Here is a 144,179-nt window from a genome sequence, read left to right as displayed (position 1 = left end):
ATATATATATATATAAACATGTGTGCACATGCCCTTGTAGATGTGTACAGACACATGTTTTATGTCCTTTTGTAAACACAGGTGCACATGGATGGTGCTTTTAAGAACCACATCTTACTGATTACACATCTTCCTTGTGTTCATTAACTACATAAATGAGAGAGAGAGAGAGAGATTATCTGCAACTCAATCAAAGGGTAACAACTGGTATAGATATTCCATATTTAACAGTTTTTAGATCCATAAATGTCTCCATTTCTATATTTCATGTTTTCTTCTAAGATTTCATTTATCTTATGAAGTAACTCTTGCCACTTGATTTTTTTTGTTTTTGTTTTTCTTTGTTGTGCTGAATTTTAGTTTCTAAACAGACTTGGAAGAAGTGTCCTATAATAGGCTCAGATCATTTTTTCTTCTACAAATGCACAACGGTTATTGATGGTAATCCCTGTGTTATAAATACAGAACCATACAGTGGACAAGAGTCAAAGTGTTTTCCTCCCTTAATTAGGACAGATCTTGCTGTTCACTTTCAAAGGGCAGAGAACCACTATTCTGAGAATGAACCATCAAGTGAGAGTGAAGGAATTCTCCTTAAAACAATACTCATTTGTCCAGTACATAAAAAATTCTGATACTTTGTTTCAAATGATTATAAATTTTGTCTTTCTCTCTCTAGCTCTCTTTTTTTTTTTTTTTGTGGTCTCAGAGCCGCTAGTTGTGGAGAACATATTAAGCTCGATTGGTCTGGAGAGATCTGAAACACACCTTCCGTGTTCTTAGTTGTGGAAGCCACCCTTTCTTTCCTTCCATCTTCACTTTTCCCTTAATTATGTGTTCTTTCCTTTCCTTCCACTTTGTCTTCATGAAGGGCGTGTTCTTTTAACTTGCTACACATGTAGTGCATGCCATTTCAAAATGGTTTGATATTTTGCTTATTGAACCTCTTCACAGTATCCTTTTTATTTTCAGGATAATAATTGATATAACATTCTGCAGAATTATTCTTGTGATAATTGAAACCTCTCATTGTACAGAACAAGTGCTGTCCCCATGCTGGCTTACTGAGGTTGAATGTCAACATATTTATCCAGGATTGGTGCTTCTTAACACATCATTTATAAATCCTCACTCACCCCTTCTTTTGCCCTGAGCCATGGTTGCTGGCTCCTAGATAACAAGCGTGTGTTGTGCCGATGCACAGCCAGAGAAAGGCAGCAATCAGACACTGTGCACCAATTTCCACCCCACTGGTCCACACCGTTCAGGGTTCCTGACTCAGATCCAAAATGTGTGGCTGCACTAGAACCACTGTCTCCCAGAATCCCTTTCCTTTATAGCATGCACAGAAGAATCACTGGAGGCCCGTGTTTGAAGGGTTGTCAGGGCGCCAGGGCTTGTGCTGCCCGCTCAGGGACTGACCTGCGCTTCACCTCCTTGGTGCACCCTGAAGCTCCTCCCACCCACCTCAGCTCCAGTCCCTGGAGGCCTCTGTGGCCGGCTGCCTGCTCTTTCTCCAGGTCCCAGAGCCTCGGTGCTCCTTTATGTCTCCTTTCCATGTGGAGCTTGTTTTCCTGAACTTTCCAAAGGTTCAGATGGACTTCTGTGAGCTCAGAGAGCGCTTCTCTCGCTGTTTTCACTCAGTGTGTGGATATGGGTGGACTTCTTCACCGGCTCGCCCACACTTCGCCTGCCCTTCTTCCCTCCTCCTGCTTGGCCTTCTGCTGCTCCAAGGCAGCGGTGCCCAGCGCTCTCCTGTCACTGCGGGGACTGTGCACGTGCAGTCGCTGGCACAGGTTGATCCTGTGCTCACCAAGCATCACAGCCTCCTGCTCTGTCCCCTGGCCTGTCACCTCCTCATACTGTGCTTCGTGGGGATTGTCAAGTTTGACAATTAGTTTTATCTAAAGACAAAAACCAGATTTTTAGTTCTCTGTTGTTCAAGTATGTCAGGGTTTGGGGTTTTTTTTGTTTGTTTTTTCTTTTTTAATGCTGTGGCCAAGAAAACCTGTCAAGAATAACAGAGAGGAGCAAAAGTCTATTTGGGGGCTCCGGGTTTCAGAGGTCTCAGCTGGCTCCATTCCTCCAGGCTCCAGGTGAGGCTGAACATCATGGCAGAAGAGTGTGGTGGAGGGAAGCAGCCCAGGACATGGCCACCAGACAGCAGAGAGAGAGAGCCTTCACTCACCACATACAAAATATATACGCTAAAGACAGGCACCCAGTGACTCACCTGCTCCAGCCACAGGCTACCTGTCCACAGTTATCATCCAGTATTCCCTATCAAGGGAGTAGCACACTGATTAGATGATTAAGGCTCCAAACAACCTAATAATTTCACTTTTAAATTTTCCTGCATTGTTTTACTCATGAGCTTTTGGGGGACATCTCACATTTAAACCAAAACACTATTTAATTTTGCTACTTTTATGTATAAAAATAAAATAAGATGTAACTTTTCCTTGCTGACTTCTTATGGTCCATCCCAGCTTTCCCAATTTACTAATTTATTTATTTTTTCATGATTGTTATCATTATCGGATATTCCTAAGTATGCTTTGCTCCGAATTTTATTCATACAGAGCTGATGCACACCTATCATCCCAGCAGTTTGGGAGGCTAAGACAGAAGGATTGCAAGTTCAAAGCCAGCCTCAGCAATGGTGAGGTGCAAAGCAACTCAGTGAGACCCTGCCTCTAAATAAAATACAAAATAGGGCTGGGGGTGTGGCTCAGTGGTTGAGTGCCCCTGAGTTCCATTCTCCTGTACCAAAAAAAAAAAAAAATACAGATAAGTTACAAAATTCTTGAAGCTCCTTAACTACATCACTGTCCAATCAATAGGCATTTTCTTACCAGAAGCGTATTCTAAAAAACAATGTTTAATAACTTAATTTAAGATTTCACATTTAAAATATTTAATTATTACTTAAAAAGTTAACATCAGTTCTGGCTTCAGTTGTCTTTTTTTCAAACATGAAAATAGGTTTAGCTTTGAAATAATTTGAAGAAACATTGAGTCTGGCATTTTAATAACTTTATATTTGTTAACCAGCATTGTTATCCTCCCAAACTGGCACACGCCATAAAATTTTCCCCCCAATTATTTAATCATTTGTAACTATTTTCCCCTCACAATACTCTGAATAAATAATATTTCAGGAAACATTTTGGAGATATTGATTTTCCCAATCTGCAATACATGAATATAATAACTCTTTTAGGCAAAAAGCATAACCTACAGTTTATACTCACTAAACCAAGATTAATGTTTGCTGATTCTTTATTTACATTTTCAATGTTTTGAAGTCAGTTTTTTCAAGACTGTTTTAGAGAAATTCAGATGGGAATGCTGGATGGAGCTATGTTCAGCTTCAGGTTCAACACTCAATGTCCTGGAAGGTGCTCTCTGGGAGCAGTCTTCCATTTCTGGCCATGTGGTCCCTAGATTCTCAGTGCCCCTTGGTTTGTTTCTTTATTGATGGTTGGTGTAAATCACAAGAACCCCTTCCTTGTATACTTGGTTCACCTTGTGAAAGGTGATGGGCAAGTTCTGAAGGTGCCAGTTATCAAATTCACTGTCCCCTTAGGAAACTCCCATCTCTTTACCAACAATCCTTTCCTCTTTCTGCACCAGAACCATTTCAGTGGCTGCATGTGCTCATGTGGGTATGGATATATAAACAGATGAATGCATCTTATTTAATCAGAAAATCCCCTTAAACAAACACATCCCATGAAATCATCTTTTGGACAGGAAATATTACAAGTTATTCAAAAATAATTTACCCCCTGCATTCTCCTAGCACAGAAATTAATGATGGTGGTGTCTCATACCATCTGCTTTATAGATGTCATGGTGATGTGATGCGGCTCTAAATAAAAATAAATGCTTGCACCACTGTGAAATCATAATTTTTATTAAATATTTTTTGTTTCCATAAGAAGTTTAAAAATCACAAGGTAAACAAATAAGAAGTCAATATTAACCAGTTCATTTAAAAATTGAAGAACAAATAAAAGTTAAGAAATAAATATCAATCCATCATATGAATGTATTTCAGCACGTACACACGTTAACCCACAGAGGTTCAAGCAATGCGTTGCATAGTCAGTTCAGTAAAGATGGGGTGACTGGTTTCTTTGTTCAGAGGAATTTCAGTTATTTTAGTTGGTTTAGATACAAACTTTCCTGGTGAGACAATGTTATATGTACCTGACAAATAATAGATTGAAATCTTTTCACTGCTCTTTTGACTTTAATCCTGGAAAATGGACAGTCATTCATGATAACAATGGTTCTATTCCTAATTATCTGATGCAAGCCTTAGTCATCTGAAAATAATGGCATATGTAGGTGTACCAGGGAGCTTCTTGGGTGCCAATCAAACTTGTCCTTACAGAATCAGCTTCTGAGCAGCACTGTTCTGGGGTCAGTGTCCCGTTCCTCATCTTGGAGCTCTTTCCATCTTGTCCTCATTGTGAGAAGGACAAGATGAGAAGCCAGTGGCTCCACTCTTTCCTCTCCACTCCTGTTCACCTTTAGTATGCAGTGAACCAGTTTTGGGGGTGCTTTCCCTGTATTCATCTTTCCCATAAAACTAGGATCCTTTTGAAGCTCTTATGGCTTCTCCGTCAGTTGGGATTCTCTCTCCACTGAATTCCTATAGCTCTTGGCTCATTCCCACTGATGATTTTCATTATATCATGGATTGTACTTTAGTTGCTTCCGTATACACAAAAGAAAAGGGCTGTGCTCAAGCTGTCTGTGTTCCTGTAATGACATGCTCACCGACTTCCCAGAACCCTGTCCTTTGTTCCTAAGTGCTCTCCACCGGCAGCTCTCCATGGCCGGGGTTTAAATCGCATCCTTGGCACTGATGGAAGTGTCTGTTAAGTGGATTTAATAAAGCGCCACAAGTGTCGGTGACAAGCTTCCTTCTGTTGTGGTGGTTAGAAATGTACTGTCAACTGTAATAAATATCTGGAGCATCTTGTCTGTATTTTCTGCATTCTATCAAATGGCTCTCCAGAAGATTTCTGGGCTTAAGCAGGTTTCAGGATGTATTATAAAAACCCCTGTTCTAAAAGCCATCAGCCTTACCAATCAGCACTTCTGAATTCTTACAACGATGATCGGAGGGACAATATATGATACGTTATCAAGGGAGTCTACAGTTTTGCTCCTCATGTAGACTGTCCCCTCTTCTGTGTTATGCTTCCATAATGTCAAACAAGGTTCAGATTCCCAAACCCATGATGGTCTTCCTGCCTCACCACCTGTCAGCCTGTTATTCCCAGCTTTGGCTTTGCCTCTCCCTCTTATCCACCTGGATAATGTGTGTGTGTGTGTGTGTGTGTGTGTGTGTGTGAGAGAGAGAGAGAGAGAGAGAGAGAGAGAGAGAGATCTCAAAGGTATCCCTGTGCAAAGCATGGCCCAACCCATCTCTCATGCTAGAACACGGGCCCACTTTTCCTTTTCTTGGCAACTCTGTGGGAAAACCAGTCTACGGTTTCACAATGATCCTCTTGCATCGTAGATTTGTTTCCCCTTTCTCTTCCCATCCTCAAATACCAAAAACAGTCAGCTGCAAAGGTGCACAATAATTATGGCTGAGATAAATTAATAAATAGATCATTCCAAGACATAGAATCCTGGACTAAATAGAACTTTGACTTTTTAAAGAAATGACTTAAATGTTTATGTGGTTGTAGGTTAGAATACATTATTTGTATTTCCAAAAAATGTGTTTCTTCATTGAGGATGTAGAGGAAAAAATAAGTCACTTGACTCCAAGAATAGTCATTACCAGGAGTCATTCCTGGACACTACGCTTTCATCTCTCAGTCCAAAGGGATGCCTTAGGAGGTGATGCCTGTGGAAACCATTGTTCATGATTTCCAAACCCCCGTCCACCTCGAACAGCAGAGGAGATGGAGAAACACAGGCTCCAGCCTTAAAGGGACTCCATGACGAAAACAAAGGGACACACTGGGTGCTGGGGAAATTAACACAATTTACCACAAGGAGTGAATATTAGATCTTGGTGAATGCTTTTGGAGTGGCTGCACACTTGGTCTCTGATGGTGTAAGTCTGATTTTGAATAGGTAATGGCTGGAGTTTATTTGATTACCTATTAACTTATCATTTTTAAAGTTAAAACCACAAGGGATATTCAACACCTACTAAAACTCTGAAGAACAAATTTAATTACTAGATCAACAACAACACTGGTTTTCAACACCAAGTTGTCTTCCTTGGTTTCCTTCCTGTAGGAATTTCTACATGCCTAACCACTGTGGTTCTTCCACGCGCTGTGACTTGGTGTGGGTTTCCTGGAGGTGTATACTGCCTCAAAGAAAAGAGCCTAATGTGTTGTTATTGACATGAGCTGTGCAGTGAGACAAGCTTGTCAGGTCAGTCAGAAATGGAAGAAAAGCCGAACAAATGTAAAATAGCTCCCTCTGCTTTTTCCTCATTGGTGGGTTGAGTGGCTCTAGATTCCTGCCTGTCCTTTCCTGGCATGTGGTTGTAGTGAGGACCTCTTAGCCTTTCACAGAACAAGGGATTTCACATATATGACATCAGCTTGCCTGCATTGAAATCCTGACATTATTAGGAGCTGTGAGACAATTCACAATCAGACCTGTACTCCCAGTACCCTGGCATGGGGGCTGAGGCAGGGGGGGTCACAAGTTCTAAGTCAGTCTGGGAAACATAACAAGATCCTATCTAATAATAAAAAATGTAAGAGCCAGGAGATATAGTTCAGCAGTAAAGCATTCCTGGGTTCAATCCCCAGTACCCACCTCCCCACACAAGATCACTCTGAGGTTTTTAGCCTGCTTCTTGACAGCAGTGACGTTTTGTTGGAACTGGGGATGAAGTGATTTGCTGGGGGCCATAGAATCTTTGAGCATCCTCCAGCAATGTGAAGAACATTCATGAATGTATGTCCTCAAAGAAGCTTTGACAAGCTTCCCCTTCGCATGACAGGAATATGATGTGAAGAAGAGAATTCACCAAAAAGATTACTGGAAAATTGCACAAAAGATAGGAAAAAACCAATAATTTATAATTGGAATATTTTACTTAATCCAACAAAGTCGAGAGAGTCCTTAAATGCTTTAGAGAATTTTGTGATACAATTTGATGTTACTAGATTGTTAATCTTCTTATAAAAAATAGAGAAAATATTAATTTTGAAATCATCCAGATGAAATAGGTTGAGATTCTGGATCACTATAGTTACACAAGAGCATGGAGAGAAAAGGGCACATTTTTTAAACAATTATTAAAAAGTACAGAAGGGATACAGTGTGCCAGCTGACTGAATTTTAGAAATGAGATGTGTATTTCTGGTTATTTACCTTGTTAAGTTGAATTAATAATTAACTTTAGCAGATTTGTACTAAATGTCAGGTGATGGGTGAAATTTTGAGGTTATTGAATGAGGTAAAATTACATCTCATTCATTTGGATATTGGAACAAGAACTAATTTTCAAAAAAATTTGTACAGATAGGCTGGGCCTAGTGATACACACCTGTGATCCCAGCGACTCAGGAGGCTAAGGCAGGAGGACCCAGAGTTCAAAGTCAGTCTCAGCAACTTAGGGAGGCCCTAAGCAACTTAGTGAGACCCTGTCTCTAAAATATAAAAAAAAAAGGGCTGGGGATGTGGCTTAGTAGTTAAGCACCCCTGGGTACAATCCCTGGTACCTCCCCCCAGAAACAAAAAGAGTTGGATAGACCCCAGCTGTGCTCTCCCCAGGTGCTCTGCAGGCCAACCCACTAGTGCTGAGCAGCCCAGCCCAGCTGAGGCCCAGTGCACTCTCACCCTTGAATGGCCTCTTGCTCTAGGATCACCAAATAGAGGCATTCTTTAGGGAGATGGGTTTCTCTAAACAAGGAGATATCTTCACCTAAGAGTAGCAATGTGGTGACATAGAGGGCCCCTTAGAACTACAGTTCTTCTCTAAGGATGTCAAAGATTGGAATTAAATTCTCCAGTGAAGGTGGTGACAGAGCCAGAGGTCTTTCTGCGTGGAAAGCTTTTCCTAAGCGAGGTCTCAACTCTAGAATAACAGCAAGAAAGGCACAGGGGACCCAGCATCCCAAGGACACCCTGTCTCCTCCACTGTACGTGTCTGAGAGCATACCATAGCTGCTCCCAGGAAAGTGTCAAATGGGGCCAAAGCATGCACATTTCCTTTGGAATCAGTTCACTGATTAATTAAAATATTATCAGATTAAATGTCTTTAAAGTTATATTTCCCTTTATAGGAATAATAAAAATTGCTTACCAAGGTAGCTAATATTATGTGAAGTGAATTTAGAGGATCTTATTTTTCATTCGTCTGTCTGTCTTTCTATGTATTTACCTTGCTCTTATCACCATGGTAACTCTGTATCTCCAGAGTGCATATCATCAAATGAAGCTCCCATTCAGCTCTCTTTCTTATAATTTCTGCAGACTTACAAAGAGTTGGATATTTTAAATATACGCTTCTTACATCTTCCATCTGGGAGCATAGGGGGAAATTTTTTAAAAACCTAAACTTCAATGTTAAAGCAATCTTAGAAGTCAATAATGCTCTTCAAATACAAGTGTGTATGAGCAGGTATTGCCTTATTTTTAAGATAGTGTTAAGGTTTGGAAATTACATGTTTAGTAACATGTCATTTCCTAAACATGCACCATTTCTTAAAATGGGAGGTCATATTGACATTTTATCCAAAATCTTCTCAAAGTATAGACAGAGAAACTTGTTCTACTCCTCAGAAAAAGAATCAATAGTTTTCTTTTAAACATCAAGGCTCCTGTTATAGAGGAATTTAATATCAGCACTTACAGATCTAGAGAAGTATTTTCTATATCCTTAGAAAAGAGGGTGATGGGACTGCCCTTAGGGATATAAAGTATAAATTTAGACAAAATGCAATATCAAAGTGATACTCAACTTGACCTCTCAGAAAAAATACCAACAGTGATGACTGTAAACAAACCAACTCACTTTCCTGTGCCAGGCAAACATGACAGTCACTTCACATTTATAATTAACAAATCTGAAACATGTGCATGTGTATCACAGAAGGTGCTCAGTGATCTCGGGGATGTGTAGATGGGAGTTCAGGGAGCAAGGTGCCAACAGTGCCCATCCCTGAAAGCTCAGGGCAAAGGTCACATCCACCAGCTGTTGTGCCTGATCTTCTTTTATGTGAGATGAGGAAGCTCATATCTGTTTTTTTCTTTTTTTCTCAACAAGTAATTGCTATTGTCCTTAGTGTGAGATAATGCTGTGTACACAGAGTTTTTGTATCAGGACTGAATCCAACAGCACACTTGATTTTATTTCTAACTGCATTAGTACACTGATTTTTCTGGTTTTATGAAACAGTCTCCTGATAAGCTTAATTTAGATTTCTATTGGGGATAAGGTTCACATTCGGGTGCAGAATTTTAACTTAGTAAGGTTAAGCTCAGATATGGGTAAATTCAGCCAGGAAAACAAAACACAGAGGAACAAATGGTCCTCTCCAATTTTTTGTCCTTTTGAAAACATTATTGTATTCTAAAAGTTCTTCAGGCTTATGCAAACTTAGAGCTGAGGAAAGGGATAAGGACATGTGATAAGGATAAGTGCATGTGATGCCGTAGTCAAATGCAAGCGCTCAGGCATCTAGGAAGCTTCCCACACAAAGTTGCTGCTTGGCTGTCCAGGTCCGGCTTCTGCAGACCAGCTCTTTTCTGATTTCTTACTCAGAGCAGTACAGTGAATATATTTTGGACATTATTAATATCCTGTTCCCTCTCCCTCTTGGCTACTTCTTATGTCAGAATTATCTAACCAGAAAGGAAACAGAAATTTTCCCTGGAGGCAACACCTCTCTTCTGTGGTTAATGGAATTTCTACTAGGATTTTCTGTACATGACATGGGAGACACATGGGGCTGGGACATTCCCCAGCTTTTATTTCACACATATAGCCATTTTATAAATGAAGGTGGACACTATGCCCAGATGCACAGGATCTCAGCAAGTTGCTTTGCCCTGCTTCCTGACAAGAGAGAGATCTAAAAGTTGGAGCAAGGTTGCCGCAGTCCGGCTGCGGCAAAATAACCGGGGGGTGACGAACAACTTGTGTAGATTGATACAGCAGGAGTGGGAGCCCTTTATTGCAGGACAGGAGCAGTATTTATACATTCCACACAGCTTATCTAATTAGCATAAACTAGATACATCAGTCAACCAATAAAGAATTTCCACACTTAATGGCTTGTTTTTGTTACTTCTCAAACCACTCCCTCTGGCATTTTGCCAGGCACCATCCAGACTTGTTTACGAACTCTAACATTCCCCTGGCAAAATGCCAGGTGTTATTTTGACTTGTTTACAGACTCTAACACAAGGTGAGCCAGAGGAAGATCCTGGGACAAAGGGCCCCTTCCTTTTTAATGATTACATCTCACAGGGATGGCTTTGGTCCTCAAGAAAAAAAAAGTCCTGGTTTGATAAACAACTGAGATGTGAGAAGACCACTGCTGGCTATGACGTTCTTTTCCACATGATGATGATGCTCTAAAATGGATTGTTGGGACAGTTTTACAACTCAGTGGCCATATTAAGATCTAGTGCACTGTAGGTTTTAAAAGGGGGAATTGTATGTGTGTGTGTATATATACACACACACACACACACACACACACACAGAGGGAACAGGATATTAATGATTTATAAAAAAAGAAGGCATTCATGCCTTCTTGACCAGATGAACGGCCATCTCATCTCTGAGAGTGGCATCAGATTAATGTTGTCATAGCTAAAACATTTTTTCAGCACCGACTGTGTGCTGGCCACCTGGATTATGGCTTCGGTATACTGATTAAGAAGATAAAATCCTTAACTGCTTCAATTTACAATCTAGTGGAAAGCACATGAGAATGGGAAATTACAATGGAAAACGCTGAGTCTGTAATGCTGTAAATTATTGGTTTATTCTTGGTAGGTACAATTTGGGAGCACATAGGGGTTGACATAACTCAAATTTAGAATCCAAAGCAATTTATTAGAGGTATTACATGTGAGAGGCAAGTAGATATTAATGACAGCAGGAATGTGGAAAGTATGCCAAGAAGAGAGAACAGCAAGGCCCACTCCCTCCACGAGATAATTATTATCAAAGAGTGAAACTCAAATAAGAAATGCAAATAGTATGAGAAAGACCTTTAAAATCATGCCAAGAAATCTGTATTGAATGCAACAGCAGCCCATTGATGAGTTTTAAGAAAGGAAATTGTTCAAATGATCTGATTTACACTACAGAATCATTGCTCTGGGAGCCAAATGGGAAAGGAAATCTTAGGGGGCCAGTTCTAGAGACAGCTATCACCCTTTAAAGATTTTTTGCAGCAAATTAAGAAAGAAGTGCAAGGTGCTTTGTGGTGGAAAGTCTTGGGTTTCTAGTCAATTAATAGCCATCATGGGGTTGCAATGCCAGGATCCAGGGGCGGGCAGAAGTTTAAGCCCCTTGCTCTTCCATGAGTTAAGTGTCCAGAGAAAGTCCGTTTTGCCTTCCCCTCGCCACCTTCCCTCCCTTCCAAACCATTTAGTCATACAAGCCTGTGGAGTCCAGAAGGAGGTCAAGTGGCTTGCCCAGCTGTCCGTCCAGTGGAGCACTCCCTAAGGTCATTAGGTGCTATTGATTGGTGGAGGTCTGCAAGACTGTGATGTCCTCAGCTGATTTTCTGTCCTGTACTTCTACTCCACATGGGGAGAATGGAATGGAGACCATCAACAGCAATTGAGGTGTGTTTATTTCTCCCCACACTGACCTGGGTGTGTGCTCTCTGCACATTACAGTTCTGTATTGAGTGCATAAACGCTGGGGACCTCATGTGAAGTGGCAGCTTTATCGGCAGGGAACAGCCTCCTTCATCCTTGCTCATGCGCTTGTTCTGAAATACATGTGGAACATTACCATAGCCACTAGAGGCTTCTTTGATTTAGGGTTCTTATGACATATCTTTTTTCCCATCCTTAATTTGTACCATATTTGTGTCTTCATATATAAAGTGAATTTCTTTTAAGCAGTAAGAAGTTGGTCTTGCTTTTCTTTCTTTTTTTGTTTTCTTTCAAGCCAACCATTGTTGTCCTTAGTTGGGATCCTTTTAATCAAATTCACATTTAATGTGACATTTTTTATATTCTTGGATTTAAAATAATGATGTCCTATTTGTTTTCTATTTATCCCTCTTGTTCTTTGCATTTTGCTCAGTTTTCCTGGCTTTGTTGACTATTTCTATGATTCTGTGGTTCTCCATTGTTGAATTGTTGTGACTACTTTTTGTTCAGTTTCCCATTCGTTCGTCAATCCATCCACTCCTCTAGGACCTGGATGTACATTTACATCGACGATGGCTTCCCGTGTAGTTTTCCCTGTGAATCTTATGATTGGGAACGCTGAACAAATGTGGAAATGTCTCGGGGCAATAGATCATCAAGGGGTTTTCTGCTTCACCCTCCCCTCCTTGATGCCCAATTCTCCTCTCCTCCTGTCTTCCAGGGGCTTCGATTCAGTGTGCTAAGAGTCCACTCAAGCCTGGCACTGTCTGTTCTTTTATTAGCTCTCTCTGATGGGGTTATTCTGTCTCTTGTCACGTTAGGCAGAATCGTACCTTTTTTCCCTTCACACATCTTTTTCTTTGCACAATCTACTCAGCTCTCAATTCTACCTAGTACCTTTTTGATCAAAGGCTTTGTGTGGTGTCTTCATAAGCCTTTCCTCCTCCTACCTCCCCTCCCTGGGGAGGAAACACCAGCGCTGTTACAAGGCCCCTCGGGGATCCTACCGTTTACATCATCTCCTGGTGGCTTTCTGGGCACTGCTGACCAACCGGACTTTCTGCTCTGAAGACCATCATGAGTCACTGCGGTGCGGTGACAACCCCAGTGGTTCTCCTCTGTTTCTTTGGGTGCTTCCCCGGCTGTCTTCTGGTTTCATCACAAATGTGTCTGATGCCTGCTCAGGTGATCCTGGAAGACTGCAGCTCTCTGTCTCTGTCCTGCCTCCTTTATAAATGTTCTTTATCTGGGACTCCACCCTGCAAGTCTATGGCTGTTTCCAGCTTCCCCTCTTCATTCAGGGACAGGCTTCCCAATTGTTCTCTCTGGAATCTCCCTCTAGTTTTCTGAACAACTGTGGTGCTCACACCATTGGCTTATCTTCTTTCCAGGATCGCTGTCTGGCACTGAGTGATGCCCAGTGTTTGAAACACAATTTTACATATGCTCTGCACTTGGTTCTTTAGGGTAGGAGGGTAATTCTGGCTCAAATTATAAGGTTTGGATCAGAAGCAGAATTCTTCAATACCTAAAGCTTTGATTTGGTAACTTGGAGTAGCTAGTGATGATTTAGTTTCTCTTTACACCCAGATGTTTTTCTTCTCTGACTTTAATCAACTATTATTATATTTTAATTTTTCGCCTTCAGTATTATACTTTACTTCAAATCAGGCTCTATTTATTTAAGTATTTACTAAGAAATATTGTACAAGTTATACTCAAGAAGAATTTTTATGAAGTGGAATTCATATAAATGAATGACCTTTCCTTTTCCATATCTGGTTTAAAACAGAATAAATGTACTCATGTAGACTGAAATTTTCTTTTACAAAGGCAAGGGAATCACAATTACTTTTATCATGTTTCCCAGTAGGCATTTCTTTTCTATCCAAATTTGGAATATCGATGTTCTACTGACCCCTCACTATCTAATGTGAAATAATTGTTAAAATCTTATCATTTGGCAGATATTGGTTTAGATGTTTTTTTATGAATTGGCTCACTTATTCCTTACATACAAGATGGGTAATTGTATTAAGATTCTTCAGAGAGGAGTAAATAACAGTAGGACGTGCCCTCTCTCCCCCCTGACCACAGCCACAACCACCTTATACCTATAGGCTCTTGCAGCTAAGATGGGCAGATGGGGAGAGCCAATGGTGGAGTTCTGGTCAAGTTTGAAGGTGTCAGAACCAGGTGATATAACTCTTTTCCAAAGGCTGGCATGCTTGAGACCCAGAAAGAGACAAAGTTTCAGGAAAAAAAAAATGACTTCACAGTTGTAGGCATTTAGGCAATAAGGATTCTTTTACACTGGAAGGAAAATGATCTTTCTACTCTGTTCAGATCTGTCCACATTAGAGAAGACAGTTTGTTTCATTCTTTCTGTCAATTTAAATGTTAATCTCTTCTAAAAATAACCTCACAGAAATACCCCAAATAGTGTTGGGCCAAATATCTGTGCACAGTGGCTCAGGTGAGTTGAAACATAAAATTAATTCTGGGGAAATTGAGTCCTAGGAAGGTGGATTAGCTTACTCACGAAGGTCACACAGAACATCCTCTACTGAGTGAGGATTTGAACTCAGTTCACCCATCATTATGCTCCTTCTGTATAATTTCCTGAAGATTAATTTTGAATAAAAGCATTTTAAGATCTGTCTCTTCAGAAGACAGGGAATAGGAATTTGATTATTGATAATCACAAAAAGAGTTCTGAGTTTTTTTCATGTAGATGAGCATCTAGCAAAATTAAGTTCTTATTTCTAACCCCACTTGATAATTTCTAGTTCCTTTATCTGCACTAACCTTCTCTGGTGGCAGCAATCATTCAAATTATTACAGTGAGCATTCTAGAAAAGACTGAATGTTCTGTAGAATATCATGTTCCTACTACAGATGAATGTTCATAATTTAATGGACCTTTTATTCTGAACTGTGTTAATATGGAGGAAAATTAAATTCTAATTTACATGGCTTATGAAACATCCTAGTTAAAATTAGAGTAAATGCGTTGACTGGTAGAGAAATAATTTTTAGCAATAGAGGAGAAAAGGAGAAATAGTCTACAAAATGCCACTCTTCCCAGGTGAGATACACCTGGGAACAGAATTACATATTCAAATATAACGTAGACATACGGTTTCTATCTTTTGGCTTATACAACTGTTGATCTCTTACATGCCTGAATATATAAAGCCAATATATTATGCATATGAAATTCAGCTTTTTCTCAACAACTATCAGGACTATCATAATTTTCCTGTTTATATATAAATTTAGGAAAATCTGAGCTTAAATGAATAAGGATATTGTAATGTACCTCTCATTTGTCCCAATATGATTTATAGTTACTTTTTGGTCTTTTTATTGAAAATATTATAAATTGCTTACTTATGATTAAATATTCATAATTTTGCCTTCAACTTTTAGTGACTACACCCTTTTGCATATGTGTTTGTATGTCATCAAACAAAACATTAAACAAAATATTGCTAGGCACGTGACACACACGTATAATACCAGAAGCTCAGCTGGCTGAAGCAAGAAGACCCTGAGTTCAAAGCATGCCTCAATAACTTAGTGAGTCCCAAAGCAATTTATTGAGACCTTGTCTTAAAATAAAAATAAAGAGGGCTCAGTGGTTAAGTGCCCCATATATGGAAATAAGATGTCCTTCAGAGTATTGCTGTATATATGGTTTCAGTGTTTAGAAAATATCTTATTTCATTACCTTTCCACATATTTAAATCAATCAATTTGGCATGACCTCAGATGTAATAGTATAATCTACTGCAAATGTTGAAAAATATGAATTTAATAAAGTTAATGATTTCATTAATTACCACAGAAAACATGATCAGGGCTATTCAAACATACTTATAGTTAAGGATGGGAAGAACCATTTTCTAATTTGATTACTTTGAAGCAGTTGGCTTAAATTGCAAAATACATTCATATTAATCAATTCAATACCTCGTATTTTGTTTGTAATAACTGAGTTAGAATTTCCATTAATTAAATGATCTCCTTTAGGTCTGAAGTTCCATGTGTTTTGACAAATATATATACTCTTATAGTTATGACCATGATCAACATATAGAACATTTTCATTACCACAAAAATTTTTTTGTGCCTTTTGCAATTAATTTTCCCAACTCTATTACCCTCGCCCCCTGGCAATCATTGCTCTACTTTCTATAATCAAAAGAAAGTTTCATCGAGCTCCAGGATTTCATAGAATTGGAACCCTGCAGAAGGAATATTTCATACCTGGTTTTTATTTTGTTTAGTTTAATAGAAGTAAAAGTGTGTCTGGGACTTATTCATGGTAGTGCTCATACAGAGGGTCTGCAAACCACGGTGATCTGGCAGGATCCCTCCACATCCTGATTGCACAAAAGCCTACCCATGCATACCACTTCCACTCGTCATCTTTCACTGCTGGGACTAAAGTACCCGACAAGGCTAACTTAGAGGAGGAATGTCTGTTTTGGTTTCATGGTTTCAGAGGTTCAGTCCAGGGCTGGCCAGCACCATTGCTCTGGGACCAACATCATGGGGCAGAACAACATGATGTAAGGGCATGGCCGGGGAAAGCTGTACACTTCATGGTGACCAGGAAGAAGAGAGAGAGGGAGGAGAAGAGGCCAGAGGGAAAATGACCCTTTCCAGGGCATGCCCCCGTGACTCACCTCCTCCAGCCTCACCCCTAAAATTATATATTTCATAATCGAATCATTTCACCTCTTGCACGAATCTTTTAGGGACACCTTGTATCTAAACCATAAAACAACAATTTCATTTTCACTTTCAGTAGAGTATTCAATAAATGTGAGTCATTCCATAATTTATTATAAAATGGGAATGTGTCAGATGATGTTCCCAGCTAGAGGATAATGTAAGTGTTCTGAGTACATTTCAGATAGGTTAAGCCTAAGCTATAATGCTCAGTAAGATAGATATAGTAATGCATTTTTTCCTTGCTATATTTTCAATGTTTCTACTACCAGTCATCTGTTGATGGACATATGGATTATTGTCACTCTTTGTCATGAATAGTACTATTGTTTTATATATCTATATATCTTCTTCCTATATATATAGTTTGGTGTGGACATGTTTCTCTTGAGTCCATTCCTAGGGTGTGTTGAACTTTATGAGATACTCTAATTGTTTCTGTCAGATAGTCTAACAGAAATGATTGTTGCATTTTATATTCCCACTAGCATCATAAGAGAGTTCCAGTTGTAAATCTTTACCAACATGACAGTGTGAACCTTTTAATTTCAGTAATTGTAGTAGATTTCTGGTGGTTTCTCACCATGGCTTAGTTTGTGTTTCCCTGAAGAGCAATGGTATTGACTATCATGTGGGGACTGTTACTCATTTGTTCATGTTATTTTTGTGCAGTTTCTGCTGAAGTTATTTACCAACTTTTGCCATATTGTCAAATTAAGAGAAGTCTTTTTATTTTCAGTATTTATGAACGTTGTTAGAAACAGGGCTTGCAAACTTTTTTTTTCAAAAGATAAGTCATATTTTGATGTTGTTAATTAAAACTTCTTAGGACAATGTTTTTAATGGTGAAGATTTATTTATTATATTTTATGTGTCTTATATTCAGAAACTTCTGAATATAACCAAATTGAAAATATTTTGTCCTATAATTTCACAGGAGAATTTTTTTAGCTCTTATACTTAGATAAGTCATCAATTTTAATTAATTTTTTTGAATAATGCGAAGTCATGTTTGAGATTTTCTCTGTTACTCTCTAATTGTTCCAGCACCATATGTTGAAGAACCTTCTTTTCTTCTTAATTACCATTGGCATTTTGTCAAAAATCAATTTACCATATATGCATCTACTTCTAAATTATTTATTGTTCCTTATTTCTATATCTATATGAATTTGCTAATATACTATACTTCCTTTGTTATTATATTTTATATTAATAATTCCTATTATGTACTATAAATCTACTTTTCTCCTTTTATAATTTTTTGTCTTTTCTAGGTACTTTCAATTTCCATGTTTTGTGTGTGTGTGTGTTCATGCACACACACACACACATATTTACAAAGATGTTAGAAATAGCTCGTCAGTTTCTGCTGGTTAATCTGCTGAGATTTTGTTCTAAATTACATTGCATCTATAAAGAAATTAGTTTATAATTGATGTCTTAATAACTTCAAGTTTATTTTTAAAATTGATAATAACTGTGGGGTATAATATGATATTATGATACATGTGGTTAATTAACATACCCATCACCTCCCTTATTTATCCTTTCTTAGTGATGAGAATATTTAAAATCTACCCTTAACAACTTTGAAGTATGCAATGCATTATTGTTAACCATAGCCACCTTGTTATGTTGTGCACCACTAAAATTAATTTCTCATGCCTGGCTGATTTTGTACTCTGAGACTAACATCTCCCCTTTATCTACCCCTCCTCCACCCAGCCTCTGGCCACCACTCTTCTGTGTCCATGACTTTGACGTTTTTAGACTCCTCCTGTGAGTGAGATCATAGAGTACTTGTATTTCTGTGCCTGGTGTATTTCATTCAGCATGATGGTTTCTGGACTCATCCATATGTTGCAAACAACTCACTTCCCTTCTTCTTTTCAAAGGCAAAATAGTACTTCATTGTGTGTTTATGACACACTTTCTTTATCCATAAATTATTCCCTTGCCACTTAGTTCCTTAAATATCATAAATAATGCTACAATGACCATACAAGTTTGAATATTTCTTGAATATTCTGATTTCACCTCCTTAGATATATACTCAGCAATGGGATGGTATATTATATGATGATTTTATTTTCCATTTTTAAACCATCTCCAAAATGGCTGCTCTAATTTACATTCCCACCAACAGTATATGGAACTGTTCCCTTTTATCCACATCCTTTTGGGCATTTGTTATCTTCCATCTTTCAAAGTTTTTAAAAGACTTATTTTTAAGAACATATGATCATTGTTCAAGTGCCTTGGGTACAATATGATTTTTGATACATGCATACATGATGCAAAAACTAAATCAGGATATTTGGCATATTCATTCCCTTAAACATTTATTATTTTTTTGTGAGAACTCAGCAAAAATCCCCTCCTGTGGATATTTTAAAAATCCCTCCTGTGGATATTTTGAAGCATACAACATATTATTATCAATTATTGCCATGAGGTTGTACATTACTATTCCCAAACTCCTCCTATCTTACTTTAACTTTGTGCCCAATGACCAACCTCTTACCTTATCTCTCTTGGGGCCACCCTGTCTGCAGCTCATGGTAACCATTATTCTGTCTGCCTGAGGAGATTGACTTCTTTAGGGTGAGATTATGCTTTATCTGTCTTTCTGCACCTGGCTTATTTCACGCTACAAAGTTCTCCAGGTGCATCCATGCTGTTGCAAATGATAGGATTTGTCCATGTTTAGCAGTTGCATTAGTGTTTCATTTTATGTACATACCGTGCTTTCTTTATCCATTCTTTTCTGATGGACATGTAGGCTGATTCCCTACCTTGGCTATTGTGAATAATGCAATGATAAACTTGGGAGTGCAGATATTTCCTCAATATATTGATTTTATTTCCTTGGGGGTATATATGCCCAGAAGTGGAGTTGCTGGATCATGATTTCTAAGTTTTGAGGATTTCCCATAGTCTTATAATGACAGTCCTAACCTATACTTCTACCAACAGTGTGTCAGGGCTCCCCTTTCTCCAAATCCCCAGTTCTTGTAATCTTTTGCCTTTTTGAGGACAGTCAACTATCTGGAGCCAGGGGTTAACTCATGTAGTTTTTCTTTCCATTTTTCTATCGGTTTGTGATGTTGAGAACTTTTTCCATATACCTGTGGTCCATTTGTATGTCTTCTTTTGAGACATGGGCTCAGGTCTTTTGCCCAGGTGTTGTTTGGGTTTGATGATTCTGAGTTACTTGGATTCCTTACCTATTTTGCACCTTAGCCCCTTATTGGAAATGGTGTTTGCAGGCATCTTCTCCTGTCTGTAGGTCATCTCTTCACTCTATTTTTTCTAGTTTGGCTCAATCCCATTTATCTGTTTTCCTTTTGTTACCTGTTCTTTTGGTCATATTCAAGAAACCATTGCTCACATTAATCTCATGGAGGCCCCCAGCCATTTCTCGTAACACTTTTTACAATTCCAGGCCTTAGGTTCAAGCTTAGATCCATTTTGAGTTGATTCCTACTTATGGGGGTAAGGTTCGGGTTCACACTCATTCTTCTGCGTATGGAGACTCAGTTTCCCCACCATTGTTATTGAAGATCTGGTCCTTTCCTCTAGTTTGTTGTAGGCACTTTTGTTGAAAATCAGTTCAGAAAAAAGGCAGATTTATTTGTGGGCTCTCTAGCCCATTCCACTGATTGCTGTGGGTCTTTTTATGTCAGTCCCACGTTGTTTCAACTACTGTAACTATGTGACATATTTTAAAATCAAGTCATGTTATGCCTCCACCTTTGTTCATTTTGCTCAATATTATTTTTTTCAGTTCAGGTTTATTTGTGGTTCCTTTATAATATCTTAATAGTAATATGCCTTTCAATGAGTTAATATTATGTCTCTTCACATATTTAGTTCCCCCACCCCCAGGTACTTTGGAGCCAAAGTAGTGGTGTCTCCATTATTATCTTAAGCTAATCCCTGTATTAAACATTTTTGATATCATTTAAGTGGTGTAATATAGTTTATATTCCAATTGTTCTTTCCAATGTGTACATGGTTGACTGCGTATGTACTTTACTTTTTATCCGGAGTCCTTGCTAAACTCATTTATTTTATTTGAGAGATCCATTGAGGTATTCACTTCTTATTTTTATTATTATTGATATACACATTGGGATATTCACTTAAATTTTTATTATTGTTATTTGATATACTGATTGGGATGTTCTAGATACATAATCCCATAACCTACACAAAGAACTTTCCACTTGTTTCTGGCGCCTTGCTTTTATGACTATGTCTACCCTTTGCACTGGTTAGAGACTCTGTTCAATGCTGAGTGGATGTGATGTGAATGACAGAAGTGGAAGTTCCTGTCTCACTGCTGTGCAGAGGATATGTGCACAAAGTTTGGCCACTCAGTGGATGTTGGGTGCAGATTCCCTGGGACATCCTATTAACCCAAGAACAATCGCTGCTATTTTTTTACTATTTTTTTCTTACTTGAAAATTGGGATAGAAGTTGATACTTGTCATTCATTGCCTTTTCTGATTATCATATATCTTTTCCTCCTTTATTATGTTAATACAGCGATTTGCGTTTTGTAATTTTCAAATTTTCTTGTGCTCAAGACCTGAGCACATGTCCCCTTACCACAATGGAAAATTAAAAATCAATAAAAATTAAGTTAAATAATAAAAATCAAGAAAAATTAAAAAATAGAAATCAATAAAAAATTTTATTATAAATATTACTCAAATATATGGAAATGAAGCAGTATAAGGTTATGAATTTGACACATCAAGTAAGAAATAAAAGAAAATATTTGGACCTAAATAAAATAAATGTTAGAATAACTGAAATGAATCTAAAGCTGTTCTCAGAGTGGGATTTATAGTTTTAAACACTTATACTAACAAAAATTCACAAGAGCTATACAATGAGTTAACTGGATTTAAATTACAATGACATACATTTAGTAGCAAGGAAAAATAATGATGAATGCAGAAAGTAATGAAGTAGAACACCAATTATAAACAAAGTCAATACGACCAAAACTCTAGGTATCTATAATGTAATTTTTTATATTTAAATTTTACTTTCCATTTCAAACAATAAATTCTGAAAGGAATTTCAGATGTCATGTAGATTATCAAGTAGGTACTTTGTTCAGAATTCATATATATCAAAAGCAGGAGCGATGTTGCTGACTTTCTGATCTTGAGCAAGTCTATGTTGGTATAAAATCTCTAGAGTTCAAGCTGTTGTAGCTTGCATCTGTCAGAGTCCAGATAAGAAGACAAAATCATGTTAGCTGTTGCAGGTGGACTTGATGCAAGAACTTGGTTACAGGAGGAGCCAATGATTGATAGAATCAGAACAGCAAAGGGGGAAATTCTGTGGTTCTCAGGGATGTGACTCAAATGTTGCCCCTTAACTAAAGAAGTAAACATCTTTCTAGAACTCGGGAAATCTCCCTATGTGCTGATACCTCTGCTGCAAATGTTTCATGTGTCTCCATGAACTGCTGCTCCTGCTGCTGAGCAGAACTGCAGAGGCCCTGCGCTGGTGCTGTTGGCACTGCAGGACCCCACCCAGGCAGCGCACAGGTTCTGGGGGTGCCCTCCTTCACAGCAGGTGCATGTCTTTACTGAGGACTTTACCAGGCCTCAGCTGCCAAGGAAATCTGGGAATGGAATTCAGGAGTTTTCAGAACTGAGAAGATTATTTATGGAAGCACAGACCTGGGGATGAATACCAGGGGCAGCGAGCTCCCTGCTGATTACACAAAGTGGTCATGGCACCTGAATCACACAGCTCATGCCTCTTTATTTTGTTGACAGTTTTAGCAAATCTCTAGGTTAGAAAGCAGTATTCAAATCAGTTCTAACTGTACTTCCAAATCTGGATGCCAGTAGTATTCATGCTTCATAATGCATTTTTGATTTGTCTTTGATATAGTATTTGGAAATGCCATTGAAAATATGTAGCTCTGATTTAAACCATAGTATATGTAAAACATATATGACTCTAAGCTCATCAACAATATAATTTTTCCCAGTAAAAATGACAGCATATCATTTCCCTCTTTCAAATAGTCTACTGATGCCTGTTGCTGTTAAAATAAGATCCAAAGTCCTCTCCATGGCCTACAAAAAGACACCGTGCCTGGGTCTGTGGAGAGCATGAATGGCATATGGCACCCTGGCCACCTCATTCACCAAGCTTTCTGTAGTTCCCACAGGATAAGATGCTTTTTAGGGGACTTTTCATCAAATTTACTCAATATATATACATTCTGCTCTCCTGATTTTTGGCCTAGCCCACTCCTCAATTAAGTATCAGCTAAACATGCTTATGCCACGAGGCCTTCACACCAAGCCCTTCCTGAGACACTCCAAGCCCACCTCCAGAGCCCATCTCTGAAGTGTTCTTGCATAACACTAAGCAGCATCTTCTTGCTTATGTGTGCATGTGTCTCTCCCTCCTTGGATTCTGTCAACTGGATTCTCACGATTCATTTTTTTTTCCTTTATTTCATAAATTAGTGGTTTTCGATGGAATATTCCTAGAAAATAATTTCCCAGAAACCTTTGAAGTTAGAGGTCTTAATTTAAGTCCCTCAGCCACTAGCGAGAGGGAGATGTCTTTGTGATATCATTTCTAATTGGCTGTCATGACATCTGCCTGTCCTTTCCTTGAGGTTTGCCAGCCATTCCTCTTGGTAACTTTCATCAATATTCTACTTTCTGATTTTTTGGGGGGGAGGGGCAGGTGCTGCAGATTGTACTCAGGGGCACTCAACCACTGAGCCACATCCCCAGCTCTTTTTGTGTTTTATTTAGAGACAAGGTCTCACTGAGTTACTTAGTGTCTCACTGTGGTTGCTGAGTCTGGTTTTGAAGTCAGGATCCTCCTGCCTTAGCTTCCCAAGCTGGTAGGAATCACAGACATGCGCCCCTGGGCCCAGCTTCCTTTCTGATTAATGAACACGAAGGAGTTTGGATGATGAAATATGAATAATAATAATATGACTGGGTCCCCCATCTTCTCAAAGTCTGTGCCAAACCTAAAGTCTTATGTCATCTTCTTCCAGTTTTATTGCTGAACTCAGAAACATAGTCATCAAGATCAACATTCACTGCTTGGAAACTCACCTGTTATTGGCAAACTGTAGTTAAATAACAATAATTTGACTGAAGATTAGAGTGGTTTGTTTTACAGCATACAGAAAATAAATCATTCAAAATGCTTCCCCCTCAATTTTAGTTATCACAAATGTTACAAAGCTAAAATAATCAACTTCCTGATTTGTGCAAAATTATTCTAAGTTTGCATAGATATTAGAAACCAGTGTCATGGAGGACATATGGTATAATTCTGAAGCTGGAGGGCCACTTCAAAAACGATGTTTAAGTGGATCCTGTGCGCCACGTTTGCTAGACAGTCTTGTACTCCCCTTGAACTTGGGTTGGCCTTGTGTCTGCCAATATGGTGCATGGGGAATGTTGATCTGGTAGTTTTGGTTTTATCCTTTAAAGCTTTGGTTACTTCCTTCTTAAGAGGGGTCACTTACAATTTAAGAAATCCATTCACCTTGGAGACCTTTATGCTTTGAGTAGTCTCAAGTTCGCCATCTAACAACAGACCCAGAGGATGAAGGGAAAACAGTGGAGCTAGGAAGGTGAGCCAGAACATGGGTGGCATGGGGAAGGTGACTGTTTCTCTGGGACTGGTGTCATCTCTGTGGGTGGAGTGGCAAGAGATGAGGCTGACAAGGATGGCCATGGTGACTTTGAAGTGGGATAAAAATATGCAATGCATTTGACAGATCCTTTGGATTTGAGGAGACTCAGAAGAGAGTATCTCAGAAGAAGGTGTGATCTGACAGCCCAGTGTTTACTTCCTTGCCAATATGAATTAAGGCAACTCTAACTGCTAGATAAACACACACCCTATGCTCTATGATATGACAATGAGTATATATGTTTCTTGCTGACATTTACATTCTGGGCAAACAGTGGCTAGTTTAGGTTATAAATATTCATTTTTTAATGTGATATGTGTGAATGAGTAATACTGTTTTTCTACACAGATTTGGTTGAGGATCTTATTTATTTTTTAAACTAAGGGAACAAAGATCAATCCCAACTCTAATGAAAAGACTTATGTGTGCCAGTGTGCTCACCATCTCAGAAAGGCTTGTGATTGTTCACTGCAGTTGTATTTTTTGATGCCTTTCATTATTTTATCTTTTATTGTAGTAGAAAAAGATGGAAAGGCAGACACTTTCAAGGACACACGTATACACAGGCACATGCGTCCCCGATGATAACTAATGGTGTGATTTTCACTAAAGCACTTATCACCTGATATAGTGAAAGTTATGTGTCAGGCACTAAAACAATGTACTGAATAGTGTTCTGTATTTGCATATGGTTCAATACCTATGACGGATGACCCACGGTGAACAGCAGCCCGGGCTAAAAGCACCATTTGTCAAATCCATCCTGCTCTGCATCATGCCTCCCCTCTGCTTGCCAGCTTTATGAAAGAAGCAGGAGCATTTGTGTGAGTCCCCACGTTAACCTCATATGAACGTTTTCCTTAGGTAAAGACTCAAAAGACTCTCAGCAGCCCTGGAATCAAAGAATGATCTGGTAGCTTGGCCAATATGACTTCCATTCTTGGCTAAAGCTCTCATCTTTTTCCACTTTATACTCATGTCAGCAAAAGAGGAGCAGAACCAGACAACTTAGAAATCCAGGTTCATAATACTGCACAGCTTTTGATTAAGGATTATTATGCATAGAGATAAAATTTTTCCCCTGGTGATACCACAAAGCTGTCTTGGTTCATATAAACCCCCAAAGAGAAATACAGTCCAACTTAGTTTTCTTTATTGTGATCTTTCATGTGATTTTCTCTCTCGATTTTCCTATTGTTTGCTGTATCCAAACTTCAAAATCCATTGTGGTACAATTTTCCTTTAACACCTCAGAATTTTCTCCTTCAACAAAAGTATGCTGGTTGAAGTTTCACTTGGTTGTCTTCACTTATAAGTGGTAAGGTCTATTTAAATAATATGCATTTTAAAATTTATGCAAATAATGAATTTCCATTTTTATTTAAGCATTCAAGCATTTTTCTTCTCATTTGCCATATTAACAAGCCCATATTTCTCACAGAGAAATTATAGTCTTTATACATTTATAGAGCACAATTTTTATGAGACGATATTGTTGCTGCTCCTTCAATAATTTTATAAAATATTTTAAATGATATTTACTATGTTGTAACACTGAATTATAGAAAAATAACCTTAACACTAAAATTTTAAATAGAACACATTTATAAAGCCATGTAAACAGATTTTTTACAGGGTTGCATTGCATAATAACTTCAATCATAATTTTTTTCCTACCAGACTGATAATTCATGAAGTTATAAATCTCTATTAGAACTCTGATTATGGAAAATTAGGAATATCTACAACAGGTTTAGATATTATTAATGCCAAAACACCGCACATGAAACAGCAATAATGAATCAAATTCACAATATGCCTTGAACTCTACTTGATAAGAATCTATCCACATATTTTCCTCCTAGACCTCTCAAGGGGCACACTAAACACCTAGCAAAGCAAATCTAATAACAAGACTTAGGACTTATTAAAATTCTCATTGAAATTCACTGATTTCCCACAAAAGAATATATGCTAAAAGATAGTATGATGTAGTTAGGCATTATTTGTTAAATAATGGAAAGATAAAACAGGCTCCCATTTTAGCACTGATGGCCAAGGAGCTCTGGATATTTTAATTTCAATAAAGAGAAAATGTATTATTATTGAAAATATTTGAAACCCTAGTTATGTAAGCTTATTGCTTTACCTTATATAACAATAATACTGTGGCTGACACTGAAAAATATTATAATAATTAAAGGTTATTATAATATCACATTAATAAATGATAGCAATGTGTTGGACACTGTACACAACAAGAGTTATAGACATGCATTCTGGCAAAGGGATTTTTATTCTAAGAAAAAATAAAATAACTAGATTTTAGTTTGCAAGATGCTCTTCTAATGTTTTATGTGTTTCACCTCGTTTTTGTTGTTGTTGTTGTTATAACAACTTATTTTACATATGGAGAATCCAAGGCTCAGTTGCATGGTTTGCTTGAGTTACACATGCAGTAACTCATAGGAGATGCAAACTCAGGCCACAGTGGGACCATCAAAATTAGACAAGCCAATGGTGCTTCAGACATTCCAAACAAAGGAGGAAAGACAACACAGTGCAAGACTAATTTCAGTTTTATTATTTGATAACTTTCCTTTCTTATTACAGAAGTTGGTGGATTCTAATTGTCCCAGTGGAAAATACTGGTTGTGGAGCAATAAATTAAGAACTCACCAGAAAAACTATATATTATGGTATATGTGTATGGGTGTGTGTATTGTACATGAGACAGAGGAACTTTCATGGGGACACAAACTAAAATAAAATGCATTCATATTCTAATCTGAGAGTTTATGAAATTTCAAGAAAAAAGTTTTTCATCTTTTTATGCAGGGAAGGGGTTACCAGGGATTGAGTTCAGCAGCACTCGACCACTGAGCCACATCCCCAGCTCTCTTTTGTATTTTATTTAAGGACAGGATCTCACTGAATTGCTTAGCACCTCACTTATGCTGAGGTTGGTTTTGAACTTGTGATCCTCCTGCCTCATCCTTCCAAGCCACTGGGATTACAGGTGTGCACCACTGCTCCCTTCAAGATTTTCATTTTTAATGGTTTTGTTGAACATTTAGAGAGGTCCCAGAGAACAGGAAAAAAAAAAAGGAATTCTACTTAAAATACATGCGGAAGAATCTTTAAATTGTTCCTGCTGAAATTTCTTAGGTTCAATCACCTCTGCATGTGACCATCCGCTCTGGAGCCCAACGGAACTTGGCCCCTGCGTTTGACAGGATGGAAGTCAGGAGGAGCCTGCTCCAGGATTCTTTCCACTGAGGAAGAGCAAACTTTCCTAGGCAGATTCACTCCTCATCTCTTACAGGATGGTGGTGTTTATACCCCGGGAATAAAGGTCCACCAGGGGCTCAGCCAGCCACGCTCCACCGAAGACCCCTGCAGGAACCAATGGACCCCTGGCCCCAGGCAGCTGAGCCTTGCCATCTGGGAAGCCGAGGGCCGCCTCTCGCTGCTCCTGCACATCAGGCTTTGCTCAGCAAGGTCAGGAAGTCCTGCAGGAGCAGATTTCCACCAGAGAAACAGCTGTGGGCTCCTGCTGCGGGGTCTCCTGCACCTGCTGTGCACAGTTCTCAGCACGGGCTGGGGACACACAGGACTTCAGCGTGTGTTAGCTGCCATCGTCGTCATCATCATCTATTATGATCAAATTTCCCTCCATCTTTTCAGCCCTGTGAACATAGAATGACATTTCCCCCCCTCAACATGAGGCAAATACTCATTTCCCCCGTATATCCCCGCTTCCACCAAATGTTGAAGTAGTCTTTCTAAGATCCACGGAAACTCTTGCAAGTATAGCCTTTTCCATTTTCAGTAGCTGCTCCCTATCCAGGGCTAACTCGAGTGCAATACCTCATATCTTCCATCGTCTCCCCGATCTTACTGCTTAACCAAGAAGAAAGCCCCTCCCGAAACGCCCGCCCCTCTCATGCAGATTGCTTCCCCACCAGCCTGGGCTCAGCAGGCCATAGTTCACCTACTGGTTATCTGACCCTTGGTTTAGGGTCAGCTGTACCGTGGCTTGATTGCACGTACATAAAAATGCCTGGTTTTCATCTGTATCTGCAAAGACAACTCAAGGCCCCCTTGCTAGCCTGGCATATGTAGGAGTGGTTTCTTCCCCTGAGAAATGCATTATTCCATAGTAAGTTGATTGCACTGTTAAAAATGAATATAGACATGCGATACACTACTCTTAATTAATGTGTTCACAGAGGTTAGGTCATTAGGACTGTATTGGCATTTTGTTTGAGGAGGAGAGGCAGGATCCATGGGAAATTCCCACTGCCACTTAGCACAGAATGAGAGCTCAGTGCAGGCTGCTCTGCGGGAGAGCCCTCCACGGCCAAGTTGTGTATTCACAGGGCTTGGTCTTGTGCAGAGGAGGGATCCTGCCACTTGGGTCCTTTCTGAATAAATTAGAAAAAAATCATCACAGGTTTTCCTCTGAAATACTTTTTTTGCTTCATGTTGGTTGATAACTCTCCAATTCATCCCATTTTACTTTGAATAATGGGATTCAAAGATCCTCACAATTCTAAAATGAAATACATCTGAGGCTGCCTGCTATGGGGATGAAACATGAAAAGGCATCTGAAACTTTTGAAATGGAAAATGGGGGGAAAAAAACCTGTGCAGATCAAAATGCATTTCATGTGCAAAATTTCCCAAAGAAACTGACTTCCTGAAACTACTTTTCATAACTTAGCTTCAGGTTTCAATTGGCCGGTGCAGGGTAACAGAATTAGATGCTACAATGCTTATCAAACCTTTAAAAAATCATTACTGCTTCCAAACAATGTTCAGGACTAACATTGCAGGCTGCACTGTTATTATGTATTCAGTGTCAAACACGTTTAGCTCATTAGTGATTGAGAGTTGGCAATCATGGCTTTGCTTTTTAAAATATGTCTGAATACACAAGTGACTTAATTCAAAGAGTGACATAAAAAAAGAGATGATGAAACTGTAAAATAATAATATGGTGATGATTATTTTATGTATTACCTCAGCAGGCCATTATGCCCAGTTATGTAGCAAAATGATATTCTGGATGTTTCTGTGAGGATGTTTTGGTTAAAATTAACAAATTAGTGGAGTTAGACTAAAGCAGATTGACCTCCATAATGTGGGTGAGTCTCATCTAATCAGTTGAAGATCTGTCTAGAACAAAAGCCTATCCTCTACTGATTAAGAAAATTTTGCAGCAGGTGATTTCAGACTCAAATTGCAGCATCAGCTCTATGCTGGGTCTCCAGCCTGAGGGTCTTTAGACTATAACTGCATATTTTGAACCTGTCAGCTTCTATAAGCATATGAGCTAATTCCTTGAAATTAAGCCTTTCCACATTTACATGTATAGACTATTGATTCTGTATCTCTGGAAAACCCTTGTAATATATATATATATATATATATATATATATATATATGTGTGTGTGTGTGTGTGTGTGTGTGTGTGTGTGTGTGTTTGGTCTGTACAACCAAAAAAAGGGGTACTGTACTGTGCTTAGAATTAGATTTCATTCCTCATATGAAATAAAAATTTAGTCTCATTAGCTTTATCAGTATTTGAACTAAAAAGACATGCTATATTTCTATTTATATATGAATATCCTCACAGAATATCATATGTTATATATGACCCATATGCACACACACAGAGGCACACATATGGAAGAAATATAACTTGATAAAACTTTTCTGGTAGGCTCCTTAGTAATATGAATCAAGGTCACAATTTAAAAAACACATTTAACATTTTTTTACTAGCAATAGTTAATAATTTACCTAAGCAAACTTTTAAATTAAGAAAAGCCAGGGGTATTACATATATTTTTACCATAATAGAATATGTTTATAAGAAGACAGAAGAAAATTCAGTACTTATTGTGAAGTTGGGACATTTAAACAATCAATAGTTGTCATTCACTTTGCTAAAGATGAGTATCTGGCAATTACATAATAAAGTACTTTGTGAAGCAAAATGATACCTATGTGTAAAGAGTGTTATTTTACAATCTAGGATTTAAGCTGCAACATCTTTGGATGCAAACACTACATTGAAGTTACTTTGGAGTATGAAGCCTTTCTTCAGAATTTTTGCTTATGTACATATTTATTAATTACTAGACATCTTGGGAAAATCTTGAATTTACAGAATGCTTATAACATAGTAATCCACTACTAATAAAAATGTTTTCCTATTTGGGAGACCACTTATATCTGCCGAATTAAAAGTAATTTTCTGTAGTCCTTGTCTAAGCCAACGCCACAGGTAGGTCCTGGAGATACTGGAAAGGCCCAGACTGCTGTTAGCAGACGACGTCACTGTGATGATGAGGGATGGGTGTTCAGCCATTAGCCACCCAATACAGGGCACACTCCAAATCATTAGACCCACACTGGGTTAATAATTTAGGAAGCTCATAAAAATTCCCTAAATCTTAATCTTATGATGGTTAATAAAGACACAAATAAATTGATCTGGTCTCTCAAACGAAATATGAGCGGTAAGTTTATTGGTGTGGGCATCTTTTATTAGTGTTTTAAACTTTGTTTGTTCTTTTATTGGGGTATAAACACAGAATGTGGATTATACTGTCTTCATGAATTTTTAGGTGTGCAATACAGTTTGGGTGCAATACACAATGTCACACAAGCAGAGCTAGGAAAACAATCTTGGGGAAGAGCACGAGGAAGCCCCAGCCCCTGTAGCCTCCTTTGTATCCTTTACTATCCATCCTTCACGCTCATGGATGGGAAGATAAAAAATGTGGCACAGACAGAGAGTGGAATATCACTGAGCTTTACACAGGGGCTCCCAGCCCTGCCACAGCAGAGACCCCGAGGACATTCTGCTGAATGGAATAAACCAGGCTCAACAGGTCTGGTGGGGGATGAGCCCACTTGCAGGAAGTCCTTCATTTTATTTAGTTTTTATGAACATATGGTGAGATTGACATTTGGCATGCAGTTCTGTGAATACCAAAATCACTGCGACCCATGACACGGTTCCTAAGGCTGCATTCACAAGTTTCATGGCCTCAAAACACTCCCTTTACCTCTCACTTTGCAGTCATACCCTCCCTGATCTGTTTCCCGTTACTGATGCCCTCCACAAGCAGAAGGTCTACAAGGTTCTCCATGCTGCGTGCCTAGGCCTGAGCCCTTCCTCTCTCCTGGTGAGCAGTGTTCCTTCTTAGGGCCACACCACGGCTGGGTTGCCCATTACCTCACCGAAGAGCATTTGGGTGGATTTTTTTTTCTCTCTGTGTGTGTGTGTGTGTGTGTGTGTGTGTGTGTGTGATTATAAATGAACAGTTGCAAATAATTGTGTCCTTTATTTGCTAAACACAAGTTTTCAATTCACTCTGAAATATACCTATGGTTAAAGGGATTGCTGACTTACATGGGAGATTATGGTTTTTATTAAAAAAATAAAAAGCCTGCCTGTCCATTTTTCAGAGTGTTGTAACCCCTGCACCCTGCCCCATATCATATGAATGGTGAGTTTGCCACACCGCTGTGTTGGCTCCTGGGATATGTCAGTTATTTCAGACACTGCCACAGGACCTCATCAGGGTTGTTTTTTTTTTTTTAAGAGAGAGAGAGAATTTTTAATATTTATTTTTTAGTTTTTGGCCGACACAACATCTTTTTTTTTTTTTAATTTTGTATGTGGTGCTGAGGTTCCAACCCAAGCCACACGCATGCCAGGCGAGTACGCTACTGCTTGAGCCACATCCCCAGCCCCCTCATCAGGGTTTTGATGTGCAGATGCTATTTGGCATCCACGTTCTCCTGTTGAAGGGTCTGTTCAAGTCTTTCACCCATGTCTTAATATTGCTGTTTTCTTACCACTTATTTTTCTGTTTATATTTTTATACAAGCACTTTTTTGGATATGTGGTTTGTGATTATTTTCTCCCAATTCATGGCTCATGTTTTCATCCTTTTACCAGAGAGCCTACAAAATGGGACAAAATCTTTACCACCTGTACCTCACGTAGAGCATTAATCTCCAGGACGTATAAAGAACTCAAAAAACTAAACACCAAAAACCAATAACCCAATCAATAAATGGGCTAAGAAACTGAACAGACACTTCACAGAAGAAGAAATATAACCAACCAACAAATACATGAAAAAATGTTCAACATCTTTAGCAGTTAGAGAAATGCAAATCAAAACTGTTCTGATTCCATCTCACCCCTGTCAGAATAGCACTTACCAAGAATACAAACAACAATAAACATTGGTGAGGATGTGGGGGAAAAGGTACACTCACACATTGCTGGTCGGGCTGCAAATTGGTACAACCACTATGGAAAATGATATGGATATTCCTTAGAAAACTTGGAATGGAACCACGATTTGACACAGCTATCCCACTTCTCAGTTTACACCCCAAGGACTTAAAATCAGCATATTACAGTGGTGCAGCCATGTCATTGTTTGTAGAAGCTCAACTCACAAACTAAACTATGGAACCAACCTAGGTGCCCTTCAACAGATGAATGGATAAAAAACATGTGGCACACACACACACACACACACACACACACACACACACACACATATATATATATATATATATATATATATACACACACANNATATATATATATATATATATATATATATATATATATATATATTTATAATGGAATACTACTCAACCTTAAGAGTGCAATTATGGCATTGCTGATAAATGGATGGAGCTGGAGACTATCATGCTAAGAGAAACAAGCCAATCCCCCAAAACCAAAGGCCAAATGTTTTTTTCTGATATGTGGGTGCTGATTCACAATGGGGGCAGGGAGCTAAGGAGGAATAGAGATACTTTAGGTAGAGGGGAGTGAAGGGAAGGGAGAAAGTATGGGGGTAGGAATGATAGTAGAATGAATCAGACATTATTACCCCATGTCCATACATAACAATATGACCAGTGGGATGCTACATCATGTATAACCAGAAGAATACGCAATTATATTCCATTATATATGATGTATCAAAGTGCATTATACTGTCCTGCATAACTAAATAAAATAAATTTAAAAATTTTAAAATATTTTATAGACCAAAGGATTTTAGTTTTCCTGAAGTCCCATTTACGCTCTTTCCTCTTTTTGGATTACACTTTTGGTCCTTTCTGAAAATATTTCACCTAAACCAAGGCTATCCAGTTTTCTTCCTGTGCTTTTCTTGCAAAAGTTAGTTTTTACTTTTATTTTAACCATCCATTTTGAGGTAATTATTGCCTAAGATGCAACATTAAGGTTAAAGTTATTATTTTTTTGTAGGTGGCTGTCTAAGGTTTTTCTAAAATGTGAGTGGAATCATTGGCTTGTTCTCTACCAAAATGCTGTTGTCAATTTGCCAAAAAGCTGGGGGCCATATTTTGGACTTGACACTCTCCCGCCCTTTACCAGTATAACACTGGCTTAATGACCACAGCTGCATGGTAAGTCTTAATAATGGGTGATGTGGTCCCTCAGACCAATTCTTCTTTTGAAAATAATTTTGGCTATTTTAATTTCCTTGCCTGTCTTATAAAATTTAGAAACAGCTTGTCTACTGCAGCAACCACAACAAATAGTCCTGTTGGAATTAATTGGAATAAATCTATCACCTTTAGAGGATTTGTACAGTTCCTGTGTTGAATCTTAAAAGTGAACTTTGTGGGTTTCTTCAATTACATAGACCTTTTTTATTTATTTTATCACTATTTTGTGGTTTTCCAAAGTACAGATGCTTGCATGTTTCTTGAAAAGCTGCCCAGTAGTGCCATTTTCTTTGGATTATTATTTGGTAAATGATATTGCTTTTTTTAAAAAATCAAACTTTTAATGGAGATTTATTTTAAACAATGAATTCATCCTAATTAACAGTTATAAGACCATTCAGGCTATCTATTTTATTTTGGGCAAGTTTTAGGAGTTTGTGTATTTTGATATATTAGCCCATTTTATGGCCATCTAACTATCCAAATCTTTGTATATGAAGTTATTTGTAGTAGTTCTCTATTCACCTTTGAGTATTTGTAAAATCCATTCTGAGGGCTTCTCTTTTTTCTTCTAATATCTATATTTTACCTTCTTTTTTTCAAAAAGATCTCTTACTGAACCTTATTATTTTTTCAAAATGTATTTCAAAGAATCAGCTTTTGTATTCATTTTATCATTCTTGCTTTCAACACTATTGATTTCAACCTCTATCCATACTGCTTCTGCCTATATGCTCAGTTTTTGTAAAATTTGCTTGTTGATTTCTATTTCCTTAAGGTGGAAGTCTAGAACACTGATTTAGAAACATTTTTTACAATCTAACAGGTACATTAGGCATTGTGTATATTTCTCTAGAAGTGCTGCATTGCCTGCCTCATTTTTTATTTATTTATTTATTTTTTTGTGTGTGTGTGTGCTGATGGGATGGAGCTCAGGACTTCACTAGTTAGGCAGGTGCTCTACCATTGAGCAACAACCCGAGCCCCCTACATCAAAATTTTATGTACTGTATTTTACTTAATTTAAGCTATCACACAATTATTTTATAATTCTGCCATTGAACCATTTGTAAGACTGCTGTTTACAAATACCTGGAGAGTTTTCTTGGTCTCTTAATATTACACATTTTAAATTCATTTCCTTTGTTCCCTGTTTCCCTGGGCATCAAATTGGACATCCTTGCACAAAAGTCAGTGTATGGTTAGAAAAGTTTTCCTTAGATGTGTTACATTTTGCTTCCCAAAGCACAGAGGCACATTTTTGTCTCATGGTGAGAGGTGTGAGACAGTAATTTGAGCTTCACTTTGGAACTGTCTCAGTCCCTGCCTGATCTTAGGCACCCCCAAAGTGTTATAAATATATGCAGCTCCCCAATGTCTGTACAGCTTACCTCAGATCTTGTGGAGCACAGGTGTCCAGGTGGCTTCCCAAGGCATTCTCAAGCTGACTGCCTCCTGCTTTTCTAATTAATCTATGGCATCAGGATATTATATCAATATTTACTCTATCTATCCCAAACTGAATATTTAGATCAGAAATGGGTTTTATAGACATGGGATTGACAACAAAATTTATGACTGTGGTTTTGGCTTAAGGAGAGCCCAAGGATCTAAAGCAAACAGAAACTTCTATGCCGATTTGTAACCCCTTCTATTGTAGACCTGTTTTTTCTGCATTTGCCAAAGGAAGTTTTCTTTGGCAGGGAGTGTGTTGCCCTTTAAGTTCAATTCCTGGGACTGATTCCTGGGACTTACCCTAGACTTTCTTTGCCAAGTCCTTACAGGAGATGAGAACTCTAACAAAGCATCCCTCTGGCTTTCAGTATTACTGTTCAGTTCCTGTATTTTCTCTGAGCCCTCCTTTTTCTTAAGGAAGAGAATCAGTGATGTTTACATGAGGCTTCCAATCCCATTATTTTATACCTACCTCTTCCTTTTTGAACTTCAAAATCTTGACACGACACAGCTGCTAGTGTGTTCACTCCTACAGAAATGTCCTTCATTCACCTTGGATAAGGCTGAACACCAGAACTGCCACTCTGTGTCAGGTGGGCCTGTGTTGTCCTCCCTTCCAGGGATGGCGATTCTCAGGGCCAGGGTGGCCTCTAGTGACCTAGCTCCAAAACCCCAGCCTAGAGCCACTTTTCTTAGCCCAGGTCAACTATCTACCATTGCAGTTTAGACTTTCCAGAGTTAGATACTGAAATGCAGTTGGGGTTACAGGATTTTAGTAGAAAATAATACTTGTGAAAAGAAAGGGAAGAATATAGGATCAAGGGAAAGAGCAAATCAAAGGGCTAAGGAAGGTGAGGCAGGAGGATCACAGGTTCAAAGACATCCTCAGCAACTTAGCAAGACACTGTCTCAAAAAACAAAACAAACAACAACAACAACAACAAATGGGGCTGGAATGTGTATCTGTGGTTGAATGCCCCTGGGTTAAATCCTTGGTATAAAACAATGGAAAGAGAAAAAAAGCTAGTCAAACTGCTATGCAAGCATGCTCAGTCAATGTGGAGGGCAGCACTGGAGACTGGAATCAAGCAGCATCTTTTCCATTTTTCATTGTCTCTCAGATACCAGATGCAGCTGCCCAGGAAAAGGGTCCCCTTTAGCATGCAGTTCTCTGCTGCTGATGGCAGTCAGAGTGAAGCTGAACGGCGGAGAATGGAGAATGGTGTGTCTGCTGGCCCACTCTCCAGAGCCTGACTGTGAGTCTGCAAAGTGGGACCCTTGTGTGATATTTTGTGTCTACCATGATAATGACTGTTTTCACTTATTCCACTACATTGTTTTTTTCCAATTTATTATGATTTACTTTTTATTTTTTTATTTTTTAAAAATAATTTATCCTCTGCTTTGTTAGTTTCCTTAATTATTTTCAACTGTAATTTTAGATTTGGGAAAATTGGAGTATTATTTTTAGTGGTTCCTCTTAAAATATTGTCATACATATTTGATGTAGAATAACTTTTGTGAATACCTCATTATTTCTTCTCCAAGCTCATCAGGAAAATGCACAACTTTAATTCCTGCCATATTTTGCCTTCATACATGTTCTTTTTTCTGACTATATCTACACACACACACACACACACACACACACGCATGCACGCACGCACGCACACACACCCACACACACCCACACATAATCCTTTTTATAAAATCATGAAATCACATTAGTCAGTCCTGCTTGGCCCTCATGACTCTTATGACTATAGCAAAATGTCCTTTGCACTTCCTGCAGGGCTCATGGTATTTCCTCCCCTTTCCTCACCCTCAGGTGTTCAGTCTGCAGCTATTGTCCCTTGAGGTGACCATAACCCTCCTAGGTTCCTTTGGTGAAAATGGGAAGGAGGTGAACTCAGCTTTTCCTCTTCTGGAAGGTCTTCATTTCACCTCAACTTGGTAAAGATAATCTCTCCATCTGGACAATTCTTGGACAACTGTAGATTATCTTCCAGATCGTGATATTATTACATTGCCTTCTGGTTTTTTTGTTTTGTTTTGTTTTGTTTTTTGCATCAGAGAAGTGTGCCATAGACCACATCTTAGATATTTCTCTCTGGTTTCTCTCTGCTCTTCTTTGTGTCTTGGATACTCCATAATTTCAAACAACATGCTTATAGACAACTTTGTATCTTCTATACCTAGGCTGCTTGAAACCCATTATCCTCACTGATCTATGTATTCCTGAGTTTAATTGGTTCAAATACAATTCATTAATTTTCAAGCATTAGTTCTCCTCAAATCTATATTGTTTATTCATTATAATTCTGCTGAATTCCCCTTTAATATTTTATTCAACCTAAAATAGTCTGCAAACTTTCTTTAGGTCTGTTTTGTGCTTTACTAAATGATTGTCAAACCAATCATTAAGGAGATCCACTGTTAAAGTTTCAAACATGGTTGTCTTGGGTTGATTCCTCATGTATTATGCTCTCAAATACATCTACTAATATTTCAAATTCTTTTTTTTTCTTCAATATTTCAATTTTTCAATATTGAATATACAGCTATTCGTTAAAGTGTATTTAGTAATACCCATTTATCTTGTCCTTGGTATATTTTAGTATTTCTATAATAAATATTGTTTGTTCTTTCTAATCACTATTGTATAGTATAGACTTGTTCCTTATTTATTTCATGATGGTAAATTAGAAATTCCTACTCATTATCTTTCAATTTGTGGGAATCTTAGAGGCATAAAAAAGGATATTTCCACTGAAAAACTGGTGACATTCTATGTTAGGGACAGTCATACCTCATGAGTGTCAGGCTCTTGTCCCTCTCAAACATCCCTTACCCCTGTTGCCACAGAAGTGTCCTGGTCAGAATGGAGCTCCCATAGACCTCTACGTCCACTGGGACTTTGCGCAACCTTGCTCTGCATATGTCCACTAACACCAGAATATTCACATTTGACCATTTGTATTTTCCAAAATCTTCCAGCTCACACTTTTCCTGTCATCTCTCCTATTTTTTAAAGCAATCCCTATGATAAAGTCATTTGGTGACCACATTGCTCAATTGTGTCCAGCTGACCAAACCTGATAGTTAAGAGTTACTACCAATAACCCTACTTCTAAAGGCAGCACATAGACATTTTTCGGAGGAGCAAGTCTTCAGTGTGCTGAGGCCCTGATAGGAGCCTTCATTCAGGAGGCCTGCCACTCTTTCTGGACACCTCATCTTGTTGGCTTCATTGGAGGCCACAGTCTTTTGGATACTTTTCTGCAGTTCTTAAACTTCTCCACGTGTTATTTTCCTCTGCAGACATAAATTCTGAATTTCTTACATCTTTGTTGTTAGCATCTCTTTTTCTTTTGACCTCTTCATATGTGACTACACCATTCTTACATCTAAAACATGCCATCCATGATCTAGAAGGTTCTCTAGGACCAACTTCTCTAAGTTTTGGTCTATGCCACAGTCTCTTAAAGTCTTCCTTTGTAAATTTGACAAGCTTTGCAAATATAATTTGCCTTAAACACATCTATCCTTCTTCAACAGTGAGCTCCATCTCAATAAAAGGCATTACTACTACTTCTTAATTTCTTCTAGCTCCTGTTTAAATGAAAAACCTAACATTTCATTCCTGATTTTACCTCTGTAAATACTACATTCAAATCCATTGCTAAATATTTGTCTTCTTCATATTTACAAAAGTTTTCCATTCTTATTCCTCTCTAGTACACCTCTGAGTGTCCAGATAACTGCAGTATCCTTGTTTTATCTCCTATCATTACAAAAGTATTCTGTATTCTTAATCATACCGCTTTCCTCTTTAAGACCCTTTAAGTGGTATCTAACTCTTGTTTGATTTAATTCAGAATTTTAAGCACACCTGAGGCCCAGAAGATCTTATCCCTTAAATGCGCAACCTCTTGGCATGCTGTACTCCTTTCATTGCTATTCAGTTTTGCATTTTCCTTTCCTCAGAGAGATATTTTTTCTAAGCTGTTTGAAGTAGCTCAGTTTCCTTAACATGGATTGCTAGTCATGCAGTTAGCTTAGCCTGCATGATTACTTTGGTTTGAGGTGGGTGGGGTACTTTTCTGTGCTCTGTGGTGTATTTAACATCATTGCTGGCCTCCGTCCACTAGAAGGCAGTAGCACCTGCAGCATGGCGGTCAGACTCTCTAGACACTGCCAAGTCATGTCTAGACTCTGTACTAGATTTTTAGCAGCATTCAGACTTCCTTTACCAGTATTGCAGCAGTTTTGCTTATGTATGGGGTTGGTAATTTACTAGACTCTGTACTAGAATGTTTCATAAATGTATGAAGGTCCCATATTGTGTTTATTTTTTATTATATGCTAAGCACAATGTCTCTCAAAAGAGAAAGCACCAAATACTCTTTTGAGTGTATGAATAAAGGCAAAGACCATTACTCCTGGAGCAGTAAACTGGAAAATTGACTCAAAATGTTACAAAGAAGATAAGTGCACGATGAACCGAAAAACCTCAAGTAAGCAAAAAGTGATGACAACATATGGATCACATTAAAATGAAAGGAGTGGCAATCAGATGAAACAGCGTGGAGCTAAGAAACAAACTAGAACCGAAACACCTGTACAGAACTGATGATGTGCCCCTAGGCTTACTTTAACATTACAATGATCATCTTCCATGCATTCAAAAGAATTGTATTTCAAGCTATTATGAACTAACATAACTACTAAAATTAAAATATTACAGAACAATGACAATCTACTTCACTTGATGTGATTTTACTTTAATATAAGTGTTGGGTATATGTGATATACCAAATTAATATTATGGTATACATGTATGCTATATATGGATAATTATTAACAATATAAAAAAGAAGTGCTTTTACATAATTAAGATGATTAGAACACATGCATATAAAAGAATATCATTTCAATATATCAGTATCGAGTGGCCAACACAAATACATCAACAATTATTAGGATCTATGATTAATTGATGTTCAATTGGAATCAATTCAATTGCCCTTTCTCATTGCACCTGATGCACTCAGCTTGACTGATTTTTATATTAATAATGTCTGTATAAGTAACCAAACATCAAGAACTAAGGTAAGAAGACCAGGAATATTTTCCTTTTGAGATATAAGGTGACCATAGTTCTCTTAGTTTTAGGTGCTACATTGTTCTTTTATGCTTTATACTGAAATGAATTTAATTCACAAGTAGTGTAGACTTGTGGATAATTTCCTCCATTTGCTATAATCAATTGAAACATATTCAATGTCTCATTTAGGTGATGAATCATGGGATTTTTCTGATTGCATGTACAATGTTATTATTAAATGGATATTTCCACCGTATTTTTTCTAACTAGTTTAGAAAACTAAAAATTATAGAATAAAAGTGTTTAAAAATGATCCCCAACCCCAAATAACACAGTAAGTTGTGCATTTGATGAGATTTCATATGAAAGTTTATTGTTGGGAAAGGTTATTACACATATTTCACCCAGTACATTTCTAATCATTGCAGTTGTTACAAAATAGGTCTAGTTATTTTGAAATATTCTGTCAGTAAACATAAAGTGGCATATGCAATGTGAGGATAATTTTAATGAATCGTCTCCATAAATTTGTAAGCAGTTTTATGTATAAAATTGTATAGGGGTCTAAGACTGCTAAATACATATGTGATTTATAGCTATAAATGTTTAACACAGCTCCTCCTCTCTCTTGTTTTTGTTTTTTTTTTTCCTTTTCATTTCCCTTTGTTTTTATGTTACTATTTCACCTGAAATATGGGATGCAAAGTCGTAGTAGGGGCCCTGTACAATGTCCCCTTCCCCCAGGGGTCCTGTGGCTCTGACCTTCCTGACCCAGCAGATCTCTAGTAAACACACCACTGGAATTTACTAGCTGGGCTGTGACCATGAAGGATTCACACGCTTCTCTGTGGTTAGTTCTCATTTAAAAATACATTTAGGAAGATAGCCGTGTTTAGTCTACATTGGTTATCATAAATAAATTTCAAATGTGCACGTTTATTGGGTGTAGCTGTCAGAAAAAAGGACATATCATGCAGAATTTGTAGCTATATATATATTAAGTTATAAAAGTGGAAAGACCCTGAAACTAAGTGGCTTCCTTGTACCCATCTCTATTTTACGCTGTTTATTGTCTCATTCTGAAAAAGTAATTTTAGGAAACCATGCCACACAGGTGCAGAGTGCACTTCTTCACTAGTTTTCTCCTTCATTAAGAAATTTTGTTGATGGATATGACCTGTAGCTCTGCAGGAGTCAACCGGATAAGGTTGACTTTGTAGCACTGCATAGGAAGAGACTTTAAAGCACTGCCCAAGAAGGACATGTGCATGCAAACACGGAGGTTTGAGATCAGGATTTGGCCTCTAGGGCCATGGGGCTTTCTTCTTTATGCACCATAATTTTATGGCATCAGTAGCCATGGTTATGTCCTCTCATTTTTCAGCAAGAATAGAAGTCTTTTGAACAATGGGGAAAAGGCAGTGAGAATCTCTTGTTCTAGTTCTTCTCGTTTTCGCTCATGCCCTCCTGTGCTTGATTATCACCAGGCTTTAGCCTTGTTGAGTGCACCATTGAGCAGCAAGGGGTAACCTTCAAGTAGCTGCAGCCACAGCTTTACGTTGTCTAGTATGTGCTGTTTGGTTAGCATTTCAGATGCGTCATAATCACATATTAGCAGGGAATATGAGAATATTGTTTTGCCACAGAGAATAATAATGGTGTTTTCCAGCTGTGGTAGCACTCTCCTGTAAATTATTGAGTATTATTTTACTTTTTAATATTCCTGAATTAAACATTGTTATGTGGACAAATAGTCCTTAGTCTTTGGCAATAATGAACATAACAATAAGAATTTTTCAAAGTGGTTGGAAAGAAAGCATAAGTGGTTCTGTTTAGGTAATTTAATACCTTATATTCAAGGGTGTTAATAGATTCAGAAATATTCACTTATCCATCAGAAATTCCTTGAGTGAACTTAAAAACTATAGTCACATGTTTTTCTACTTAGTAGTGCTAAGTAGGATATTTGTTTTGGATAAGAAAAATGTTAGTCTTATGTAACTTTTTTTTATCAAACCCGTTAGAATCCACTGGTAGATAAAAACATGCAAGTCATAATTGAAAAGCAAAGTGTCTCAGAATCCCAACAGTACTTAGAATTAGGCATAAATCCTTCACAAAGGTTTGACATTTAGTGTGGGTATAGAGGAGTGGCTATGAGTCACCAACTACATATCAAGTCAAGGGTGGGTGAGATTTCTGGAGACATTGGGTGGATGACATTTTGGATTTACAAACGATTTTTGAAGCAAATGAGTTCTTGGAAATTTTTTAGTTTTGCAACAGGACCAAACCTATATTTTTAATAAGGAAAAAACGTACAATTTATAAACACAAATTTTCTTACCAAGTTTCTTGGTCCTGTTCTCAGTTCTACAATTCTTTTATATACATGATATCTCTGAAGCATACTTCGTTTTCAAAAGTTGCTGTTTGTTCTTGCTCAAGGGTATTGATGAAAAGTGCTATTTATGTACAAAGGAGAGAGCCAGCATCACATGAAATATATTTTTCATGAACTATAAAAGGTAGACCAGAGAAACTAATTTAACCATTTAAAAAGAGTGGTTCTTCTTTCTATCCTTGAGTTATAGGAGAAACTACTGTGTAGATTCTGTGTAGAATAAGGAAATCAAATTACTCTATAGTGTCTTTAGATCCCCTCTTCTATAAATGTTCATCTACTAAAATAAATTATGTAAAATTAGGTATCATTGTATGTTTCCCTTGATAGTGACCTGGTGTATTTCCAAAGGCATTTAGCTAGGATAATAAATTTGAATTCTAGCACCAATAAGATATTTTAATCTCTGCTAACTCAAAAATCTATTGCAAATTATCCTGCTCATATTTTCTTCTTTTGTGGATCACAGGGACTTTGTATTTATATAAGACATAGTCTCCAATTCTATTAAAGAATTATGTGAAATGGAAGTAAAATAGAAAGCAAGGAAAATAACTATTATGTTTAACACAGACAGCAAATTCATGTGAACTATAAACATTTCACAGCAACTCAATAGAATAACTTTTTACTGATATTATGATTTAATTTCTGTTTTTATTCTATCTTTATATATTTATACTTGTTAAGTTTCCAAGTTTAGTTATAAAACTATCTTATCCTTTAGTAATAGGAATACATAGATATTTGTACATATATAAGATGCAGATTTAGGTGTTAAAATAAAATCTTATTAACAACTATGAGCTGGGCATTGTGTTCCATGCCTGTAATCCCAGTGACTTGGGAGGCTGAGGCAGAAGGATAATGAGTGCAAAGCCAGTCTCAGCAACTTAATGAGGCCCTAAGCAACTCAGGGAGACTCTCTCTCTCTCTCTCTCTCTCTCTCTCTCTCTAAGTATATTTTATGTATACGTATAAATAAAGGTCTTGGATAGTGGCTCAGTGGTTAAGTACCCCTGGGTTCAATCCCCAGTGCAAAAATAATAAATGACTGGAGTGATTTTCTAATATGATTTATTTTCCTTACATTCTTGATATCAGTATTTAAAAAAAAAAATCACAACCCTGGCTTTTATACCTTTTATTGAAAGACGTGCCATGTCTTCAAGAGTATAAAATTTACTTTTGTCCATAAATTCCAGAAATAATTCATAACATACATCCTCATAAAAACGACCTTGTGACAGAGCCCTGCTAAAATCCTTACAAGCCTTTGTAGATTTTGGCAAACTCATTCTAGAATGCATGTTAAATGGCAAACCTAGAGGCGGAGCTGAACACAGCCACAGGACTGATCCCACCTGACTTCAAGACCCACTCTAGGGCTAACGACAGGACAGAGAGTGGTGCTGGCAGGGGAATGGCACCCAGAACAATAGAACATAAGAGACAGCCTGTACCCACACCCACACAAGTATAATCAACTGAATTTTGACAAAAGCACAAAGCCAATTCAAAACAAGGATTGTCTTGAACAAATCGTGCTAAACAATTGGGTGGCCGCCTGCAAAAAATAAACTTGGGCACAGATATCAGAGCTCCAACAAAAGAAACTTGGACTGGATCTATATTTAAATATAGTTTAGAAATGTTAGCAATTTTAGAAGAAAAGGTGGGACTCCATATGACCTCTTCATGTAGCATGAACATCAAAAATGATGACTTGGAAGGTATTAAAATGAAAACCTTCAACTCTCTGAAAAATCCCTGTCCAGAGAATGAAAGGATAAGCTACAGATTAAGGGACCATATCACCAAGACACCTGATAAAATACTTGAATCAGAAATATACAAACAATGCTCATAATGCAACAAAGAAATTTAAAAATGGACAAAAGATCTGAACAGACATTTCCCCCTAGAAGACATGCAGATTACAGAGAAACAGATGACACATATGTCCAGCATCATTTGTCATTAGAAAAAATCAAATTAGAAAAGGCTGAGCTGCTGTGTACCTACTGGAATGTCTGAAATCCCCAGACCGGCAATACCAATTACTAGAAAGGAGTCAGGTAATGGAAACTTCTATTCATTACTGAAGGGAATGCAAAACTGGTACAGGAACTCTGGGGGCATTTTGGTAGTTTAATACAGAACTGAACGCGGTCTTATAAATCTAATAATCCTGCTACTGTATGTTTACCCTAATTATCTGAAAAATTAATTATGCATGAAAACCTGTATGCAAATGTTTATAGTAGCTTCATTCAAAGTTGACACCCACTGGAAGCCATCAAGATGTTCTTCAACAGGTGAATGGATAAACAATCTGGGTTATGTTTGCAAAAGAAATTCTATTTGGCCTTCCAAAGGAATGATTTGTCAAGCTATGTATAGACGTGGGACTCGTAAATATTTGTGATTAAGTTAAAGAAGCCAGTCTGAAAGACTATAAATTCCATTTATAAGGCTTTCTAAAAAAGGCAGAACTATAGAAACAACCAGCATATCAGTGAGTGCCTGAGATTCAGGGGTAGGAGTGAAGAGTGTAGACATGAACATGGGGTAGTGAAAACGTTCAGTCCTGTATTGTGAGCATGGACACATGCCCTGAGCATTTGTCAAACCAGATAGAACATTGCAGGAAGAAGGATATATACATAAAATTATGTATACATGAATCAAGGATAAACCATCAAGAGCCTGGAGAATTTCAGGATACAATGCAGAGTATGCCCAACCACACCTGATCTATGAAAAACATATGGAACAACCTCACTGAAGGGGGTAGAAGAAAAAGTCACTCACCTGAGTGGCTTTGTAAATAGGTGACATTTGTAAAACCAAATGCAAAAGGAACATCGCCTAAGCCTGGTACTATGATTTATGCGGTTGTTTTGTTTGGTGCCTGGTTAACCCTTGTGATCCTTCTATGCATACATCCTGGAATGGAGAAGTGAAGTAAATGGGGGCAGGTGGTAGAGGCCAGGTGTCTCACTGTTGGAATGGAAGTAATAGGCAAGGAAGGGTAAGAGGTAAGGATGGCCTGGCAGAAAGCAATTATCGATGGGGACGTCAGCATGGAGAACACTGAGCCTTGTGTGGTACATCTAGAAATACAGACGTGTGCACATGGTTGGCCCTCATGAGCACATTTCTTGCCTTATCATCTAAAAGGTCCGGAGGATATTCCTATAGTGATGAACCCACTGAGGATGGATTTTGGTTTCTAATTGTGTGCAGTAATGAAAGGAACCAGTCTTTTTGCAGAAATGACTGACGATAAGATTGAGGCAGGAAATATGCTAGACAAACCTGGGGCATCTTGTACTGCCTGAAAATAAGATGTGCTAAAAAATAGGATGAGAGAATGTCAAAGAGACTTGAGCCAACTGTGGCTGTTTCCAGTGGCCATAGCTGAAAAATTTGAAGGACAAAATAAATAAGTAGTACCATATATTACAATTCAAAACTTAAAACCAGTTCATACTATTAGAAATAAATTATGGAATGAATTAAGAAATGAGAAATAATGGGCAAGTGTTTTCAGTACTTAGCTTTGATTGCCTTCCTCTAGGGTAGGGAACCTATCTGGGCAGGATTTAAGCTTGGCTTTCCTTAGTGGGGACCTTCTGGAAGGTACAGTGTGGAAGGGGTGGGAGAGAGTAACTTTGCTGTTTAAAAATAGACAGTCACTACCTGAGTGAGGTGACTGAGGTCAATGTCCATCAACAGTGATGTCATGCCAACAGTAGGTCCCTGTGAAGTGGCATGTGACTTATAATGTGAAAAAACATCAGATCACTCACAGTTGAGAGACATTCCACAAAATATCAAAACTGTCCATATTATCAAAAACAACTCTCCACAAAAATGATAATTACGTGAGGAGTCCGTGTATTTATTAACTACGTTTAAACATGCCATCATGTATATGTTCTTCAAAATATGCTTCACACAAGAAATGCATTCAGGTTTATCTGTCAATTAAAATAATAGTAGGAATAAAGATTGTCAAAAAACAAGGAAAATCCAAGAAACTTTCACAGTCAAGAAAATCAAAGGAGAGATGACAAATAAATCATAAGAATGGACCCCAGAACTAACAAACAAACAAAGAATAAGGCATTAAATAAAAATAAAGAAATGTGAGCAAGTGCCTAAGCTGCTAACAGCCTGTCAGTGCTGATTCACGCATTGGTCCCCAGCATCTCAGCGGGGCGTCACCTAAGTGATCCTGTTCTTGGAGACTCGCACACCCCTGCAGCTTCTGGTAATGTGAATCTTCTAGTGTTAAGATCATATTAAAATGCTGTTGTACCCAGTAAGAAAATGGCATTTCCACTAGAAGGAATAAACTTAGTTTAGACTTTTTTTAATGAATGTCATGCTTTATGAAAGGGCAGTACATGGATGGCATTGAAACTATGATTGATTTCAATTGTTCTTTCATCTTAAGCAGGGCTTGTTTTTGTGTGGTAGACATGTAAAAATGTAAACAACAACAATAACAAAAAAACAAGTCTTACATTTCTAAGAGTTTGAAAAAGCAAAGGATGAATTAGACTCTGTAGTCCATAAAACCTAGAACCTTTGTCATCTAACTTTAACAGACACCGTGGACCCTCGACCTCAAACCTCATGCTCATTTTTCTTATGCTTCTACCAACAGCTCTGCTTACGAAGATGAATTTGAGGAAATTAAAAATGAAACTGGTATAATTGGACAACATACATTCATGGAGACCCCATGGAAGAAAATGACAAATTCTACAAAATATGAACAACACAAATATATTGATTACAATGAGGAGAAAGCACACTTTGAAGTTTAGAAGTTGTGAATTTAGTAGACATCAAAAGCACACTTTAGGTGCTGGGGTTGTGGCTCAGTGGTAGAGTGCTTGTCTGGCATGAGTGAGGCACTGGAATAGATCCTCAGCACCAGAGTAAAATAAATAAATAAATAAAATAAAGGTATTGTGTCCATCTACAACGTGTGTGTGTGTGTGTGTGTGTGTGTGTATAAATAAGTGCTATTTAGGCAAATGCTTAACATTGGGAGCTAGAGAGCTGAGATGTTCTGTGACATAAATAGATCTAAATTTGTGTTAGTCATGTCCAGATAAAAGCACCCTAATGTTTCATGAAACATTTTTTTTTTTTCTGGGAAAATTCAGAGGTCAGGTTGACCACTTCTTTTCCACTTTGCAGAGAGTCTGTCACTGTCATTACTGTCCCCAAGGGGACTGCTGCCCAGTCACAGAATGCATGAGGAAGGGGACAAGAGGAAGCCCCAAAGGCACTTCTGTGCCCTGTTCCTGCAACTGTGAGGGCAATGACAACCCTGCTGCTTCACTGTGACCCATTTTAAGCTTCGCTGAGTTTGGTTGTATCATTGCTTATTTACTTGTTGTTTTATTTTATATTTTCATCTAACTAGACTGCTTGTTTTGTTAATAAAATATTTTAAATTTTATCTACTTTTGTGTTAACATGGTATTGCAGAATAATCTATTTTATTCTATTTTGATTGCCTTGGTTTTCTATGTTTTCGTTTACACATTGTGAATCTGCAAACATTTAAGTATTATTAAAAATCACCCTGGATCATTTTCTGTTTCCAAGTAATAATGAAAATATTCTTATACATTAATTGTAGATATGTCAAATGGTATAGCTGCTTTGGAAAATAGTTCATTAGTTCTTCAAAAAATAAAGCATAGAGTTACTGTATGACCAAGCAATTTCCCTCCTAAATATGACCCAAGAGAATTTAAAGTATATGTCCACACAAAATTCTGCACAGGAATGTCAAGAACAATAGTATTCATAATTGCCAGGAGACAGCCTGAGTGTCCGTCAATTGGTGAATAGCTAAACACAATGCGGTATATACATGAAATGAAAGATTATTTAGCTGGTAGAAGTGACGAAATGATAACATGGAACAGTATGGGTGAATTTAAAAACATTATGGTGAATGAGATAACCCAGACAATACAGGTTATGTTATTATCGCTTTTATATGAAATGGCCAGAATAAGCAAATCAATAGAAACATTATATAGATTAATAGTCACCCAGAGTTGTTTACAAGTGAGTAGGGAAACAGAAGGACAGGGAGAGTTGGGCACTGCTAAGATGTCTGGGATTTCTCTCTGGGGTCATGAAATGTTCTGAAGTTGGCTGGGGCAATGGTATAAAATGTGAATTATATTTCATTAAAGTCAGAATCATTATTTGTGGAAAATCTATGGAGAAATGGCAAAAACTAAGGGCAAGAAGTGTGGAATGGTTTTATTAGAAATGATATTGGCCTGGAGCCTGGTTAGAATACTAACTTCAAATTTATAAAATTTATATCTGTTCATTACAAAGATCAAGTGTACCTTCATCATGTATTTTACCCCTCTGGTTATTTATTCCATTCTCTTTTCAAGTTGGCTTTTGTTGCTTCCCTTTGTTTGCATTAAGTGTGGCTTATGAAACTTCTGCATTTCCACTTAGCTCAAGTGCCATCAGAGACCAACCATAATCATGTCATATGAATTCCAATTTTCTACAAGAGAGAAAATAATTAGGACAGTTTAAGTAAGGACTTTATTTCTATCAATTCAATGCTAGACAAGGGACAAGGTTAAACATTGCATTGCTCATTCCTCCAGACTTGTGGAATCGCATTCATTGAAAGAGGACGAGGACACGGCAGACCCACTGGAGACCCCTGTGTCCGTACCTACTTCCATCCCTGTCTGTATGTGTAGTAGATGGGAGGTTGGCCAGGACAGGACCACTGGATAACCGCTGCAGTCTCTTTCTATCTGTACCCCTCTCTGTCTGTTAGTAGATGGAAGACTGATGGGTGAATTATGAGGAATAAATTTCTGAACATCAGGGTTTAGACTTATTGCTTTGTTATTGACAAAATTGCTTGTTATGCGAGTTTAGCTATTCCAGATTCTGTGCAGGATTATTAAAGATGAGCTTAGAAGGATGATGAGAATTTAAATGAAAGTGATTTCATCCCAGCACCCTCTCGGGTTTGTCATTTTGGCAAGGTGGTTTGAGTCAGTCATGGAGCCTGGGTAACCAATCTAGTGGTCACCACATAAGTCATGCAAAATCACAGTAGATTGTCCAACGGTTTTAGTTTTGACAATGATTGTGAATATGCTAGAGTCAGAGAAAAGAGAGTATTATGAACATGGGTTGTGGGATAGATGGTAAGCATTCTATTAGAAAATCATGAATCAACAAATATTCAAAATATAAAGCATCGATGGCAGAACAACCAGTAGAACAAGAGATTCATTTTATTGATATTAAATTTATTCTTACCTGATTCATAAAAAAATAAAAAGTGTACATCTGAGACTCTTACTAATATGATGGGGCTCCTCCTTTAGGTAGTATGCAGAAGTCCCAGGGAAAAGGGCCAGGCACACAGGGACCATGACAAGGGAAGTGGGGTGCAAAGCTGACCACAGACCTCCCAAACTCAGAGAAAGAATACACAGAGGAGACACAGTGGGGCCATCCCTCCCTGCTGCTTCACTCACCATTCAGCTGCCCAATGACAAGATTCTTGAATTCTGAACCATCAATCCATGTATTTCTGGATGATTGATTTCATTAGTGGTCATTTGGTAATTTTGTTAATCCACGATATATAAAGATCATGATTATATAAACAATATAAATGTTATATATAATTATATTATATCAGTATGTTAGTAATATACAATATAAAATATAGCATAATATATAAATATTGATGTTATATATTTATATGTAAACTATAAATATACATATATTTCTATTATATATTTATATATGAACTATAAATACATATATGTATAAATACTTAACTATGACACTTAGGTGGTAAGGTCCTTTTTCAAAGTTCTAGAAGTCTGCTGGATTGGAAAGACAATACAATTTAAGTAATACAAAGCAGTCTTGATCAATATACATTGACCCTAAAAGAAATAAGAAGTAGCAAATTTGAAACGCTGTGCATATGAGAAATAACCGTGAAACAATCAGTGATCTGGAGCACAGAATGGGAATGATGCAAGGGGGGAGGCATGAGTCTCATCCATCGCCTTTGGGAGAAATGGCCTAGCATTTCCCTCCACCAACTCCACCCAAGGATAAAGAAATCAACCTTTATGTTTTCAACCTTAGATGGATTCAGTAGAAAAAGAAGTGCGCCAACGAGTTCTCTGAGATGTTGAACACAGCGATCAGGGTGAGAGCCAACATTCACAGAGCAATCCTTTGCTGCTTCTTAGGATTATCACACAGGAGGACAGAAGTTCAAGGGCACCCTTGCACTTTTCATGACTGGAAACATTTATATCCCCAAAGGCAGGAGCATCATCTTGTTCTCTCAAGATTCCTGTTTTGGACTTTAAATTACAATAATACCTTTATTGATTATCATATACATTTGGAATATATACCATGTGATGAGAGAACAATCAACCTTTCCACGTGGATCTCCACTTAGCCCATTTTCTCCAGTATCATTTGCTGACAGTGTCTCCAGGCCCCATCTACCTGCCACTCGGTGAACACCAGAGTCCCTCCTCCCACTTCCCCGGGCTCCTGCAGGCACCTGCTTCTCTGCATGCCATCCCCAGGCATTCACCAACAGCAGGGCTTTATCCTGAGTGCTAAACTACTGCACTGTTTCAAGATCGCCTTGCTTTTGTCCATTTCACATAAAATCTCAATGTTAGAAAAGGTTGTTAATTTCTAAAAACTGCCTTGGTATTTTAACTGGAATTGCATCAGAGCTATAAAATTATCTGAAAACCTTCTGTGTGAATTTCAATGAGAACAAACAAATGGTAAGGACAGGCAGCACATGGATGGACCCACATACCCATGACTGAGTGGAATCGGCCGAGAAGGAAAGGACTCATGCTCCCCTGTACACAAGGTTCAGTAGCAAAAGCTGATCTGTGATGACAGATGTCAAGAGAGGAGTTACTTTTGGAAAAGGGCAGGAAAATTACATGAATCAGTTATTTAAGTTCATTTCACTTAACAACACACTTAGGTTTGGGCATTTTCTGTATGTATACTACATTTTTGTACTATGTTTTATTTTTTTAAAAAAGATATTATTTAAGAATTGGGAAGCCTAACCATCATATTTTCTTCTGAATAGAACAACAAAAACAAACCAACCTAATAAAAAACTGCAAGGAGTTTCTTTAGAATATCAAAGACATATGAAATGGAAGAACTCAAAAACCAATAAATTGTGGCTTAAGATTTTAATGGACACTAAAACAACCTAAATAAAATATATTAAATAATGATTGAAAAAGGTAAAATACAGAATGTGAATATCATAAATATTAGTAGATGTAAGTATGAAGATTATAAATACGTAATGATGATTGATGATGGCACCTATGATAGCAATGGATAGGCAGTTCTAAAAATGATTTGATGGATGGAATTTTGTAAAGGAGGAAGTCAAGACCCTATATTCTTGATTTTGTAAAAAATATATTGATCAATTAAAACTGGGAAAATCAAAGTAATATGATAAATATGTCTATTTTTAAAATAACCATCTGGGGCACAGGATGAGAACAGTCACAGCCTCCATCGGCTATGATGTCTAATGATCACTGTGGATTATCTTCTGCAGCAGTTCTGGTAAAAGGCTTTTCACTATGAGTAAGCTCTGAGTCAGGTCAAATGAATAAAAGTGTGTGAGTGGGATTTCCAGGAAGTTGAACTGGGCACAGGGCTTTGGAGGACAGAGGTCCTGTTCAGCCTCACAGGCTGCAAGTCCGCTGTTGACATTGAGTGGGGTGCTCAGGGCTTCTAGCTCTGCCACTGAGCTGTGGTGGACATGGGAGAAATCCTACTGCCGCTAAACCCACTCAAACCCACTGTTCTTTCCAGATTTGGTCATTTTTTCCCTTGAGTAATTGATTCCCAGATTGTTGCAAGTGACTTTGACTTATTTTAGGAATTCTGAAATCATCAGTTTTTCCCATTTTTGCTACTTTTATGTAGAAGAGCATTTATGCAGATATTACTTCTCTAACTTGAGAGCAATACTAATGGGAATTACCTTAAGATCTATTGGTGATGACTTAATAAAAGATATCTGCATGTTTAAATTTTGAAAATAACAGCAATTTAAAACATTGCCAAGTAATATCAGATCAAATAGAAAATGCTGTTGTTAGCACATTTTTGAAATTTTTATGTGTTCAGTCAAGAAGTAAATGTCTCAGGTTTTTTCCTAGCAGAATTATGAAATGAATTTTACAGAGAAAATCTTGAACAAATATCCTATATATTCTGAGGTATTGAAAATTATCTAAGGCTTTGAGAGTACATATGAGTAATAAATGGAAAGAGTAACAGTAATAAAATATTAAGATGTTTCTTTATTCCTGGCAATCGTCTTGTTTTGGCTTGTTGGAGACTCTTGGACATCCCTGAGCTGTAGAGGAAATGATTCTTGTATGTTGCAAATACACTTGGGTAATGTAGATTCTAAACCTAGAAATGAGTTTATACTCCCAGGGGTCTGAGTTCTATTTACAGTTGGCAAAAATGTATGTTTCAAAATAAAAGTCACTGTGAGAAAAGCAGTTTCCTACCATCTAAGCTGCTGAAAAATGTGTAAACTGTCTTTTTTAAAAGTCTTGAGCCCACGCCATGAGGAAGAGACAAAAGAACACAGGACCACTCTGCAAATCGAAGTCTGCGTAAGAAGGAAGGCAGATGATATGTGAGGTGACACAGTTGGCTTTGATAAGGCACAATCCTGAGTTCCAAATTACTTTGCCATTGATTTAAAAGTTCCAAACCATCCTCTCTGCCCTGAGTTTAGTTACAAATTAATGTCATAGGCATAATTTCTAAGACAACTTTAAAAAAACCCTATAAAATAGATTGTAAAAGCTTGAGAAGTGAAAGAAAGCCTCTATTCTTCTGCTTTCAGGAATGGTCGCCTTTGGGACAAAGTCCAGGGAATCAAGCCATGTTACAATAATGTGGAGCGCACAGGACCAGATGCTGGTGGAGGATCATTGCTGAGTTCAATCTGCTGACATAGTGAGGACACTAGGAAATATCAATTAGAACATAAAAGAAAAATATTTGTTAGAAACTCTGTGTGAGCTATCCTTAGACAGGGCTGGGGTTTATCAGTGGTTATTAATGTGACTTAATCAATTGTTATTATGAATTATCCATTTTGTGTGTGTGTGTGTGTGTGTGTGTGTGATGCTGAGGATTGAACTCAGGGCCTTGTGCATGCAAGGCAAGCACTCTACCTAATGAGCTATATCCCCAGCCCCTCAATTATCTGTTCTTCATTATCAAGGCTAATATTGTTCCTTTAAAATAATATTGGAACATTTTTACTAATATTTCAATTACTAGTACATCTGTTATCATGGTGATTGTCTACTCCATCGTACAAATTGTCTATTCCATATTACAAATTCTTTGATTGACAAAAACTTTGCTTAAGAATATAAGAATAATAAGCATTGAAGAATCCGGGTAATTCTTGGAAATGACTTCTACATTTAAATAACATGTGAATTGCATCCAAATGAAAAAAAAAAAAAAAGACAAGAATTTTCCCCTTAAAGTGATATCTAAATATGTATAAATGTTAAACTAGGTAAAAATTGCTTCTTATTCTTAACACTTGTTCTCTAATATTGTTAAATGATTGTTGACAAAATTTTCAGTCTTTGTCCTTTTCTTCTTGATCTCCTTCAGACTCAGCTTGGTGGGCAGTCCTAGCCAGGGGTGATGTGGCACAGGAGTGTCCTGGAGGGCAGGACCCTGATGTGTTTCTGAAAGTCTGGTGCCAACACCTTCAGGAATGACGGCTCTGCACAGAAGCAGAGTAGTCCCAGGATGCAGGGGTGGAAGAGAAAGTGGGCAATAGACTCCTCTCTATCCCTGTAGGGACTCCTGCTCAACATTTTGGAAACTCTCCAAGAAGAGAAAGTGACCCCACAAAGGAAGGCTTTCTCTAGGAAAATAAGGCCAAATGCAAGGAGGATCACATCCTGGAAGAAAAATGACTTCTCCCTGAGCATGCTAGAGGCATTAAGGGCCTTGAGACCGGAGCAAGGCACCATGTCCACACCAAGAATGGCAGTATATCAATGTCCATGAAGCTTTATTTGTTATAACCCTGGGTTGGGAGCAATCCGAATGTCCATCACTGAGTGGGTGGATAAACCACGTGTGGCCTATCCTTGCAACAGGGAGAAGCCACTCGGTGATGAGGAGTGATTAAGCACTGATTCACTACTGGCAACTGTGAATTTTTGAATTGTGGGTGTGAATAGAATAGAATGGATTCCTCAGCAGACTAGGAGCACACCCATGTCACAGTGGTCACTGCTGTGTGTCAGAGCAGCAGCTGTCCTTTTCCTTCTGCTACAAACCTCACGTTATTCCCTTGATGTGTACTTGACATGAAATGATCACGTGTGCCCTAAAAGCAGCTCCGTGTTTTTAGTTTAGCTAAGGTGCACAATACAAGATAAGCAGGCCTTGATGTCATCGGAAACACACAGGTGCGAAGGGAAGGGGGTCAGTATTGATCCAAAATTTGAAAATTAAGTACAAAAATTTAAAAAATAAATTCTCAAGGAGAGCTCCTAGAAGATACATAATAAACCCTTAGAATGCAATTTTAGAATCAGTATTATATTGGGAACCGAAAGCATGTAGTCATAAATGGTGTGGGTTTGAATCTAAATGCTACACACACACACACACAAAATAGCTGCATGAATTTGAGCAAAGTATTTAGCTTCTTGAAGAAATGGTATCCCTGTCTACCAAAAAACATGGTTTTATCAATCTCATAGGACTTTGTGTGAATTATATTAAATAGTTTATATCCGCAACTTAGTACCTGTTACACAGTAAATACTCAATAAACACTCATATGCTCCTTCTTTTTCTATTACATATAGAATAAAATATAAACCTAGGTGAATATATGTTTTCAAATAGGCTCTTAGTTGTGCCTTTGGTGTGTTGTAAAGCTAAACATTCTTAGGTTCAAATTTGATAACATGTAATTCAATGTTCTGAACTATCTTTTTTTTTGTAAAATAAAATATTTATTAAAATAAAATACTGTTGTTTGGCATAATTTGTAATGTGCTATTTGAGTTCATCTATAACCATGGACTTTTTGATAGCTCCTTGTTCTTCTATTACATGTTTTAAAGTAGGTTAAATTGAGTTGTAACTTTGAAATTATAAATTAGAATTAGAGAAATAAATTTTGGTTATTAAATTGTAAGTAATCTTGTCACTTCTTATTTCTGGGACACTAGCATTATTTTAGACAAATGTCAAACATGTATTTTATAATGTGTTCTTATTGAATTTCATATGATGAGTTTTTTATATAGAAAGTATGAATATTTTCATTAAATATTCTTTGATATTCTCCTGAATAAAATTAAGTGTTGCATAAAACGCAAAGAAAGTGCTTTGCTCTTTTTTGGTTTATGTGAACAAGTGTCCTGCTCAGGACAGATTGGAGTGTTCTCTAGAGAAATGTAGACAGTTCCCAGGAAGCTGATCTGCTCCTGCCATGGGGCCCATCAGGTTTGTGCCTGGGAGGAGAAGTGGACTTCGGGATGGATACTGAACAGCACAGGGAGGCACTGGAGGCCAGCCACAGGCTCACTGCTGCCTAGACAGGGGATGCATGTCGAGTGGGTGAAGTGTCATGTCCTAGTAATTGTTCTGCAAGTCTTATGTCTGTTTGCTTAATGATATTGGTATATGCATATTTATGAAGATTTTTACTTAAAAATGTCCTCAATGGAACATATCACATTTAACGACTACATTGAAATGAGTTTATTGAAATAAAGCAAGCAGTGTCCTTGGGATAGCAAACATAATCAGGTTGTTAAGAAAAAAGCAGCTGGGCTGGGGTTGTAGCTCCATGGCAGAGTGCTTGCCTAGCATGTGTGAGGAACTGGGTTCAATCCCCAAAACCACATAAAACTAAATAAATAATATAAAGGTATTATGTCCATCTACAACTAAAAATATTTAACAAACAGGAAAGAAAAATGCAGATCCTATGGATCTGCATAAGAAGGAAAGGCATTCTTAAGCAGGGTGCTATAAAGTTTCTGGGTGTCTTGTTTTGGACAGTGGCCAGATGCTGGCTTGGACATGGGAGAGCTCCGGGCAACCTAAGGCCTCCATAGTAACCGTGGGCTTTCTTCTTACAGATGATATGAAAATCTTTCTCTGCTTTAAGACATAATTTGCCTTCTTCCTTCATTAATATTCTGCTAATACCAGATTGAAATAAAACGATGAGTCCATTAGTCTAATTAGTCCCAGGATTTCTGAGTACTCATATGCACTGGGGAAATTCAGCCAGGCTCCTTTTTTGCCCCTTACCTGTGTGAAATAAAATGAAATCCCTTGGAAGTCTGAAAATTCTGAGCTGTATTACCCACAGGTCCAGGCCCCCTATCCTGAGTACAATAAGATGGAAGTACACTTGTGAATTTTGGTGTAGAGCACCATGCGATGACATTGAGGGGAACTGGAGGAGGCTGGGAGACCTCTCAGACTCTCTGGCTGGTCTGACCTGAAAGTAGGGCTGGGGGTAATAGATAGCTGTGCAGGTCTAACAAAGTATTGGCAAGGCCAATGGTGCACACCTGAATCAAAGTTCCTTGTCAGAGGCATCTTCTCCCTCCCAGGAAGTGTTTGCTTTGGCATTCTGATGTGCTCTATCACAGGCTGAGAGCAGCCTGTGCAGAGGGGGACCTTGAAGTCAAAATGGCAATGGGGTCAGAGCATAGTGGTCAGGGCCCTGATTTACACCCCTCAATGCAGAAAACATGAAAGGCTTGTTTTCAAACACTTCACAATCAATATGAGTGGTATGCATAGATGTTTAGAACAATATTACAACTTAATGTGCTAAAGAACTTAAAAAGGAACTGAATAAATGCAACATAGACATGCTCAATGTAAACTAGGGTCACTGGTCACTTAGTGAAAGATTGTTGATAGAGAACACGTTTGCTACCAAAGTAATCATTCAAGATCTTGTCATTCAAAATATTATGGGAGAAAATGTATAGATACACAATGGAGCACCAATCAGCCACAGAAAATAACAAAATCCTATCTTTTGTGACCAGGTGGATGGAACTCAAGTGATAAAAGCCAGACACTGAAAGGCAAGTACCCCCCGCTATCGCACTCACATTTATATATAAGAAATTGATCTCACTGGAGTAGAGAATGGATGGGGACTATCAGAGGAGGCAAGGTTGGGGAGAGAGACACAGGGAGATGTCCTTTAAGGGACACATGGTGACAATTCTGTTCTGCAGCATGATGACTGGAGTCCATGACTCAAGTTGGTCTCATTTCTTTAACAAATCTGCTTTCACTAAACTGATTGTGAACCTATGTGTATAGAAAAACTACAATCATTTTTAGAAGTCTAATTTTTTTTTCACATTCTTAAGAAGTCCAAAGGAATGTGGATGTTAAATGTTCTTCACCACAAAAATGATACCTTTGTGAGGTGACACATCTGTTGACTAACTAGATTTAATCTTTCACAGTGCATGTGCTCCTTAAAACACCATGTTGTATATGGTAAACACATACGGATTTAGACGTCAGCTAACAAAAAAGGTATAGAAGACAGATTAGTTTTAATTTGGTGAAAATGTTCATTAAGGTTACATAGTATTTGCAAATATAAAATTTGAAACATTTCACGTGTGAGTGGAGAGGCAAGAATGTTTATAATACTGGTTTCAGGTAATGAATTCCTAGTTGGATGTTTGCATATTTTATTTAAAATATAGTGGCCTTGATACAGAAGGTTTCACCTCAGTTATGCCATTTGGATTCATTGCCTGACTACTAAGTGATCCTTAGATACACTTTAAAAAAAAAAACTGTGGTTTTATATTAGTAAATATGTTTATTAATGTTATGTTTCATTGCCCAAAATGATCTTGAATGATTGAGATAAAATGAGTTTAATTATAAGGGAGAAATTTTTTATTAAGCAAAGTGTCATAACTAAACTTAATGCAATGTTTTTTGGATCATTTTTGGCTGATTTTTAAAGTGGTATTTTACTGATTTGTAATTATCATTACCCATATTTTCTAAAATATTTTGTATTATTTTGCTCATCAAATAGCTACAAAAAACATGATTTGACCTTGGCCAGACACTAATCAGAATGGGTATCTTTATTTGAATAGCCCTGACTTTTATACAGCCAATTTTGAGCTATATTAATATGTAGGTGATCTCCCATATACCTCCAGGAAAATTGTTCCTTGGAGTATTCTAACAATGAGGTGCATTTATAAAATATGTCTTATAACAAATAATTAATTTTGATTTGAATACATTGGACTTATAAATTCAATTAGTCTATAATTATGGTAAGGGCTTTGGCTCACATGTCATCATTGAAAGCTGGTGTGCATAAAAATAATGATTTAGCTGTTCTATTCTTATTTTTGGGCCATAATTCTTCTATTGACTACTGCACAAAGTGTTTTACTAATTTTTAATAGTTTAGAATTTCTAATTATCTTATTCAATCTATAATATTTTTGTTAATAGTGAACAAATTATGTCCTTAGTTTAAAATAAAACAAATTTGTAAGCACTGAAATGACACTATTCTAGTGAATCCCCTGCAGTTCATTTACTTTTTCCCATTTTTCATATATTTTATCACCTACTCAGATGGACCACTATCTTTTCAACTAACCTGCCTTCAGTGACCTGATTTTAAACCTACACATACATAAAACCTGTTCTCATTGTTAATATACTTCTAAATTAATTGTGGAATAGCTTATTCTCACATTAACTACAACCCTCTTTCTATTTATATTTTTAAAAAATTAAACTTAAGGAAATGTTGAAAGATGGAAACTTTTGATTTTGATACATTTGATTTTTTCTTATATATTTAATGTAGTTTTAGTTAATTGATGAATTCTCATTTTGTTTGGGAGAGGAACCATGTAAAACGGTAGCAGGCCTCATTCAAAGTGTAGGTATGGATCTCCCTGAGGGCCACTCTGGGGCTCTGTGCTATTGCTCCAAGCAGGCACACAGGTGATTGATAGTGCATTCACTGCCTCTGGACAGGTGCACACCTTTGCATCTCCCACCAACACCTACCTGCTGGGTTCCAAATCTTGTTTTTCCCCAGCTGAGGTTCAGCATGCCCGCGGGAGCATGGATGTTATGATCCACAACCCGGTTGGGCCAAGGGTCTTCTCTCTTGTGACATCACCATTGCCCATTCTGTCACATAGGCATTTTCCCTGATCTTCCCATATCCCATCAATTCCTGAGTGCTGGTAATTTTAGTTCATAAGTTTATAAATGGCTCTCGATTTCTCTGCAAGGCAGAGTTCATCTCAAGGAGGAAATGATGTTTCATTTGGGGAAAGCATAGCTTTCTGTGGTATCATGTTCCATTTCCATTTTATGTTTAGTTATAGGATTGCCTGTGGGTTGTTCTTTCTGATGGCACTTTTTACAATTAAAGAGGACAAAGCCATCATTTTAACTGCTCTGTGTAATTGAGCATGGTGATATCACATACTGATACAGTACAAGAGCCCAATATGTGTTTTTGAATAAATGAATGAATAAATAAATTCTCACCTTAGACAATAAAATCTATGGTATCTGAGATCACCTGAAAAAATAAACATTGAACAAATATGTTTCTCATTATTATTTATTTAAACCATCAAATAAATAAACAAAATGTTTTATGTGGATTTTGCCAAAATGAGCATGTGCATGAAAGATAATAATACTATGATATAACTGTGCAAACTATTAAGTCATCAGTGATTCTGATGATTTTAGCTACTGGTGTATAGCAGGTAATTAATACTATATTTCGATACCCTTTTTTGCAAGATGAGACTATCCAGCTATGAATTTTAATTGAAGCTGGTAGTTGGTCAAGCAGCCTAAACAAATTGCAAGTTTTCTTTTCCTTTAACTTCAGGAAAAGAAAATATCAGACCATAGAGGCAAATTTTAGTGAAATTCTTGCAAAGAGTTGGTTACTGCCATTGATTTTTTTCCTTACAAAATACTAATATATGAGCTGGTATAATTTGAAGCAATTGTGCTGTATTGTAATTCCCATAAGAGCTTTTTCTCTGTCTAAATAGAAATTAGATTTCAACAAGAAAATAATCTTTGAACAAATCATATTTGGAAATATATTCAAAAGAATAAAATTGGTAATATTTTGTGCTTAATATAGTTCATATTGCTTTTGAGTGCTACTTTATATGCTTTTCCATATTTATAGCTATATTTTCTTCCTCCAAATTGACATTGAATTCTCTTGAAAAACAATGGCTTGAGAAATAAACCTTTTTAAGAAGTGTGTTTCCTTCTGACAACTCTAAACATTTGGAAAAATTCATGACTACCCTCTAAAATAAATACATTAAGGAATAAATGTATTAACTATACTTCATATGGTTAAAGAGTATGCATCTGGAATTTCTATTAAACCTTAGCTTGTGTCAGAATCATGAACTGATTGCCCAGTCTGGTGGTGCATGCCTCTCATCCTAGTGACTAAAGAGGTTACGGCAGGAGGATCTCAAGTTTGAGACCAGCCTGGACAACTTAGTTAGACCGTACCTTAAAATTAAACAAAAAAATAAAAAATGAAGGACCAGGGATGGCCCAGTGTTAAAGCAAACCAAAGTTCAATCCCTAGTATCACAAAAATAAAAAATATGATCATTAACTACTTGAGACATAGGGATTTCTTGATATATTTCTTTCACCTTCTTATGAGTTGAAACTTAAACCAAAATATAGGAATATCTTTAAAATATTCTATACTATAGGGAATATTTTATTATGTTCTAAAATTTATTAAACTTTAAAATGATTTTTTTTAAATTAGTCATTTTGCAGACATACATTCTGTTGTGAAGTAAGGTATTAGCCATACAATAATGTTGGCATTGTGGAAAAACATGATTAATTCATATCCCTTACTATTTAAAATCACTATTACATAGGATATTCTTTCCTGCTTATCCTATCTTATAAATGTCATTACCATTAGAAGTACAGAGTATATTACTTCGGCCTCATATCCACATTTTATTAAACACAGTATACTTAAAATAGTAAGAAATCATAATTAGAGCAAGATCCATGTCTGAGCTATGGGTATGAAGTGTAATCACCCATATGTGACTGTACAGGGAAGAATATGGCGAGTCTTTCTCTAAAGGGATGTTTCATTCTGTGGGGTTCATAGTCACCATTGCTGCCAGTGGGACCTAAATGTTACAAATCTGATAATCAACCATTACCATAGGTTGCTTTTTAAGGATACTTGAAAAAGAGAAGGTACTTTATTGCATATAATGCATATTTTTATTAAGGAATATCCAGCTACATGATGCTGTTGCTTGGAGGTTATCATTTAAAGGTGCAAGGATTCCTCCTGTAGGATCTGATGAGAACACAGAATTCTATTCAGGCTCCACCTGGAACCCTCTTTCCCTGTCTGTGCCAATTGTCACATTTTTATTGGTCTGTGTTATCAATATTCTAATTTTATGCCAGTATGATCTAGATGCTTTTTGAGTTTTGCACTTTAAGTCTTTAAAACTTATTGTTGACTTAAATGATCTTGACTCACTTGAGTGCTGTGGAGGATTTATAAGTGGTCCAGTGGGTTCCATGAATACCTCTTCTTTCAATCTGCATAAGACCTTAAGTTCCATCTGTCTCTGCATATATCTCTTTAACTGTACCATTCTTTGTCATAAGATTTTTTTTTTCCTTTCTGAACTCTGCTGTGACATGTAAGACAAATGAAATATTTTGAAGCCAAAGCAGACATCAGTAATCCCAGAGAAAATGCAAAGACTTGGGGGGGTTGTGCCATGGCTTTTACCACTGGCTGAGAAGTGTTTTTTCAAAAATATCTTCCTGTGGATTACAGACAAATCAAAAAAGATATTGATTATACTGCTCCATTTCCATTTATGGAAATTTGTTTCTCTAATATTTAGCATAACAAGTCTTAGGTACCCAAATCCCCCCAGTTTATTGCACCTATTTTTCAAAATCTGTGATAAAACATTATAATTAATAGATAGGATGAGGTAGTAACTGGAATTCACAGGCCCTGTCACCTGTACATCTTGGTAGCTCAAAAGAAACCATCTGAGTACCATAATTATGAATGTAACAATCCAGAAAAATCAAAATCCTTAAAATCTGAATTCCAGAAATTATAATCCTGAAAGATCAAAATCTTAAATGTAGGAATTCTGAAATCTACAAAACAACCGTTGTCATGGGAAAATAAGCTGTCCACAAGATGAAAGCCAAGTCCTGGAGCAGCAATGCTCCTGCAATATGGCAATGGGGAAATCCAACTTAAAATACAATAGGACTCTGCATTCACCTCCCTTCTTGCTGGTGGAAATCCAGAGCTTGTAGTGAATCAAAGTAACCTTTCTCTGAAGAACCCAGTGAAGTTACTGAGTGCTCAGAAATAATAAGATGCACTGCAAGGTAAGAAGACATAGAGACTTTGGTGTTTGATCACCAGGATTTTTTACATCAAATAGGTTCTGTTTATTAGTGCCAGCAGAATGAATGTCCATCTACCCAAAACAACATGGTAACATGGCATGGAAGATGGGAAAATTTAGTAGTGGATGCTTGGGTTGGTGTATATTGAATGACAGAAGAATTTCAAGTTGAGCTTCTCCATGTAGAAAGTGAATGTGAATGTATTTTCTGAGAAGAGGTGTTCCTTGAAAGGGGGAAAAAATAATTTGTTTCTCATGATGCAGGAATTTAAAATAGAGTTAATCATTTTAAAACATGGTCAGCTCAGTGCAGTGGTTCATAGTGTAAATTGCAATTCACTTGTCCTTTGACCAAATTTTTTAAAAATGTATTTTTTCCTTTAAAATATTTTCAATCATCTTAAATTGTTAACATTAATTTTGGAATTCCTTATGCTCTGTGTTTCATCATCACATACTTTCCAACACTGGAGTTGTAAATCAGGTAAAAACTTTTAGAGAATTTTAATTTGTTTATGCAATTTTTGCAAATTTGACTCCATAAAATTGTATTATCATAACACTGACTTTTTTCATTTTTAAAAAATTTGTTCCTTTTAGTTATACATGACATGGAATACATTTTGGTGTATCTACATACATGGAGTGTGACGTTCTAATTAGGATCCTATTCTTGTGGTTGTGCATGATGCAAAGTTACCCTGGTTGTGTATTCAAAAGAAAAAGGTTAGAAGGTAATGTCCTGTTGATTCTACTGGACTTCCTATTCTCCTCCCTGGTTTGTTCTCATCATCCCGCTTTGTCTAATACAATTTACTTCTATTCTTCGCCTTTCCAACCTCCCTTGTTGTGGTTTTACCCACATATTAGAGAGAACTTTCAGCCTTCTGTTTTGGGGGACCTGGCCTATTTCACTTAGCACGATAGTCTCTAGTTCCATCCATTTACTGGCAAATGCCATAATTTCATTTTTCTTTATGGCTGAGAAATATTTTATTACCACATTTTCTTTATCCATTAATTTGTTGAAGGGCATATAGGTTGTTTCCATAGCTTGGCTGCTGTAATTGAAAAGCTATAAACATTGATGTCGCTGTGTCACTGTAGTATGCTGATTTAAAGTCCTTTGTGTATAAACTGAGGAGTAGGATAACTGGGTCAAATGGTGGTTCTATTTCAATTTTTCCAAGGAATTGACATACAGCTTTCCAGACGGGTTTCACCATTTTTTAGCCCCACCAGCAATGTATGAGCGAACCTCTTTCTGTACATTCTCACTAACATTTATTGTTTCTTGTATTTTTTTTATAATTGCCATTCTGACTAGAATGAGATGGAATCTCAGTGTAGTTTTAATTTGCATTTCTCTAATTGCTAGAGATGTTTAATATTTTCTGGTAAATTTTTGGTCAATTTGTATTCCTTCTTCTTTGAGGCAGTTGTTCAGTTGTTTTGTTCATTTATTAATTGGGTTATTTGGGGGGTTGGTATTCATTTTTTGAGTTATTTATATATCCTGGAGTTTAATGCTCTATATGAGGTGCAGGTAACAAAGATTTTTCTCCCATTCTGTAGAGTATTGCTTCATGTTCTTAATTGTTTCCTTTGCTGTGAAGAAGTCTTTTAATGTGATACTATCCCATTTACTGATTCTTGATTGCACTTCTTGCACTTTGGGAGTCTTATCCAGGAAGTCAGCTCCTAAGCTGACATGATGGAGAGTTGGGCTTTTTCTTCTGGTAAGCACAGGTCTCTGGATTACTGCTTAGTCCTTGATACACTTTGAGTTGAGTTTTGTGCAGGGTGTGAAATGGGGGAGTAATTTCATTCTACTACATCTGGTTTTCCAGTTTTCCCAGCACCATTTATTGAAGTGGCTATCTTTTCTCCAATGTATATTCATGGCAACTTTGTCTAGTATGAGGTTAACTGTATGTTAGTGGGTGTGTCTCTGTGTCTTCTATTCTGTTCCATTGGTCTTCATGTCTGTTTTTGTGTGAATACCATGTTGTTTTTGTTACTGTAGTTCTGTAGTAATGCACTGACTTTTCTATAAGCATTGTGCATATTCATAAAATACTGAAACTTTCTCAATAAAGAAATGTCCTTTTGCTTTATCTATATTTGTGAAAAATAAGATTTCTTGATATACCAGTTCTTTCAAGATCTTCTTGAGATCTCAATGCATCTCTGGCAGGGAATCATCCACCATGGCTTTCTGTCTTATCTGAAGATCCAGATTGCTCCTCACAGTATTTCATAAAGCACAGCTACCAAGCCTTGAGTGCACAATTTCCAACTGCAGTGATATGCGTTTACACAATTTCACTTTTTTATCTTTTATTTTCTCTCTCTCTCTCTCTCTCTCTCTCTCTCTCTCCTCTTCTCCGTTCCCCCCCTCCCTTCCTTACTTCCTTTTTTCTTTACTGGGGATTGAACCCAGAAACTCTCTACCACCGAGTACATACCCTGCCTTTTGAGTTTTTATTTTGAGACAAGGTATCACTAAATTGCTGAGTGTGTTAATTTTTATTAATATATTTTACCTTCCCATAACAGTTTCAGACATGTACCCTTAGTACACCTGAGTGTCTGTTTGCAGATTGCATGTTATTAATGCCAATTTTATTGTGTAAAGCAGCCTATAAGATGAGTGGGATTTCCTGTTTCTCAAATAAAACCCCTTTTAAATGCAAATAAATATTTTTAGGGAATTACTTTATGGCTTTCCTAGAAGAATGTTTTCAGAATTTTGATCTTTTCAGATTTTACCTTTAGGGATTTTGATGTTTAAGGATTTCAACATTTAGGGCTATACATTTGGAATTATGTCTTCTGTGTCTTGGTATATATAAAAATCAGAAAAAATTCTATACTAAACTAATTAATAAATATAAATAAGCATAACATGAGATAATTCTAAGGGAGAATGAGATAAAATGAAATAAAAACAAGAACTCAGATGAGAGTAAAATTGAAAAGTTTGAAAAATGTCACTCATATTGGGTGGCATGTACTTTTCTGGTGTGGAACAGAGAGAGGGCCAAGAGCTGATCAGCAGGACCCAGACTGCACTCTCATACATTCCATGTTTTCTTAAAGGTTAAGGGACAAAAAGCTTGAAACAAATGCCTAGAGATCCTCTTGCACTGGTGTCCCACCCAGCATGTACCCCTCCCAGAGCCACACCAGTGCTGGTCTCCAGGGTTTCTATGGACCCCAACTTGTGTTACTTAAAAGCAGGTAAGCAGGGTTCATTGAGCAATAGCGCCTTCTCTCATTGCCCCTGGCCAAATTTTATTTACATTTGTAGTTAATCTTAGTTTAGGATAGTATAGAGGGATATTGAAACCCTAAGTGACTTTAATGTGTCTATGTCTATTCTAGAATCCCTCAGAAAAAAGGATGAGTGCTTTCAGAGAGGATGACTGGATTGGGGGTGATTTACCCTTTCAAGCTGTTTCTACATGTTGGCTCATTTTGTATGTCTGATGCTTTCAATGATTTCATGGTAGCTTATAGTGGCTTTGAATGATAATTCTCTCTCATTCCTTAGTAATGTGAAATATTCTCAGTTAATGATCCTGTCAAAACCAGAGATGTTTAACAAAGTCTCCATTTTCAAGTACTATGGAGATAAACTGGGAATTCCTTTCCAGCACCAAACATTGAGAAACCACTCTTCAGTATCTGAGCCAATAGTGACAGAAGTGGAGAACAAAGCAATGATAAAGCTAAACAGGTGTCCCCATGGTAGAGAAATAACTTCAGCATCCCTGTGATTTTTCTATGATCTAAAGCTTTTCTGCACTAAAATCTTTTATTAGAAGTAATAAAGAGAGATGATCCAAAGAATATTTTAATGTACTGATTCTGGATAATTGTGTTCACATTTCCACAGAGACATTATTTCCTTACAAGAAAGCACTCAATTTTATTTGCATTGACATTAACTTCAGAACTTTGCCACAGTAAAGCTAAATTGCATCAGCTCATATGGTAGTTTTATTGCTTCAACAATTTTAACATTTTAAAAATTATTCAATTGAAATTTTAAGGGGAATATTTTGATAACCTCTTCTGGGTCTAAAGTAAAATTTAGCAATGATGTTAATCATATTAGTAGCATTTATTTTTTCCTAATCCTTACTAGATTCAACTTAGAGTCATTCTGTCAACCCTAGGTGAGATTACTTTCCAATGAGCCTATAATCCCCATTTTTGCAGCTAAAAAAAGACATCAGACTAAAAAAGTAACATTTACAGACAATTAAATAAATGATCTAGAAAAAAAGGAGCTTGACAACTTGAACTTTGAGTGACTTCAAAGTCTGCATCCCCCTGCTCTGAAGGCCCAAACCAACTTTCCCCTTGATTGCCCATTCTGTGCCCTAATTGGAAGTTACAGGAGACCAGATCAAACATGGCAATGGCAAGCCGGCTCTTCTCTTTCCTGGTTCCAAGGTTTTCTCAGGGCCATGTTGGACTGCATTGCAGTCCCCAGTTTTTATTAGGAACAGTTAACAGTTTCTTGTGGACTCAGCATTTTTCTCAGAGATAATTCAGGCCACAGGAACGAGTAATGAAATGAGAACAAAATAATTCTTTCACATCTCGAATCTTTTCTTTTGTTATATATCAATAGGCAATCCCGGCTCATAATGATAAAATAGGTTTCTTGAACCTAGTTTCAAAATATTTCCTTTTATTTGAAAGCAACTGATAAGCCACCCCATATATTCTGAGGCCCTAGAGAGGACCAGAGGAGACCCACACTGTAATCTCTTCTGCCTTTCAGGATGACACTTTTCAGGAGGGGGAAAATATTTTTCACTGACACTCTTACAAATTATGATTGTCTCTTTTTTATGTCAGTACTCAAAAGAAACCCTGGAAATGAGAGCTTTACAGTTTAGAAGATAATGAACAGAGCCTCCAAGAGAGGAATCCCAAGGGTGACGCCAGCTAACTTCAATGATGGTATTTGGCAGATTTTCTTTAGCACAAGGTTCCGCCAGCAACTCTTCTACTGGAGGATTGGAAATGGTAGAGAAGCATTGAAATATGCATCTCAATTCAAAGACATTGAGAATTTTTTCTCTTTCCTTTTTGGCTTCTTTTCAACATGGCTTATTCATTGAGATTATTAGTCATTAATCCAAATATTGTGCAAAACACAGCTATATCCTTAAGGACTGAAGTGACAGAGGAAGCGATTTTTCCTTCATAAACTTATTTCAGTGTTCATGATTCTTCTTTAGGACTTGGATTTCATGTTAAACATGGGCAGCCCTACTGCCCTTAGTTCCATTTCTAAGTGTGACAATACAGAATTTTTCTTTCATTGACCGGATATGTGCTACAAATTATAACTAAGAAAGGCAGGTGTGTCTAAGACAACCTGGCATTTTCTCTGAGCACTAGACCACTGTGATGAATTGGGTTTCAGGATAAAAATCAAAAGGTGAAAATGATTAATGAGAGGCAGAAGCAAGTGCTGCATCATAAGAGTTAATTCAATGCTTTAATGCTAGTGTTGTCAATATTTAAAGAGACAGTAAACCATAATATAATGGGACATTTCTAAATTGTATTCTATCCACATTTTCTGAGGATCCATCTTTGGCTTACATGTGAAACATGCTTACTGATGCCCAACAATGCCTGGTTTCTCAGAACACACAGAGGACTTTCTAGCATGCCTACCTATTCTGGAGCCTATTAGTTGAATAACCTCTTTTCTGAGGTTTAAGCTGCATTTTTTTAAAAAAAACTGGGTTTTGTCAGCAGACTTTGTTATTGGCATTTTAAAACTGAACTGAAGCTTTTATAAGCTTATTAACTATAAATGCTAGAATATTATTGTTTCTGTGAAAATTAAGTAGAATGTATTGGAGAAGTCCGTTCATATGAATCCTTCAAGAAGACCGCTCTCAAATTAAAATTAAAAGTTTTGGTGAAAAACATAACACTCAGGCAAAAGTTGTTTTTCATGAGTTCTTATTCATTTTAATTTGCAAACAACTGTACCAAAGTAGAATTGACATTTCATGCACGTGAGTGCGTGCATGCACACACACACACACACACACACAAACAGAAATGAAAGCATCACCATTGTCAAAGGATGGAAATATTTATTACCCTAAGTGACTTCTCAGGCCCTGTGTGTAGTGCTTCCCTCTGTTGAATGTCACCACCAATTATTTTCCATGTTAAAAGTTTTATTTAAAGGAATCACACAGCTCACTTTTGTCTTTCCTCCATTAGGGAACTTAGTCACTCTGAGATGGACTCTTGTGTGACTGCAAGGTACTCATCACTAATTTTAAGTGCCGCTCCCTGGAGTATCACAACCTGTTTCTCTACTCATGTTTTGTTAGTGAATTATGCTATTTCCAGAATTTTACAGGCAAGCCACATTGACATTTACGTGCATGTCTTTGTATGCCATGTGATTTTGTTATTCTTAGGTCCACAAGAGTGGGTGACTGATTCATGGTATTTATATGTTTAGCTCTTTTCAGAAATATGCAAATTCTTTTCCAAAGTGGTTGTTCTCAAGGACATTTTACATTCTCACTAATGGTACATGAATTTGCTCTCTATCCTTGCCATTGTTCTGTGTGGTCTGTTTTTTCTATTTTAGCTGTTCTAATGAGGAGTTAGTGATGTCTCATTGCAGTTTTAATTTCATTACTGTATTTATTAATGATGTTAAGACATGTATTCATTTACTTGTCATCCTTTTATATTTGGTACATACCTGTTCGCATCTCTTGCCTGTTTTATAATTGAATTCTTTTTCATTATTGATTTTTTTTTACAGACTATGGAGTCAAGTCTTTTATCATAGATAAGTCTTGCACATTTTTCTTCCAGTCTCTGTTGGGTCTTTTCTTTATCTTTTGAAGAGCCGAAGTTTTTAGTTTTGATGGTATCAAATTTTCTATCTATTTTCCATGAATAACCATGCTTTCAGTGTAATATCTAAGGCATATTTATCTAACTGAAGGTTGTAGATTTCCTTTTTAAAGTATTGTTGTTTTGAATTTTATATTTCGTATATAATCTTTTATAAGTAAATTCATGCTGGTACAATGCATGGATCAAAATGTATTTTATGCATATGAAAGTCTACTGTTTTCAGCAATCCTTGTTTAATACATTATTTTTAGTCACTAAAATACTTTAAAAAGTTTATTATCCCTGTGAGTTTGTGTGCAGAAACACTATTTTGCTTAATTAATCTATTAACTAACATTAATTCAATACCACATGATCCTGATAATTACTGCTTGTTTGTAGTCTTAAAATCATTTGAACTTTTCGACTTGGTTTTTATATTTAATTTTTCAATTGTTTTGGATTTTGTAGGTTCTATCCATATGGATTTTGTAATTCTCTTATAAATCTCTATCAAAAAAATCTTGTTTTTGTTGTTTTTGTTTTGTTTTTGCATAGCACTAAATGGATATATTTATTTGAGAAGAATTGATATTCTGACAGTGTTAAATCTTTTAGTGCACCTTCAGGAATGAGATACATCCCTTCCTTCATTCAGTTATATTGAATTCCTTGAAAGACTCTCTCTGTCCCACCTAGAACCAATTCCGCCACTTTCTTCATGATCAACATATCAATAAAGTATAGAAAAATGAATTAAATATTAAAGAAGGTTAGGAACTAACAAAAGATACTCAGAGAAATCAGGTGATAATATCAAAATTGATTTTGTGATTGTGAATTAAGGTGGCAGAAAATAATGTTGGATAAAGTAGAGACTACTTTTATGGAAGAGTCCTCCAACTGTGAGATTCCTGAAACAAAACAAGACAGACTTCTCATTGGTAGATTGGATGAATGGAATGATGCAAATAAGAGCCAGTAATTAAGAAGTACCAAGTGTGTAGGTGGTTTTAAAAATTAGAGAATGGGAGAAAAACATTGTTGAATTCAAGGGGCCTGTGTTAGTCATGAAGATAGTCTCAGTTCAGGAGTCCAGTAACTACAGTCATTCTCACTGAATACAGAATTATTTATTTCTGACTATTAAGCAAGTTTTCTTGGTAGATCAATTCCAGCAGTGGAGAAACATTTCCATTTTTTATGTTTTAATCCATTAGGTAGTAATAGAAAAGTTTGTCACTTTTGAAAGGATATCAAGAAGGAACAAGTCTGCAACAAATACTAATTGAAGTCGGATATCTGCTCAGCCACAAGGGGCAACTGTACAGACAGACAAAAGGCTACAGAAATGTCTCTGCTTAGAAATGATGTGGAACAGAGCTGAAGGTGAGGTCAAGTAGGAACATTACAAGGCAAACCTCCCCAACTTCTGTATTGAAGGCGCGTCCATTGAAAGAAAAAAGAAAGAAAAAACACTAACAAATTTCTGGACTAATACCAAACCTTGTTAAAGTTATGCTAACAAGTTCCTTTGTAGCATGACATACTGGGCTCCCTCAGATACCCCAAGTCATCAGGTTGGACATAGAATGTGTCCCCTTAGGACTTGCTGACAATGGAGGAAAAAGGGTTATCTAAGTTTCTAGAAGATTGGCCTTGAAGGAAAAAAGGATAGTGTTAGAATTGAAGCTCTTCCAAGCAATGTTAATGTCTGGTGGGACCACCCTCTGAGTGTACAATTTTTGTGAAGCTTTGAACATAATTCTTGTGCATTTACTTTATATAATTATATTACAGTTTAAAAATTAAAAAATGTGTATTTTTCAAGTAAAAAAATTACCTATGTCTACCATTCCATAATATGAAAGTGTATGTTAAAATTATATCTTTTTCCAATAATTTAAGGTAACTTATTAATACATCAAAAATGTGTGTTTTAGTATTTTGTTTAACTAACTTCTTCTCAACAAGAACTTCCCTCTCTTTCTACTGAACATTGCGACCAGCCCAGCCATGCAGTCCAATCTTCCTCTCCTTCATCTACCTTTACTTTTTCATAAAACATTAATCATATTCTAGCAAAATGTATGATTTATATTTATATTATAGTTATTGACTATTGTCTCCTGCTTCTGTTAAAATGTAAGAGAGCTTCAGGGTGGGTCTTTATTGATTGATTGATGTACCACTGTTAGGGATTATAAAAGCTGATGTGTGAGACAATGAAAGAAAGTTTAGAGGTGAAATGATTGGGTTATGAGAGCCTTAACCTAGTCATTGAATTAATCCCCTGATAAGGATTAACTGAGTGGTAGTGTGTAGCTAGAGGAAGAGGGTCATTGGTGACATGCCTTTGGGATATATATTTCCTTTCTGGTGAATGGAATGCTCTCTCTCTCTCTCTTCTTCCTGGTGCCAAGTCCTGAGATGCTTTCCTGCACCACATGCTTCTGTGATGATGTCCTGCCTCATCATGGGCATAGAACAATAGAATTGACCGTCTAAGGACTGAGGCCTCTGAAACCATGAGTCCCAAATCAACTTTTCCTTATTTAAATTGTGTTTTGTCAGGTCTTTAGGTAGCAGCAACACAGAAACCTGACTAAAACAATCACTGACGCAAAGTAGATATTCAATGCATCTTGACTCACTGACTACTTCAATATAAGCAGATATAACACCAGTTACATTTTGCATTTTTTTTCAAAATGTTCAGATTATAGCCATGTGAGGGTGGGAAAAGTACCTTTTGCTGGTAAAGACATAGGATTAAACCCAGGAGAACTAAGGAGAGTCAATCATTCCTTATTGTTATATAAATAAGGAGACTGATTTTAAAATGTACCCTAGCATCAAGTAATTAATAATGGAAGAAGACAAGATGTAAAATGTATTTTTTAAATATACATATATAATTATAGATGTGAGTCTTTGATATTAAACTAATTAAAAATATGACAAGTGATATCTAATTTTCTCAATGACAGACTTACCTAACACATTGGTGGAAATAAAATGCAAGCCTAGATGCTTCCTCTTTATATTAATCACCACTTGAGGATATTATATATTAGTATTTTCATTGCTCTGTTTAATACTCCCAGCCCCATAATTTGCATAATAATCCTTCAAGTCTTTTAATGAGTGGCTTACTCCTTTTACATTCTCCTGCAAATATGCTAATATAGAACTAATGCATATACGTACTAATAACTCACCACAAAATACTGAAAGCAGTCACTAACTCATATCATACAGGGAGCTCTAGGTGCCAGGAGCAAGAGAAAGCAAATCAAAACCAATATTTCATCCGTATTCTGTGTCAGCGGGAGCAGGCAACAGGATTCACTGCTGTATGGAGCCAACAGCGCTTGTACTTTTTGGAGGGTGAAGTTCATTCATGTTTTCAAATAATACTTCATTTTCTGAATTATTATTCCAAATTTAGCACTGATTATTTAAAATTATAGCTGCAATTTATAAGAAGAGTGCCATCCAGATCATTTGTGGTTTTGGTTAAAAGTAGACACTTTACTAAGGAGACCCTCATTGTTATACAAAATTACATATAAGAGGATGTGAGGGGGAAGGGTAAAAAGAAAGAGAGAGAGAAATGAGTTACAGTAGATGGGGTAGAGAGAGGTGATGGGAGGGGAGGGGAGGAGAGGGGGGATAGGAAGGGAATAGGAAGGGCAGCCAAATACAACAGACACTAGTATGGCAGTATGTATAAAACTGACTGTATAACCAATGTGATCCTGCAATCTGTACACTTGGGAAAAATAAGAATTCATACCCTATTTGAATCAAATGTATGATATATGATATGTCAAGATCATTGTAATGTTTTGAGCAACTAATAAAAAATTAAAAAATAAAATCAAGATATTGGGTCCACCTAAAACTAAAAAATAAATATTAAAAAAATAAATTAAATTAAATAAGACCTAAATACTAAATACTTGGAATGAGACATCTTGTGCTCATGAATAATAAGAATTAATAAAATTTTTTTTTTGCATTGCTCATCATTGTGATGGGAAAAATGAATGAATCACCAACAATCTTGAATTAGTGATTGTCCAAAAGAACTGAATTGACAAATATGGAGTAACATGAAACATGGCACGCTTATTTCATTTCTGTTATTCCAGATAGACTATTTCTCATAATGAAATCCCTTGATTTATCTCCAATGGTAGGTTGCAATGAAAGACAACATACTGGGTTTGTAGAATATTTATCAGTAAATTCTTTATATCTTTGAATTTTCTAGATGGGAAAATGCAAAAATAAATTCATTTTTATCATTTAAATATTTCACAATAAAGAAGATTCCATAAACAATTAAAAGGGTTTCTGATAAGACCATAGTATCATGGGATTTTATGTCACTAATTAGCACATATGTCTCTGCTTTGAAAAATCAAATAAGCTGATGGTAGGACTGCACTTGATCTTAGCCAAAAGGCCGAGAAGCGATGTGATGGTAGGACTGATAGAATGTTTTTAGAAGCATGATTTTTTTTTTTTTCCAAAAGGGAAAGACTGCTCCCTCCACAGGGAGGCCACATGAGTTCTAGAGATAGCAACTTGAGGGCTTTACTCCGAAGCAGCCTGAGCTGCCTCTTTCCTGTACAAACCCGCGATTGTGTCTGCACAGTACAGCAGAGTGGAGAGGACTGGGGCCCGGATGCACATCCAGGCAGGTGTTGGCAGAAACTCACCGCAGTCCTGCACAAGCCCAGGTGTGACTGTGCCGAGTGTCTGGTCCTGAGCAACAAGGCTTCTGTCCTGACCCTGCAGGGATGCAGCTGGAAAAGGCACCACAGAGTAAGGAGTGGCACTAATTCAGCCATGTCCATCCTTAATGGCCAAAATTGCATTCTAACCTGTCTAGAAACTCTGATAACATTCTTTTCATCTTTACTATTTTTTTTATTCTTGTGAACACTGAAAATGGCATTTTTTCATGCAAGTTCAGCTTTATATTAACAAATTAATGGTGTTAGTTTGAAGAACAATATTTATCTTTCTTTTACCTTTATTGAAGGAAATATATTCAACGCCTCTTGAGTATTTTAAAATCTTTCACACATCTTGTGAGGCATTTAAAATATAATATCATTTTGTCTTTTGATATCTCCATGGAGGCAGGACAGCAGATTAGCTTTTTTTTTTTTTTTTTTTTTTTTTACTCTGGGTGGTGGTAAAACTAAGTTTCCAAGAGCATTACTAATTGTGAATTTAAATATTACTTAGCCAGAATCAAACTCTATCCAAAACCAATGGGCATTTAAAAACAAATAAGAGAAACAATTCCTGGTAAGTTATTTTTGTCAAATTTCTTCAAGCAGTGTTTGAAAATAAAATCATGGTCCATACCACAGTGGACCTACTAAAACCTATTTGTTTCAAAGGTAAAAATCTAACAAATACGTGAGCTAGGAAGTGAAGGGAGAGAGGATTTCACCTCCCTCAGTTAATAAACAAGGGAACATGATTTTTCCCCACTCACTCCCCGGAACATCCATTGTTGCTGAGTCTGAGAAACAGACTGAAATAAACACATTCATCAGTTTTAAAAGTCAAGACCTTGAGTGGTCCTGAATCCTCAATCCATATGATCATCTTTCCAATTTATTGAGCTAAGTGCTGCATATGAGTGTGATGGTCTTCTTTGAGAATGGCACTGTCCCTGGAAGAAGGACAGGACAGTGATGAGACCTGGGGAATCTTAGGACACTTTACCTACTGAACTCCAGAATCAAATTCTTAGCAGAGACTTGGTGACTTGGGCATTTTATTGTTTTAAAGCAATGAGGCAAGTGAACTAGGGCCAGGAGAGACACGGACTGGAGGTGCACATCTCTAATACTCCATGACTCGGCCTTATCTCAAGATGCCAAAGCTCACTGTCAGGAGCGGCAAATGTATTTCAGGTTTCTTTGAACTGTCCCAAGGCCGAGGTGGTGCCCTTTTGAGAACTCTCTTGGAAAGGCGCCAGTCAAGATCGCTTAGTTGATGGTGGTGCCCTGTTCACAGGGGATTCTGTGAAGCTCACAGAGTGTATTGGTGCATGGCCTTGAGTTCAAAGGCCAGCTGCCTGGACATAGAGTATTGTGAGCGCAGACAAGCTTTAATTGAGCAGTTTCACCCACAACTTCGTTTTGTTAATCTTGAAGATGCTTTCTCATGGTAAGTCCTCTTGATGTTTAAACCTATATAATAAAATTGCGGAGCCTGCTCCTGGCCGGTTTTCTCCCATCAGGAGGTTTGGCTGGTCCGCTGACTCCACCCCACTTTTTTTTATATTTGTGTCTGTCTTTTTTCAATCCCTTCATTGGGGAGGTATAAATCTTTGATGAGCCCGGGTTTGTGGGGAATTCAATAAGCATTGAGTGGTCTGAGACATCTCACATCATGTAGTTCTGAAATCTCTTTGTGATGTCCAGCCCCAACACCACGCCACATGGGTCCATGTATAGGCACTGTGTGGGTAGACCAATATATCAGGGTAAATGATGGAAGGTGCCCCTTCATACTTCCTATTTGGTCTAGGAGTTGAGGGTTTGTCTCCTTCTAACTCCTTTCTGATGACTTTAGACCTAGAAGATTGTGAGTGCTATTTGATCTGAGCTTCTTCCTGCCTGACTTCAGGGGATAGACGATTGGACAGATACACACAGTCACATGGTGCAAACATGGGAGCATCTTCCTGAAGCAATCTACATAAGTGCTGAAAAATGGTCCTGAGTCAGCTGACATAATTTTTGTCAGACACCCTTCTTAATAATTTTTTTTTCTTTCTGTTACTTATTCTTCCTTAATCAGGGAGAGGGTAAAGAAAAGGGTGAAGACATTGAGCTAAGGAGGGTGGGTAGAAGAGTTATTTAATAAATTCTGCAACAAAGTATAACAATTAAATGTGATATTTAATATGTGTATAATCTTGAAGATTTCAGTTTTGCTGTCAAGACCTCTGTAAATCTGGGAATCAGTGTGAGCTAAGCCAATTTACTTGAGATGCCCAGATAGAAGTCAGGATTTTGTACCTGTCAGGCATGAATATGGGGGTGCAGAACTCACATGGTGGAGACAGGTCAGCCTTCACCTGAAGCTTTGAGTGTGTTTTCTAATCTGAGAATCCTGTTTCCAGTCGTATCTGCAACCTCAAACTATGGCATCATATCTTCATGGAGACCATTATATTTCTACAAAATGGCCTGAATCTGAAGTGTATTGATTATTAGGTGTCAAGAGAGATTTCATACTCAGGGGTTTTAGGGATTTTTTTGTTCTTTTTTTAAAAAATTCCTTGTTCAAATGCACTTTATTTTTGAGAGCTGCAAATTCAGCATCTTTAGGAGACCCCAATTAAGATATGGCCTTAAGGAAACCCTAAGGAAAATAGAACAATTACACTGAAACAAACTATTTCCTTACCAAGTTTCAAAGTTGGTCATGTTTTTGATTTTGAGGGCATTTTTAAAAGGAGCAATATTCGCTGATAAATATGTCAGTACAATCTATTTAGAAATTTACTAGAAGAATTTTTAAGAGATTTATTTAGAGGGAACACATAACCATTCTGAAAAATATAACAGCAAAAGTAGACACTGGATCAATTAGGAGTTACTGGAAGATAGGGGGAAAGTGTGTGTAGTTTTAAAAATATGAGTGAAAAATTACTCATTTTAACTAAAAAGCAAAAGCCTGAGTATCTTTTCTTCAATGAAGAAGGAAGATAGCTTGATGCCAATCAAATTCTTGAAGATTTAAATGACATTATTTTATCTCTGCTCTCTCAAAATTGCACATTAGATCCCAGAAAGGAGAGTAATACATTGGAGGAAAGAATTTGTTGGTTTTATCTGGAAAAAAATCCACTAAGTTTTCTTTGATTTGTTATCAGAGTAACATAATTTCTTACTATGGCTTAGAAAATTCTAAGCAGGGTAGTTCGTGGTTTGATTATGCAGAATTTAAGACATTTGTATAGAGGAAGAATGTTATGATTTTGAACAAAATATCAATTTATTAGCTCTGTACATTAGTATTTTTCAATTTTCTTCTCATGCCCAAACACAAGACTAACTCACTTCCTTTGGTGTATATATACTAAGACTTTTTACATAGAAACATTTTTTTATTCTATGTTGTCTACCTTGCCCCTGCAGTATGTATCAAACCAATGTTACCTTTCATAAAAATTCTTTTACACAATATCATGATTCTCCCATTCAATTTTGGCTAATACACTTTGGTCTTTTTTTTCAAAATTTCTATAGGAATGATTTAGTTCACTCTTCTCAATAGAAATTATACTATTTTAAAAAACAATGAATAGAAAATGCATTCTCTGTTGAAATGCATGTTTTTTAATCACTTGAAATTTTATAAGTTCAACATTTTTTGATGTGATGCAATTTTATATTTACAAAGAGGTTGCGAAGACAGTTCAGTGAGCCCTCATTGATGCATCACCCAGCTTCTGTTCATGTGACATCTCACATAGGCAGGTGCACTTATCAAAAGTAAGCAATTAGCGTCAGTATAATAGTACAAAAATGATTTTATTCTGATTATCTTGTGTCTCTCCTAAAGGTCTTTCTCTGTCTCAAGATCCAATCCTGAAACCCACATCATGGCAGGTTGTCCTTTTTGTATCTATATGTCTTCTTCGTCTCCTCCAATATGGACCAGTTTCCTGGTATTTCCTCATCTTCTCTGAACTTTGTTGACATTGATGCTTTTTGGGACAGAGTAGCTGGTGACATTTTAAGTGGCCCATCAGTCTGGGTTTGTCTGATGTTTTTTTTGTGGTCACACTGGAGTTAGGGGGTTTGACGATGAATGCTGTAGAAGTAAAGTGCCCTTTTCACCAATCAGCTCAGGAGTGCAGATGTTACCACGTCTCCCCAGTGATGTTCACCTAATTAGCCAGTTAGTTGTATGGGGTCTACCAAACTGACGTCCTGTGAGGTCACATGACTCTCAGCACCCTGGGCAGTGCACCCCTGTGCCTATGCTCTTCTGTGCAAGCACAATTTGTCTTTGTTGTTTGTTCTGCTTTGTTTCCTCTGGGCTCCTGGGATATGTGGTGCCTTTGTTTTAAAATTTTGAATAATCTAGACAATGATTTCTTCAAAATTTTTTTGTCTCTTTTCCTCTTCTGTGACATGATTGTTCATATGTTAGACAAATTGTATAGTCCCTCATTTCTTAAATTTCTTTTCCTGACTTCTTTCTTCTTCTTTTCTCTCTCTCTCTCTCTCTCTCTCTCTCTCTCTCAATTTCAATTTGGAAAATAAATATTGACTTGCTTTTAAATTCCCTGGATGTTTCTTTGGTTGCCAAATTGATTAATGGGCACCTCAAAGGCATACTTCATCTTTTTTGCTCAGTTTTTCTTTTTTTAATTTCTAGCATTTCCGTTTGATGCTTTATTAAAGTTTCTTTGTCCCTGCTGAAATTAGTTTCCTGATCTTTTTTGATTACTACGTTTATATGAGGCCTTTCAACATTTTAACCATAGTTGCTTTAAATTCCTATCTGACAGTTCTAATGTCTTTATCCTACTGGGGCCTGGTGCTGATAGTTGCTTTCTCTCTTCAGACGTTTTTGCCTTTTGGTGTGCTGCATAATTTTTGGAAGAAAGCCAGAAATATTTCAAAGACACCAGGTATTGAAGTAAGTATATTTTGTGATTCGAAACAAACACAGCTTTCTTAGGCAGACTTTTACTGGACTTGTGTTAATCTAATCAGAAGTTCTGCTAGCAATGAAGTTTGTGGATTCTAAAGTTCTTCCTCGTCTGCCACCAGGGCTGAATGTCCAAGTCTTTCAGTGATTCATTGTCAGCCCAGTTTGTTCAGACAATTTATCTTGTTCCCTACTTGGTCCCTCCTTTTACTTCATCACCCTGGGTGCTACTCTTCAGAGAGAACCTGTCTCTTTAAGCTCTCCCACTGTGGCCTTGTGAGCTGGGAAGTTGGACATTGTCTAGAACCCTCCTCTAGAGTACCTTTCTAGACCTGCCTGCTCATGAGAGCCTTCCTGAGCGCCCTTCTCCAGAGGACTGTCTAGAAGGACCTGCTCTCACAGTGCCTTTCTGCAGTGCTCTCTCCAGAGCCCTTTCTGACAACACTCTTCTCTGGAGTTGTTTCTTCTTCAAAGCCTTTTAGAGTTCCTTCTTTCAGAATGCCTTTGTAAACCACTCAGTTACAGAGCATTCAAAGGACACTTCCACCCTTCACCCTGAGGTCCTCTTCACATTCAGGTGGAAAACCCTTCGAGGTAGTCGAAGGTAGCCACTCTGCCTGTGGCTCCGGGGCTTTCACCCCCTCACAGGCCCTCTCTCAGCAAGCAGCCATCTGCTGGAGACACCTAGCTTCTTTCTGGCCACCCTAGAGCCTTAGTAAGCCTGTGTGAGTTTCTGTCCAGGGAGGCCTGCTCCTCAGTGACATCTTCCCTTGGTGGCGCCTTCACAGGGAGGAACACAATTGGTTAAAGGAAGGACATGCTGTGTCCTCTGTGGCAGAAGAACAAAGGAGCAAAAGGGCAAGGAATGCCTGAGCTTCTGTCTCAGCCATCAACCTCGTGCCACAGTCTTGAGGGCCATGTGGTAAGGACTCCGTCAGTTCCCAGGCTCCCCTTTGACATCGCCTCCAAAGGGCCTAAGTACACCAACCCTGCTGGGCTCTTCAGACACGCGGTGTGAGGCTGGGTGACTAACACTGTAGAGGTGCCTCCTCTCACACTCTGTAGGACAAAGTCTGACGTCAAGGTCCCAGAGGGCTGGTTCTTCTGAGGATTTGAGTAAGCTCTGCTCTGCCCTGTCTCCCAGCTCCTGGTGTCAGCTGGGAACCTGTCTTCTGGCCTGTTGGCAGTGAGGTCCTCACATGCTGTGGTCCTCTGTGTGCTCACATCTGTCCAAATTACTTTTTTAAAACACAAGGACACTAGTCATGTGGTACTAGAGGTCTACCCGGCTCCAGCAGGACCTCTTCCTGACTCATGATATCTGTGGTGACTGTGGCCCAACATGTTAAACTTCTGAGGCACTGGGGCTTGGGACTTCAACACAGCCACAGTGTACAGACATCAACTCAACACAATTGACATCTGCCAGCATCTGCCCCACATAACCAAAGCCTCCGCTTCCTTTCAGGTCCCTGTCTTCCTCCAGAATGTGGGCTCCTGATTTGTCCTGAGACATCAACCTTCTGAGGGGCTCAAGAAACCATTTAAATTCGTAGTTCGTCAGCTTTTCTCTTGTTGGAAGTGAGTTCAGTTCTTCCTCTAGCCTGCTACTCACGAGTTGATACAGGAACTGAAGTATGTTATATTCACATTTCTGTATGTGCAGCGAGTCATCAGAATGTTTATAAAAATTATACTCAGTTCTTTTGTTTTATTAAATTCACAATGAATCATTCAAACACCAAACTAATATCACTTAACTGATTTTATGTCATTTAAGGAAAGAAACTTCATATTAAATATCTTGATATCTCTGTAGACAATTAGCATCTCCTAAGTGCTCAATAAATATACAGTGGGTATTATAAATGCAAAGCAAGTGTAGTAACATAGTGAAAACACAATAAAAATCACATTTGTGCTGGGTATGGTGGGAAATGCCTATAATCCCAGCTGCTTGGGAGTAGGATCAGGAGTTCAAAGCCAGCCTCAGCAACTTAGGCCCTAAGAAACTCAGAGAGACCATCTCTAAATAAAATATAAAAAAGGGCTAGAAATGTAATTCAGTGGTTAAGCACTCCTGTATTCAATCCCTGGACCCAAACAAACAAAAAATCATTATTTTTTCTCCTGAAATGTATATACAATTAGATTACATATTGCCATGAATATTTTTTGAAATATGGCTAGGTTATTTTAGTTTGCACTGCTATAAATTAATTTTCCTAAAAAATCAGCAATCCAGTAAGGGTAGAATAGTTTACAATTTTCGATTAGATGTGACATGACCAGGAAAACCACATCATACTTACTCTTTTTGAATAGAGATATTTCAATCCTTTGGGATAAGTCCAACCCATCTCATAAACAGAGGACATGTTTACTTTAAAATCAGGCCATTGCTTGCGGCTTCCTGTAAAAGCACACTGTGTCTGCCCAGTCCCAGTGCTTGCACGACTACTGTGTTGTAAAGGCTGAGAGGGGCCTTTGACGTGGCTTCTCTTATCTCCAGGGATTTACTTCCCTGGCAGCAGCAGGATTTGCTGCTACTGTCAGCTGCACAGAGCTGACATGTTCCCACCAATGCAGTGCAATCCGATGTCACACCCACAGGTGCCAGAGCCAGCAATTGTCTCTCTTCAAGCATCAGAGTAGGAGGGTGGAAGCCCCCCACAGAGCTATTTTCTAAATGGCCTGAGCAGGTATGGTGGGAATGAATGAAAAGAATACATGGACCCTTGTGGTGGGCAAGGAGAAAGACGGGGTTGGTAGCAGATGGGTACAGGGCGTGCAGAGAACTCGCCTTCACTCACTTGATCTTCTTACATGTCCTCACCAGGGTTGGCTTTGCACACCCCTCTTACTGGACTTTCACTGCCCCTCACTTCTCTGTCATCAACACAGTTGCAGTTCTTGCTGGAGCAGGATTTATTATGTTTAAAGTTTAAGTGCATTTATTTTATTATAATCTTTGTATGTAAACTAGAAATGCTTCGTAAGGGAGGTCTTTGGTGATTTGATCACACAGCTAAACGTTCCTTTAATACTAACATTTCAGAGTTGGTAAACTAACGGCAGATTATTTACAGTCAGATGCAGCTTCTACTTTGTATATGAGCATATGAGGTCAGGAAGGACTTGGGACAGGCTTCCTGAGCGTTAGGTATGGGTCTGCTTTCAAGGGTCAAATTCATATCATGGACTGTGGTCTCTGTTTTGTGCAGGGACGCTCAGCTGGTCAGATGGAGGAGACGACCACACATCAGGAACACAGAGGCTGACCAGTGCCCAGATAGCCTCCTTACCAGCTTGCTATCTTCTTTTTGAAAATCTCACCTTGATTATATTTCAGAAGAAAGTATAATATCATGCGATCAAAATTCAGACTAGTCCAGTTCAAATTTAAAATTTAAACCTTAGCTTCAGTTAAAATGTTTCCTGCTTTTCACCTCTGGGAGAAAATCAGTCAAATTAGGGTCACCAGTGTTGAAAATGAAATATTTACGTGATTAAAGTAGATGGCCTCAGGTGTTTTATTTCACGTCTATACCCTGGTGTGGATGCAATGAAGTCCAGGTTTTCAATTTCATCTTCTTATAACAAAACAAGACCTCAGGTGGCCTCTCAGTTCACATTGCTCCATGCACAGGTGAGGAAACCAACCCCAGAGGGATGAAGCATGTCGTTTTGTGTCACACCTGCAGCTAGGTACGGCACTGAGAATACTGGGGGTTTCAAGAACACGGCATGTGAGTAGCCCATCAGCTCTTCCAAACCTTCAGGACTTCATTTCATATCTGTCCTCTTCCCAGATTCAGCCACTTTCTGCCTTGTCTCTTCCCCTGAGCACTCCTGTCCCCCACAACTGGAGGTTGACTTGGACTCAGAGAGGGAGAGTTAGATGTTCTGCTTTTCTTACTGGCTGAGGAATGGGTAGCAAATACGAAAGGGCAAAGGCAAGATGACCCTGCAGAGTGGGAATTGAAGAGGAGGGGCTACTGCTCTCAGGTATTAAACTAGATGTGGGTTATACCTCCATCTATGCTTGTGGAAAATCACACAGTTCTGAATGCATGCATGGGTTTAGATGTATATGTACTTGTGTTTAAGTTTCTTAGTAAAATTTGCTGAGAGTTGCTAGAAATGATGAGGACCTGGTCATAAATAATACACAAATATTGGTCTATGAATACTGTTCTTTACCAAAAAATTATGTGTGCAGGCATACACATATACCGTGTGTGTGTATGTGCATGTGTGTGTTTCTGTATAAGCATATATTTGTAGAAATGATTTTTCCCTAAGCTTGGGTTGGAAAAATATCAAGGACATCTATGATGTCTTGTGCCAGAAAGTAAAGCACTGGGGACACTTCCCAAAGACACAGAGCCCAGTCCACAGGGCCCTGTGGGGTCACACCTGGCACAAATCCAACATCAAAATAGAAAACAAACTTGTACCAATTACTTCTAAATCATTTGTAAAGAATAGAAATCTACAAGTCTATAGTGACATAAAGGAAAATGAATTAATAAATAAATGCTAGATAAAGGAAACCTTTACCTTATGGCAGAGTAAACACCAGTAAATATGAAATCATGATGGAGTTAGAAAATCACAATTTAACAAACAACCTGGGAGTCAAGGATTGAACAGGAATCATCAACAGTATGGAAACTGGTGAGTGAAAGTTTGATTAGGATCAGAACAATTTCATGCTTTTAAATATATGGTTAATGAATCCTTTCCACTAGGAAAATCTGACAGCCTCTGTCCAAGGTGAAAGACAAATCCCAGCCTCCTGGGATAGGGCCATAGCATGTGCCTCCTGATAGCATGGAGTGAGTCGATCCCATCATTACTTTCCTGGTATTTAGCTTAAGTCATGAAGAATTATTATGGAAACCCTAGATTACATCCTGAACATAAAAAAATGATATTTGGGGGTAAATGTGTGAAACAAATTTGGGTTCCATGTAACATATGTTAATTTTTGGTTGATATTAATTAAAACAAAATTTGATCTCTTTTTGTATAGAAGATTGTCTTTAGAAAGCATACTAGAGTTCTTCTGTGATAAGAGTTATCACGTTAGCAAGTCACATGAAAATACAAAGCAATTATGTGTATTTTACCTGCAAGTTTTCTGAAAATAGAAAATGCTTTAAAATCAAAAGAATATTAAAGGAGAAATAATATTTCTGATTAGAAAATTGTTAACAGAGATGGAGCAGCTCTGACTGGATCTCTTCTCTGCGTGTTAATTTTTATGAACTTTTTCCCCCTTGAATAGTAACTATCCAGAGTGCTTTTCATTTAGTCAGCAATATCAGATCCCTGCAGAGTGCAGTTACCACCTGTAATTTTCTAGTGTTGCTAATTAAAAATATCTGCCACAAAAAAGCTAAATTTTACTATTCATTTGCTAACACAACCTGCAGGGTATGCACTGTAGGGTTGGATTTCACTGAAAACGGTTGGATTTCATTGAAAATGTGACATAAACAATTTGGGGAATAAATAGTTTCAACTTGTCTTTTACATCACTCCTGTAAAGATGCTCCTGAGAAGGATTTTCCATGAGGGATATCTTTGCTGATAGAAGCAGGGATTCAGGGGACTTGCAGAAGAGCCATCTCAATGACAGCACCTCCAGCCTCAGGGGAGTGAGCTGCTCCTGGCAGCTTGTCACATCTGGAGCCTTTTCTGGTCTTACTTTCTCCAGGCAGTCAGCTGGAGTCCCCTGGTGCTCTCCAGGTGCTCTCCAGGTGCTCCCCGGCCAGGACCACGAATACAGTGAGTGTTCTCTCTATTCCCCACGTCATGTAGCATGCAGTCTTTCTCACTGTCCTGTTAGTGCATAAGATGCTGCCATCACTGCAGCTCTCCATAGCACCTCCTTACAAGAGTCACCTGGGAGTCCTTTCCTGTCTGTTCATCAATCAAAAAGCTACTCAGACCAGCACTAAAATTCCAGGCATCAAATTCCATTTCAGTTATGCATCACCTTGAATATTAGTGGTTTAAAATTTATCAACAAAAACATTTTATTCCAAATCACTACTATGTGGTCCAGCAATTTGGCCAGGGACTAAGTGAGGATTTCTCTTGCCCAACAACATGATCACAAAAAAGTCACAGGATGGTATCTAGCTTGTGGCTGGATTTGCAGGCAGCAAATGTTTCAGCCACAGAACTAGTGCCTGGCCAGGAATGGCAGGTGGATGTGCTTGGCTGGACCACGTGTTCTAGTCCCTAAAGTTGCAGGGCTTCTCTGTGGCAGCTCATGAGAATGCACCTTCTTAGAGACAGAAGATGACACTGCTAATGTCTCACCAACAGGGACCAAGAAGTGGAATTGTGGCATTTTATGGTACTTCTTCCAAATATATAAGCTAATTAGCCTTTAAAAGGGAAGACAAGCAATGAGAAACTGGCATTGATAAACTAGACAGGGATACAGAAAAGGTGAACCTCTAGCTTAACTTGACTTTTTTTTTACACAAAAATTAATATCGATAATGGACATTTATTGAAACCTCAAGTATTATATCTCTAAGAAACCGAAAAATGTAAGGTCTTGTGATTTTCAGGCATTAAAATACTTATTTAGTTATCACAAAGAATGATCATAAAGGAAATAACTGACAATGTGAATTACTGAAAATTTAATCTCTTCATTCACTGATATGCACAAAAAGGAAAATAAATAACCACCTAGAAATTCTAAGAAAATATTCACCATGAATATAAGAACTGCAACTAAATTACAAGTGATCCACAAATCAATAACGTAAAGACAAACAACTTCCTACTGAGTGACAACAAGATATAAGCAGACACTGCAAATAAGGATATATGGATGAGCAACAATCTCATTACGGGAAGATCAAACATCATTAGTTATCAAGAAAAGATTAAAATCACAAGAAAATATTTCTTCATGCCAAGTGAAAATTAAAACCACTAAAAAAAGAGCAAATTAAATCCAAAGAAAGAAAAAAGAAATAATAAAATATTAGAGGAGAGATCAAAGAAACTTAAAACAAGAAATCAACAGGCAAAATCAACAATACTGAAGATAGTTCTCTGAAAAAAATATAAAATTGATAAGCCTCTAGCAAGACTAAGAGAAAAAGAGAAAGAACACAGATTACTAATATCACAAAGAAAAGAAGTCAGTACTGATCCCATGGATATGAAAAGGGTAAAAAAGGAATATTCTGAGCCATTCTAAGTCCAATATTCACAAATCTAGATGAAATTGACCAATTATCTGTTAAAAATCACACAAGAAATAAATAAATGAAATGAATTGCAAATATCTATTAAAAAAATCAAATCAATAATTTTCCAAAACAGAAAATACCAAGCAGAAAGTTCATTGGTGAATTTTACCACACACTTAAGGGCAATATTTTATCGGTTCTCTACATTTACCTTCAAAAGAAACAGAATGGCTACTTCCCAATTCATTCTAAAAAAAAACCATAGTATTGTAATACCAAAACCAAATTCATTAAAAGAAAACTACAAATCATATCTTATGGACATAAATGCAGAATTTATCAATAAATATTAGCAAATTTAACTCAGTAATGTTTAATTATACATGATAAACAAATGGGACCTATTGCACATAGGCAAGACTTATTCAAGGCTTATTCATACAAATATATGCAGTCAAAAATTAGACAAAATCTAACATTCATTCATGAAAATGTGAATTAGGAAGATAGGGAAACAATTTCCATTTGTAACAGAGTATCTATAAGAATTTTATAACTAACATTACACATGATGAATGACTCAGAGTTTTTTTGAAAGATTAGGAGGAAGACAATGACGCCCTTTATGAGCCATGCTTTTCAACACTGCCGTAGAAGTCCTAGCTAATGCAACAAAAAAAGGAAAGGTAAATGGTATACATAGTGGAAAGAAAGAGACTGTCTTTGTTCTCAGATGATCTCAATATCTATGTAGAAAATCCAAAAGAATCAGCAAAAGAGATACTCCTGCAACTGCTAAACAATTATAGAAAAGTCACAACATTTATAGAAAGATTAATACTCAAAAGTGCATTGTTTTTCTATATTCTCATAATAAAAAACATAGTCATTAACATTAGCATATACAAAATTGAAATAGTTATAAATTTGTATGTATATGTATAAGCTATCTCTGAGGAAAACTATTCAATTCTGATAAAATATACCAATGAATGAATACATAAACAAAGGTCATCCAAGTTTGTGAGTAGGAAGACCAAAACTGTTAAGAAACTAATTTCTCTCAACTTGATTTCCAGGTTCAATGAAACCTCATCAAATGCCATGTGCTCTTTTGTGAATACTGAGAAAATGCTTTTGATGTTCGCATAGATATAAAAAAGACTCAAAATACTCATTTTACTATGAAAGAGCCAGACCCAGACGGGAGGGTTGGTATCACTCAACTTCAAAACTTCTATGAAGCCATAGTAATCAAAATAGTATGGTATTGACAATGTACAAATAAATCAGTAGAACATAATAGAGACACCAAATATCCCTCATGCGTATGGTCAGCTCTCTCTCTGTGTGTGTGTGTGTGTGTGTTTTCAAAAAAGACAGTCTTTACAAAAATGGTGCTAGAACAACTGGATATTTACAAGGAAAAAGTAAATCTAGTCACAAACCTTGCCCCGCTTAAAAAATTGGCTCAAATAAGATAATCACCTAAATATAAAATGAAACACTACAAGATTTCTATAACAGGCAGAAATTAGAGACCTTGAGTATGGTGATATCTTTTTAAATGTAACACAGAGAGCATTCTCCATGAAAGAATCAGGTGATACTATTGATCTTGTTAAAATTAAAAAAAAAAAAAAAAAAAAAAAAACAACTCTGTGGAAGAAAGTTAAAAGAATGATATGGCAAGACACAGCCTGGGAGAATGACTATGTAAAAGACCTTTAATGAAGGACTGTGACACAGAACATGCAGAGAACTCTTGACTCAAAATGAGGACATGAATGACCCAGTTGGATTGGAATAGAATCCCCACCAATGTAGACATACAGATGGCAAGCACCAGTAAGAATATGAAATGCTTTTCCAACCAAGTTTCAGCAAGGAATTGGAATTAATTTGAATTAATTACAAAATGACAATGAGGTATCATTACACACTTATGAGACGGGCCCACATCTCAAACACGACACACCAATGCCAGCAAGAACATGGGACAACAGGGCTCTCACTGATCCTGGGAATGCAAAACAGTGCAACCCCTTTGGATAAGTTTGTCACCTTCTTAGGAAGCAGACCACACTCATACTACACAACAAGCACACACTGCTCTAGACTCAAAGGAAATAAAACTTTATGTCGACAAAATACCATGTGCCTGCGTTTACAGCATCTTTCTTCACAATTCTCCCAATTTAGAAACATCAAAGGTATTCTTCAAAATGTGAATGGAAAAGTGAACTCTGGCACACCCATAGAGTGAAGTGCTAATTATAAGAAGAAATGATCTGTCAACCTATGAAACGTAAGGAAGACACAAATGCATGTTACTAAGTGAAAGAAGCCCATCTGGAAAGGTCCATCTACTGAATGACTCCAAACACATGACTCTCTTAAAATGGCAAAATTATGGACACAGTTCCCAAGGGTTGGGATGGAATGAGATACAAGAAGCAAGGCTAAGAGGATTTTTAAGGATTTTTTTACATAAAAAACTCTTATGTAAAACTGGACATATGTTATGTCAAAACCTGTAGAATATGCAACCACAGTGAACCTTAATACCAAGTTCAAACTGAAAGATAAAGATGTGTCCTACAGATTGGTTATAGTTGATGTATCACCTTGTTTCAAGATGTGGAGGGTGGTTGAGATGGTGTATATGTGTGGGATAATGTGGGAAATTTACTCAATTGTACTGTGAAACTAAAACTGCTCTAAGACTCAAGCTTATTAATTTAAAATGTGTACATACAAAAATCCCAACAGCATCAAGTATTGGCAGGAATGTGGAGCTACTTAAGCTCATAAGCTATCTGTGGAAGTATAAAAATCATGCCTCCACTTCTCTTGAAAACCAGTCAACATTTTACTATAAAATTAACCATGTGTCTACCTTGTGATCCAGCAGTTGGGCCACTGTATATATGAGTCATGAAAACATTATGTCCACAAAATGTTTATGTTTCAGCCTTTTAAAATCCTTGTAGGAGCATTCTGTTCTTTATTTCAGCTTTGTGCTTCTTCCATATATACTTTAACTTGAGAAAACAAAATTAGCTGTTTGTGTTTTCAATTAAATATCATTCATCATCAAAAAAGAACTGAACAGAATATCATGATAAGTGAAATAAGCCAATCCCAAAATACCAAAGGCAGAATGTTTTCTCTGATATGCAGATACTAATTCACAATAAGGGTAGGGCAGGGCCCTAGGGAAGAATTGAATTACTTTGGATTAGGTAGAGAGGGGTGAAGGGAGGGGAGGAAAACTTGGGGTAGGAAGGATAGCAGAACGAATCAGATATTATCACCCAGTGTACATGTATATTACATGGCCAGTGTGATGCCACATCATATACAACCAGAAGAATGAGAAGTTATACTCCAGGTATGTATGATGTGTCCAAGTGCATTCTACTATCACGTGTAACTAACTAGAACAAATAAAAAATAAGAGAACCAAAAGAACTAAACAACTTGAATGAGTCATGATTGCATTATTTAGAGCAATGCAATAGCTAGCCCAAAGAAAGTACACTGAATTATTCAATGTGTATGAAATAACAGGAAATAGAATTAATCTATGATAACGGCCTATGGGATAGAAATCAGAAACTTAATTACCGATGGGCAGGCCTGGATCGACTGGAAGGGCAGAGGGACTCCCCAGTGTCTGTGCTTCAGCTATTCCTCTTGTCTGGAATGCTCTTCTCTCACATATCCGTACCACTGATTCCTTCTAATATTTATTTAATATGTCCTTCTCAAAATGGAAGGCTCTCTGGGCTTTATTGTCCTGTCTGCCATGGCTTGCCTTGCCTTTTTTCATAAAAAAAAATTTCCTCATCATGTGTTTTTTCTTGAAATAAGTCTTGGATCTAGAGTCATTATTTAAATTCTGGTGCACCCTCAAGACTGTGTTGGCACATTCACACACACAATCATCTTCATCTTCCAGTCTCGGGTTCTGATCTGGGGATGCTCTTTGGATCAGTGCTCTCTTCACCTCCCTTTCTTATTCTCTTGTTAATTCTTTATCTCAGCTTGGATTTTCGGTTCTTCTCAGTATTCTTTTGACTCCAAATATTTCCCATCTCAAGTATTTCTGATTCTTTTGTCTGAATTCCCATGGGCACCCTGAGTAGCCAGCAAATCCAGAACAAGCTTTATGTATAACTCATAAGTCGTTCTCAAAATATTTCTGAAGGGTATGTTGACAATTATGTCAGTTGTGGAGGAGATCAAACTTAAGTTAATCGAATCATTTAAGTTAATACCATCTTTAGCTAGAAAATGTTAATCTGTGAAACTGAAGCTGTGCTTTTGCTTGGTAATCAGTGTCCAAAACACTACCAAGATGAGACTCTTGGCTTTGCCTGTTTCAACGAAATTCTTACTATTAAATAAATCACATTATCCTAGTTGGTTCTAAATTAAAAACAAGAAATAAATTTGTTTTTATAGCAAGTATAATAATGTATTTTCCCTAAATATTAATTCCCTTTCTTCTCCATAGATGTACAGAGACATTCCATCATGCACACATTTTTTTTTGTATTTTGTATTTGTTTGGAAAGAAATACTGTTGGTTTTATATAAGTCTTTCTGCAGATTCAAAATGATTTAGATGAGATTTACTTTGAAACCAATAGGCAGTATCTATATTACAATTTCCTTCTTTTTTCTTTCCTTTCCCTTTTATTTTTTGCAGCCCTATCCCTCTGAGTTTGTGCTCATCAATCATACTGGGAAGCTGACTTATATTCTCCACACTTCACCACTAACTGGATTACAGAACTGAAAAACTTACTCAAAGTTTAAAATGTGATAAACGTAATCAAATTGCTCTAGTCAAATTCTAACAGTGGTGAATAGATGACACTAATTACCTTTTCTTATTATGCTACAAATGTGGTTTACTCCATCTTTATTCATGAAGAGCTATCATGTGGCCCACGGAGGGGACTGCAGCAGGATGTAATATTGCCTTATTTGTTTCCTTAGTTTTACTTCTTCCTTCTACCAGCTTTCAGGAGATGTAATTTTAAGCTGCAATATATTTATATGCAGTAGTTTTTTATCCACTTTGGAAGATAATTGTTACCCACTGCAAAGCTTCCCATTTTACATAAACAAGTGCTTTCAAAACTCCAGTAAAATGACATAAACTTTTTTTTTCTCGTTGTTGAAGTTTATTTTTGTTTTGGAAGAAGTGAGATTGTTTCAACTCAGTTAACACAGAAAACAAATGGGGCCAAGCTAGCAAAGTTCATGGAGATGAAAGAAAATTTACAATTTTTCAGAAAAAAAAAATATGGAAAACAATACTTTATAAACATATTCTTCATTTTACATAGTGGAATTTCTAATACTTCACCTTGAAAATAGTTTACAGAAAATAACTGCTCAAATATGCTTTTATGCTATGTTATTTAAAAAAATTCACATGCTATTTCCAGTGGTCCTGATAGAGGTGTTTTCATAAACTTGTCCCTAAATAATTCCAGACTCACTCTCCACATCAAATGCTGTTCTAAGGAAAATTATCTGTAAATGTTTCTGCTTCTATTTGTCAGATAAGCAGAATTTGCTTTGCTTTCGTGTTTGCAAGAAGAAACTACCCTGACGACTCTTCATGGGTCCATAAACTTATTTTAGGATATTAAAGAAATAATCAGAACTATACCTCCACAATCACAAATACAATAGAATATGGATTGCTTTTAGAATCTTGGAATTTTAAACATTCCAATAATGTAAGTATATCTGAGGCGAAAAGGGACTTATTTAAATAAAATGAGTAGATTGGACATTATACATATGGAAATTAATTCAATGAGTGTTTTGTGATCCTCTCAAAGATACTCCATATGGGAATGCAAGATAGGGACCAAATTACAAATTAAAAATTAATTTGCAGGGCAGGAATGCATCTACCCAGAACGCTTTGGACAATTCAGTTTTATTCCTGTTATTCTGGATTAATTGTCAACCACATTTCCTTTAGTTTTCAGTTGCTCTCCTTAGGGTACTAAATTGTGTGGGTACCCTGATTATAGGCACTTGTAACAGAATTGCATTTTGTACTCAGAGCAAGTGAATCCTTCCAAAGCACTTAAACAGGGGAATGCCTTTGTTTGATTCACATGAGGCAATCACATGACTTGATGCTGGACAGAGAAGAGTTTGGGGGAAGAGAAGGGGGCAGGGTAGGTCTAGGATAGTGGGATGGGGGAGATTAAGTGGGAAGGAGTTGGACAGTTGAAAGGATCCCAATACTGCCATTCTTTATAAACCCTGATAAGAAGTTGGGTGTCCTCCTTCCTCCCATGATGAGATGGAAATTTTGTAAGGCACGAAATAATTCAATTCAAATACCAAATTTGTGTTTTTTAAATTGATTATTATGCCCAATGTATTATAATGGTGTCCAGGAGAAGAATTGGGGCCAGTCGTTTCCAAAAGCAGCAGGGACTTGCACAGAGGATGTAATAGGAAGGACATGGTGGGTGTGGTATGTGTCTCAGACACAGAGTAATAAAGACATGTCAATGGATTCAGGGTGGTGTAGGGAGATGTGGTCTCAAGTATGACCCCCAGATCTACCCACACAATGACATGCTGTCATTTAATGAGTCAGGCATGTGTAGACTCAGAAAGAAAAAAAAAATCTACATCTATTTGCAAATACCAAGTTTGAGAAGTCTTGTTATATACAATCAGCAGCAAATTGTATGTATGTGGCTGGTAATCACAGAACTCTGGTGTAATCCAAATTTTGACCTTATTGGATATAATAGATAATCAATTGTGCATTTGCCCTTAGATTATTACATATAGCAATTGTTTTCCAGAAAAAATTTGTCACATTTAGAATTCGTGGACTATATATTTCTCCCCATAAAATTACTTCAGCTAGTAGTACTGAACTGTCTTCTAGCAGTTGTGATATTCAGGAGGGAGTGAACCGGCCAAGTTCAGTCTATGAAGCTGACACAAGAGTTCTCTTTCAAACCAGCAGAATTTTTTCCTTATGGTCAAATTTTAATAACAGAGTCAACACTGCTTCACAGACAATTAAATATAAATAATTTTGTTTGGCACATTGTACACTGTTGTCAGCTGCACACTTGGATCTCCAACGATTAAAGGGAATTTCTGTATTTTAGATACGTTTCCACTTAACACATCATATTTTCTTCTTTAGGAAAATTAATTTTCCTATACCTGTTCTCTGAAATTAAAATTTCATACCTAGGTCTTATATCTGTTTAATCACTTGGTCTTTATATTTGCATTTGGGAACTTTTTTATTCAAATAAAATCTGTCATTGACCTGATTTTAGCCAAGATTTTTTTCGTTTTTTTAATGATACATTAAAGCAATTTTTAAAAATATTTATGGAGTACTGTGTATGTTTCAATACATGCAGTTTATTGGATATAGTAGAATAAAATATTTAAATCAGGTCAAACATTTATCCTCTCAAACATGTATATACCATAGCTACAGGTGAAATCTTTCAAAACCTTACACTTTGGCCTTTGGAAATCTGTAACACATCTTTGTTATGTACAGTCTCCTTCATCTGCAATGGCACCACAGAACTTCTTATTCCTTCTAATTATAACCTAGTACCCACTGATCACCCTTTGTGACTTTCAATGTCGTTTAGGTGTGTTCACATAATTACATGCACATTTTTATTAGTTCCATGACTTCTAATGTTTTTACATCCATTCTATTTTCCTTTCTAGTCTATAATTACCTATTTCTTAAAATCTTGGCCCTCATTGATTTTCTTCACAAAAAGATGTTTTGCTGCCTGGTACTGGTATAAAAATAGACACACAGATCAATGGTACAGAATAGAAGACACAGAGACAAACCCACACTTACAGTCATCTGATCATTGAAAAAGGTGACAAAAACATACATAGAAAAAAAAAGCAGGCTTTGTAACAAATATTGTCAGGAAAACTAGTTATCCATATGTGGAAGAATGGGACTAGATCCTTATCTTTCACCCTGTACAAAATCAACACAAAATGCACCAAAGACCTAGGAATTAGATCAGAAACTAGGCAAGTCCTAAAAGAAAATAGAGGGTCAACACTTCAAAATATAGGCCCAGGCAGCAAAACCTAAAACTTCAGGAAATAATGCCAAGAACTAATAAACATGTTGGCATCAAATTAAAAAGCTTCTGCACAACAAAGGAAACAATTAGGAATGTGAACAGAGAAGCTACAGAATGAGAGAATATCTTTGCTAGCTACTCTTCTGAAAGACAAATTTGTATTTAGAAAATATATGTGAAACCAAAAGGTTAAAACCATACACCTTCCAGTGGCTCAGGAGGCTGAGAAAGGAGGATCATGAGTTCAAAGCCAGCCTCTGTTAAAGCAAGGCACTAAGACACTCAAGGAGACCCTGTCTCTAAATAAAATACAAAACAGGGCTGGGTATGTGGCTCAGTGGTTGAAGGCACTTGAGTTCAATCCCCAGCATCAATCAATCAATCAATCAATCAATAAACAAACAAACAAACAAAAACCATATACTTCAAATAATTCAATTAATAAATGGCCAAATGAATTAAACAGACACTTTTCAAAAGAAAAAAATACAAATAGCCAGAAAATATAAAAAAATGTTCAACATCATTAGCATTTATGGAAATACCAATCAAAACTATTGAGATTTTATCTTAGACCAGTCTGAATGGCATTCCTCAAGAATAAAAACATAGGAAATGCTGGAGAGGATATGGAGAAAAAGGAACACTTTTACACTATTGGTGGGATGGTAAATTGGTACAATCACTATGGAAATGAATATGGAGGTTTCTCAAAAGACTAGAGGCAAGGAACCACCATATAACCTAGTGATACCACTTTTCAGTATTATTTTAAAGAATTAAATTCAGGAAACTATAGTGATACATGCATATCCATGTTTATAGCAGCACAATTCACAATAGCCAAACTATAGAAACATTCTAGGTGTTCATAAATGGATGAATGGATAAAAAATGACATTTATAAACACTGGAGTTTTATACAGCCATAAGAAAAAAATGAAAGTATGTCATTTGTAGGAAAATGAACAGAAATTGAGACCCTTGTGTTAGGTGGAATAAGTCAAACTGAGTATGTCAATGAAGATATGTTTTAATAACACAGTCAACACTGCTTCACAGACATTTGAATATAAATAATTTGTTTGGCACATTGTACCAAACAAAAAGATAAGTGGGGTAATCACATGAAGAGTAAAGTGAGATGCGTGGAAGAGAGGAAGTGGAATAATGGGGAGGGAGGAGGGTGGTGCTGGGAAAGGGTATTGGCCAAACTGTACTGTTATATTGTGTACATGTGCCAATATGTAAACAAATCCTACCATTATGTACAACTACAATGCACCACTTAAAAATGTGGGGGAAAATAAAGATGTTTCGTCTGTTTTCCAATTTAATAGAGTATCATTCAGAGGAACACTTCACATTTCTTCTTTTACATATGTTCACACTTCTTATTTTCATTGTGTTTTTTGTCCATCTCTTAGCAACATTAATATAGTTTTAAGTGTTCAATATGAATCTACTCTTTGCTTCAAAAGGTGTTGATAGATTTTCCTAGAAAACTTGTCATATATAGTTGTGCTTCTTTTGAAACTTTATTGGTTGACAGACTCTATGATCTATTATGACATTTGTTTAATTCAGGAGAGAAGGGACATCACAAAACTTTCATTAAGTATTTTTAAATACATCAAAAACTGCAATTGCTGACTTGTTGATACATGATACATATGTAAGAACTGCTCCCTGTGTTTAGAATTTCCCTGTTACTAAGATTGAATTTAAATTTTTTGTTGAAAAATCAGCATGCAGAATAATCTCATAGTTCTTGGACTGTGATACCACTTTTCAGTATTATTTTAAATAATTAAATTCAGAAAACAATAGTGATACTGTATATCCATGTTTATAGTATTATTTATATCATATACCATTGTTTTTACATTTCATTTTTTAAAACTAATATTTCCAAGATCTGTGTTATAGAATTGAAACCATTCATTTTTATTGATATAGTCATGTGCCACTTTAATGATTGAAATCCAATCAGAGAAAGCCATCATTAAATGACTCTATCTCCATGAAAACTTAAGAGAATGTACTTACAGAAATTAAGACTATAATATCATTAGGCAGTATCAGCTTTGGGGACCACCATTAAGTAAGTGCTCCATCACTGACCAAAATGTGCTGTACACATCTGGGTTACTTTGATGCATATCCATTAGTTTGGTGTACTCTATCCAGTTTTATGGTGGTAAGATATTTTGGTCTGTATTTTTTTTTTTTGCAGCCATTTCTCATAGAAGACTTTTCCTATTGCCTTGGGGTAATCATAAGATAAAGGATATAATCATAAGATAGTGGCATAGCCAAATTTAGAATATAGCTACCCTTTGTCATTTAAAGATAGTTTGATATATTAATAACACATGTTTTGTCACATTGTAAAATAGAGATGAAAGTCAACTTAGACTTATTCTATTGATTTATTATATAATATGCAAGAACTAATAGACTTTTTTAATAAAACAAATACAAGTATTGTATAATCCAAAGACTTATTCTATAAAACAAAATAGACAATAAATCATCAGCCCAAGTGTGTCAGCTTCAAATCACATCAGGTTAGATATTTTCAAATACTTTATTTGAAATCATTAACACTTTATGGGTATAGGTTTTAATTTAGCATCCTGCTATAATAACTTGATAAATATCCATGAATGTTAAAAAAGTGTGTATATATAAACATATATATATGTGTGTGTGTGTATATATACATATATATATATATATATATATATATACACATATATAATATGTCTTTTATGTGTTATTATAATAGGAGAATATATTTTAAATATTTTACATGATATATTATCAATTCACTATATCCATCATTTATATCATTATTATTTATATATGTACATATATATATTTCTTTAAGATCCTCAGATTAACCAAGATAAATTTAATCTTATAACATTACACATGTTAAGCTAATTTTTTTTTGCTTTAGAAAAATAAAGCCTAAAGATTTCATAATTATATTAACTGAACACCTAAAATTAAACCAAACAAAACCAAAAGCAAAATTTAAAAAATAAAGTTTTTTACTTGGAGTTTGACAACAATAATGTAAGGATGTTTATTTGAGTCAAAGACATGGAGTTGCTGAGGTAGAAAGTAACTGCTGACAAAAGATATGGGAATCTTGAAGAGCAAACTATGAAATTTCTGGGCTGCCTGAGACTATTATTTTCAAAGATGATTTTGTGTGAGTATTTTCCAAAACACTCTTGCTGTTTCCAGTGTATCCTGTACATGTGTTGATACTCCACGGAGTTCCCTATAATCTGCAAAACCCCACAGTACAAATTGGCTCCTGACGTCCTGAGATCCACAGAGACTTTGTTTTCAGAGATTCTTTTTTTTTAAAAAAAATTAATCTTTTATAAAGGCTCCATTAGAGACTTTTCTTAGCAGTGACAGTGACTGAAATGTTGGGCTTGTCTGCATGTCTTTACTAGGGACCCTCAACCCAGAGAAAAACGTCACTTATACACTCAGAACAACTGTTCAAATGAGTCCAGTGATGGGCACCTGGCAGTCATCCAGCCAGCACTGCAGTCTGCATTCTGGAAAGCACTGGACAGTGAAAATGTGCCACCTTCCTGGCCCCTCTGCTCCTTTTCTTAGCCATTTTGCTGTGAAGAACAGAAGAATGTCCAATGCTCTCCTCACTGGAGGACGGTCCTTCAATCCACCAAGCTTCACCACCAAGAGTTATTAATAGTGTTAGGAAGAAGTGTGGATTAAGAGCAGTTACTTCATATCTACAGCAAGGGTTCTACAGACCCTGGACTTTGACAGGAGGGTGTCCACCAGCCCAGTTCTGTGTGTGTAAGACACAGGTGGCTTTAGGTGCAGAGCAAAGGACAGTAGGACCTGAATCGAGAAGGCAATATCATTAGAAGTTTCCATCCCTCAGGGCTGGGAAGTTTCATTCTTATTTCTCACAATACATTTCTTGGTGGAAACATGAAGTACAGCAAGATGTTTGCAGGAGACACGTTTCTGATGATTCTTTCCCACTTCAGAGTGTAACAGGTTGACAATTTTTAAAAGGAAACAAATATCCAAAATGTTTCTTAGAGATCACAGATATTAGCAGTCAGGAATCTGCTCAAGGCTCTGCCCTGTTTTGTTGTGGAATAAGGGATATATCTGTGAGTAATCACAACTGCAGAACTCAGGGTCGGCTCCAGCCTCCTGTGAAAGACAGAATGGAAGGAATCAGGAAGAATAAACACCTCCTCCCTCCCGCTGGAGCGTGGTTTTATATAAATTTGGATGCTGATAGGTAACAAAATTAGGAGGTGCAGCCATGTGAGGAATGCAGTCCACCTGTGCTCATGGGGTTCCTGGGCCATTTCTTGATTCCCATGTTCAAATGAACGCCACATACAGCTATTACCTGATTTGAGAAAGTCCAAATGAGGATATGACTACTAGCAGTCATAACGGAGTAACCAAATAAAACTTTTAAATCAGCAAAGAAAAAGGAAACACATTTATTTTTGTTATGCTAGAAACCTACAGCAAAACAGCTGTTCTACCTGCAGACTCTGAAGTTTATGTGAACTCACCTTCTAGAGATCCGCGTGCTCTCAGATGTGCCGCTCACCCTAGTGTTAAGGACTTGGGGCTCCTCGCCTTAGGTCACCTGACCATCCTTCAAGATGCAAAAAAGGAAGCCAAACACATTCACCTGTGCTTCCTTTCCCTTTCATGTACTGACCCTCAAAGAGGCTGAAAGAGGCCCTTTCCAATGGCAGGGCACAGCGCTAAAAGGGGAAAAGAGCCTAAATGTGAGTGAAACAGGAAGAATTGAGATACAGTTTGGCTAAACTGTAAATTAGTGAAACAAGTCTTTTCTCATTGAAATGAATCCTCTCTCTAGTCATGTTGAAATTTGTAACAATTATTGTCAGCTGTTGTCACTCTATTGTTTTCTAGTCAACAAAAATTTAAAAACTCAGGGTGTTTGCTCATGTTTTATTCAGATGTAATAGATTGCCTAACAAATATATTTTAAAAGGTGAAAGAAAGAATAATTTGTGTTTTGCCTATAGCATCTGCTCTGCCTGCTTAACCTAGTGGTTTCATTCAGCAGAGATCTGCACTAGTGAGCCAAAAAGAAGCTTGCAGTTTGAGGCTGTTGGAAAGAAAACACTGTTGGGAAGGGTGAGGGATGGAGGGTATAATACATTAAAAAGTTTTACTTTATTTGCAATTGACATATATTGATGGCACGTATGCATGGGGACAGTGTGATATTTTGATACTTGCATACATTGTGTAATGATTAAATTGAAGTAATTAAAATTTCCCCCTTTAAACTCTCATCGTTGCTTTGTAGTGATGACCTTAAAAGTCCTCTCTCTAGCCATGTTGACATGTATAATAATTATTGTCTGCTGTCATCACCCTATCATGAAGTACATCACAGCACATTCTTTCTTCCTATCTGTAATTTTGTATCCATCTCCCCCAAGCCCTCCTTTATATATCACCATATATTGAGAGTTATTATTTTTAATAAAAAATTATCTTTGAAATTTATAAAATCAGAAATAACTATATAGTACTAAGCAGAACAGAACATACATTTAATTTTATAAAAGGATACTTCAGTTTTTTTTAAAAATACGTATTTATTTCAGTCCCTTCCCCTTTAAAAAAATCTCTTTCTGTCAATTATAAACTCTATTAAACTTTTAAAATGATATTTTGCCCAGATATTCTAATATATCAAAAATAACATATATGCATCTGTTTTTTTCCCCTTTATCATAAATCTCATTAACTTTCAACAACTGATTTAGTTCATACTGTAACAAAAGAGCCAGTTTCAAGGGTAATTTCTGAAAATAGGCTGGTAGGTCAGGTGGGAAGCTAGGAATCAAGAATAGCATGTCCTGTGTGTATTCTCTGTTTTTTTCAAATTTCCTTGCTTTTTCACAGGTTTTAATATTCAATAACTGATCATTTTCATTTAAGTTCTTCTCAGGAATATTGTTATCTAGCCATGCTCCTTTTTTGGTGATATTAATCTTCAAACACATTTTTTTCATGTAATTTTCACAACTTTGTCAAGAATATGTCATAATTCCTGCCCTTCTGTTGAAAAATTTGAACCTAAACTTCAATATTCTTTAGTGGGAGAAAAGCAATTTAAGCCAAAGTCTTCTTATGTAATACATATAGGTCTATTTGGATGAGGAACTTTTAAAAATATTTATTTTTTAGTTGTAGTTGAACACAATATCTTTATTTATTTATTTATTTATTTTAATTTTTATTGTTGGTTGTTCAAAACATTACATAGTTCTTGACATATCATATTTCACACATTTGATTCAAGTGGGTTGTGAACTCCCATTTTTACCCCATATACAGATTGCAGAATCACATCGGTTACACATCCACTGTTTTACATATTGCCATACTAGTGTCTGTTGTATTCTGCTGCCTTTCCTATCCTCTACTATCCCCCTTCCCCTCCCTTCCCCTCCCATCTTCTCTCTCTACCCCCATCTACTGTAATTCATTTCTCCCCCTTGTTTTTTTTCCCCTTTCCCCTCACTTCCTCTTATATGTAATTTTATATAACAACGAGGTTCTCCTTCCATTTCCATGCAATTACCCTTCTCTCTCCCTTTCCCTCCCACCTCTCATCCCTATTTAATGTTAATCTTCTTCTCATGCTCTTCGTCCCTACTCTGTTCTTAGTTGCTCACCTTATATCAAAGAAGACATCTGGCATTTGTTTTTTAGGGATTGGCTAGCTTCACTTAGCATAATCTGCTCTAATGCCATCCATTTCCATGCAAATTCCATGATTTTGTCATTTTTTAATGCAGAGTAATACTCCATTGTGTATAAATGCCACATTTTTTTATCCATTCATCTATTGAAGGGCATCTAGGTTGGTTCCACAGTCTTGCTATTGTGAATTGTGCTGCTATGAACATCGATGTAGCAGTGTCCCTGTAGTATGCTCTTTTTAGGTCTTTAGGGAATAGACCAAGAAGGGGAATAGCTGGGTCAAATGGTGGTTCCATTCCCAGCTTTTCAAGAAATCTCCATACTGCTTTCCAAATTGGCTGCACCAATTTGCAGTCCCACCAGCAATGTACAAGTGTACCCTTTTCCCCACATCCTAGCCAGCACTTGTTGTTGTTTGACTTTATAATGGCTGACAATCTTACTGGAGTGAGATGGTATCTTAGGGTGGTTTTGATTTGCATTTCTCTGACTGCTAGCGATGGTGAGCATTTTTTCATGTACTTGTTGATTGATTGTATGTCCTCCTCTGAGAAGTGTCTGTTCAGGTCCTTGGCCCATTTGTTGATTGGGTTATTTGTTATCTTATTGTCTAATTTTTTGAGTTCTTTGTATACTCTGGATATTAGGGCTCTATCTGAAGTGTGAGGAGTAAAAATTTGTTCCCAGGATGTAGGCTCCCTATTTACCTCTCTTATTGTTTCTCTTTCTGAGAAAAAACTTTTTAGTTTGAGTAAGTCCCATTTGTTGATTCTAGTTATTAACTCTTGTGCTATGGGTGTCCTATTGAGTAATTTGGAGCCCGACCCCACAGTATGTAGATCGTAGCCAACTTTTTCTTCTATCAGATGGCATGTCTCTGATTTGATATCAAGCTCCTTGATCCATTTTGAATTAACTTTTGTGCATGGCGAGAGAAAGGGGTTCAGTTTCATTTTGTTGCATATGGATTTCCAGTTTTCCCAGCACCGTTTGTTGAAGATGCTATCCTTCCTCCATTGCATGCTTTTAGCCCCTTTATCAAATATAAGATAGTTGTAGCTTTGTGGATTGGTCTCTGTGTCCTCTATTCTGTACCATTGGTCCACCCACCTGTTTTGGTACCAGTACCATGCTGTTTTTNACTAGGGATAACAGGAACATACCTCAATATTGTAAAAGCTATCTATGCTAAGCCTCAGGCTAGCATCATTCTGAACACAATATCTTTATTTTATTTATTTATTTTTATGTGGTGCTGAGGATTGAACCCGGGCTATGCACATGCTAGGCAAGTGCTCTACTGCTGAGCCACAACCTCAGCCCTGGATGAGAAATTTTAATGTGAAGACCAGTTCAAAGTTATGTTATATGGCAAACAAGTAAGTAGAGTCAAACTACAAAAAGCGATTTTCAAAGATTTAAGTAAACATATAATAACTGATACTGGAGAAAGACAACAGAATTCTTCCTCATTTGAAACCTTTTCTTGCACCATGGGGATGCACCCATGCCACAAGGAGTCAAGTTTCAGTGCTTATACTTGGACACTTAATGAAGCAATGAAAAGCCAACAAAGAGTCAACATGTCCTAAAACAAAATGTCATGTATTGTCAAATATGCTAGCATTAATGTCCACTCATAGCCCTATGGAGCAAGGCATTTTGTGGAGTCTATGTATGGTACCTTATTATGCAATAGGTGAAAATGTCATTGATCATCATAGAAGGGCTCACCCTGTGGGTGTATTGTAAAGCCTTACTTCTTATCTTCTATTTAGGTAATTTCCAGCTGTAAGAACAAAAGAATCAAAGAATAAAGCACAGGTTACCATTAGTCTTCTGAGACATCCTTTCTGTCTAGGAAAGAAGGAGCGCATGGGTCAGACCAGAGCTCCCCCAAAGAACTAGAAAGGCCTCTCAAAGCACATGCCTTCTCTCTTCATCAGCTTGGTCTGGCTGCCAGGGGAACAGCCACAGAGGGCCTTGGGAGAGTGGGCTCCCCAGTGGAGCAGAGTGACTGTCCTCGGTTCAGCTCAGGGAACATGGGGCTTGGTCAGGAGACAAAATTTGGATAGCACTGAGTGCCCTGAAGGCAGCCAATATCACAGAGGGCTTCACTAATTCTTGAGCACCCTGGTCACGTGTGTGCATGCACATGTGTGCATACATCTGATCATGTGTTATGTTTGCATGTTAGAGGCTCTAGAAGTCAGCAGCATCTGAGATGCAGAGATTAGGGCTGGCTTGCCAGGAACACAGCTATCCTGAGCCTTTCCAGAGCTACCACAGCCCCAGTTACCATGACTGCTCAGATGCACTTGGACTGGATTAAGGTGATGGTGGATGAGGAGGGACCTCAAATACTCATTTGAAAAAATATATGTGTGAGAACTAAGGAAGCACAGGACTTCAGAGATGGGCCCTGTGAATCCATGAAGCACCTGAATGAAGTTGTTCAGGAGGAGATGAGATCTGATATGGACCCATGAAGGCTAGAGGTGAAGACTTCAAGTGAACCAGGAATTTCTGAGTGTGTGATGGAATGCAACCATGAGGATGTGAGAGAAGGGCTTGTGATCATCCTGAGGAATCTCATGTGCCTAAGTGAAGAACAAAAGGAGACTCTCCCCTTCAGGCTTCTGAACACAAGAGAGAGGACAAGGGGTTATTTGATTGCAGCTTAGACAGCTTTGGGGTTGTGGAGGTGACTTGCAATGACTTTAGTGTTTTGAGTTCATTTTAATTTATTTCATTTTTCAAATTTAATTGATATTAAGATCTTGATATGCAGAGGAAGGGTGATTTTCAGCAGGTTTATCAAATGACTGAGAAACGCAAATCAGCTTAGAGATAAATTTGGGAATTGTGCAAAGCTAAATGGTGGTGAGAAAGTACAAAGTTAAACGCGGCATCAATTCGATAAGAAATATCTTCCAAACTTTAAATTCGAGTGGGTTTGCCTACTCTTCAGCTTCACATTGGAAAGAAGCAAAGTCTCCAAGATGACAAAAACCTAGGATTCAGTTTCAGAGGCCATCATGTCCCCAATGTCCTCCTTTTCCTTACTGAACTCCCCTATTACGAGGACCAGAAAAGCACCAGCTTAAATACTGAAACAAAGTACAGCAGCAAGAACAGCCCTAAAGACGTTTTCCCTGCCCTTGAGGGTGGCGGTAAGGGGTGTGCAAGAGTAAGTCACTGCCACTCAGGGCCATTGGGAAACCAGACTCAAAGACAAAGGCTGACTGAGACCTCGCTGCCAACTGGGTGGCAGGCACAGCCCAGTGCCTCCCTCACCAGGGGAGGCTGCCTTCCCCAGGCCCTCAGCACACAGCCCCGGGCACCACACCCGCAGTGCCACAGTGCCAGCCATGGCTGCCTCCTCCGGGATGTCTCATGATGGGAAAGCGCAAAACATAGAGCTGTCCTGAGCCACTAATTTTACCAAACCTGAATTCATACCTGATGGAATATTTGCTTCCTACCTTTGAGATCCTGGGCAGATCACTTGACCCCTGAATGACCCAGAGGCTCATGGTAAGCTATGAATTTCTTCCATCAGGTAAATCAGGATAGTGTGACTATAATTCCAAGTACTGTGTTGGTCTAAATGAGGTTTCAGATTTTAAAATGAGCTATCAGAGCCTGTGGATTGGATGACAGAGGCTTAGAATGAGCTGAGCAGGCTACTGTGGGGAGCTGGCAGGGAGCTACTGTGTGCACTGCCTACTTTTGGTGCTGACACGTCACCCAACATCTAGACAGGACGTTTCAGGGGACAGACAAAAATTCTAGTAGCTTCACAGTAGTGAGGAGCACTTAGAGACCACGTCACTCTAAAGGCTCATCTCCTCCTGCCTCAGCAGGTGCAAGCTGAGGTTTTTTTCAGAAGGAGAAACTCCAAAAACAAAACAAACGAACCCCACAAGCCCAAGCAGATGGGCAATGTAAATTTCTAGCGGACATACTTGGTTGTCTTGTAAGTATAGAAAAAATATGCCACAAAATGAGTCCCATGCTTCAGAATTTTTTCTTCTTCTCTAACCCATTCCTGCAGCCCACACCTCCCCTTATCTTCTATCCATGCTGTCATCCAGCAGTGAGAAAATAATTATCAGCAACCACTCTCCAAATCCATCAATCAGACTGTCTGTGTTGGCTCTCTGCTGTCTCCTTCCCACCCACTCCCTAGCCAAAGCCTGTCCTTGTAGCTCGCTCCAGCTCTGGAGTAAATTAATCCGCATGAACCCTGGATGGCAATCTTCCAAATGTCATAGCAAAGCCTCTGCTTCTGTGTGGTGGATTCGTAAAGGAGCTCTGCACCCAAGTGCGTGGCACTGAGTCACACAGGAGGGTGCTCCTCGCCTTGACTGACGACCTGAGGAATGTTGCTCCTGTCTCCATCAAATTCATGGTTTCTATGTCTATACACACAGTAAAATGTACAGAAAAATGAGCAAGTCTTGGAAAATGTGAAAGAAGCTTCCGGTGAGTGAGAAGGACTGAATAATATTGAGCCATCTGATTTCAATTTCATTTGGATAGAAAGTAGCCACACGATGGAGAGTTGAGCATCAAGCTAACAAATGTGTGTTATACAAAACATGCTTTGCTCCGTATCATAGTATTTTCCCATAGAATCAAACGTGGAAGAAAAAACACAGTAAGTGTGTCCTCTCATGGGCATAGATGTTAATAGACTCTATCTAGATTAAAAAAAAAAAAGGTTAGCAAATAAGATGGCTTTTACAGGTTTTATGGTAAATATCATTCTACTTTTAAAAGTTGATTTCTATCTATTTCATAAATACTAACTTACTTTAGGTACCAATATTTAAAAATTCCTCAAAATACAAATGTATTAATTTATTGTTAATTCTGCTTTCCTAAAATCTGTCCTTTTTCATACACAAAAGAGGATGACAGACACCATTGATTTCGAATTTGAGACGTGGTTGCTCACTTGTGGTTCTTTTATAACAACATCTTGCCTTGAGCAGGTAGGAAAAAAGAAAAAGCCACTCAGGAGTAAAGTCTACTTAATTAACTGCAAACACTTCTCAAGGCCATCTTTAAACACTTGTACTTCATTGCAAGACAGAGAAAAGATAATTAATAAAAGAGTCTCTCTAGGAAAGGAATTAGTCAGAAATAACTCTTGGTTACATTTTCTGGCACTGACGACATCCATGGTTACAGGAGTTGGCGGCCTCCGTCTGCTGTCAGTCTGAACGTCTGCTCCCTGGAGGCTTCTGAGACTGTCTTCTCCTTCCAGGCAGGCAAGAAAACAATCCCCAGCTCCACTGAGCACAGGGAGCGCGAGCGGTGTTGGTATGCACGGATAACTGAGGAGTCCTCCCCACCTGCCTCCCCTTTTTCTTTTTTTTTTGTTTTTCATAATTTGTGTTGGAAGTTTATAAAGCAGTGCACTTACTCAGTGAGAGTGCTTTAGATTTCAATTGCTCCTTCTATTTCATTAGAAGTGGAAAAATGGGTTCACGCTTAATAACTATCTGTGCAACTCATTAATTTAGCCACCTATGATGGCAAAATTGTTTTGGCTTTATTAATAAATTATTGCTTATTAGGAGGTGTAACATTTGCCTTAAGTTCCAAGAACAATATAAAGGAACATGGCTCAGTGTGTTCTGAATGGGTCTTAGTTCATGCTGCTAAAGTGAAATGGTAGCTTAGTTTTCTCTTTAGTACTATGTTTCATTAAATGCACATACACATACATAAACTTTTATATTTATGTCAAATACAGTAATACAGGAGAAAGAATAAAAAAAAAATGGAGATGACCCCATGGAAAAATTCAGTCTAGAAAGAGACGGGAAGTGGTTCAAAAAATATTTATGACCAGGTTTCCAGTGACCCTACCTTTAAAATCCCCAACACATATATGTTATTTATAAGCAGGAAGAAAGTATGAGATCTTAAGATTTGTATTTTACACAAAGTTTCAATGAATGGTCTTTATGAATTCTTGCCACTGAGGGTGCTGGTATTGCAGGCATGAGCTAGATGATCGGGGTTCTGGAGACAAGAGTTTCAGAACAGCAGTGTGGCATTGGTGGCATGAGGTTAAGCCATGGACTTGTCACCAGAAAAGTGATTCACTCTGCCCAGGAGGGGCTGCCAGTGGTAAAACTGTAAGTAAGGAGACACGCTGTTTACTTGCAAGAAATGTAAAAAAAATGTTGCGCAGAAAGAGATAGTGAATGGTTTCCCACACATAACCAGCAAGGTTCCCCGTGCTGCGGTGGGGGTATCTATGGCTCAGGGAAGGAGGGTGGTGTGGGTTGAGTTGTTGAATTACAAACTTTGGGCAGAAGAGCAATAATGGATGATAATTTCTCTAAAACGAGTGACTATGGAAATTTTGAAGAAAGCTTAGAGGTTCAATTGGAGAGGGTGGTCAAATGACAGAGGCCCTGTGTTGGGGACTCTCAAGCCACCCAGAATTATTTGTTTACAAATGGAATAGTTTTTTCCTACTTACTAATGACACGAGTCTTCTTTCCTCATAGGGGATATTGCCCATATGTCCCTTGTCCTGCTCTTTACCTGCTCTTAGTGATTGGCTGGACTACAATGACACTGCAGAATATGTACTGACCACTCTTCTCACGGAGCACCCTACATTTATTATCCATCACCCTCTGGGCCTTCATTTTTTATGTATTCACTTGTTTCCACCTTTCCTGATTTTTGTAGAGAATAAATTGCAATAAGGCAAAGACCTTGTTTTTTTCTTGGATTGAATCTTTAATATTCAACAATTACTATCATCTGATTTGTGCTCAGAAATTATTGATTTATAAAAGCAAAATGAATACATTTTTAGCCAAAATAGGATAGTCACATATTAGCTCTCTAATAAATATGCAAGGTAAAAGATATGATGTTAGAAAAAAATTGACTGGATATATACAAACAATATAAACAAATCAAGATTTATGAAATGAGTAGAACTTTCTCAAACAGCTTGTACCCCAAAACTGTCTATATCCAGATGAGTTTATGGGTGAATTCTTGTACTTGAAGTCAAATAGCTGACCCCCATACTGTTTACACAGCTCCATGGCACCCAGGGAAATGATACCGTCTGGGAGTATTTATAAAGCAGTGCTAAGCTTGCCAAGGATGGCACAAAGATAATATTTTGTATATAAATATTGATACAATGTTGTAAATAAAATATTAACGCTTACAGTCAAATAAAACATCACATGAATAATACAACTAGATACAATTTATCTTGGCAAGGTAGAAAAGTTCAGAAGTAGAACATTAAATAAAGTTATTTTATAAAGCTAACTAGTTAGTCAACATAATACATATAAGAAAACTTTTATTGATTCCAAAAGGAGTATCCACAAAAAAACGTGTGACAATAATGTGAATGGAGGACCCTTTCCAGCACCATGGAACTGGGACCTGAGTGCAGAAGGCATGCATGGCCACTTTCTCAGAGGGTGCTGAAGACAGGTCAGAGAGAAAATTCTTTCTCCATCAATGCAATGCCAATAAAAATACTTAGCAAAGCAAGTACAACATACATGATCAGAAGAAAATGTACAGAGGGATAAAATAATTGTATAACAGGATATATTTTGTTTGTATGGTGGAATACTGTAAGCACAATTTCTTAAATTTAGGTGAATCTCAGTGAAAGTTGCCGCAGTCCCGCTGCAGCAAAATAACTGGGGGGTGACGAACAACTTGTGTACGTTGATACAGCAGGAGTGGGAGCCGTTTATTGTAGGACAGGAGGGGTATATATACATTCCACACAGCTTATCTTAATTAACATAAACTAGATACAGCAGTCAACGGATAAGGAATCTCCACACTTAATGGCTCACTGGCGTTACTTCACAAACCACTCCTTCTGGCAAAATGCCAGGCGCCATCCTGACTTGTTTACAGACTCTAACAGAAAGTCACACAATTAAAAATGGTTAAGTATTCATTTTGGAGCATACTCATCACTAGGTGATTTGGAATAATAAAACACAGCAGAAGGCATCATGTTTTGCTTGCCTCAAAGAATTTCTATAATGTGAATCGTCAAGTAATGAACCATAATTACATAGGTTAAGGACATATCAAGAGCAAAGTGTAGATGCAAGTTGATGAACATGCTTCATCTCCTGAGAGTTCAGTTTTATACTCGTGAGGAAACAAATGACTCTGTGGCCACAGCTCACTTTTGGTCATTGTCACATTAAGCTACATTTAAGGATCCTGCAGTAAAGTGTGAAGAGCAACATGTATGTACAAGTCCACAGAGAGTTTGGGCATAGTGTGCGGCTACTGCTGCTCAGGAAGGTCTGTGGCAGGAGGTGACTGCTCTGGGCCTGATGGAGGAGGAGAGGTAGGGACATACTGCAGAGGATAGTTGTGCCATGTGCAGAGGACACTGGGAAAACATGGTTCTCCATCACTCCTTTTGAGCAGGGAAAAGGGTGCAACTGGAATGCACTTAACATAAGTGAAGTAAACCAGACGCAGAAAGTCTAGGGTCTCACATGTGGAAGCTGGAGAGAAAAAAACAGGGGGAAATGGGGAGATTCTGAGAAAAATAGAAGGAAGTAAGGCAGAAGACGGGGTGGAGGGAGGTACTGGAAATGAAATCAACCACATTATGTGTATCCACGGACAGATGTGTAACAAGGAATGCCACTACGATGTATGATTGTAAATCACCAATACAATTTTTAAAATTGAAGAAAATAAAAATTGTGAATGGAAGGTCGTGAAGCAAACATAGGCTGTATTCAGTTACTTATGTTAACTTGTGCTCTTGATATACGGGCATAGTGAACTGCCTGGACAGATGCTTACAAATTATTATCATTTGTTATTCATTACAGATAGCCTTTCATGTATTTGCTTTATTTTGATTTTTCCCTAAATTACATGACTTAAATACCTTTATTCCAATAGTCAGTTTTTTTTCTCTAAAACATAATTTATTTTTACTTTTGTTACAAAAAGGTAACTGACTTCCATGAAGACTTAAAGTACACTAAAAATTCCTGTATCCCCATTTATTATTTTTGTTCATCTTGCATATTATTTTATAAACATATGTCACTGAATGAAGATTTGACATAGACATTCTTGATTGGGTTTTGCTTGTTTCTCAATTTTTATAATCATGTGTGTTCACATTGAATGCAGTGTTTTCACACTATGTGAAGGGCTCTCTTTCTTACTGAGATCAGCACTGACTTGCATATGGGACTTATAATATTTGGCAAAAAAGACAAGTGAAACAATCACTACATAAATATATAATTACATCAGCAGGTAATTTTAAATTTCAGCTTTCATGTTACTCCTAAATGTCAAAGACAATTTTGATTTAATATTAAAATGACCAATTAAGTGTGTTTCCATTCCAGCTATTTGCATAAGAAATCTCATAAAATCTCCACAAAAGCAGTTTGAAGTAAACATTAGCATTCTCATTATATGATTGTGTGGGACAGAGATGTCTTGGCATCTAAGCAATGCAGTAAGCCATGGAGCTGGAGTTTGAATTCCGAGGCTCTGACCCTATTTTCGAAGATTACTAACACTACATAGTGTCCATAATGTGAAGAAGTGGAAGTCATTACTTATCATTTCATGTTAGGAGACAAACAAAGCCAAACTTACATATAGTTTCTTAAGAATCTGTGTGCTGAATGGACAAATTTTGTATTTACCATAGGGAAATGTTAAGCATTTTTCAGGGGATAATTTATATGTTCCTCTCAGATTCTTGCAAAATGGAGACTTTTAGATAAAATGGAGAATGCTAAGGAATCCTAAAGAAAAACAAAATAATACTTTAAAATATTTTATATAAGCTTTAGAAAAAAATGCAAAATATAGCATTCAAAGTTTGCAAAATGCCTAAGAAATGTCAGAAAGTAATATGTGATAGATTCTAAGTGTATTGAAGTTTAAGGAAGAAACATATGTCTTTAACTATGAGTAAAGGTCTACTTAGTTAATATATAGAAGAAGTGAAAGTGAATTTGGGAACCAGATATTGAGTGGGTCCTGTCTGGTTCAACTACTATCATTTTCTAATCCAATAAAATTTATTAAGAATATTTGATCTTTTTTTTAAAAAAAAAATAAAATATTCTATAAAGCATTCACTTAGATTCCTAACATTCCAGATTCTACATTGGTAGATAATATTATTGTTCCCAATTCTTTGCTTTCTTGTCACATACACTTAGAGTAGGTGACAAAAACAAAACTCAGCTGTGATGTTCTCTGACCAAAGTACCAGGAAGACCCAGAACATGAAGATGAGAGTGAACTTCAACATGTGCCCCTTTGCTTTCACTCTTGCAGTTCTCCTAATGCTCTGAGAACATGACCTGGAAGAGTCCCTGGACCAAGGAACATGAGGACATTGGGGAAGCCTGAGCTGCTCCCCCCAGCTGGAGGTGAGCACAGCCACAGCTGGGCAGAAGCCAAGCCCCGGGAGACCTGTGGATAGAGAGCAAGGTCATTGTAAACCAGGGACACGCTGAGGTTCATGAACACCAAGGACCCATCCAAACCCGACATGCTGTTGTCTGTTCTATCTCAGCTCTTGCTAGATGTGTTCCCAATCCAATACGTGAACACAAAAATCCCCAAGGCTACAATTTATGATATTATTGTGGACAATTCTATTCACTTTTCACACATGCAAATAAAAACGGATAGTAAATTAAGGTTCTTTATTATTTTTTGTTATAAACTTTTGAGATGGAGCTAATATTAATTCCTGTGAGTTGTAGTATGTCATTTTTGTACTTTTCATAAATTAGACCAATCTGAGAAAAAGTTTGCAACACAAATTTTTTATACTTCTACATTAAGAATGGCATTGGTATGTTACATGAGAGAACAAATGTATATTCTCATTATAAAAGAAAATTAGCAGAAAATGTAACTGGGAGAGTCTACAGACAGGAGTATACAAACTAAGTGAATCTGCTATTGGCTCATTATGCTAACTTCTTACCTCACCTCTTATATGCCGGCTTTTGTTTTGCAAAACTGAATTACCAAGGGAATAGAGTGTCCCTAGATTTCACCTTATGCGTGTGTCACCTTTTCTGAGTAATCCTTTTCCAAGATCTCCTAATTGATTTCTGTCATTGAGATGAAACCATGCCAGCAGAAGTGTACCCCTCCAGGGTTTTACATTTGAGAGTTGTTTGAATAGTTAGAAATTTCGTCCAAATCTGAGAAAATATGGACATACGTGTTTGGATTCTGAGATCCCGTAAAATAAATAATGCCTTCCTTTCCATATTGAGTTCATAACAAATAGAAAAATCAGTGCATGAGCTAATAGATGAAATAAATCTGCCGTAATTTGCAAATGGAAGGCAGGATGGAAGTTGTGAGCTCCTCCTCCTACCTGGAAGAAGAGCCAGTGGCCTCACACAAGAGGTGAGTCTGATAGATCACCGCATGAACCATTGACATGCACAAATTGATGTTGCTGAAAACTATTCAAATTGGAATATGAAAAATGTAGAAGTAATCAGAAGCAATAAAAGAATGCTTAGAGGCAAGCAAAAGTTTAAAATATTCTTGAACAATTTTAAAAAGATTTCTTAAAGGGCTAATTAGAAAAGTCAAAAGATCTCCAACAGGAAAATGTGAATACGAGGAGAAGGCGTCATCATTTATAAAGAAATGTTCAAAACCACAACACCAAAAACAAAAAGTCCAGCCTAATTAATAACCAAGAAATGATGAATGCACATGAAAATTAACAAAATATAAAAAATCAAAAAGTAAAAATGACAAAATAATAGTATCTGTTAATAATCAGCAAGTAACTAAATAGGAATATATTGGGAGTATAAATTGACATAAACATTCTAGAGTAATGAACTGCTGCTAATACACAACTTCCTCTCAAAAACTTGAATAACTTTTAACCAATAAACCTACTTTTTCAAAAGGAAACAGTGTGTGTATAAAATATTAATCCAAGATTTTTATTATAAAGCACACTATTACAGTAAATTAATATCAACTTATAGCCGACAATATGGTTAAATTGTGTTTCTTCCATAAAATGAGATTAATTTAGCTAATTAAAAATGATATAGTGGGACACTTATGTACATAATAATATTAAGTAGAGATACTTTGGGAAAGATGTGTTTTATGCAGTATCTCTTTCCTGGTATTATTTATTCTAATATGCCCTCTTCAGTGCATGCTGAAGTTAGACCCACCAAACTTAAGTAGTTAGATTCCACCGACAGTTTCACCTTTCTTAGGAAGAAGAAAGGCCACTTAGCAAAGGGCTCCCGCAGACCAGCAGCAACAGGGACAAGCAGGCCAGCTTTCTGGTCCCTAGTCTGCACCAATGAACAAGGAAAGCAGTAAGGACGCTGGGCTCGCTGGGCACTGGGTTCTTGAGCCTTTGTTTCCTTGGCTCCTCCTTGTTCCACCTTGGCCATGTGGTGAGGCCACTACAGATTTCAAGGGAGAAGCGGGGCTCAGAGGACTCTGAGTGGGCCAGGTGTCCTGCCAGGATGCCCAGGGAAAGGCGGACCATACAGACCACTGCTCTGCTGCCAGGTCTCCACTGTGTTTGGGAGGACAGGCTCCTGTGGATACAGCCTGGCTAGTTCCCTGGAGACCCCACCACTGCTGCTATGGCTTCTTCCGAGCCCCACACACACACTTCTCAGATGGTCTCCTGGACGTGGTGACCGCCTCTCTTAGTTAACCTAGTCTCTCACGCATTCTTCCTGAGAGCATTCTGCCTACGGGGCTTAAGTGCTGCCTGTCCTCCACACAGTCCTCTCTTCTCAGCACTGGATTCTCTGAGGCCCCTGCAGAGTGCATTGGCTGAATGGCAGCGTGTCCCTTCCTTCCAGAGCACTTGTTCCCTGGTCAAGATGACCATGCCCTTGTAGTAGAGGCATCGTGTGGCCATTTGCTAGGAAGGCATAAGTAATTGCTGTGAGGATATAAAGATAGAAAAGGAGCCTCTCAGTGGATAGGGATGCTACCCATGCAGGTAAGGGTGACCCCAGATGGTTGGTGATTCAAACTCTGATTCAGTTTTCTATTTTGAGGGCTACTTCTTTTCATAGCTAATTATCTTGCATTTATTGGAACTTAACAATATGTTTAAATTTCATTGATGTAATTTCTAAGTCAGAGTCTAAGTTTGATATGAATGAAAAATTTGAGGAGACCCTAAAGGACCAGACCCTGTAACTTTGGAAGCCATCTTTAGTTGAACAAGAGATGAACAGAAAACAGTTCTCACTTTTAGGAGACATGTGGTGAAAGCACACATTTGATGGGTTTGGGGACTCGGAGTAAAATACACACGGGAATTGAAGCTTATAGAGTGGTAGCACTGTTCCAACTCTTTCCTGCATCAGGAATTCGTTGGCCTCAAGGAGCATAACAAATGAAATAGCCAGCATCACATTTCTGAACTCTAGATATAGAATTGAATGATCGCCTCAGACTAGAATGCCTGGAAGCAAAGAAAAACTGTGTCGGAGTGAGTGGTTAGAAAACCGGCCTTGGTCCTGTAGTGCTTGGACATCTAAGATGGTCCCCTGAGTCCCATATCCTCGTGTCCCCAGCTGTGTGATTTCTCCTCCCCTTGCATGGGGTGTGGACATAAACCACACAGAAAAGTGGTGACGGTTCACTCTGAGCTTGCTTCAGCAGGGCGTCAGCCAGCATCCCCTCTGTTTTGGCAGAGGCTCAGAAGCAGGCAGGCACTGCGAGTGCTCCACAGTGGAAAGGGGAGGCCCCGGCTTCCCTGGTGAGGTGCACTGGCATGGGGGGCTGTAGCCTGGTGACAAGAAGTGCTGCAGTGTGCGAGATTGGCTGGGGGTGTGGAATCAGCTGTCCCTGGTCGGTCACAAGTTGAAACATGAGAGAATCTGTCAGCTAGTAATCTAGTCCCGGCCATGAGGGGCTGATCAATACAGAAATGACTTTCAGTTTCCAAGATTGTCAGCAGAGACACCAGTCTTGTTTCTTAGAGGTTGGACTACAGATTGGCTTCCTGTACTTTTACAATTATATATATATAATAACAATCATATATATAATTATATATGTATAATTATGATTATAGAAAACTGAATCATAGTATATAACTATTATATATATATATGTATATGTATATATATAAAAGTATATGGCATGATGTTTTGACCCTCGTATGCATTGTGAAATGGCTATATCAGGTAAGTAACACATGTGTCACCTCAAATACTTACCTTGATTGTGTGTGTGTGTGTGTGTGTGTGTGTGTGGTGAGAAGGGAGGTTGATTGATTTTCTGGGGAAGTATGTGCATGGTGTGGATCAGAGTCCTACTTCTGTAAATGAACTTGAACTGCGCAGATTCTTTTCACCATGGAGTGAGGCAGTGCTGATGGCATCAGCTCCTGGGAACCAGTTGCAGGGACTTAGGCTTCCTGCTAGCACACGCCTCCCCTCCTGCGCAGGAGGAGAGCTACCATGTGCAGGAGCTCCACATCTCAAGAAACTTCAATGCCTTGCTCCATAGTCAGAGGGGAAATATGGCTTTCTGCCCAACAGCCCTTCAGAAAGGAACTCCACCCAAACCCACACATGCAATCTGGATTCACTTTTAGCAGTGCCTTCACTAGAGACCCTGGGCTCTAGTGAATGAGGATGATTTGATTGCAGCCCTGGAGACAATCAGGAGCAGACAACCTGTCTGGGCTATGGCTGAATGCCAAAGAAGCTTTGTGATCATAAATGGGCATTTGTTTAAATTTTGTGTTATGCGTAATGTCCAACTGACAACTAATGGAAGTATTACTTACTCTTTCAGAGTTTGAGACTTTTGAGTCCCAACTCAAAATTGTGTCTACTATTAAAGTAATAAAGTCCTGTGTGTGTGTGTGTGTGTGTGTTTCTTCTGTGTACAGAAGACAAGGCATTTTATTAATCCTAACCAGAGATTTCTGCCTAAATTAGTAAAGAAGTTTTTGGTATTGGCTTTTACTCATTTGTTTTGAATGGAAGAGAATGAACCATTTTCTGAAAATTCTTAATTCATTCAACAGTTGAGTTTGTGCATAATAAACTGCTGCTCTGTCAACCCAGGTGCTATACTTTTCAATTAACTTGAAACCATCCTTCGGGTTCAATCATCTACAGGCTCTGACAGGGCTACGTGTCTAGGTCTTTAATACCGAGACATAATGCAGAAAGTATGGCTGAGCCAAGATATTCTGAAAGCCTCACATCTTTCTCTGTCCTGTTGCTGATATTTGTTTGGGCCCCAGAAGTGGCAATGAAAGAGGGGAAACAAATAAGGAAGATCCCAAATATGATGGACTTTGCAACTTACATCCTGAGAAACCACAGGATTTTCCTGAGTCGTAACAGCTATTTCCAGATTTTTTTTTTCAACAAGGTACAAACAAAAATCCTAAAAGGGTACATAGTAGAAAAAAATGAAATAAATGCAAAAGTAATTCTACTCTAAGGATATAAGGCAGTTCTCTTTGTGTAGTATGAGTTCAAGACAGAGTAAGCACCTAAGGAAAGCTATTTATAGAGCTTCATACTGCCCCCTGCAACAGATGGACCGGCAGAGGGGACAGTTTTCAGTTGCTATTCCATCTGATGGTGGATTTGTCACATTTGTGTTCAGGTTGGCACTAGTTACTCGATGATCCTGGGAGGGGAACTAAAAAGGGAAGTGAATGGGTTCTTCTAAGAGGTGAGTGTCAATTAGCAAAGACATGTTACAGGAGACCAACAAGGTTTATCCTATCATTGTCACAGCTTACTGCCTGAAGAAAGTGTTGAAAAAAAAAGAGAGAAAAATTAAAAAAATAAAGAAAAGCAGGTTTATGCAATCATGCCCACAATCCAAGATGTTGTCAGAGATTCAGAAAACAATGACGTTCTGTTCTGGAGCGCCCCCTGTCGGTCCATGCGTTGAAGGTTTGGTGTCCAACGCAGCAATGTTGGAGGATGGGAGTCTCGGAAATTGATTGGACCTTGAAGGGCTCTGACCTCATCAATGGGTCAGCCCACTTGATGGGTTGATAATAAACAGGACTAGTGGGAGGTGGTGGAAAATGTACACAGGTGGACAATGGAGGCTGACGGTCTCTGGCGTGAGCTCCTGGGGATAGAACTCATCTCTGTCCTTTTTTTCCTTTTGTCGGCTTCCTGGTGCCATGAGCCAGCTGCTTGCCTCTGCCACAGCCTCCTGCCGCCACGTTCTGCTGCAGTGAGACCTAAACCCACGCAGTCATCAGACCATGGTCTAAAACCCCTGCCACTGCAGGGCCAGATGGCTCTTTCCTCCTTTTAAAGGGTTATTGTCTGTCTGGGTCACAGTGATGAAAACCCACCAAAATAACAGTCAGTCAGAATACCTGAAAAACTAAGGATACTCAATAATCAGAAAATAAACAAAACAATAGAAAGTTGCCCATTTCATGAAATCCAAATAGACACTTTAAGAAAATAGAATATTGGTGACAGAAAGTGCACGGGACTGTCAAAGATTCCTTATATAGGCAAATAAAGGTAGGTACCATGTTAAAAAATTGGAATTCTTAAAAATTAAATCATTCTTCTTTGCAAAGGACACTTCTGATAAATAAAAAGGTGGCTCACTGAAAGAAAGAAGCACACTTCTGACAAATATGTGTATCCAAACTATGAAAAGAACTCTCATAATTTAAAAAAAAAAATGAAGTCAATCTAGTTACAGATAGCAAAGTATTTAAGTAGAACTCTTAGACAAGGCATTGTACAAATGATAAAAAGTCCATTGGTTAGTATTATCACATTATTAATTACAAATGTGTAAATTAAAGCTACTTGGAAAAGAGACGGAAAGTTTATCATTAATTAATTAACACCTTAGCCCTTCTACTCCTCCATGTTTAGTCAAGAAAATTTATTGCATTTGTCCATGCAAAAATGTGTATATAGATGTCCAGAGAGTTTTATTTGCAATTGTCAAAAAACTGAAACAACTCCAATGTGCATTAGTAGGTGAATGAATGTGTGTGTGTGTGTGTGTGTGTGTGTGTGTGTAGTGCATGAACATATTGGAATACTTCTCAATAATAAAAAGTAAAAAAAAAATTGAGACTAAATCAAACATCAAGAGTTAATCTTAATGCAATTATACTGACAGAAGACAACATACAAAACTTACAGATGTCCAGATGATTCCTCTATGTAAAATAATAGAAGCACATTGGCCCACAGCTCTGCCGGAAGTAGATCAGTGGCTTCCTAGGGATGGTAGGGATAAGTCACACCATGGGACAGCATGAGGGTGCTGGATATGCTTATAGCTTGGCTTTGGTGACTGTTTCTCAGGTATTTTCATGTGTCAATGCTTACCAAATTGTTCAATGGAATGTATGGAAATCCAGATTCAAAACACTTTCTATAAAGACCAGAAGTTTGTGGTGCTATTGATAATTCCTTAGAAGATTATCCTGACATAGTAATGGGGATGAATTTCATGTAATACTGACTAAATTCCCACCTACATCAAGTTCATAAACAGGCAAAATTAACATATGGTGGAACCAATCACAACAATGTGTTCTGGTCATGGAATGACTACGGGCTCCTACCCAGATGAGCAAAGGCTGTCAAACACAGCTTCAAGGGAGAGGCCTGGTAGAGTAATAAGGAAAAAGAACTGAATTTCACACTTGAGATCTATGCTTTTCTTGCTATGAACTCATCTCAAAAAAAAAAATCCAATTCCATATTCCTTAACATAAATGGAACTCACATTCTATTTTTTCCAAATAAATAATTGTCATAATAAGAATACACATTTTAATATAATGCTGATATGAAATTTTTCTGAAATTAAGTATTTTTACACAATTCACTAAATTTGGAAGATACTTCAAAATTTCAAAATAAAGAACATAATATTAAATGAAGAAGGCTAAAAAAGAATAATTTAATTTTAGAGAATAAAGAGTTTTCTTCTTATTATATTGTAATATTTTGAAAGTTGTAATCCCTTATGATTTCTTTGGAAAACCTGATCGTTTTCTTCCCAAAATGTTCCAGTACAATGTGTGATTTAGACTACCAGAATATTCCTGGTTGTATCTAGTTGATTTGAACACCATCAGATGCTTGGGAAAGCTGATTATGGACCTAGGATTGCAGTGAAATGCAGAATGTACAAAGAAAGTACTGGCAGTTAAATCTGATCTGTTAAGCGACCTCACAGGCAGTGAGCCAAGCTTCCTTTATTCTAGCAAGGCTTTGTTCAGCACCACACTTTGTACATTTTTTCCCTTTTATTTAAGGTCAGGGAGTTCACATTCATTGTTACTTTTATTTTCTAACATTTGACTTCTACTTTTTTTTCTTACTTTTTCTCTTCCTCCTTCTGTGGCATTTGGCCAGGCTTTCTATTGAAAAGTTTGAATAGAGTTGTAGAGGAACAAGAGAGAAAATGGGAGATTGCACCACTTGTCAGAGGAATCCCAGGGTGCCTCTGCTATGGAACCAACATATTGATTGATTTCTCTACTCCCAGAAGTCTGTGACATTATTGCACCATTTACACCCCAAATGGCAAGTTTCTGTATTCAAGGGGCACTGGCATCATAGGTGCACTTTAGTAGTATCCATAGCTCTCACTGTGCAATTTGAAATATACCTCAACAAATAGCATCCCCAATAAAATAGCAAAGGTAACAAGCATATATATGTATCTTACATGTATTGGTATATATCTTATGCATAATATTGGTGTACCAATCACTTCATACTCTAAATGGACTGTTTACATTTTTCTTCCAGTTTCTGTTCTTTCAATGTATTTTTTTATTGTTGGTTNCTCTCTACCCCCTCTACTGTCCTTCATTTCTCCCCCTTGTATTATTTTTCCCTTTCCCCTCATTTCCTCTTGTTGAAGCTAGCCAATCCCTAAAAAACAAATGCCAAATGTCTTCTTTGATATAAGGAGAGTAACTAAGAACAGAGTAGGGACGAAGAGCATGAGAAGAAGATTAACATTAAACAGAGATGAGAGGTGGGAGGGAAAGGGAGAGAAAAGGGAAATTGCATGGAAATGGAAGGAGACCCTCAGGGTTATACAAAAGAACATACAAGAGGAAATGAGGGGAAAGGGAAAAATAATACAAGGGGGAGAAATGAAGGTCAGTAGAGGGGGTAGAGAGAGTTCAATGTATTTTTAATTACATTGGTTAACTAACACCTGCGGTACAAAATGGAATGACATCTTCCACTCCATGTGACCATTATCTTTGAAATCAGTTTCATCCCAGCATATTTTAGTAGGTAAAAATCTAATAAATGTTTCTTATTTAGTATAATTTCAGTTCTATAACATAATGTTTAATGCTAGGCATTGTTCCAAAATCAATCAATACCCTTTTGCTTAAAATAAAACTAAAAAAGTCATTAATCTAACTTTGTATTAAATTGGTACATAAGGGTACAGAGAACATAATTTATTCAAGGGAAATTATAACATGGTGTTTTCATTGCAATTCCCTCTAGAATTCTAAAGATATAAAGAATCATTGAAAATCTCAAACTTTATTATATTCCAAGCTTTAGTGAAGTATAAATGATACAAAAATAACTGCACTTAACTAATGCATATTCAAATATATGTGTATATTCATGTTATCATCACCATATTCACCTCCAAAAGTTTACTTGGGACCTTTTGGGGTTTTTTTGTTTGTTTGTTTGTATGTTTTGGTGAGAACACTTAATATGAGCTTAATTCTTTGATTAAATTAATTTGATTTAATTCTCTTAATTCTTTGATTGCACAATAACTTACTGTGAACAATAGAAACTATAATAAATAGAGTGGATCTGGAACTTGTTCATCCAGTGGCAGGGTAAGTTTATGACTATTAAACAACAACTTCCCAGGCCCTAATAACCATTTTGTTGTACTTCGATACATTTGATATTCCACATATGTAAGAGGAATAGTGCAGCATTTGCCCTTCTGTGGTTGACTTAAATCTCCTAGAATATTGTCTTGTTGGTCTACAAATGTTGCTAATAGAGGATTATCATTTTAAAGGATAAATAATATTCCATTGTACTTATATGTCCCACCCTCTTTATCCACTCTTGTGATGATGGCTATGTAGGGTATTTACAAATCTTTGCTATCTTAAATGATGCTGCAATGAACATGAGGATATAGGTATGTCTTCAGAATTCTGGAATTGAAACCCCCAGTAAGTAGTGTGAATGCTGGATCATATGGCAATTTTATTTTAAGATTCTCAAGGATCATATATATTATTATCCATAATAGCCACACCACTCTTCATCATTCTCAAGAGTTTATGTGGATTACAATTTCTCCATAATCTTGTCAACTCGTTATCTTTTTTTTTCATAGTAGCCACTGTAACAGGTGTAAGGTAAAATCTGTGGTTTTGATTCACATTTCCTAGATGATTATTAATTCCTAGCATCTTTTATATAGCCACTGGAATTCCCAAAAGTTCCTTGTAGAAACTCCTATAATTCAATAAAATAGCAATAAACTCCCTCCCAAAAAAGGGAAATATTTGAAAGGATTTCTTAAATTCTCAAATGCATTCAATAGATTTATACTTTGAAAATATTATTACATATAATAACATAAAACAAAGAATTAGTTATTTTAATAATAACAGCACCAAGATTTGCTATGTAAATGGAAAAAGATACTCATAGGAAATCAAGGAAACTATACAAAGCCTATCATCATAAAGAGTTAAACATTTCAGATTGGAATTGTGAACTCATAAAATATTCATGGCTCTGTCCTATTCACTCAGCATATTTAAAAGCTAATGGCACAACTAGCAATGTCCTCCCTGAACTCCCACTATGGTCTCTCAGTATTGCTCCCCATTAAAGGAACTACTGCTCCTTAGAGAAATAGCTGCTTCAAGGTCTCCTACTACAATTAACAAAAAGATCTTGGAACATCTTATACAGCAGAAGACTAGGGAATGCAACACAGATTAATAGGTCACATCCATCCAAAGAGACTCCTGTATTCCTTTGATGGTGATTTCAAGCACAAAGGAACGGAGGAACCTGGATTCACTGAGGTCAGATGTGTGTTTACCACAGATTACGATGCTTTGGTAGTAATAGTCCCATAGTGTATTATGAACTTGTTCACTTATTTTAAAAGTTATTAAAACATCAACTGATTATTTGAAAACTCATAAATGAGTAAAATAATCAAGCATTTACCATGTCTGTTTTTATATATTGTATTCAGATAGCTGCATCCTTATTCAGGGAAAGATTTCTATAGAGAATATTTCCAACTAAATCATTTCACAGGAATAAGAATATTGAAAACTTACTGTAAGGAAAACAAAAGGAGACACAGAGACAGGATTGCAGAGGCAGAAGGGCAGAATGGGCGAATGTCCTTTGTCCAAGCTGCCGGCTTTATTTATACAATATGTTACCTTAGGTCACTGGCATCAGTAGTCCATTATTTTCCATTGTGTCATTAGGCAGGTTACAGAGTTAGCGACATTATGCAGTTTATTCCTCAGTTACATACTATAATTGCAATGTGCAACGTAAGGAGCTCTGTGTAGCTCTCAAAAAAGTCCATTTTTTAAAGTTACTATTATGTGACAAGTTCAGGTGCAGTAGAGCTTGGTGAAACATTGTGGTTGTCTTAACAAATGAGTTTCTTTATTTCCAGGAGCTGTGTGCCTGAGATCAAGGTTGAGGCACAGCTCTAATACAGAGCCTCCTCATGTAGGGCATTGCTACAGCAGCCAGGCATTTCCTAGCAGCTAGGCATTCTGTGCATTTGCACAGAAACTTCCTTAGCCAACAAGCATGCCACAGTCATGAAGCTATCAGACACCCCAATCCCAAACATAGAACCCTTACAACTCACCACATTCCCAGTACTTATGGACTATAACTTTATCTAGGAATACCTTTGCATTCACACATTTGGTACAGAGTTTAATTTTCTGTCCTTCCCCGCCATGCTTGTCTAGTGCATTATAGTTGTACACAGTGGTGGGATTTGTTGTTACATATTTGTACATACACACAATAAAACAATATAACCTAGTGAATATCATTCTTCTGTGGGTCCCGTTTGATGGGGGGCAGTGGTTCTCAACTAAAGTCCATCTTCAGATGCCAGGAAAAGATAAAGTTATCTGACCTCAGAAAAATCAAAGAAAAAAATAACCGGATGCAGCGTGTGTGTGCACATGGGTGTGTGTTCATGTAGATGTGTGCATGCATTTTTCCATATCAATATCTGTGCCCACCTGTGGATAAAAGTTAAAACTGTCTTTGGGAGAATTATTCTTTATTCTGAAATTATGCATTTTACATTTTTGGCATTAAAATCATCCTTATTTCATAAAATGATGATTGCATTATTTTTAATAGCACCATTTTTAATAATCATATTTGGAAAAATTAAAAGATTGATAATACTATGGAAATATTAGATATAATTTTCACCAGAATTTTTAAAAATATTTTATTTTAGTTGTAGTTGGACACAATACCTTTATTTTATTTTTATGTGGTGCTGAGAATCAAACCCAGGGCCTCGCACATGCTAGACAAGTGTTTTACCACTGAGCCACAACTCCAGCCCCTCACCAGAAATTTTAAAATAAGGAAAACCAGAGTGATGTGAGCTGAAATTCACTCATTATCTTAACTTCAACAAAATTTCAGTAGATTATTATACTTTCTTATTAGAAATAAAATTATTAGAAAGAAAAATACTCAATAACAACAAATTGGGTTTCTGGCCTAAATTAATTCATCCTGAATCTAATCTAATATAGCTATTGGGTTCCACAGAGGTAGATGATATAAAAGTGTGGAAAACAAAGTAGAGAGGATTTTCTAAGAAAGTAGTCAGTCATTTAAAATTGTGAGGGAATGCAATGTCAAAATACCCAAATTTCTCCAATTAATCAGTAGCTTTTGCAGAGTTGCTAGGATGACATGATTTGGAAAAAACAGGTGATAATCAATATAAGAATTGACTACAGTTGTGTGACCGTCCTGAATCCTATTTGAAGAAAAAGTTAGGAAAAGACATTTTTAGACAACTAAGAGTATTTGAATGTGAATTGATCATTTTATGTTATTAAATAATTCTAATGAATTCTAAGTTGAACATCATTAATATGTGATTAAAATATGGACATTTTTGGTGAATGCATTTTTCATTAAGTAATTGATACAAGGCAATAATTATACAAAAATCACATATTATATTTATATTTTAGCCCTATATCTCACCTAAAATATCAGGAACACTACCTATATCCAATAAACAGGATTTTAGATGCAATAAGCCCGTTTATATTTCTTTAGACATTAGCATTTAATGAATCCATGGAACTTCACCCTCAGATTCTTAGTTATGGTTACTATATAGCCATGACTAAGATTTTAAAAAATAACCATTGTATATTCTTATAAATACTACATGAATCGGAGCATATTAGGGATGTATGAAATATTTATTCATTTACTCACATTGGGTCATTTATTCAACAGCTATTGCCAAACACTTTGATAAATTATGTGAGAGGTTTTAAATAAGAGAAAACCTGAAAGCAAATATTTTAAAAAGCCAAAAAAGAAAGAAAAGGGTTTTTAATTAAGTTACATTTTCTGAAGTGAAAAATTGGAGAGTGCTCTACCTGAGGATTCCAACGTGCTGCTACTTGGAAATATGCTTTGAAGGTGCGTCATTGAAACTGTGGAAAACCGGCGGGTAAAAGAGAAGCTGTGGCAATTTCTTGGAGAGACAAGTGTGTGGGCACACTTTGACTTAGTTTGGGTGAATGTGAAAGAAGCCAAGGGACAAGGACTTGGACGTGAGATGTTTCTCTGGGAGGCCATTCAGGTCAGAGACAGAGAGAGAGAGAGCATAGAGGAGAAAGGGAGGAAGCAGTCGGCCCCTCACAGCGCGTGGCCCACAGCAGGCACCAGGAGGACAGTGGGGCTCCCTCCACCTTAGAGCTCTGAGGAGCTGTGGATAATTCATCACAAAACTTCTCTGGACAATGGATGGCCTGAGTATTTACTGATAGGTCCCCTGCGCCTTTAGGGGATTCCTCCAGCTACGGGAACCAGCCTGACCTTCCATGCGATAAATGCCCAGAAAGCAGAGTCCTGTGCGCCAGCAAAATCTTAATAGATCAAAGCCACAAGGAAGGCTTCAAGAGCGAAGCCCACAGAAGGGCGGGGTCTGTAAAGCACAGCTGGACTCAGTCAGGTAAAGAAAGAAATGTTGGCACCCATAAGCTCCCCTGCATCCCTCCCACCCCCCCACCCTGCGCTGCCCAATCCACTTAGAAATCACAGTAAGTGCCCTCTCTCCCTAGCTCTTCCTACCAGTGCTAGTCTCACTAACAGAAGGAACAAGTGGAAACTGAATAAGAGGAGAGAGAGAGAGGAGGGGAGGAAAAGAGAGAAGAGGAGGAGAGGAGAAGAGAGGAGAAATTGTGGGGTCGTTGGGACCAGGCCAGTGATGGAGAAGGATAACCCTCTCTTGTTGCTCCTCGCCCATGGTTGACCTTCTGCTTCTGCTGCCTTGATTGTTTTCCTGCTAGGTGACACACATCTTTCCCCAGGAAAGGGTTAAGATTTGCTAATCTAACTGTTGGTCAACAAATACTGTGATTATCACCAGGCAAAGGACCCCAGAGTATGCCTCAGGGTATCCCGAGTTACAGACCGCCCCCTAGTACCACAGAAGTTCATTCTGATTTTCTAAACCACTGTGGTTATGCTTCCCTTTGCCTCCTGGTCTGCCAGCATGAAGACTCGGTGTTTCTACGTGGGAATCATAACTTGAGCTACTTCAGAACACTTATTGAGAAGCTTCTCAGACACTCTCACACCCAACAGCCAAGAGCCACAATTTAGCAAAGTCTAGGGTGAAGAGATGGGAAGAACACACTCGTGGTTTTTCGGTAGGATTGATGGTAAGGGGCATTGTTACTCTTCCCAAATTCACTTTCTGGTTCCTTATAACATGCCGGAGCCCAGCATATTAGAACACTGTGGCATAATCCATCTGGCACAGTCAATAGCCAGTTCTTTTTTTCTTTTAATTTTTTGTAGTTGTAGATGGAAAGAATGCCTTTATTTTATTTCTTTATTTTTATGTGGTGCTGAGGATGGAACCCAGTGCCTTATGCATGCTAGGCAAGCGCTCTAACACTGAGCTACAGCCGCAGCCCCTCAATAGTCATTTATTTATGTATCATATCTGATGCATCCCAGTGATATGATAATTATTGTGGTCATTGAAACTTACTCACCTTGAAATAGACTTCTTTGTTGGAAGACATAGTCCTAGGATCCAAATATCAGTATACTGATATCTTTGAGCTCTCTGATTATTGTGCTGCTAAAAATAGTGGATACAGTACAAATTCTGTTCAGAGTGTAACTGTCAATTTTTATAATCAATTTTCCCTCCATAGTGGAAACGTGATGTAGTCAACCTGCCATTTAGTGGCAGGATGGTATCCTAAAGAGAGGGTGCCATTTCCCATCTTGATGTTATTGATATTCTTCCAGGTATGTAGCATCAGCATTAGAGGGCTATCCTGATGGAGCATGCACTACTGCTTTCATGAATGTCCTCCTTTGCGGCTGTTGGGACATTTTGTGCATGGGCCTTTTGCACAGCTTTGGGGGGACTAGGGCCAGCTCTGGATGACATAAATTAATGGAGACACCTGGACAACCTGTGACATGGATGCCTCTTTCATAAAAATGAGGTATTGTAAGCATGGATGAGACCTTCACATTCTCTGTTAACTTCCATATGTCTTTCCATTTGCCTCTTTCCTAGACTTCATTGACCCTCATTTTTAAATCTCTCTCCTTTGATGTCACAATCTAATGGTTCTCCATTAGACATGATTCCAGGTATATTCTAACCTCAGGTAGTGTCTCTTGATAAATGATCTTGGTAACTACGTTCACAGCTTGGAACCTTTCCCAGCAAGAGTAATTCCCCTCTTATTATGCAGATCCACTCATGAGCTGGACAGTAGTATTGTATCCTTACAGGGGTAATAAAGAATAATAAAAGTCTAGGGCCACATGGCTTAATTGATGAACATATTCAAACATTTAAATATTTGCTGATCCTTTTGAAAGTCTTCCAAAAGGAAGAAGAGAAGAGAATATTTGGTAACTCATTCTATGAAGCCAAAATGATCCTGTTGCCAAAGCCAGACAAAAATAAAAAAATAAAAACTAAAGAAGAATAGCTTTTATAAATATATATGCAAAAATCTTCAGCAACTGGCAACACTGAATCCACCAGCATGTGTATTAGGTTGCTGTGATGAATACCTGAGAAAAGATTGATTTAGCTCATGGGTTCAGTCCATGGTCAGCTAGCACAATCACTTTCAGCCTGAGGTGGAGCTGAGCATCACGGCAGAAGTGAGTGGACAGGAAACCTGCCCACGTCAAGGCAGCCAGCCAGCCAACAGAGAGACAGCATAGGACCAGAGACAAGATATACCACTGCAGGCCTCAACTCCAGTGACTCAATGTCTCCAAAGACGTCTCACCTCCTTCAGTCTCATCCACCTCCCAATAATGTCATTAATGCACTGATGAGATCAGAACCCTCAGGATCTATATACACTTCCCCAAAGCTCAGCCCCTGAACATTGCTGCACTGAGGACCAAGCCTCCAGCACGTGAGTCTTTGGGGGACACTGCAGATCCAAACCTTAACAGCATACGGATTATATAACAGAACTAAAAGGGATTTATAGCAGGAATGCAAGAGTGGTTCAACACACCAAAATCAATGTTCTAAGCCATGTTAATAGAGTGATCAGGGAAGAAACTTCCAAGGCAAAATTACCTCACTTAACACAGAAAAAACCTCCGACAAAAGCCAACATCTTTTTATGATAAAAGTACAAGGATAAAAGGGAATTTCCTCAATTTGACAAAGGATAGTTATGAAGAATTCACAGCTAACATCATACTCAAAGATGAAAGAATGAACGAGCTGCCTTTAAGATCAGTGAGAAGACAAGGGTGTCTATTTTTACAGCTTATATCCTGTGGGATATTAGAAGATCCAAGAGAAAAATCTCTCTCTCTCTCTCTCTCTCTCTCTCGACCTAGCACAATAAGACCTATAGGTCAGTAGGACAGAATTGAGAATAACTGAGAAATTGAGAATCTCTCTCTCCCTCTCTCTCTCTCTCTCTCTCTCTATATATATATATATATATATATATATATATATTCAGTTCTGCAAGGAAAATGTTTTAAATTTTATGTAAGTCCATGTGGATATAATAATTTCTTTTGGGAAAGTAAACCTACCATTCACAGTTTATATTGCTTTACTTTATTAGTACTATATGTAGTAATTTTATTACCTTAGTTTTATGATATGTTATTCTGAAATTCATTATTATTTCTCTTCAGTAGGAAAACAAAATTCTTTTACTTCTAACAAGTCAGTGGAGACCTGAAGAGTTTCATAGTTATGAAAAAAAGAAACTTATTTATAAGTGGATTATATGTGGTGTTGTTGTCCTTAAAGGAAAATGTGCTATTTTATCATACTAATGCTTTTTTTATGTAGTGCAAGGGATGAAACCCAGGGTTTCGCAAATGATAAGCAGAACTTCCGCCAGCCCATAATAATTGTTATTTTTTATCTATTTATGTATTTATGTGTATTTACTTATTCATCTGTCATGATGGGGATGGAACCTAGGACTGTAGGCATGCTAGGCAAGTGCTATAACACTGAGCAAAACACCTATCTATACCTTTCTTTGATTACTCTTTAGTTATTTGTTTTTCTGGTTACCTCACATAAACCTTAGACAGTATAGTTGTACTGACTATTAACATGTTATTTAAGGATAGACTTTCAAAGATTTAGACATAAATTCATATTCTTTTTTTCTCTAGGGTCTAACTTAGGATTTAAAGTAAAGTCCTGAACAAGCGTGGTATGAAATAAAACATAAGCACAACACATACTCCAAAGTTACTTACTAGATTAGCAATTGTTATATGTTCTCTTTATAATAGCAAACCCTAAAATATTTATATTTTGGTCCAAACATTGAAGTAGTGAAAATAAGATAGCCAATCAGTAATGGGTTCTCCTCTGTTCTCAGGGACTTCTTTGGGAAGCCCTTCTCTGAGTGCTCGACATGATGGTACTGCCTGCTCCTGTCACATGGGTGTCGGGCCTCATGCAGATCATCCTTCCACATAAGATTAGGTTGTTGCTTGAGTCATGGTGAATAAATACCACGCTTATTTCTTTATTCAATCTAAATTAGGCTTGGATTAGTTGTAGAGAGAGAATCCAAACCTAGTCCTTATGCCAGAGTATCTCACCTTCAGTGAAACCATCACATTGTCCAAAGTCCTGGGACACCTTGGAAGAGAGATGGGCACTGAACATCAAGGCTGCATTGTTCTATCCTTTCTACTCAATTTTCACAAAGATCAGTAGTTTTTTAAAGAGTATTATTAGACCAGAGTCAGGAGAAAGAGAAAAGGAAAGAAGAAATGGAGTGAGGGAGGAAAGTAGGGGGATAGGAAAGAATGGAGGGAGAGAAGTGGGAGAAAAGAAGGAAGGAGGCAATTTTCCAATTATCCGTTCAAGAGAAAAGAGAGGATTGGACTTAGTGGTAGAGTAGTTGCCTAGCAAGCAGGAGGCCCTGGGTTGGATCCCCAGCACTGGACAAGCATACAAAAAGAGAGAAAGACAGAAAGGTGGAGGGAGTGGAGGGAGAGAGAGAGGGAGAGAGGGAGAGAAGAGTTGGAGATTAAGTATGCATCAGTTAAAGTCCCTGGAACTGTTTGATGTGATTCCCTGATTCTCTACCAATATGATAACCTTAAGAAGCATCACGTGAATACGTATGCCAAAATATTCATAGTTGATTTGTATACTGGCAATGTACAGTTAATAATTTAAAAATTCTTCCATTAAAATAAATGCTATCTATCCTCCCAAACTGATCTTACCTATGTATGTGACACTGCTTGTTATGTTTGGATATTTTGTCTCTCAAAATCTCATGAGAAAATGTGGCAATGTCCACAGGTGAAATGATTAGATAATGAGTCCTGTAACTAATTCAGTAGGTTAATCCATATGATGGATTAATAATCTGAATGGATCATAGGGAGGTAACTGTGGGAAGTAGGGCGTGGCTGGAGGAAGGAAGTCACTGCAGGCATGCCCTTGGGGTCAGGCTTGTCCTTGGTTCCTCTGTCTCTGTTTCCTGCTGCCATGAGCTGACAGCTCTCCTCTGCAGTGCTGTTCCACCATGACGTGCTGCCTCCCCAGAGGCCCAGAGCAATGTAGGTGGCCAGCCATAAACTGAACCCCCTCAACCCTTTTGAACTCAAGACAAACTTGTCCTCTTCTAAGTTGTTCTTGTTAGATATTTTTTTTGTTCACAGCTATGAAAAGCTGACTAACACACTGATATAGAACTGGCCATGCTAAAACTATGGACAGAGAAATAGAGAGAGAAGAACTTTTACTCTTGTACAAAATACTTCTCTGTCTCTCTGACTCAAAAGTGCTAACCTCTCCAATGACCTTTTCTTTCTGGATTCAAAAGAAGATGCTCTCTTCCAGTTGATGTGTCTGTGTCCTGTTTCTGCAAATGATTGGTATTTCTTCATTTATCCCATAATCCTTGAGCTGCAGTTTTTCCCATCAAATAAAATTTTCCTGTTTTTTAAAAATATTTACATGCTAATGGAGAGATAGACAATACGCAAATCATTTGTAAACTAAATCAAGTGTTGCTAAGTGATGTCAGGGAGATAAAATACAGAAGGCAATAGAGAATTTCACATAGGGGTTGAAATTTTAATCATATAACCAAGGAAGACTCATTACATAGATCAGGATGCATGGGATGTCTGCAGTATGTGGGTAGGTGAGGAAGAGTTAGAGATGTTTGGAGGAGTGCACAGATCCTATGGGAACTTAGGGACCATTGCATGAAGCTGGGCTTTTGCTTTTAGTGAAAATGAGGGGATTTTCAGGCATGGTCTGAAGGGGCTGCGGTGTATGAGAAAGTGACAGGAGTGTGACATGATGTCAAGACTGATAGTGTGCGCTAGAGTCAGAGGTACTGGTGAGACGAGGAAGGTCATGCTTCTCTGCCCCAACAAGCAGCTAAGTGAAGATGTTGAATGTGAAACCAGATACGTTAGGCTGGAGCTCAGGGGAGAAGTTCAAGCTAAACATAAAATTCGGTTTTGTTTGGCAAAATCAGTTGTCAAAGATTATTCAATGTTTGTGTGAACTAATTACATATGGTGCTTTGTTTGCAAATAGTGGATAGCAGATATTTCCTAATACTTCTCATTTCAGTTTAATGTTATAGTGCCTCTAAAACACAAATGTGTTATATGTGTGTGTGTGTATTATACATATATATATATATACAAAACATTTGAAGAATGAAGCCGACTTACATGTTGATGTAAAGAAACTTTAGTCATTAGTGAATATGTGCTCTTATACAATGTGTGCACTATGAGAGGTAAAAAAAATAAATAGCACTTAACATATTTAAAATCTTTATCTTATGACAACTCAGAAAGTGCCTTTGGGGTAATTCAATACTAAAGAAGACACAATAGCTATCATTTTCTTCTCTTTTACATGATGCCTGTGTCAAATCTTCATAAGTATGCGTTTGAGTCCTCTAAGTTGTGATATAAAATGGAAATGGTTTATAATGTAGGGCTTCCACAATTTTAAAAAATGTCCAGAGATCTCATAGGTAATAATTTAACATTAGAAAATTCACTTCCTTTGCACAATCACTATAAAGAATCATGCTCCTGTCATAATGATTGTAAATGCTAATGGTATTTGAGTGATCACTGTGTCTAGCATATGAATGTAATTGCGTTATATTCTTATCTTATTGTTTGGCATCTTTATAATGTAAGTACTACTTCACTGACGAACAGCTTGGGGCTCAGTTTAAGCTGTTCGCTGATGGCCCAATATCGAGTAATTGCAGAAGGCAGGAGGGAGGCTGGGAAGGAAGGCTTCACAGCATGTGTGCCCAGCCAGCTCTGCCACAATCTACTATGGGCAAAGTGGAATCAGTTCAGGATGTAGACAGGAGAGAAAGGATCTAAAATAAATCTCACAAAAGGAGAGCTACAAAGATGAAGTCTTTATCCTCTACTAGAAGCAGAGTTAGTCTGAAAATTAGCAGAAGTTTTATGTGTTACATGTGTTCAGATGGTTCACACACACAAAAAAAAAAAAGAAAAAAAGTCTTAGGAGTGTGGTTACAGGGAGGAGGAGAGATCTTCCATTGTCCCACTACTGGTTCTTAGAGGTGCACGACCTAAAGATAAGCTAGTGAAAAGTGATATTCTAGAAGTTGGATTTCAAAGCAAAAAGGAAAACTTAAGCCAATCTGGTACAGTACATTTCATGATTTCATATTTCAGGTTGAGATAAAGTGGGTTCTTTTCACTATGAGTTTGCATCTATTAGTATAAAACTTGGACATAAAAAGTTATAACCCTTTACCTATATTACTCAGGATTTATTTTTATTTAAATTTCCCAAGAAAGACTTTGAAAGAATAATACTATTTCCTCTGGGTATCCATTTAAACTACCAATTCAATCTCCTTCTCTGTATTATTGTAATTTACTTCAGCTCAAAGAAAATTATAGGAAGCTATCAGTTTATATAGAACATTTACTCTCTTTAGTAATTGAAATTTGAATCTGTTTTCTAGTAGCAACAATGAAATTTTCTCAAACCCTACAATAAGCATGCAGTGATCACCTACTGTGTGAGGAATCAATTCAGCTACTGTGGAATCTTACCATGGATACAACACAGAAGTTCTAATGCAAATCAATAAGTACAGTCTTTGTTTATGTTTGGTAATAATAAATCTTGTTTTGCTTATTGCACAGCATAGATCCATAAACTTCATTTAGTCTATGCAAATTCTTGAGTCTAAAAATCTTCCTCTAAGTCTAAGAAGACATGAGGGAACAAAGGAGACACAGCTGAAGTTTGCACTCATAATTCAGGACTCCAACCACGTCCTAAATGCTTTTTCTGAAGACTGTTATTGAACTTCCAGAGCTTCACACATTCAAACAGCCAGAGCGAACTCAAGATTGCCCCAACCCCATTCAGTCCTGATGCAGGCTGGAGGCAGAGTTATAAGATACAGTAGTTTTGCCAACAGAGAAAGGAAATACTTTTATTGTAAAGAAGTAACGTCTCTCTCTATTCAAGGTAGTGCTGTTCTGTAGCTTCTTAATTCTCCTGATTTTCACATGGGTGATATTTATAAAAGGGCCTGGGGCTATGTCTACTCCTCAAGCCTCTGAAGACAAGAGTACATAAAGCATGAAGCAAGCTATTCGTGGAAAGTCTGATTTAGGACTTACAGAAAACATGGGCTTATTTTTGCATGCCTTCTCTCAAGTTTGGAGAAAAGAATATACTGATATAATACAGAGCCAGAAGGAAGTTTCCCTACCTGCTTTAATCTAACCAATGTAATTAAAGGAATTAAAGTTCAAAGAAAAGACAATGAGAAATAGAACCAAAGTTTAGGTTGGAAATAAATATGTCCACCTTCCCAGGTTTTCTCCATTTTCTATATGTCCTCAACTCAGCAGTAATGCTAAAAATTGATAGAATATTTAGAAACAGAGTGTGCTGCTTGTCACATCAATATTTAGAAATAATAATTCTCTATCCAAGGAAATTTTTAATTTTGTACGTTTAAAATATCATTACTCAGATGAGCATAGTAAATACAGATTTAAATTAACTTTTACTGTGATTAGATTTATAAATAGTGCCTATCAACAATTATATAAGGCATTAAATGTTATTATTTATCATGCATAAAATATAAAAAATTAAAAAGGAAACAAAGCTATTACAAAATACAGAGTATTTAAAGATACATGTGTATACCATTAAAGATGTGTTACATCCAAAGGAACTGAGATAAGAACTGCTTTAGTAACTGCTGCAGTTCATCTGATAATCTGCAAACCTACTGAGAAATGAATCCACACTCCTCTAAGAAAGGTAAGGACATACAGGTACTCTAATTTGTCCCAAGCACCGATACATGCATCTGATTAAAGAAATAAAAACACTAAATAAAACAAAAAAATGATTTCTATATAGTAAACAAACTAAAAGCAGTTGACAGAAACTGGTGTAGATGTTGGAGTTAAGAGACTAAGATATTTGACAAGAATCTAAAGAATTAAAGAAAGGTGGGTTGAGATAGTTTGATACAATGTGACCTTAGTAAAGAAAGCACTAAAAAAATCTTAGTAGGGGGGAGGACAGGGAGAGGAAGGACCAGTTGTGGCTATGGTCTAATTAGGCAGAGCCTCCCACTGCGGATGACCAGGTATCTGTGCAAACTGCATGAGCCCCCTGCCTTAGGACACCCAGTGATCTCAGCTCATGGTGGTGACCCCTGAGAGAAGGGATTCAAGGGAGGTGCATCGCAGCTCACCTGGCCTGTGCTTGGGGTGGTGTTCTGGGTCTTGTTTTGGGGACAGTGGTCCCAAAGACAGAGAGCATGTTCTCTTCCCTGGGAAGAGACACAGAGTTTAGGGTTCCACAGAAGCTGGCATTTCAAAAGCGATGCAGAAACCTGCACAGACCACCTCAGTTATCATTTGGATGGACAGGAATCCACGGATGTGAAATGTGAAATTCTGCAGAACAGGTGAGTAATTACCAGGTTGCTCCACGCAGAACAATACCCAGAGATCACATCTAACGGAAGGACCTGGGAGCTCCAGCCAACCAGGGAGCAGCTTCCGTGGCTGCAGAACGGGTTCCACTGAGCTTACCAGACCAATCTGGCAGGAGTGGGAAAGTGGTACCACCTGCTGCGTAGCCCTGGGTACCATCATTTCCACAGAGTTCAAAGGACCTGCTTTGATGGCAGCAGTTCCCACTGCCTTTTCCTGTCTACAGATAAGAGTCCTCCTTGAGTCCTCCAGGGATTCTTGGCTCCTTTCCAAGAGTGGGTTTCTCTGTGTCCTCCTAGAGGGACCCTGAAGGACACACACAGGTCCTGGTAAGTGAGTCTTCCATGAGGAACCTCCCTCATTCCAATCTCCCTGGGTCTTCATCCTCCTTCCTCCATGACATCCCCAGGATGAATTATAGCTTAATTTAGAGTGCACCAGTTTTAGTTTCAAGTTTCAGTCAGCTGAACAAACAGTCTATTGAAGCCCTTCTCAGAACCTTCACCTACAGCCTTGTGCCCAGAATCCCTATGTGACGAGCTTGTTTTTGAACACGTTCCACTCAAGGCAACACTGCATTCCTGTAACCCTGATCTGATGGCTGTGGCAGCCACTTCCACCAATGCTGCTCTCAGTCCTATCAACAGAACAGGGAAACACTTCCCTTGCTGTCCTTCTGGCTTATGCTGGGAGGCGAATCAGTTGCAGGTCTGGGAGCAAGAAAGCATGGTGAGGACTTCCCTGGGGAAGACTGGTTCGGCCTGGAAGGCAGCCGCTGTGTGGGGCAGCTGCAGCTTCTTCAGGCAGGAGGTGATGACCCCTTCAGCCAGAGACAGAGAGGGCTCTTCTGGGAGAAAGGGGGTTTGACAGCATTTGCAGCTGCCAGATCCCCAACTCCAAGGCAATCCTCCTGGCTGTCCCCCTCTCTGTGTGAGGATCTCACTCCTTCCCAGCCCATGTCCTGGCTTCAACATGACAGGCCCTGAGACTGTGGGTAAAAGTTGGGTGGAAATGGACCCACTGACAGTTTGCATCTCTGGTTCCCTAATCTTCAACTTGGAGCTGGAGGAGACAGTTCTTGGGGTAAGAAAAGAAACTGCTGGTTCTTGACCTGGACCCTGACTCGGTGACCACAAGTGCGTGGATGGTCTCTTTCCATCATTTTGTCCACTACACAAAGAACCAATAGGGGGCCAGGGTACACTCTTTATTTTATTAGGGTGTTCTCCGACAGCAGATACTTTGTTGCCCAAAGATGTTCTTCTTAGTCATCCCATGTCCTTGTGTATGTATAGGTGCGGAATTTAAGTAAGTGTTCTACCACTGTAAGATGTGTACCTAGTATACCTTTATCAGTTGAAACAGGTTTTTAAATACATTTAATCTAATCAAATTGGTTAATAAATTCCAGAAATCTACATTCCATTCGAATATCCATTTTCAAGGTTTTCCCTTAAAGCTATTCCTAGTACAAATTTGGTTTGATCATAGAGGTAGATTGCTTCAAAGTCAAACAATAGGGGATTACTGAAGGTGATAACATTTTATAGATTCTAGGAAGATCCTTTGTTAAGAACTGAACTATTTCTGGACCTTTCTGCTGCTGTAATTGACCTCTGCACCTAATCATCAGATTCACTGCCCTTCAGCTCAGAGGGGATGCTAGACTTGCAATATCATAACAAGTGGACTGCTGGATTTAAGAGTAGTCTTTACATGATTACTCCTTTCAGATGTTCAAAGTATGTCCCTCCGCATGCATGGGTTGTCCCCAGCAGGCATAACTCCTGTACCTTTCAAATGCCTGTGACATTGTAGTCATGAAACGCCTTGGGAAAGGCAGCTTTTTCAAGCTAAGAAAGTTGCTGGCGAGGGACTCACTCAGCTGAGAGCAGCCAGCCACCTGCACTTTCAGTGCTGCGCAAAGGAGGGCCTCAGGCCTGTGAGAGACAAGGAGGACCTGGGCTGAGCACCCAATTGCTTCAGAAGATAGAGCAAGAAGGAATAAAGTACAACTTGTCTTATGAAGCCTGGAAATGCCTTGTAAGAAAAATAACATAGAAACCAATGTCCATCATGGGAAATTTCTTAACAAGTGATATCAAATCCGGTCCAACTTTACATGCTTAGAGTAGATGCCTCATGATGGTGAGAGGGGTGAGGTTGTCCAGGAATGCAAGCTTTTTCAATATCCAGATATTAGTCCATCACCATCGTTAGAATAAAGGAGTCAATCTAGATTTTTTTCAATAGAATCCCCAAAAGATTTTACTAAATTCAGCACTTATTTATGAATAGGAACTTGCAAAAAACTTGGAAGAGAAGGAATTTTCTTTTCAATAAGGGCCTTTGACATGTTCCCTATGATCACAAGCAAATAAAGGATACCTGCCTTTGCCATTCTGGGTCAGCACTGGACTGCTGGTGTGCAACGGTACAAGCAGGAAAGAGGGGAGTGGCATTAAGTTGGGAGAAGAGGAAATAAGTTGTATTTAATCACAGATGACACAGATGTTTAGACAAAAGATAATTCACAATATTCATATCTCTCTGCTTTAATTGTTGTGTGAAAATGAAAATCAAACCTCAGGAGCCAGGCTTGTTGGTTCCTCTGAGTAAACTTTTATAATTGTGAATTCAGTTTTTAAAACTGACCCTGATTGGGCGATTTTAGACTCCCAGCCAAACCGAGCAGAAATTACACAGTTGTCATTTAAGCCTTGGACACAGGCAGCCTCTCCCCTGTCAACATCTCAGGAGGCAGCTGTGAATCTGGTAGAATTCACTTACCCACATGACACATCATCAAGCCAGGTCCATCTCTTCAGGTGGGGTTCACTCTTGATGTGAGCATTTTCTGTGTTTTGACAAAAGTATAGTGATGTGTCCCACCAATTTAGCATGATGCAGAGTAGTTCCAGTGTCCAAAAATTCCCCTGCTCAGTCTGTTGAATTCCCCCCGACACACACACCAGACCTTGAGAAAGAACCCAGGAAATTCTGCCATCTTCATGGCTTTGCCTTTCCAAAGTGTAAATCTGTTAGAATTAAACAGAAGGTAGCTTTTTCAGAGTATTTTCTTTCACACAGTCATGTACATTTAAGTTTCCTCTACATACTTTCATGATTTGATAGCTCAGTTCTTTTAGTGTTAAATAATATTCCATTATTTGTGATACATGGTTTACTTATCCATTCACCTACAAAAAGACATACTCATTTCTTCCATGCTTTGGCAATTATAAATAAATCTTTCATAAACTTCTGTGTGCATGTACTTGTAAGGACAGGGGTTTTCATTTCATTTGAGGAGGTAATGAGAAGAATGATTGCTGGATTTTTTTGGACTAATTTTGATCTTTGCTCAGCATAGATCTATGTATTCACTTTTGATTTTGACTCAACCAGAAAATTGATTAAAATGGTCTAAGTGTTTTCAGGTAATTATTTTCTTTTTGTGTAACAGAAAAATACAAAAAAATAAATGAGAAATGGAATTGTTTTGGGAGTCTTGTTCTATGGTTACCTTTTTTTAAATTTTATAGAGCTTTTGATAATTGTATTTCCAATAGTCAAAGGTGACACACACACACACACACACACACATACCACAAGGATTTATAATTTGTGCCATATGTGGACTTCATCTCTAATTCTGCATTATTATCACTAGATTTTTCTCATATTCTATAGGCAAATAAAGAGAAATTGAAAAATATATTTAAAAATTACCTGTATAAACCCAATATTTTTTAATGATAATATATATGTGTAGATAGATAGATGATAGATAGATAGATATAAATACAGATATACAGGCTGTAAAATTCTAAACTATACCTGAAAAAGTACTGACCTTATACATGTTTTGTCTCCTCTGAAGTGAAGTGCATATTCAAGTAATGTACTATATTTGAATATGAGAATATTTCAGTTTCATTCACTCAAAAATCAAAGTCCTTTCTGTCATACAGTAAATCTAAAAAAGGCTAGGTATAGGCAGAACCAGCAGAGAAACCTTGAATACTGGGGTAACAAAAATTCAGAAATATTGTCAATATCTAGTGTCAGCCAGCATGTAAAGCTAGGAGAGTTCTGACCTTGCTTATGGGATTTCTAATTTTCCAAAGCAGTTTCAAAATCAAGTTGATACTCTCTGGGAAGGTTGATTAAGTGCCTAACATAATACCCAAAAATTCTAAGGCTGATACCAGGGAGTGGATGTCAAACTCTCCTTCAAACCTAAGACACTATCTAGTTCTTTACAGAAATGTGTCAGTGCCGATGTGAAGGATACCTCATGCTCACACACGGGAATGTTCATGCCACATTTGTAATAAATGGATGCACTTAGTGAAGAGAGAAACTCTGCACACAGAGCCATTTGCAGTTTGGTGGGTTTTTTTTTTTTTGGTTTGCATCTTTCTTGCCCAGTTCATTCATTAGAATAGCAAACAGCTCTTTGAGAGGAATGTGCTAGATTGCATATATCAATATAATAAAAAATAATAAAATATAATGTTTCAAAACAGAACAGATACAAAAATGTCTGCATAGTATTTATTGTTCTGTTCATACAGCAATCTAAAATCTGTAAGCCAATATGCTAACATTTCTTATGGATACAAACACTCGTGGTATGAAATTATGCCTCCTGATGATAAACACCAAATTTAGATTAGCTTTTACTTCTGTTGAGATGACGCATTAAGTGGTCCAACAAGGGTTGTAATGCCATCCCTGATATTTTGTTCCATTACTGATTGCCACATTTTGCTTCACTTTTTCACTATTTGAAATCCTAATATTCCCCACAGGAAATCTTTTGCCTTCTGTCCTCACATTTAGAATATAACTCAGACCAGTTTTGAAAATCTGGGGCCAGGCTGGTTGGGCTGCTTCTGGAAACTGACCATTTCATACCACTGTATCTGGCACTGATTTTAAGGTAGATAATTTTGTGACTGTTTTTCCACACCTCTATCTTAATTATGATTTGTTCTTAAATCTCTACTAAGATGTATTGTCTTGAGTGGCTAGCTGTTTCAACTCTACCCCAAAAAATTTAAAGTGACACTTCATATAGTAATTTTAACCTAAAAGAATTGTAATACGTTATTCAACATCCTTCTGAAATTCAGCATTGTTATCATATCTTTGGTTGTAGTATCAAATATCAATTAAGTAAATGTTTTGCTTAATGTAGATTTTTCACTTCACCAAAAGATAAATCATATGTGTATTGCATTTAATGCTTTATTTTCACAAGCTGAGAGCAACTTTTAAGTATCATGTGCTCAATTAATATGTTGTAAAAATAATAGGAATTATCACATTTTTCATACATAGCTGTGACTTGGTTCCCTTATGCTCAAGCCTACAGTTGAAGTATCTATTCTTGCACTGACAGCTCCCAGTACAAAGAGAATACTTACCCTTTCCCCAAAAGGCTGAACAATTTTCAAGAAGCAGATGATATGAAGACCTCAGTGAGATATGCAGAAAGAGTTTCAATAAGTCATTAAGACATGCTTTCTTCAATCAATTTTCTGAAAATAAAATAAGAAGATAAATGCTTATTTATGCTGTCATCAGCAAGAGTGAACTAATGTGACCATATTGCTATAATTTACAACAACATGAAGTCTTTATAATTCATGCAGAATATGAATGAATGCCCTCTTTAAAATCTGTAACAGTTGTCAGCAAGGAAAGGAATGCAGAATGCAATAAGAATAGAGGATCAATCAGCAGATGAAGTTAGAAACATTGCAGGGGACTTGTGCCAAAGTTTCATCTCTTATAGACAATTCAGAGATGATCTTTCCAAGGGTCCTACTTAAAGTAGCACTTGCTGTCTGGAGCACAGTGTAAACTTGTCCGATGACATCTCCCCTGCCCACAGGTGAGTGGGAGAATCAGTGAAGTTGCCCTGTGCTCCTGGCCCCAGGGCCTTGCTGTGTCTGCAGCTGGTGATTTCTTGGTTTGCATCTTTCTTGCCCTCAGAGAGCTCATGTGTTGGCAATGCAGTGATCCTCAGAGGTGAAACAATCATGTTATGAGAGCTCCAACCTCATTAACAGATCAGTCCACCTGATGGATCAATAATCTGAATGAACGACTGGGTGGTAACCATAGGTGGGAGGGTGTCGCTGGAGGAGGTGGGTCACTGGAAGATGTCCTTGAACTGTATCTGTCCCTGGTCTCTTGTCCTCTCTCCCTCGGCTCTCTGGCTACAAACAAGTCTCCCCTCTGCCCTTCTGCCATGTGCTTCTGTCTTGGAGCCAGCTGACCACTACCAAGGCCTCTGAAGCCATGAGCCACCTCAAGAAACCTGCCTTCCTCTAACTGTTCTATTTGGTATTTTGGTTACAGTGACAAAAAATATGACAAAAATAGATTGTTTAATTAAAAGTTTTAGGAAAAAATGAATAAGTGGAGTAAAGCGTTAGATACAAAGATACAATCTAATAACTGGGCTAACAGGAGAAAATAAGCTTTTGCAGGGGCGTGCTGATTAAATGTATACCAAAATATCTAGAAATTCTGAAGTCTATGCCACAGAGTGGATGTCAGACTGTCCTTCAAATCGAAAGTACCATCGGGTTCTTTACAGAAAAATCTATCTTCTCTGACTTGGAGGATATCTCAAACACACACACAAGACCTCAGGATTTCTGTCTGAAACTCAGCGCCAGGTACAGTGGTGTAAAGTGTTTGTGCAGTGTCCAGAAACAGCATGACCCAGATTTTCAAAACTGATCCAAGTTGTGTTCTAAATGTGAAGACAGAAGGTAAAGATGTCCTATGATAAATGATAGGGATATAGTATGCATATCCCCTATCATATTCAAATTTTAGGGATGATATTACTACCCGTTTGGACCACTTAATACCTCATCTCATTCCCAAACTCAACAGAAGTAAAGGCTGATCTATGTTTTGTATTTGTAATCATCAGGCACATTTTTTATTATGATATAAGAAATATTAGAGTATTAGTTTACAGGTTTTGATTGTTATGTGAATGGAAAAATGCTATAGACTGATTTATTTTTATAAAACATTATTTTATAATTTATAATACATTTCATTTCTTTTATTTCACCTGTAAACTCAGAGGTACTCTATCACTGAGCCAAAATCTATATTCTCTGACCTTTCTTTTTTTTTTTTAAATTTTGAGATGGAATCTCACTAAACTGCTTCTCTCTTTGAATATGCAATGCTGCCTCAGCCCTCAGCCCCTCAAGTCAAAAGGTGTGCACCACAACACTGGCAAAAAAGAAAATAATGTTCGATCCCCCCAAAAAACACTCTTGCAAAGGCTGACAGGTGAAGAAGGTTGTTAACAAAAGTTTTGTGATGATTAAAGTGATCACAACTTACTATATTTATAAGACAAATTCTCACCTTCTTAAAGGTTATTCAATCATTTGGAATCACTTAGCTGATCAAGGCAACTGTGCTTGGAATGGACAGAGAATATCAATTTATGAGTGACATAAAATAAATGATGTAGTTATATGTTATATAAATACCCATATTCATACAGAGATGCTTATTAAAGCATTTGAACTGAGAGGATTGCCGTCCTGTAGCATAATTAGCATGATTCCAATTCATTAAATCACTCCATTTCAAATATGCCAGAAATGGTTAAAAGCCATCTAAGTACCTCAAGTGTTGAAAGAAAACTTCAAGACAAATTGATTTGAGCAAATAACTCATGGATCAGGCAGGACTCAAAACAGAAGGCGGTTCCAAGAGCTCAGTTCTAGCAGCCAGAGCAGCTGGCTATCATAGGCCAAAGATGGAGGCAGAGAAATTGGCTAGTCCAGTGCCGTGGTCCAGGCCTCTGACCTCAGCCATGCAGAAGGCTGAGGCAGGAAGATCACACGTTTGAGAATAATCCAAGCAATTTAGTAAGATACTGTCTCAAAAGAAAAAATAAAAAGGGACCAGAATGTCATTCAGTGGTAGAATGCCCCTGGATTCAATGACCCCATCACATACACATACACAAATATGTTTATGTAATATATATATATATATATATATAT

This window comes from Marmota marmota, unplaced genomic scaffold (assembly GCF_001458135.2).
Source record: "Marmota marmota marmota unplaced genomic scaffold, marMar, whole genome shotgun sequence".
Taxonomy (NCBI): domain Eukaryota; kingdom Metazoa; phylum Chordata; class Mammalia; order Rodentia; family Sciuridae; genus Marmota; species Marmota marmota.
This window is presented reverse-complemented; position numbering follows the sequence as displayed.